The sequence below is a fragment of the Rhinopithecus bieti genome, unplaced genomic scaffold, assembly GCF_001698545.2.
Source record: "Rhinopithecus bieti isolate Rb0 unplaced genomic scaffold, ASM169854v2 scaffold_39586, whole genome shotgun sequence".
Classification (NCBI taxonomy): Eukaryota; Metazoa; Chordata; class Mammalia; order Primates; family Cercopithecidae; genus Rhinopithecus; species Rhinopithecus bieti.
The window spans coordinates 2,590,979-2,735,157 of NW_016816842.1; the positions used below are offsets into that span (position 1 = coordinate 2,590,979).

Here is a 144,179-nt window from a genome sequence, read left to right on the forward strand (position 1 = left end):
CATACTGGCTGAATCAAGGTCTGTAAATTGGTGAGTTTTTTTCCCTTCTAGGCAGAATAAGGGCAAGTGGGGTGAAAAGATAGATTAGCAAAAAAACATATTCATCTAGATAAGGTATTATTATGCTTAATATTGCTCATGTTAAAATTTTATAGCCAAGTTCCCATCATTTTGTAGACATCTTTTAGTATGTAATTATTTTAAATATAGCCTATTATTTTAATTATCTCTAATTAAAAGTACTTTCACACATCAATGTGTATTCTAATAAAAAGGAACTTTGAATTCTATTTTACAATACAGTCTCTATTTCTGTCTTTAAAGTAACTTTATATGTAGGCAGTAAGTCCTGGGGAGTTTCTTTAGATAAGCTATGAATTTTAACACTAACTCACATTTTTATTTTATTGTGCTACAAGAATAAATGTTAAAAGACTTTTCACTAAGTGTTTCTTGCCTTCACTAAGTACTTTTCTTTTATCTGATTATTCACATGCTGCTTTGAATGAATACTAACTACTTCTACTTGGCATTTTATTTCATAGTGAGAAGTTGGATTCACCACATCCTAATTGTCATTATTATTCCATTACCCAGGTGGTCCTCAGGAGACCACAAGAATGTGTCCTGTTATTCGCAGTTATGGTCAATCATTACCACCTGAATTAATGCACAATTAAGTCATGAATATCCTGATTCAGAAACCTGTCTTGAAAAACTGGAGATAAGAAGACATTTGGAGCAATTTCAGAATATATTTTTTCTTCATTGATTTTTAAAAGAGCCCATCAGAAGTTTACAAAATGGGCCAGGCACAGTGGCTCACGCCTGTAATCCCAGTACTTTGGGAGGCTGAGGCGGGCGGATCATGAGGTCAGGAGATCGAGACCATCCAGGCTAACACAGTGAAACCCGTCTCTACTAAAAATACAAAAAATTAGTCAGGCGTGGTGGCGGGCACCTGTAGTCCCAGCTACTTGGGAGTCTGAGGCAGGAGAATGGCCAGAATCCGGGAGGAGCAGCTTGCAGTGAGCCGAGATTGCACCACTGCACTCCAGCCTGGGCGACAGTGCAAGACGCTGTCTCAAAAAAAAAAAGTTTACAAAATGATATCCATTTACTTGCTACTCAACTTGGACTTCTCCATTCACATTCTCATTAATTTATTATTCTAGGGCTGCTTTAGGAAGTTCTGAGAGCGGGCTCTCATTTCAATCCAAATGAGGGAAAGCCCACCTTGCTTCCTCTGCTCCACTGCTCCACCTACATTATTATATTCATCCCTTCTTTCTTTCCTTATGACCATCTTGATCTCATCAAGACCTCCCATTCCCACCTTATTCCCCCTTTCTTGGTACTCTTTTTTGTCTTCCCTGACCTTTCTTTGAACACTACCAAATAAACATCAAGCCTTATCTCTAATTTAATGGAACCTCATTTTCTCAACCCCATTCTTTCCTCCATAGTAACATTTGTTATTTTATTATCATGCATTATCAAAGTAATTCATGCTCATTATAAAATCTACAAAACATAACAAGTAGAAAGAAATGAAAACTATCTGTTATTCCAACTTCCAGAGGTAGCCATTTTCAATTTGTTGCTGCATTTTCTTCAAGTCTTTTTTTAATTAAAAAATGTCTTAAATAAATCAGGATCATAGTAGATACATTTTGTTTCTAGCTTTTCCATCTCCCATTTAATCATGAGCATTTCACTTATGTGAAATTTTAAATACATCACTGAAATGAAAATTGGAATATCTAGAAAATAGGATTAAGAAAATGAAAATCAATCCTAGTTTTATCAACCCAAGATAATCACTTTAAATATTTTGATCTATTTCTGGTCTTCTTTTCTATGCATATTTTAAACAAAACTGGATCGTACTCTACATACAGTTTGTGAGATATGGGGTTCTATGTGAAAATTTCCAACATTTATTCAACACCCCTTGAGTACTTATCCTTTTCTGGTTTTGGGGGCAAAATGGCAAACTAGACAGAAAATGTTTTTGCCCTCTAGATCTTACATTCTAGAGGGGAAGAAAGAAAATACGTGAACAAATAAGACAGATGTGATGCTCTTGGGATAAATGCTATCAAATAAAAGAAAGCAGGGCGAAGAATGGAGACTGGCTCTTTATATAGACTGGTCAGAGGAGAGTTTCCTGAGCAGACTCCTAAGAAAAAATAAATAGAAATAAAAACATTGTATTGTTTTTCTGGATTTTATGTTATTTGTGGTATATTTCAGCTTTTTAAGTGTTTAACTTGAGATTTCCTTTTTTCAAGTAAATAGATATTTACCATTGTCACAAATTTTGCATATATTTATATATTTTTCTGAGACAGGGTCTCACTCTGTTGTCCAGGCTGGAGTGCAGTGGTGCCATCGGCTCACTGTGGCCTCCACCTCCCAGGCTCAAGTGATCCTCCCACCTCAGCCTCCCAAGTAGCTGGAACTACAGGTGCACACCACCTCACTCAGCTAATTTTTGTATTGTTTGTAGAGATGGGGTTTCGCCATGTTCCACAGGCTGGTCTTGAACTCCTAGGTTCAAACAATCCACCTACCTCAGCCACCCAAAGTGCTGCGATTACAGGCATGAGTCACTGCACCTGGCCTAAGTTTGGTATATATATATATAGTGTGTGTATATATATATTTATTTTATTTTATTTTATTTATTTTTTTGAGACAGAATCTCACTCTGTCGCCCAGGCTGGAGTGCAGTGGCGTGATCTTGACTCACTGCAACCTTCACCTCCCGGGTTCAGGCGATTTTCCTGCCTCATCCTCCTGAGTAGCGGGGATTACAGGTGCCCACCACCACACCAGGCTAATTTTTGTATTTTCAGTAGAGACGGGGTTTCACCATGTTGGCCAGGCTGATCTTAAACTCCTGACCTCAGGTGATTCGCCTGCCTCAGCCTTCCAAAGTGCTGGGATTACAGGCATAAGCCACCGTGTCTGGCCATTTTTGTATATTTTTTAAAAAGTGGGTCCTAAATTGCATCAGCTTTAAACCTCAGGAACTGCAGACCTATTCCTGGCAGTCCTGCCTGTGAGGGAGACTAGGAAATGTAACTCTTTTTTTTTTTTTTTTTAAGAGATGAGCTCGTGCTATGCTGCCCAGGTTGGACTGCAGGGCTCTTCACAGGTGTGATCACAGTGCACTGCAGCCTTAGACTCCTGGGCTCAAGTGATCCTCCTGCCTCAGCCTCCCAAGTAGCTGGACTATAGGTGTGTGCCACTGTGCCTAGCTCATAGGAGATGTAACTCTTAAGGGAAGAACAGTGTTGGGTGGCACTGGCTCAGCAGACCAGAAACCCAACCTGGCAGTAGAAAAGCCAAGAAACAGATTCATGCTATAGAACTCTGGAAAGGCGTAGGGTTTGGAGGCCCCAACTACATCCAAAAGGGAGGCTGAAAATAGGGGGATAGGCTGAGTACGCGCAATACATATTTTCATTTGTCCAAATGAAAATAAGCGAATTTAAAAATGCGTCCAAACTGTAAGGCATTGTACACAGGTAAAGAGTTATTCTTTCATACGGTTATTAGATTGGTTCACCAGAGAAATGTGGTAGATACTAAATCTAGACTTCAACAAAACATTTGACATTGTCTTTCATTGTACCCTTTAGGAAAGGTTGGAAAATATCAGTTAGAGGCTGAGGTAATTAAGTGGGTTAGGGACTCGCTGAATGATTGTATCTAGGAATGCTGAACTAGTGGATTGATGGGAAATTTCTATTGGCCTGCTACAGGAGTCTAGGTTAAACTCTATTTTTTTTTTACAACATTTAAATTCTTGTCAAATTTGCAAGTGACATGAAGTTAACGATAGAAAACTTATCAGAGACGGAGACAGGATTGAAAACATCCTTGAAGGGGTGGCCTGCCCCTCCACACTTGTGGGTGTTTCTCGTTAGGTGGAAACGAAAGACTTGAGAAAAGGAATAAAACACAGAGACAAAGTGTAGAGAAAGAAAAGCGGGGCCCAGGGGACCGGGGCTCAGCTTACAGAGGACCCACGCCGGCACCGGCCTCTGAGTTCCCTTAGTATTTATTGATAATTATCTTTACCATCAAAAAGATAAGGGAGTGGCTGGACAATAGGATCATTGTAGGGAGGAAATCAGCAGTAAGACATATGAACAAAAAATCCTTGTAACATGAATAAGTTTAAAAGAAAATGTTGTGCCTTGAGATGTATATGCGACATCTCCATAAACCTTTTAGCAGTATTGCTCCAGCAAGTCCCACCTTATTCCTAAAGGCGGTTTCTCCTCACTCAGTAAACAAGGCACACAATGGGTATTACCCGGAGATGTTCCATAGCCCAGGGAGGGGCAGGAGACAAATGTTTTTCTCTTTCTTGAGATTAAAGAGAATGGTGATGACCTTTAACCATAAGCAGCCTTTAGGCACTTGTTTAACAAAGCACATTCTGCACCGCCCAAAATCCTTTAAACCTTAAGTCACCACAGCACATGTCTCTTGCAAGGACAAGGTTGGAGGTAAGGTCACAGATTAACAGCATCTCAAATACAGAACTAAATGGAGTCTTTTATGTCTACTTCCTTCTATATAGACACAGTAACAGGCTGATCTCTCTTTCTTTTCCCCACAATCCTGGCAAACTAAAATTTTCAAGAAAAAATTTAACTGAAATAATTGTCTTACAGCAAAAATAAAATTTGCAAAGATCTTTAAAAATTATAATTTCCAGAGCTAACAAGAGTTTAGGAGAACAGGTCATTTCATATACTCTTAGTAAGAACATAAATAGGTAATTTTTAAAAGGAAATCGACAATATGTCACAGGCTTTATTTATTTATTTGAGACAGAGTTTTGCTCTTGTTGCCAAGGCTGGAGTGCAATGGCATGATCTCGGCTCACTGCAACCTCTGCCTCCTGGATTCAAGCAATTCTTCTGCCTCAGCCTCCCAAATAGCTGGGATTACAGGCACCCACCACCATGTCCGGCTAATTTTTATATTTTTAGTAGAGACGGAGTTTCACCATGTTGGCCAGGCTGGTCTCGAACTCCTGACCTCAGGTGATCTGCCCGCCTCGGCCTCCCAAAGTGCTGCTATTACAGGCGTGAGCCACTGTGCCCGGCCCTACCACAGGTTTTAGAAACATGCATATTCTTTGACCCAGAAGGTCACTTCTGAAAATTCAAAAATGTATAAAATAACAAAACCAGAGAGGTATATCCAGCATTATTCATAGCAGGGAATAATTATAAATAACACATACATCTAATAAGATGGATTTCTAAGTAAATGATCACATTTATCCAGGATAAAGTACTACATAACAACAGTTCTCAACTGGGAGTGATTTTACCCTCTAAGGGACAAAAATGTCTGGAGACAATTTTGGTTGTTACATGCAGCAGAGTTGGGAGATGCTACGGGCATCGGGTGAGTAGAGGTCAGAGGTCTGCAACATCCTACAATGTTCAGAAAAGCCCCTAACAACAATTATCTGACCCCAATGTCCATAGTGCAAATATCGAGAAACCCTGTTGTACAGTCTTTAAAAATTATGTTAAGGAGAAATACCTGATGACATAGGAAAATACTCAAAATATCTTGTAAAAACTTTTAAAAGGTTACAAGATGGTAAGATTTTCGTGCATGTGTGTGTGTCTGTGTGTGTGTGGGAAAATAACGTTTAATAGTTATTCATGAGTACCAGGATTACAAGTGATTTAAATCTCCTTCTGTGTGCTTTTCTGCACTTTTCCAGGTTTATTATAACATGTGTGGTTACCCTGAAAACCAGCAAATAAAAATATTTGGTGAAAATGAGCTATCAAGGATTGGCCTTTCCTGTGGAAAGCGTGAAAATGCTTTAATGGATATTGTTGACGTCGAGCCTACGTTCTTAGATCAGATTAACCGAGATAAAAGATCTGGAATGAGGAGTTCACGGTCCTCTCAACCCTGTGCGGGCCAGGTTTCACCTGCAGTCTTGTGTTCAGGGCTGGGCACCACATTTTATCAGGCATAGAGGAGTTGCATATTTTCGTTGTGCCTATTATGCAGAGAAAGGGGTGTGAGTGTGTGTGTGTGTGTGTGTGTGTGTGTTTATATTCCTTGATTTAGTAGAAATGATGATCTCAGTCTGATCCAATACACTGAAAGTCATTTTTAGGTAACTTTGGGATGACTCTGGGTGAACGCTCAGGGTTTCAGAGTTCCTCTCCTCCCTTCCCCATGAGGTGTGCACAAACTTTCACGTTGTCCTGCAGACAATTAAGGAGGAGGGTCCCCCCTTGGTCCTGCAGATACTCTCTCCCTCTACCAATCAATGCTGCATGGGGTGGCGGCTACTAACGCCTGAGACTCAGGAACCTTCCTTCCTTCTCTAGTCCTGACTGGAGCCCTTTGTCTTTCATGCTCGCTGGCGCCACCTCTTTCCCCTTTGTGCTGTGGACCCCTGAAGCAGGCCTGTGATCTCACCAAGTTCACACAATCTGGTAAGCTCCTTAGCCAGACTCCCAGACATTGTCTGCAACCTTCTGTGGAGGTCCGAGGAAATCCTGGGACCTGGCCACACAGGAAGCAGGCCTGCCTGGAGAGAGTTTGACTCAGCCCTCCTGCTAAAACGGGTTGCTGAGTTATTTATTAACGGTGTGCTGTTTGTTTCCATGTATAATTTTTAGTGGGCGGGGGATTAGGAAGCACTTTTTATTTTGACGTAGTTTCAAACTTATAAAAAATTGCACACACCTTTTGCCCAGATTCACCAGTTGTTTACATTTTGCCTTTTTTTCCTTTCTCTTTGTGTTTGTACTCATGTGTGTGTATGTGGGTATCTACGTAGTAGATAAACAATTCAGAAAAACAAATATATCTACATAGTATAGCAGATACACATGTACATACACATAGATATATTTGTTTTTCTGAATCATTTGATAATTTTTATATACAGGTTTACTATAATTCCTATCAAAATCCCAGAAAATTTTGATATGGACGAAATTATTCCGAAATTTATATGAAAATCAAAAGGAACTAGAACAGCTAAAGGAATTCGGGAAAAAAAAAGTAGTAGAACTCAGTTTATCTGATTTCAAGGCATTACATAGAGTAGTTAAGATGGTGTGGTGTTGCTGGAGGAATAGACACGTAGATCAAAGGCACAAAATGGAGAGTCCAGAGATGTACCCGTGTAAGTATAGCCAACCGCTATACATTTTTTTGTTTACAACTTTAATCCTTTGTTTTGTTTTGTTTTGTGTTAGAGCTGCAGTCTGTTCTGCTGCCCAGGCTGCAGTGCAGTGGCTATTCACAGGTGTGATCATTGCACACTACAGCCTTGAACTCCTGGGCTCAGGTGATCCTCCTGTCTCAGCCTCCTGGGTAGCTGGGACTACAGGTGTGCATCACTGCACCTGGCTTCCAGTTAACTGATTTTTTTACAGAAGTGCAAAAGAAACACAGTGAAGGAAAGATAGTCTTTTCAGCAAATGGCATGGGAACTGAACCTTGACTTAAGTTTCACACCTTATATAAAAATTAACTTAAAATTGATCATATCTTTAAATGTAAAACTTTAGAAAAAAAAAGAAGAAAATTTTTGCTATCTAGGGCTTAGTGACGAATTCTTAGATGTGACATCAAAAGCATAATCCATGAAAAAATAGTAATATTAGACTTCATCAAAATTAAGAAATTTTGCTCTGTGAAAGACTCTGTTAAGCAGATGAAAATACCAGCTACAGACTGGGAGAAAACATCTGCAAAGCACATTTCTGACTAAGAATGTGTCTAGAATATGTAAAGAAGTCTCAAAACTCAATAGTAATAAAACAATCCACTTAGAAAATGGGCAACAGACATGCAGTGACATTTCCCTGAAGATGATACACAGATGGCAAATAAGCACATGAAAAAATATTCAACACTGCTAGCCATTAGGAAAAGGTAAATTAAGACCATGATGAGATATTACCACATGCCAATTAGAACAGCTAAAATTAAAAAAAAAGAGAGACAATAGCAAATGCTGGTGAGGATGCAGAGAAACTGGATCTCACACATTACTGGTGAGATGCAAATGGTACAAACACTCTGGAAAACAGTGTGGCAGTTTCTTTAGAAGCTAAACACAATCATACTCCTGGGCATTTATCCCACATAGATGAACATTTATGTGCACACAAAGGTTATACATAAATGTTCACAGCAGCTTTCTTTGTAAGGCTCAAAACCAGAAACAGCCAAAACATCCCCTAACAGGTAAATGGTTAAACTGTGGTACATCCATACCATGGAATACTACTTAGCAATAAAAAGGAGCAAACTATTGACTTATGCAAAAACTTGGATGAACTCTAACAGCATTATGTAGAGTGAGAGAGGCCAATCTTGAAGGTTACATATTATATGGTTCCATTTATATAACGTTCTCCAAATGACAAAATTATAGAGATGGAAAACAAGTTAGTGGCTGCCAAGGTTCAGGGGAGGTGGGGAGGGGTATGAATATAAAGGGGAAGCATGAGATATCTTGTGATGGAATAGTTCTGTATTTTGATTTCAGCGGTAGTTGTGTGAATCTACACAGGTGATAAATGGTACTGCATGAAATTTCAAGGGACGCCCCCCAAAACCAAAACAATGTCAAAAAAGAAGAACAAGGCTGGAGGACTCACACTTCCTGATCTCCAAACTTACTACAGAGCTATAGTAATGAGTGTAGTACAGACATACAGACAGACATACTGACTGATTAAACAGAATAGAGAGCCCAGAAATAAACCCTCACATATGTAATCAAATGATTTTCAACTAGAGTGACAAGACTATTCAGGGAGGAAAGAACAGTGTTTTCAACACATAGTGCTGGGAAAACTAGATATCTGTTGTTTTTTGTTTTCTTTTTGAGATGGAGTCTCACTCTGTCACCCAGGCTGGAGCGCAGTGGCGCCATCTCGGCTCACTACAACCTCCACCTTCCGGGTTCAAGCAATTCTCCTGCCTTAGCCTCCCAAGTAGCTGGGATTACAGGTGCCCGCCACCATGCCCGGCTAATTTTGTATTTTAGTAGAGACAGGGTTTTACCATGTTGGCCAGGCTGGTCTCTAACTCCTGACCTCAGGTGATCCGCCCACCTTGGCCTCCCAAAGTGCTGGGATTATAGGCGTGAGCCACTGCACCCAGCCTGGATATCCATTATGTTATGTAAAATACACATAACATAAAATATTATGTATGTTGTCTAGAGGTGTTTGGCTTCCAGGGACTGTTCTGCTCCAGGCATGGGAAGGTGATGCTTCCGGGTTCAAAAACTGGTCTGCTCCACCACAACATAAGAAGATGTGGAATCTCATCTGGAAAGCATCAGGCCCTCTTAGGAAGACAAAGCCTATGCTCAGGGGTTATGTGACCTGCCCACATCACATGGAATAACACAGCCACCAGTCCTGCCTACAGGAAGCTCCCAGTGACTGGGCATCGCTGGTCAGAACCAAACTCTGTGCTTTGTGCTCTTACTGTTCCCCATTATTTTATCGTTAAGACTTGAACAACAAAAGTGCTATCAGTGCCACTGAATTGTATACACAAAAATAGTTAAAATGGTAAATCTTAAGTTATATATATTTTATAAAACAATGAAGTTGGACCCTTACCTTACACTACATAAAAATTAACTCCAAATGAGTAAAAAACTTAAACTTCAGAGCTAAAACTATAAAACTTCTAGAGGAAAACATAGGGAGAAAGCTGCAGGGCATTGAATTTGACAATGATTTCTTGGATATAATTGGCAACAAAAGAAAAGATAAAGTGGACTTTATAAAAATTAAAAGCTTTTGTGCATGAAAGGACATTATCAAGGGAGTGAAAAGACAACTCACAGAACATGATAAAATATTTGCAAATTATATGTTAGATAAGGGATTAATATCCCGAATATATAAATAACTCCTACAAGGGAACAACACAAAACCAATGTGAAATGGGCAACAACTTAAAGAGAGTAAGAGAATATCTTCTTCTCCAAATAAGATAGGCAAATGGAAAATAAACATATGAAAAGATGCTCAGGGCCGGGTGAGGTAGCTTACACCTGTAACCCCAGCACTTTGGGAGGCTGAAGTGGGCAGATCATTTGAGGTCAGGAGTTCAAGACCAGCCTGACCAAAACGGTGAAACCCTATCTCTACTAAAAACACAAAAACCAGCCAGGTGTGGTGGTGCACATCTATAATCCCAGCTACTCAGAAGGCTGAGGCATAAGAATTGCTCAAACCCAGGAGGTAGCAGTGAGCCGAGATGGCACCATGGTACTCCAGCCTGGGTGACAGAGTGAGGCTCTGTCTCAAAAAAATGAAAATAAAAATAAGATGCTCAAAATCACTAATCATTAGGGAAACACATTTCAAAACCACAGTGAGATGCCACTTCACACCCATTAGGATGGCTACCCCTAAAAACGAAACCAAATCAAACCAAACCAGAAAATAACTGTTGGCGAGGATGAGGAGAAACTGGAACTCTCATGCCTTGCTGGTAGGAACACAGAATGGTGCAGTCACTGTGGAAAATGGTCCGTCCATTCCTCAAAAAATTAAAAATAGAGTTACTGTATGACCCAGTAATTCCACCTTCAAAAGAATTGAAAATGGGATGTCACAGAGGTATTTATTTGTACATCTATGTTCATAGCACCATTCTTCAGAATAGTCAAAAGATGAAATTGACCCAAATGTTCATTGATGGATGAATGGGTAAACAAAATATGGTATGTACATACAATGGAATATTATTCAGCCTTAAAAAATGTATGAGATTCTGGCTGGGCACGGTGGCTCATGCCTGTAATCCCAGCACTTTGGGAGGCCGAGGCAGGTGGATAACGAGGTCAGGAGATCGAGACCATCCTGGCTAACACAGTGAAAACCTGTCTCTACTAAAAATGCAAAAAACTGGCCAGGCGTGGTGGCGGGCACCTGTAGTCCCAGCTACTCCGGAGGCTGAGGCAGGAGAATGGTGTGAACCTGGGAGGCGGAGCTTGTAGTGAGCCGAGAATGTGCCACTGCACTCCAGCCTGGGCAACTAAGCGAGACTCCATCTCAAAAAAAAAAAAAGGTATGAGATTCTATTGCATGCTACATACTTTCAAGAATGAACCTTGAAAACAGTGTGCTAAGTGAAATATGCCAGATACAAAACGATGTATGATTTTGCTTATATGAGGTTCCCAGAATAGTAGAATTCATAGAGGCAGAAAGTAGAATAGTGGTTACCAGGGCTAGGAGGAGTGGGGAATGAAGAGTTATTCTTTAATGGTTACGGAGTTTCAGTCTAGGTTGATGAAAAAGTTCTAGAGATGGATAGTAATGGTGGTTGGACAACAATGCAAATGTACTTAGTGCCACTGAATTGTACCCTTAAACATGATTAAAATAGTAAATTGTGTGCTATGTATATTTTACCACAATATAAAAAGGCACAGACATATACACCTTCACTCATCTGCAGTAGCCAAATTTCAAGTACTCAATACTCACAGGTGGCTAATGGCTATTGGATAACACAGGCCTAAGATAGAGGATTTTGGGGCCGGGTGCGGTGGCTCACGCCTGTAATCCCAGCACTTTGGGAGGCTGAGGTGGGCGGATCACGAGGTCAGGAGATCGAGACCATCCTGGCTAACGCGGTGAAACACCGTCTCTACTAAAAGATAAAAAAAAATTAGCCGGGCATGGTGGCGGGCTACTGTAGTCCCAGCTACTGGGGAGGCTGAGACAGGAGAATGGCGTGAACCCGGGAGGCAGAGCTTGCAGTGAGCTGAGATCGCGCCACTGCACTTCAGCCTGGGCGACAGAGCGAGACTCCGTTCTCAAAAAAAAAAATAGAGGATTTTGCAGGTGACATATATTTGGTGGGACCATAAGTGTAATTTGGTTTTGATAGGTAGCTTAAGAATATCAGCTTCCTTCTTCTAGTCAACAATAACAATGGGAAACAGTAAGGGAACAATGCACAGAGTTTGGTTCTGAGCAGCAATGCGCACTCACTCTCAAACTGGGAGCCTTCTGTGGGCAGGGCTGGTGCCTGTGTTATTCCATGTGATGTGAGCAGGTCACATAACCCCTGAGCATAGGCTTTGTCTTCCTAAGAGGGCCTGATGCTTTCCAGATGAGATTCCACATCTTCTTATGTTGTGGTGGAGCAGACCAGTTTCTGAACCCGGAAGCATCACCTTCCCATGCCTGGTACAGAACAGTCCCTGGAAGCCAAACACCTCTAGAAGGGGAGGAAGCAGCATGAGGAAAGTAAGAAGAGTTGGGGTCCTGCTCTGGAGGCTCCAGTTAGGTGGTGATGGGGGTTCACTACTGGGCAAGGGGCACCAGAATAAAGATGGGGTTCGGTTCTCCCCTAACTCACCTACTACCTGCAGAGAAATCAGCCTGCAATGCAGGATCTAAGGGAACAAAGGAGGATGATGGCAAGCCCTCCAGTGGGGGAGAGGGAGGAGGTCTTCAGTGAACAACAGTGAAGCCTCAGAGAACCAAGCGTGGCAACGGGGAGTAGAACTAACCCAGATGCCACAGTACTGGCTTGATCTGCTCAGAGTTCCCAGAATCGGGGTAGGGTGTGTGTGTGTGTGTGTGTGTGTGATGTATTAGGTGGAGGCAAGTGGAGGAAGGGAGTTGTGTCTGTGGCGTCAGCTGCCCAGAGCTGCGATGAATTTGCTGAGGTCATGCCCAAAGTCAATAAAGAGGGATGTGAAGAGGATTCCATTTCATGATGTGTTAAAAAAATTTTTTTAAATTTATAATTGACAATATTTCATAATGTTTTAAAGTCCTCATACAGAAGCTAGGCCAGGAAAACCTGAACTTTGAGGCTGTGGAATGGCCAGAAAGCAAGCCCTGTGCCTCGCAGGTGGGCACTAGTGGTCCCCAGCCAGGAAGTGGCTCTTGCGAGGTTATTATTTAAAAGGTGCAGTAAAAAAAACCCAAACAAAAAAACACCCTTTTGAAAACACAAGCAAATATATTCCCCCTACAAATACTCCAAATAACGAAGGAGACCCATGTCCACACACACACATGCTAGAATGGTAAACACCTGTGTCAGGATTAAATGACACCTTGTATGATGTGCATGGTCCCCAATGGGAAGCGACTCAGTAACTGTGCTTCAATGATGTCTAAATGTATGCTTCTGTCTTTCATATCCAATCCTTGGGGGAAGTCTAGGGGCCACTGCCAAGGAAGTGGGTACTTAGGGGAAAAGAGAAGGGCTGAACTGGCAGGAAGGTCAATTGGAAAGTTGGAGAACTGCACAGAACAGGGGCTCTCAAAACCTTGATTTCCCTTAATGAAACCACCAACAGTGGCACCATCGTCAACACAGCCATGTAGAACTTGGAGGCTCTGTCCTGCTCTCAAGCAGATTTATCACCAGGAAGGACTTCAGCCAGGTGGGAGCGAGCTGGGTCCAGGAAGGGAGGGCTGTTCCTGCAGGCCAAGTCCCCATCAAGGCCACCAGAGCGTGCTTCCAAGTACTGCAGCTTAGGCAACACCCTCCTGAACTACGGGAGGAATCCAATTCTAGGACCGCTACTTATAACTAAAGACAAGGTACTAGAGCAAGGCTGCTCTGCTGTCCATGGAGAAATACCAACGAGCAGACAAAACATGTTACCGCTGTGCTCAGGCTCTGACTGCACCGCTGGGCACAGGGCTGGGTGTCAGTCACGCAGGCATGCAGAAAGCATGAGGACTCACCGGAAAGGTGCGTCAAAAAAGAGATGTACACAGGCAGGAGGCCGAGCGAGGCACCCATCCATGGAAAATGTGGTGTAAAGATTTGGGGTTATTGTGGTCAGTGGTGGGGGCTGGTGAGCAGATCTAACATCTGCACCTCAAGAACACACCATCCCTTCCATCTGGGGTGCACAGCAAGCAGCTGGCACAGAGACCCCCTTCCCCCACTCCATTCATGCCTCTAAAGCAGCAACTTAATTTTCTTTAAAGGGAGAATGGGGAGGGAACGGAGAGAGGAAGAGAAGACAAACAGCTGGAGAAAGATAAATACCTAAGTAAGTTCCAGGAAAACATACAGAGGAAACACACCAATACTGAAACCACAACGATCCAGAAGCAGCTAGTGTTTGATTACCGTTTGCTTCAGCATCCCAATTTCCCTGATCATCTTTTTTTTTTTTTCTTTTACTTTTCTATTTTTGAGACAGGGTCTTGCTTTCTAGCTAGGCTGGAGTTGTCATGTGATCATAGATCACTGTAGACTTGAACTCCCGGGCTCAAGCAATCTTCCCTCCCCAGCCTTGTAAGTAGCTGGGACTATAGGCATGTACCCCTACGCCCAGTAACTTTATTTTCTGTAGATGTGAGGTCTCATAATATTTCCCAGGCTGGTCTTGAACACCTGGCTTCAAGTGATCCTCCCAACTCAGCCTCCCAAAGTCATTGATTATCTTGACGTATTTCCTCTCATTAGCTTGTCATTTTCCAGCAGGATATTCTGCGATCCAGTTTCCCTGTTCTGCTCTCAAATGACTGACAGGGGGCTGGCACTCTCAGGAGTGACCTCCATGCAGACAGGGCACTGGAGCACAGCTCTGTACCTCCCAGCAGAGGTGGAAGGAGAAGGATGTGAGTATCCACCTTTGTTAGTACAGGCTCCATGAAAATAAATCATACCACCAAATAAATGGTTTAATTTTATTTCAAAATTGTACAAAATGGCCATAAGCGGCTACAAAAAACTTTGTCTTCAGAACATGTGGAAATTCAGAAACAACAAAACAGGTATCATTCACAGTGTAATGGAAAAGCTTTTTCTGAGGCAGGAATTATAACTCTTCCTTCTTTTTCCCTAGTCTTTCATGGTCTCCCTCCCGGAGGGCTCGAATATAGTTGGTAAATCCCAATTCCTGCAGGGAAGGGCGGGAGAGAGAGAGAGAGAGAGAAAGGAGCTTTAATCCCTGAGCTGGCTATGCACGCTCCCTCCCCACCCCACCGGCCCCTGCAGGGGCTCACTCCTGTGACAGGGAGAGGTGGGCAGACGTCTGAAAGGCGGAGAGGGTCTGAATGGCTTCCACCAGCCCTGACCAGCAAGTGAGAAAACCCTCGGCATCTGGAGTCCAGCCTGGCTCTGGGGACAGGACATCTGTGACAACCCCTTGGGACTCTCCTCCAGCAATGTCAAACCTCAGCCAGGCCAAGGGCCTGTGGCCTCTCGGTGCAGTGTTCCAGCTGACTTCCGCGGTTTCTGGAGTGCTGCCCAGTGCTGGCCCTCCTTGGCGGCAGTTTCCCTGCCCATCAGGAGAGCAAGCTCTGGGCAGACGCCTCTCCCCGACTTACTGTGCGGTCGCTGTCATGCTTTTCTGTGAACTTCCCATAGTAGTAGTAGTGGAAAGTGGGGTAGCCCTTGACAGCCTCCTGCTGGCACAGGTCTTGGTTCTTGTCTTTGACACAGTCAACAGCAGCACAGGCAATCTAGGGGGCAAGGTAAGGAGAGTTGGTACAGGGTGTCCCCAGGCTGAGGCCTGGACCCCACAACACAGATTGTACATCTAGTCCACATCACAGGCTCACTCTGATTTTTCTCCTCAGTGGCAGGTAGGAACTGAACCAAAGCACCCCCACCCAGCTCAGGGCTCCTTGGAGACTGACGGTGCTTGTTTTCAATTTCCAGATGGGTAAGGTTAGGGGACTTGGCCTGGAGTGCCTTTTGGCTGTCCTTTAAAATCAAGAGTATGACGATCATAAAGGAAATGATGACTTGAAAGCATTTGTAAACACCACAGGTTCTGTGGTGCTCTCTGTAAGGGACTGTAGGATTCAATCATTTCTCAACTAATATTTCTGGAACATTTGCTTGGGGGACAGTGTAGTGCCAAGGTTAAGAGCAAGAACTTTCAAGTCAAGTTCCCCAAGTGCACTCTTGGTTTGCCTGGACATTAAGACTTAAGGAAAATGACCCAGCCTCTTGGTGCCTCATTTTTTTCAGCTGTAAAATGGGGATGATAACAGTATCTAGGCTATCAGGATATTGTGAAGATTGAATAAGAGAATTCAAGTGAGGCCAATGAGCACAGAACCTGGCACTGGATTCGTGGTCAGGAAATGTCAGCTGCTATTACAGTCACTTCTTCCGACCCCATACACAAGCTCTGTCCCCACTTAGGGGCTCAGTGTCAGGGCAGGGGTTGGGTAAAGTGACAATTCCAACGCAGTGTGATGTGAGGGATGAGGGAGGTGGTCCAGGTGCCAGGTGAGTGGGGCAAAGGCGTTCTGTACGATTCGCCATCTGAGTCAAGACTGGAAGAGGAGGAGACCAGGGAAGCACATCTGGAAACTGGAGGAGCCCCGCATGACTAAAGTCATCAGAATGTTTGGTCAGAAAGTGGTTCCCACATTGGCCACTGGCCTCTTCTTGACCATCTAGTAAATTCCACATGCTGGGCAGCTTTTCCTCATCATTAGTTGTTTTTTTGAAGGAAGAGAGTATAAAGCAGAAATGAGGAACTTGTTTCCTATTGAGGGTCATACACCAGGGAAGCCGGAGAAGAGGTCCTCAATGACCACACCCAACACAGAGGTGTTATGGAAGATGGGGCAGACTCCCATGAGAGGGAGTCCTCCCACCAGGCAACACGCACTGAAACCCTGCCGTGTGCCAAGCCTGTTCTAGGTGCTGGGGGAACAATGCTGACCTTGACAAAGTCCAGTTATCAAGCGTCTGCTGTATAACAAATGAGATCATTTTAGATAGAGCTCAACGAATGCTTGGAAGAAATTAAAAGAGGGTGATTCAATAAGATAATTTAAAATTGTCGAATAGCCGAGATTCACACAGTTCTTTGGTTGACGGTTATTTGCATTTGGACAAAGGCCCCTTTCCAAGTAGGACAGTCCTGCCAGCCTCCATGGCGACATTTACTCATCATATCCCTCATGCCCAGGTGAGCTGCGGGATGGATAGCTGGAGAGAAGAGTAAGGTGCGGTCTCCCCTGGCCACCAGGCGCCACCCTCACCCCTCTCACCCTCATGCTTCCCCTTCTACTCTTCAGTTACGTAACATTCTATATGGTGAGACTTATAAAACAGAGTTTACAGACTTGCTGCCTGCAATCTGTGTCTGGCTCTCAGTCCTGTTCTATTTGACCCACATTGAATTTAACAACAACAACAAAATAAATAAATAAATCTGAATTAGCTCCACCATAGAAATGGAACCAGAAGATTTAATATAACAATTTGGCTTTCCAGCTTCTCTTTAAAAGTCAGAAGACTTAATGGCACTTACCCTGCAGTCTCACAGGTGACAACTGGCTGGGCAGAGAGGCAGCTGTCCTTCAGGTAGGCTAAATGTACCTTCCCCAGCATCCCCTGGAGCCCAATTCACCCAGGCCACCAGACTGGCCCCTACACACTTCTGATAACCCCAGCCCACCTCTAAAGCAGTTTATTATTTAAAAACATGAGGCAGATGCTCCCCTGGCCAAATGGTGGGGTTCTATTTCTTAGGGCAGGTGCTATGGGGCCCTGCCCAGGGGCACGGGCATCCACATACTCTCCTTCCCTGCAGCCAGCGGCTAAGGCCCCATGTCCAGCCCGGGCCAGGAGCTGCTGCTCCGCTGTGAAAGTGCTGGACGAACATGGCTCCAGGCTGCTGCTCTCCCTGCATCTGCTTTAAATTATGAATTTAATTTGTATACATGCTCTGGAGCTGTTGGAAACACAGTGTATGGTTTTATAAATCTGCTAAATTAGAAATGTATACTTGTTCTGAATCACCTAAACTAGCTGCCAGCTGCACACACAGAGTGCAACTGCTAGCTGCAAGGCGAATCCATGTGTAGTTTCCACAGAAGAGGAGACAAATGCGTCCTCCCCAAAGGCAGCAGCTTAGACTCTTTGGAAAGAAGGCAGCAAATAAAGCTCTTCTCAGCTATTGAAATTTCACCTAAACGCCTGCACCCCTACATCCAACTCAAGATTTGCACTGATCACCTGCAACACGAACACCTATGATTTCTCAGTTTGTTTTATGGTGGTTGGTACAAATTCCTGGGGCACACACTGCTGGTGTCCTACCACATTCCCTCGGACCATCAGCCTCAGAGCATCCTCCCAGCCTCAAGGAGCTGGATGTAAGGCCAATGACAGATGGGGGTCTAGAACAAGGACCCTGGCTTCCTTGGCCTTTGAGTGGAACAGCTCTGTGTCACGTTTCCTGGTGAGGTTTCCCGTGGGACTGAGCCTTGGTGACTCATACAGTCATCTGTCCAGAAAACACCTGCTTTGGTTCCTCCCCATTCGTATCTCACTTCCAGGATCCTCTGTGAACTTCCTGAGGTCACTTCCCAAATAAATTCCCTGCACATGAGCCCAGGAGCAGAGTCTGCTTCTGGGAGAACTCAAACTCTGACAATGCTTGTTCGCGATTCTCACTCTGCCCCTCTCCGGCTGAGAAACTAGCATATGATCTCTCTAAGATTCAATCACCTACCTCTTCAGCAAAATGAGCACTGTAACAATACCTAGTTGAGCAAGCTATTGTGAGGACAACGTGATGTAAGTAATGCTTTCAGTGGAAGAAGAGCTCTCAGTAAATATCAAATATGTTATATTGTTCCTTCATCCAGTCAACATTTACAAAGGTCTAAGGGGTCATGACTGTGGGGAGTTCAAGGACAAATGAGGTCTCTGTCCTCAGGGAGTTTTCACTCAGAAAAGGCAGTAGCCAGCCTCATAAACGGGAGGACCTACACGTCATGGCCAGATTCCGGCAGTGAAGTGGGCTCATCGCAGAGGAGGGGCCCCCAATGCCTCAGGGCCTCCCTCTAGGAGTGACCTTCACACCTAGCCCCACCCCAGCCCCAGGCTGGGGACACCTTGACGTGCAGTGAAAGGTGAGCCTCCCACCTGCTTGCCAGCCCACCACAGGTCCTGTCTGCCTTGCCCCTTCAATAACACCATCTGCTCCAACACTAACACGTTGCAGTCCTTTCCCCATCAGTGTGCCAACCGATTAAGTCCCCAAGTAAGCTCCCGGGAGGGGGTGGAGGCTCCCCGGCTAAAATATGAGCTGCCACACACAGCTTTATTGATTCAGTAAAATAAATCTCTGCAGGACCTAATATTGACTTTGGCTATGAAAATGGAAGTGAACAACCAACTGCATATTGATTGGGAAAGGAACAGGGGCTGGCTTCTGGGTGGAAAAACCCCACGATTCCAGCTAAGAAGTGGCAGCATGGGGTGTCAGGAGACCCAGTTCTGGCTGTCAGTGACCCGCTGGACATTCCTGGGCAAGGGACACAGCTCATCTCTGGGCCTGGATCCCTCACACATAAAGGGAGAAGGGACAGGTCAACAGTCCGCACACACCAGCCTGTGGCCAGCACAAGAGCCAGCTCTTAAAAACCACCAATTTCCAGCACCATCCCCCAGAGACTCCAATCTGATAGTTGTAGGATGGGACCCAGTAGTCACGGTGCCATGCCTGCAGCACAGAGTGGGCACCAGTAAGTTCAGCCCCCCAGGCGAGATGGCTGGCTTCCCTGATGTCATGAATGTAATCTCCAGGAAACCCAGGCAGTCCACCTGCCTCAGACAGAGAGGTTATGAAGTACATTCCTGAATGCAAGTGAGGGTGATTGGCTTGGAATAAAGGAAGCTGAAAGGAGAGACAGAGGGAATAAGAGACAGAGGGATTGAACCCAGGAAAAGGCTACAGCACCACTGGTCCAAGGCAATCAAGCAAAGGTGTGTCAGTGTCTAAGGGGAAGGGAGCATCAAGGAAATGGGCCCCCGTGGAGCAGTGGAGGGGGAATGGGAAGAGGAGACATGGCCTCTCAGTTGCCCGCTGGAGGCCTGGCAAGTCTGGCCTCACCTGCACTGACGCAGGTCAGGCCATAGGGCAGCCTCAGCAGCGGTCTAGTGGGCAGAAAGGGGCCACGTCAATGGGGCTGCCCCTCCAGGGTTTCCTCAGTCCCCCAGGTGCCTCAGTTGGACCACACTCCCTGACACCATGCTCCCCAGCATGGCTGGGAGGGCAAGCCCAGGCTGTGTGTGCCAGTCATGCCTCAGGATCCTCACAGATCTCCTGGGGCCTGTGGAGACCTGAGTGGCCGGTGGGACAGGGAGATGGCACACCACAGCCTTTCTCCTGCTGCCCAGAGTACCCAGCATTCTGGGTGGGGTGTGATGGATGTTGATGCGGAGTGGCACCTATTCCAGTCCTGTGGACTGGCAGCCCAGGCCGTGCTGGATATCCTGGGACCCCCAAGCAGGAGCAACCACCCTGTGCTGTGCACAAGTGGGTGGGGACCATGAGGGACATGGACATGGGAAGGAAGCCTCCGCTGCCACACACCCCTCAGTGCAGGGAAAGGGGCAGGCAGAGGAGGAAATGCTTCTGGTCGTTGTACTCCCTTTTGGTGGGAGTGAGGGTGCCTCAAAGCTGCAGCCAAGGCTTGTGGGTAACAACGGGACCTCTTGACTCCAGAGAGAATCCCGGGCTCTAGGTCTAAGTGGGAATCAGGTCCCCAGTTCGTCCCTACTCTCCCTACATGGGCCTGTCCCCAGCCTGGCTTCTTTTGGCTTTATGTCCCTGTAAAGTTCTCATCACCCCATCTCTGCCACTCTCTCTGGGCCCGTTAAGGTGATCCCAGCACCTGTATCTCTGCTCCTACAAGGTCTGGATGGTACCTTCAGGCCTGACCTCCTGTTGGCCTCGATCAAAAGGGATGGCCATCTGTCTCTGCTTGTGAGTGCTGTTCCACTGATACCAGCTCCCCTTCCCTGCCTTGGCTGAACCTCCATCTAGGCCTGCTTGGCCTGTTTACCATCCAGCACTCTCTGCTCAGCTTGTGTCTGGCCTTGGTTCCCTCCAGCCTGCCCTCGCCCCACCTGGGATTCCACCCAGGAAAGTAAGTAAACCCACGTGTGACTCTGGGTTTGGGTGTGTGTGAATGCGGATCCCACATGACTGCCAGCTTCTAGGGCCTGTTAGGGCAGAGATTCCCACGACTGAGTTTCAGGGTTGGGAGGAATCTTTGCAGTCTTCTGCATCAGCACTGCCTGGCATGGATGAGAAGGGAACTCAAAGCCTGGCAGTCAATCACACGTCCCCAAATTCAGGGGTATTTCCCTGTCCCACAAGCCCTCTCCCAGCAGCAGCTCCCACTGCACCAGCTGCCTCGGGGGGGATGTGCCTGGGGGACGCACCTGGCGGCCCTGCACTCTAATCCAATCTGCAGCTCTAGCTTGTTAATTTTATGCTTCATCAGTCGGCAGCTGCAGGAGCCTTTCACTTAGGCAGGGCGAGGCTCCACTGACATAGCCTTGCTCTCCTCCACCGTGGCATCCTCCAGTTGACTTTTGTTGGATTTTTAAATTTGTATTTTTAATTATATAAGTAATGCATGATGATAATCCTACAGTAAAAATGTTCAAGCACTAAAAAAGTAAACAGATGACCCTTTTAACCATCCCTCTCCTCCAAGTAAGTGCTGGAATGGTTTAGCGTATCCCTTTTAGTTGATTTTGCAGCATAATTCCAGCCTGCCGTATCTTCCTTATAAAGAGAACGTCCTGGTTCCCAAGGAATTCCCTGCTTACAGGTCTTAGCTGACCTGCCCCTGTTTGGGGAAGGGACTTGAATGACAAGGAGGAAGGTGTAGGAATTAGCTGGAGGCAGATCAGGAGATGAAGAGGGCTATCCTTACCTTTCGGTCATCTTTGAAGGCGTCAGCAGCAGCAGTAAAGTGCGGAATGACCTTCTTACAGTGTGGGCACCCTGTGTGAGAGGGGAAGAGAGCACACAGGACAGTGATGCATGTGCAGGGAGGCTGCAGGGCCAGGGGCCCTTCCTGAAAGCTCCAGAGAGGGCTCTCCAGGAGCCCCAGCCCAGCCTGCCACACTGTCTTTTATCAACCTTGCCAGTCTAACCACCTCCCGCCCATGTCTGATCTATTGGTGGGGGGATTGGTAGGAGTCCCTGTCACAAGCATCATATGCTCCTGCCAGGCTGGGGGGCGATGGTCACTGTAGTATAGTTCTGCTCCTTCCACAGAGGACGAGGAAGAGTCTAATCTTGGGGGCAGAGGGAGCTTTGGGCTTAAAGAGGAAGACACGGAATTCTCAGAGCCTGCTACAATCTTCTCTTGCTCCAGGGACAATAGCAAATCTCTCCATTTCCTGACTGAGAGGAAGTGGCACTGGGAAATGCAGGCTGGGAGGATTTCAGGGCACCCACTACTCATGCTTTGCTGCTAACTTCTGTATTCCTAGCAACTCCCAGCCAGCCTAGACTATGAGCAGCCAAACCAGGCTCTGGTCCCCAGGTCTCCGTCTATCCTCTGCTCTACAATAACCAGAACCTCGAACCCAGGAACCGGAAGGCCATGGTCGGGGTAAGAGGGAGAGAAGTTACAGGATGTCACCAGGCAGTCCTCAGATCCCTTGACACTCTCTGTCCCAGGGAGAAAGCTTGTCAGAGCAGCCTAAGGCCTTTGAGCTATACGGGGGCCCCTAACTCCAACATCTGTCTCTTGTTCCGGGCATCACCCTGAGCCCCAACTCTGACCTCAGTGTCTCAGAAGCAGGGTAGGGACCTCTGTGGGGGCCACTTTCTCCTCCTGTCCTGGTGAGCCCAGGAAGCTGCAGGCTGACCCAACCCTTCCCTCAGCACTAACAGATCAGAACCCAAACCCCCCTCCTCTCTCAGCCCTTTCCCAGTCACTGGTGAACAGAACTGCCCAGGGCGCAGCAGGGCTCTGAAGGGAGGGTTTCCCTGAGCAAGGGGAGGCTCCAGCCTACACCTCCTGTGTCAGCCCGCCTACCTCTGCCTCGGGAAGGCAGAGATGCCACGGTGGGAACAGAAACGGCTCTGCTCATCTACTTTCTCCTTTTTAAAATAAGATAATAATGACTGGCATTTCAAAGGGTTTTGTGAAACCAAATTAAGGCTAAGCTACAAGTTTAATCTGAATTTAGTCCTTGAGCCAGTCCTGAGATGAGCAGGACCACCCACATGGCCTGGCTGGCAGCTGGCCTAGAGCATTGTGGGGGGTGACGGGGGGTGGGGGTGTAGAGGGATTTACCAAGTCTCATGCAGAAGGAGCAGAAGAGACCTGGGCCAGTGATGGGTTATATCAGAAATGAGACAAGCACGGCTTAGCAATGTGTCTAGCATAGCCTAGCTCACGGCAGAGACTGGCTGCTTTAATAGCCTAAAATGGCAATTACAAGTAACACTTCACTAATTTGACATAACAGAAAGAAAAATAGCTCAAATTCATGAAAATGTCACACTATAAAGGGATGATGTTATAAAATTTTCAAAACACTTAAAGAGCGCAATCTACTGGCTAACAAGGTACATCACAGACAGCTCCTGCAGGCAGCTGCAGGCCCCTTGTGTGTGGTGTATGCCCATAATAGCATTAGTCTGGCTGAAAATAACCACCCCTTCCTGAAAATCTGGTTTGACTATTAATTTTTCCTTTTTAACCTCTTTGTTCATTGAAAGTCTAAAGGTAACTGAGCCTAGTGTAAATTCCTGTTACCATGAATTTAAAATATCTAGGCCTCAGATTAATGGACTTCTGTTGCATCTAATTTTCTCATTATCCAAAAGAAAGAGCGGGGCCAGTGAAGAATGGGAGGAAGGGCTGTTTCAGAAAGTGCATGAAGATGCTTCCAAGAGGTGTCAGGAGGGCCAGATGTGGATGATTTTTTTTTTTTTTTTAATGTGGGCTTAAAAAAAAAAAAAAAAGGGTACTGCCTTTGTGTAGCAGAAAACCAAAGAAGCCTCTCAGAGAGGGGAAAGAGGAACAAAGACTGAGGACAGGCTGGACAATTGCAGTTCTAGAGACTCCGCCAAACTGGCCTAAGAAGGGCAGTCACCATGACCAGATCATTCAGCATAAAAGGAGCAAAGAAACAGCAGGAGGAAGAGCCATGCAGAAGCTGGGGAGACAGGATGTGGGGGCAGACATGGTGGGAGAAGGGATGTGGGAGGTGGAAAGATGTGAGGGGAGCTAAGGTGTTGGGGTGGGGCAGCTAGAAGGGGAGCAGGAAATGTGTCGGCAGGCTGCTTTTCCTTTAGACCTCTATCAGGCATTTGACTTTACTATTTGACATTTCTATAGTGTTTAGATCCTTCATATATAAAAAGTGTATAGTATATGCTATATTTATATATAAAATAAGTATTTTTTATTATTAAAAGTCAAAAGAGATTTTGACCTTGGAGAGTCTTCCCCCTGTAACCCACTGATAAAGATGTATGTCCCTGGGGCAAGGTTTAGGGACAGAAAAACACAGTAAGAGAGATGAAGAAACTCTAAGGAGCAAGCCCTCTGCCAGAGGTTGAGTCACTCAGTGACCCTGCCCCGGATGAATTGCGTTTAGAGTTTCGTCAGGGTAGACAGTGAGCCTCTCAAGGCCTGGCAGGGACATGTCTCCTTCCCTTGTACCCTGGGCCCTGGACACTGCACAGCACGGAGCTGATATCTGATGGACAGATGGAAGGCAGGCAGGCAGGCAGGAAGGCAGGAAGGAAGGAAGGCAGGAAGGAAGGAAGGAGGAAAGGAAGGAAGGAAGAAAGGAAAGAAGGAAGGAAGGCAGGTAGGAAGGAAGGCAGGAAGGAAGGAAGGAAGGAAGGAGGAAGGAAGGAAGGAAGGAAGGAAGGAGGAAGGAAGGAAGGAGGAAGGAAGGAAGGACGAAGGAAGGAAGGAAGGAAGGCAGGAAGGAAGTAAGGAAGGAAGGAAGGCAGGAAGGAAGGAAGGAAGGAAGGAGGAAGGAAGGAAGGAGGAAGGAAGGTAGGACGAAGTAAGGAAGGAAGGAAGGAAGGCAGGAAGGAAGTAAGGAAGGAAGGAAGGCAGGAAGGAAGGAAGGAAGGAGGAAGGAAGGAAGGAGGAAGGAAAGGAAGGACGAAGGAAAGGAAGGAAGGACGAAGTAAAGGAAGGAAGGAAGGAAGGGAGGGAGGGAAGGAAGGAAAGGAAGGAGAGGACAGAAGGAAGGACCAGGAGAAGGAAGGAGTTGTAGATCTTTGGCAGCCCAAAGGGGTAAGAGTCTCTCCCAGATTCCCTGGGGATTCAAGCACCTGTCTGCCCCAGCAGCCAGGGTCAAGGGTAGCGGAGGGCTTATGTCTGCTCTGAAGGCCCTCAGTCAGGGAGGAGCTGAAGAGAGGCAGAGGAAGCACTGTGGCTCTGGTCCAGAGGTCTGGGGGAAAGTATTTCATCTGGACTTTGTAAAGTTCACTTCAGGGCTGGTCAAGGGATCCCACTCCTGCAGCCAGGTTCTCACTTGCGCCTGAAAACACTCTCACTCTCTGGACTGTGCCTGTGACAGAGAGAGAGCCACCCAGGCTGCGGGAGGGGACTGCCACTAACTTGCCCCATGGCCTTGGGCAAGGCTCAGTCCGCCAGAAGGAAGACGTCAGCTCCCGAAAATTTTCAGGCTTCTGGGCACACTGTATAGACTGAAGAGGACAGCCGGAAGCTCCCTAATGGACTGGGAGAGGACAAGTCCCACTCTGAGAAGGAAAGGCAGAAAGAAATGGGCAAGGAGGCTGCCTCAGGGAGGGGGCTGAGGCTGTGGTGGCCCCTCTCAGACCCTGAGATCACAGAGACTCCATGGATTACTGACACTTGAAAGGTGGGGGCAGGGGGAGCCAACAGGAGGGCCGGCTACAACTGAGCGGGTTTATGGCTAGATTGAGCTGCCTGGCTTCTCTGTAGACCGCAGCTTTTATTATCCTCACTCCATTAAGCTGACTTGTAACCTGGGGGAGAGAGAGAAGGGCAGCAGAGAGTGGGAAATTCTAAGAACCTTTCATTGTAAGTATCAATTAACAACTTCAAAATGGGAATACACAGAAACCCGAGGTCACAGACGTCAGTGTCGGCAGACGTGTCACTTCTTCAGCTTAAGCTCTTATTAAAACGAGAACAGCACAGGAGCTCAGGAGTGAATGTGGCTGTGCCTATGCCACGGCTCCAGAGCCATTTGGAAGGGCAGGGAGAGGGGGTTCCAAGTGTCTGGAGGAGGACGAGGGGGTGGAGGCAGCTGAGGGGTGGTAAGTGTGCAAGTAGGGGACAGAGGCATGGAGAAGCCCAGGGACAAGAGGGAACCAGCACAGAGGCAGAGGGATTTAGGACATGAGAAAGGCTGCCCCAAAGGAAGGAGAGTCCAACAAGGCTGACAAAAGGAGGCCCTGGATTTGAAGGGCCTCTCAGCCTGGAATAAAATTGGAGAGCCTGGTTCATAGCTGCCTTGGTCCCTGGGGTGGGTGTGCAGGTCTTCTTGGTTTGGTGGGGCCAAACACCTCTTGCCGTGCCACTCAGTGAGCACCCAAGCTACTTACAAGGGGCGTAGAACATGACCAAGGTGTGTTTCTTCTTCTTCAGGGTCTCCCGGAAGTTGTCCCCCACCAGGTGCAACACGCTTGTCTGCTGCTCTTCCCACGTGGGCTCTGGCGGCGGGGGGGCCTCAGGGCTGCAAGAAGCCAGGGGAGGGGGAGGCAGCCATGAGGAGAGATTTTTAGATGGGCAAGGAAGTCCACCCTCAATGTCCCAACCACTCAGGGGAACATGCATGAAGAAACCACTACAATCCTTCTAAAATTTCATTTTAAAACCGTAGTTTAAATGCAAACAAATGTGTGCCACCAGCAAAGATCTTCCCTGATTCCCTCTGAGGAGCCCATTAAGGAGCCATTTTGTAAAATACGGAAGACTTGACCCCATTTTAGGGCAGGGCAGCCCCCCAGTTGTGGGCCATGAACTCCTTGACAAGGGCATAGAGCCACCTCCACTTGGGCTCCCAGGCCCCTCCTTCCTGCCCCCTCTAGGACCCTACATTATCGTTCATTATTTTCTGCTTCTCAGCCTTTGTTCTGGTGGAGAGCATGGGCCAAGGAGTGAGGCGGGCCTGAGTTCAAGTCCAGCTGTGCAACCTTACCAGCTGTGCAACCTTAGGTAAGTTACTAAACCCCTCTGAGTCTCCATTTTCTTTTCTGTTAAATGAGGACAATAGGATCTTTATGAAGAGCACAGAATATATGTAAAGCATCTACTCAGTCAAGGAACTGATATTTACTGAGAGCCTAGATGCTCTAATAAATGCCAGGTGTTGGATAAATATTATTGTTTCTCAGTCTCTTGCTGTCCACTGGGTCCTTCCACTCTGCCTCATGCAAGGATGGATCTCGAGGGCCTTGCAATAGCCTTTGCTCCCCTGCTCCCCTCTCTATAACCCAACTCCCCTTTTTAATTCATCATTTAATTCCCTAGACAAGTCTATGGGGAAATTACTGTGTCCATCTTACAGATGGGAAGCTGGGGCTTAGAGGCGTCAAAGAAATGGCTCAAGGTCACGATCTGAGCCCAGGCCTCTCAGACTCCAAAGCCCATGCTCTTGACCTAAAAACGCTTCAGAAAGTACTTAAACCTGAAAGCACTTAGCCTGAGTGCTTTCCAGGCTCTCAGGAGCAGCAGCGGCACACAGAAAGGGCAGAGGCCCCTCAATGCTCGCTGTTTGTGTCCAGGACTCTGGAGCACTGATTAGTGATGATCGACACTCTGGATTCCCTCGGCTCTCTAACCACAAGTCCAAGCATCACAGGGACCTGGCCAGATCCCCCGCCCCACCCAGTCCTTTCCAGTGAACCAGCCCTGGCACCAGAGCAAGGCTGGAAAAGTGGGTGTGAACAAGCCACTTGCTTCAGACGCTAGAAGGCCTTGACGGGTGAGCACCTTGTCCGTTTCAGAGGCAAACCATCATTTTCCTCTGGTCCCTAAGGCAAAGGCCTGGCTACTTTCCAAATCCTCCCAGTGGACGAGCAGGACAAAGTGGGAGAAGCTGAGGCCAGGATCTTACCAGTCCATTCACCTCTTACCAGAGGCCTCCCCTGAATCTAGTGGCAACTTTGCTGCCATTCCACAAGCTGGTGTTTCTCAGAACACCATGGCTGAGGTACCTATTCACACCTCTTGAATCAGAGTCTCAGAGTCTGTGCTTTAAATAAACACCTCATATCTGACCAATGTCCTAACAAAGTAGCTCAGACCATATAGGTTCAACTGTGTCCCCCTGTAATTCATATGTTGAGGTCCTAACCCCCATTATCTCAGAATGTGACTATATCTAGAGATAAATTATCCCTTTAAAGGGATAATTCAGTTAAGATGAGGTCATTAGGGTGTGCTCTCATCCAACATGACTGGTGTCCTTATAAGAAGAGCAGATTAGGTCACAGATACATATAGAGGGGTGGCCATGGGAAGTCACAGGCAGATGGCCAAGGGGAGGGGCCTCAGAAGAAACCAACCCTGCCAACATCTTGATCTCTGATTTCTAGCCTCCAAAATTGTAAGAAAATAGGCTGCACACAGTGGCTCATGCCTGTAATCCTGGCACTTTGGGAGGCTGAGGCGGGTGGATCACTTGAGCTTAGGAGTTCGAGACCAGCCTGGGCAACATGGTGAAACCTGTCTCTACTAAAAATACAAAAAATTAGCCAGGCATGATGGCATGCGCCTGTAATCCCAGTTACCTGGGAGGCTAAGGCAGGAGAATCGCTTGAACCTGGGAGGTGGAGGCTGCAGTGAGCCGAGATTGTGCCTTCAGCTTGGGTGACTGAGTGAGACTGTCTCAAAACAAAACAAAACAAAAACAAAACAAAATTGTAAGAAAATAAACTTCTGTTATACTGTTATATTATATCGTTGAGCGATCTGGTCTGTTACTTTGTTATGGCAACACTAGCAAACTAATACACAGGCTGAGGGGGCTCTTCAAAATCTTTATCCTCAGCTGCAAACCACCACAGTCTGCCCCGTGGACACTACCGGAGGCCTGGCCAACCACTAGTAAACCTGGACGAAATGAGTCTAGCTCTGGCTATGAAGAGCTGTGCCTCCTTCATTTATTCAAAGGGACTGGAATAAAATGCAGACAATGAGACCTGGGCCTAAGGAGGCTGAGATAGAGAAAAAGCAACACACGGTTTAGTGTGTCGATGAAGCTGCGTCCAGAAGGACTGCCAGCAGTGACCTGCTGATCAGGACACGTGATCAGCACATAAAGGGTGGCTTTAGGGTTGAGGAAGTCAGATCCGTCTTGACTCCTGTGGGCCTGAGCCCAGGACATTGACCATAAAGTTTACTTCACCACCTCAAGGTGGTCTCCAGGGGCCACCAGCCGGCAGTTAGGATGTGCTATTGAGATTGTAACACTTACTTTTGCATCCACTCGAGAAACTTCTTCTTTGTCCTGAGCACGGGCACTGCATATTTCTCTCCATTCTTAAAATACTTCAATGTAGGAAACTCTGAGATGTGGAATCTTTCTGCCAGGGCCTTGTTGACAGTGGCATCGACAGCTGCAAGGACACCAGAGCTCTGGGATGGGGGAAAGGCCAACCATGCATTACAGCCTCAGACGCGGTGCTGGTGGAACACAGGAGCCCAGACACTGCCCCCACAGCCCATCCTGGACCTGCCGGAATTTAACTGGGGTGGCTAGCCCAACGGGCTCCCATATCCCAGGGAACAACTGAACACTGGCACGGCCATTTCTCATTTAGGAGCTGAGATGAGGCTTTTGAATCTGCCCCACCAGCCACGTTGAGTAGATTGGCACCTGTTCCCATTAGCCAGGGTCCCAGAGAAGAGAGGGAGCAGGTAGAGGTCACCCGGACGGGCACAGGAACATGGCCCAACAGTCCTTCTGCCCTCCTCTAGGATCCCATCTGTCTAAGGTGTTCTACTTGGGCACACAGAGGCACCGCTGGCCTCCAGGGACCAGGGGAGCTGCAGCAGGGCTTGTAGGGCAAAGTCATAATGATTCCACCTGTCAATGATTCTTTCAAAGAGAACGGTGAGGGGAAGGAAAGGAAGCTTACATCCGCTTCTCCATGGAGGGCTTCTGCTGCCTTCTCAAACTCTGGCTTCATTTTCTTACAGTGGCCACACCCTGTGGGGAGAGATCAAGAGAAACCACTCTTATGGCACAGAGGCCCTCAGTATGCTCCCCTGCGCCGCCTGTGTAAGGCAACTCAGCCCCGTTCCCAGACACTGGGGGGACCTGGGAGAAAAGCAGCAGCAGCACCAGCTCAAAGAAAAGAAATATTTTGCTTAATCCACCAGAAGTGGGTTGGGGTATTGGGAAGGTACTCCAGACACAAAAATAAAACAACTACATGAAGAATATGGGCAACGTGTATGTAGCCCTGGTGTGCCAGGTACTGACCAGTGCTTTACAGCCTCATAACCACCCCACAGAGTAGAAACTGACATTATCTCCATTCTATGGATTAGACAGTTGAGGCACCAAGAGGGCAGGTGACTGCCCAGGGCTATATACACAGCTGTATATATACACAGAGCTGGGTTGAAAACCCAACCGATCTGGTGGGAGGCCCCAGCTGCAGGCAGCGTGTAGGTTGTGGCACTATGCTGTGATCACCATCATCATCTTCTCTGGACAGAAGGCAGTCTGAGGCCTTGAGCTGGGCATAAAAATTCACAGAAGCATGAGTATGGGACATAATTACATTCCAATTGTCCCCACATGACATGATGGGATTTTCTTGGGATAGAAACTGCTCCGTCCTTTTCTTACAGCCACATGAACACAGTAAGATGTCACAAATAATAAAACTTGATGCATTAAAAAGAAATTAAGCACTTCGTGTAGATGACAGACCTCGACATTTGTACATTGTTTTCATTTTAATAGAAAGAGTACTTTCTGGCCTCTGATGCTGGAGGGACTGGGAAGTGAGGGGTCTGCAGACTGGCTCAGGCTGGAGGCTGCTCAGAAGGTGAGCCCGGCTGTGCGGGGAACCATGCATTAACCAGGATCAGTGGATGATAGGTCGTGACTCAACCTTCTCAGGGGTGTGCAACTGTGTGGGAGCTGAGAACGCTGTAATTCTACTACTGATTGTTAGGAAAAAGAAAGACAAGAAGAAAGGAAGACAGAAAGTCAAACAGTATAATCAGAGGAGAACTCCCACTGAGCTATGGAATCAGCTTTCCTGCCTCCAGCTGAGCACACGGCAGGGATGAAAGCTCCTGTCTCCTCCTCCAAGGCCATTTCTGCAGAACTCAGCTCCAGGTGAGACATGAACCTGTCTCATTCTTAATCTCTCCACTCCACTCCTGCCTGTACCTGGCTTCCTCAGCTCATCCTCACCCTGTCCCTCTCAGGGACAAGGGACCCTGCAGTGCTACTCCCCACTTAACTGATAACAGAAAACCAAACCGATCCTCGAGCTCCCAGGCAGTGTTGTCAAGCTCCTCCTCTGGACAGAGCACTGGAGACATGACTTGGTCAAGGGCACTGACCCTCATGGAATGCAGCCAAGGGAGTGACTACAGTTCTGAGCCACACCAACATGTCTGTTCTTCCCAGGTGGATCCAAGAAGAGAGACGCTGCTAACCCTCAACTGGGAGGCTCCACAACAAGAAGAGGAGGAACTGCTGGGTATACAGGCATCTCTGCTGCCATTATCTAGGAAGCTCCCTACTCCTGTTGGGCTATGATGCAGAAGAAAGGGTAGAAAAGGCATTAGCCCTTAGAATCTTCCAGCATAATGACAGAGAGGACCATGGTCTTTGGTCCAGAGGGGAATACAGTGGCACACATGATGTCTTCAAGGGATGAACCAGAGGAAGAGCACTCCTCACCTGCCCTGGCAGCCCTGGGGGAGCCGGCAGCTGCTTTTAGCCTTATTACATATTGCACCCACACTACACACTCATCACGCTGGGCTCTAGGTACCAGTGACTGTTTTTTTTTTTTTTTTTTTTTTTTTGAGATGGAGACTCGGTCTGTCGCCCAGGCTGGCGTACAGTGGCGCGATCTCAGCTTATTGCAACCTCCGCCTCCTGGGTTCAAGCAATTCTCCCGCCTCAGCCTCCCGAGTAGCTGGGACTACAGGCGCCCGCCATCACGCCTGGCTAGTTTTTTGTATTTTTAGTAGAGACGGGGTTTCACTGTGTTAGCCAGGATGGTCTCGATCTCCTGACCTCGTGATCCACCTGCCTCGGCCTCCCAAAGTGCTGGGATTACAGGCGTGAGCCACCATGCCTGGCCCCAGATGGTGACTCTAAAGGTGGGACTTGAGGATTTTTTTTACCTTCTACCTCCCCATGAAGTAAAAGGATCATCATTTAATAGATACATGATATTTACTGGTCAGCAATGAAGAGACCTAATTAAATAATTAGTAGACAACTCCTGGGGTGACCAGGGGCTTGAGAAGACCTCCTGGAGGTGGCAGATGAAAGGACACATGGAGGCAAGTTAGAGGCAGAGGACAGAGGTCCCAATCAGGAGGGCAGAGGCAGCCTCAGAGAAACAAGGATGTCCCCATGCCCAATTCAGCAGTGCAGAACTCCGCTGTGCTCCTAAGTGCTCCTAAGGGCTTCTCTGGGACTGCTGAGCTCAGCCCCCTAGAGGCTGCCCTTGGGCTGGGCAGGGCAGCTTGGCTGTTCCTGGCCTGGTTCTCCACAGCAGATGTTCTTAATGTCCCCTGCAGTCAGACACTATGGAGATCATGATCAAAGTGGTAAACCCTTCTTCCAGAAAAATGCACACAGGGTTAGACGACATTGGGAGTTTACAGTCTGACTAGACCCCACTTGGGATCCCCCCTATCATGAGCTGTAGAGGTATCAAGGTCATCATTATTTTGAATGACAAGAATATCACTTTCCAGAAATGAACATTAGCATCATCACAAGCCATGTGTCGCCTAAATAATCCAGTTACAAAAGGGTTGTTTTGTTAAGTTGGCTGTTTTCCCCACAGAAACAATTTTACATACCGATTACATGCAGATTCCCAGGGGCAACCACAAAAGCTCATTTAATAGGATGCACCTGAAACAAAAGCATGCAGTGCTATTTGTATTTCTCTGAGCCTGCTCCCAATGGGACACGTACAGCCCGTGATCCAATGGGGGACAGCAGGCAGGTCCCTCCCTCTAGGCAGTGGCCCCCACCTCAGCAGTGAGAGGAGGAAGAACTTCAAGAGGGACCAGGGAGAGCTGGGGCAGGAGTCTGAGCCTCCTGGGCAGTCACATTCTTGAGACTGTCACAAAACCCTCTCTTCTCCTTCCCCACACTGATACATATACTCCACACGTATGTATAATTCCAGCAGGATCCTCAGAACTGGGGTTAGGAGCCAGGACAAAGGGAGGCCACCAGACTCCAAGCCAATCACTTTCCATTGGGAGGGGAAGTGGAAGAACACGGACTACTGACTTAATATGAGGTATATTAAGATTAAAACTTATTTTTTTGCTTTTCACTAAAATAGAGTGGAGTAAACCATCCTTTGGGGCCATGGTCAGGATGAAAAAATTCTATAGCTCTTAAAGGGATCTCCCTGCCCCTGGGGCACCCCCAGGCTGCTGCTCCCTACACCTGTCCAAGGTGGGCCCCTCATTCTCCTGCTCTCAGGCTGACCTCCTCCGACTGGGGCAGAGTGAGGAGCTCACCCTGCATGAACAAACTGCAGGAGAAGGAAGCTCAGAGACTCGCCTGCGGCTGTGAGTGAGAGTTCAACCTGCTCTGGAGAGACGCGAGTGGTCCCTGCAAAGTCCTCAAAGGTCCACTGCCCTGAGACAGACTGACTCAGCCCAGCAGCACATAGTGGAGGACACACAGGGAGGCCTCAGGAAATACAGGTGTGAGGCCCTGGGTGGCCTCCATGGGAGTTGGGAGAGGTAGGGAAGAGAGGCTCCCTTGACCACTCTCGCCATACCCTCCATGATATGGATGGTGCTGTCAGGCCAGCTGCTGGCAGGGCCCACGGTCAAGGTGGACAGTGGGACTGCAGTAGGAGTTGGGGGAGGGAAGACAAAGAAAAGCCAGCCATTGCCATTCACTGAGAATCACTGTTTCTTTCGAAAGTGACCCAGCTGATGTGGCAGGACTCCTGAAGATGAGAATTCACTGTGTGCTGGTAGGGAGTTTCCTTCATCCCTTTATCAGGCTCCAGGCCTTTGACGCCACTGCCCTGCTAGGGTGGCAAGCGGGTTTCATTCCACCTGCCAGCTTCCATCAGCAGTGGGCCTGAGACAGAGGCTGAGTCTGAGAACTGGCTCACTGGGAAGAGAAGCAGTGACCACCTTGCAACGTCTGCCACAAACATGGGAAGCCAGCTGAGGTCGATACCAGGAAACCAGTTTCTGCAGCTCACACACGTGGCTGTCTCCCAGAAATCGTGTGCCTCAGCTCCCAGAATTCCCCACCTCTATAAGGAAAGCACTCGCAATCTGTGCTGGGCTTCCACACTGTATTGCAGCAGCCCCACCAGACACGTGACACAGCTCAGTAGGTCCGTTTTACAGTGCCAGAAATTGTGGCTCTGGAAGACAAAGTGACAAATCCCCCAGGGCCATCACCACCTGCCCCCTCTTCCTCCCAGCCCCTGCCCTGATGGATAGGACCTCTCCACAGGCAGCATCTACCCTGGACAACCCTTCGCAATCCTGCCTTGGTTCTGGCCCCTGCTTTGAGTCTTCCCAGTTCACTGTAGCCCCATCAAATGATCTGTTTCTCTTCTAATTACAAAATACTTCTTATTCAGGTATTTCTATGGCATTTAATTTTGTGTTGCTTTGTGACTGTGATACTGCTGTCTTCTGTTATTTAAGGGCAGCCTGTCTTCTGTTATTTAAGGGCAGCCGGGGTATATTTTCAAAACATCAATCATATCAAATCCCTTTGCTTAAAACTTCCCAGTGGCTTCCTATCACAGGTAGATTCAAATCCAAACTTACTATGGCTACAGACCCCACACAATCTGAGTCCTGCCTACCTTCAACCTCAACTCAGGTCACTCCTACTGCAGCCTCTGGCTCTCCTTCTCTTCTGCAATCACGCCAGGCTCATTTCTACCCCAGGGCCCTGCAACATGTTCTTTCCCATGTGCGGCTCACCCCTTTACATCAGCCACTCAGGCTTCCACTCAAATTTCACCTTCTAGGAGACCCTCCCTGACCACCTATCCCAAAGGCGCCTCACACTATCATGCTTTCTCCCAATAACCTGTTTTGTTTTCTTAATTGTACTCAAAGCAGCTGAAGTAATCTGCTCACTTGTTCCCTGCCCATCCCCTCAACTGGAATGGAGGCTCCGTATGTGCAGGCAGGGGCTCAGCTGTCTTGTCTAGTTGGCCACTGTATTCCTGATATTGCCCACGCTGCTCCACACACTTTCTGAATGACTTAGCCTCATGACTTGTTAGGTTGTTAGGTTTACACCTGTGCACACAAAGTTTGGCAGGACTAAATTCTTTATGGGCAAGGGTCATGGCTTGCACTCAAATAGTTGTTAATATGACTAAACACCTCTAATGAGCAAAACTGGCAACCAAGCCATTTACTGTGCACATCCCCTCTCCTCCCCTTACCACTACCATCTTTGCACCTCCTCTGCACCTCACTAGGAGAAAAATGTCTCCCCAAATCTCTAATATCTAAGGATGCTGTTCTAAAGTTTCCCATACATACCCTAGAATTCTCTTGATATCGTTATGGTTTTCAATTTTAGCATCAATTCCCTCTGACCCTGAATAAGACACTAAGGCTAAGCAATAAACTTCTGCAAACAGAGTTTAAGATGAGGAACCTGGCCAGGCCCAGAGGAGGAGAAAGGTCTGGCTGAGCAAACACCTCCCTCCCTGACACCCTCCTGTCTTGGGGAGCCGCGGGTGATGGACAGAGCTGGCCATGACCTGAGCACCAGCCCCCTGGGCCTGGCCTTCATGATGTCTCTGGCTGTGGGACAGCTGGAGGAGGAGGGTTACACGCGGGGAGCGGGACTCTGGCCCACTGCATTCCGTGTCCTCATTGTGATTTGAGGGGCCATTAAGTTTTATTGCTAAACTTCCTTGTTGGGCTTTTATCATCTGTGTAAGTGCACTTACTCTGATTTCCATGATCTGGCATAGAGGTCTGCACATCAGCTCCTTGATCATGCTCTTTTCTGGCTGTGGGAATGTTGGCCTCCTGTCGACCCCAAGCCCTCGGATTCCTCTGCATTTCATTAAATTCAATTATTCTTATGATTTTATTACAGACCAGCTATAGGGCTTTCCTGGATGCTGGAACCAGAATTTCCCAGGGGACTAGATTAATCTGTAAAGCTCCCTGGTAGCCAGGGTACTGGGGTAGTACTTGGGCCTCTAGAAGAGCCTGCTTCCTGCCTTGCTTGGAATTTGGCTTGAGGCATGCCAGGGAGGGAGGGTTTCCTACAAATGCCAGCAGAAATACGGACACGGAGGGGCCTACAGAGACCTCAGAGCTCTTTTAAGGCTTCCAAATGCATAAGCACCAAAGTGGACTCCTTGACAGTTACAGGCATCTTGGGGAAGACTCACACACTCACAGATGCCTCTATTCATCACATGGCCCCTCCTTTTATGCAAAGAGTTTGTTTTTTCCTTTACGTTCGTGCAAAATGTGGATAAACAAGCTTTTAAAATTTTACTTCCAGGTTTCTATCCTAAGGAAATAATCTGATATGTAGACAAATATTTATGCATTAAAATGTTCTTTGCAGCACGATTTATAATAGGAAATATGGTCAACAACTCAAACCTTCAATATTATGATGCTAGTTAACTAATTTACAGTGTCATCATATTATACAATGGAATATTATGTGGCCACAAAAAGCATGTACAAAAAAAACACTTTTAGTAACATATGAAAATGCCTACAAGATAATGTTAAGGGGTAAATGTAAAGGAAAAAGATGCATATGAAAGACTTAAATAAATAAAATTAGGGCCAGATGCAATGGCTCATGCTTATAATCCTAGAACTTTGGGAGGTCAAGGCAGGAAGATTGCTTGAGGCCAGGAGTTTGAGACCAACTTGGGCAACACAGTGAAATTCCACTGCTATAAAAAATTTAAAACATTAGCCAGGCTTGGTAGTGTGTGCCTGTAGTCCTAGCTACTTAGGAGGCTGAGGCAGGAGGATCACTTGAACCCAGGAGTTTGAAATTGCAGTGAGCTATGATCATGCCACTGTATTCCAGCCTGGGTGACCAGAGTGAGACCCTGTCTAAAAAAAAAAGAAAGAAAGAAAATCAGATCCCTTCCTCCCACCTGGCACAACAAACCAATGAAAAATAGAGATGAATTAAAGAAAGAAATGAAAAAATAAAAACATTATGACAAAATATAGGGCACTATTTTTATATCCTAAGGGAGAATTTCCTAAAAAACCCACAAACCCCAGAGGTCAGGATGGGAGAAGGCAGACTTGCAGAATGGTTCAGTGTTAGGCTGTGGCCTCTGGGACAGCCTGGGATTTCATTCTGGCTGCACTTTTTGGCTATGCGACCTTCGGAATGTTTCTTGACCTCTTGGTGTCTCCCCTTCCTTACTTATAAAATGAGAATAATTAATCATGACATCAAATTCACAGAATTTTTTAATGAAGACTAAATGAGTTAAAATATGGAAAGTACTAGAACAACGCCTGATCCATAGTAAGTGTGATCAGTGACCAATAAATATAATAGCTGTTATTTAGCTAAAAAGGATGTAAAGCTTTGTACAATGAAAGGCACCATAAACAAAGTTAGAGCAAGAAATAGACTGTCGGAACATGGAAAACACAGAAAACAGACAAAGATTAATATCTATAATTGTAGAGTTCTAGGTCAAGAATAAAAAGACAAATAAATAAAAAGACCTAGCAGAAAAATGGGCAAAGCATATGAATAGGTGGTCCATGGAAGAAACATGAAAAGCTGATTATCATATGAAAAGATATCCAGCTTCCCGAGAGGTCAGATAGCTGCAGACAAGTTGCTCTTTTGCCCAGCTTAGCAGAAATATAAAAGGCAGATAGTATCCATGGCTGCGAGGACAAAGGCTCTGTCACATGCTAGGGTTGGGAAAACCTTTCTGTAGGGCAATTTGGTAGCATCTACCAAAGCTCAAGCTTACTTACCCCAGGGCCAGGGAAATTCACTTTTAGGAATTAATCACAAATATTTATACATGTTCCCAATTATATATGTTTACCAATGCTCACTATGTTGTTTGAATAGTGAAAAACTGGAGATAAATACAAAACCTATCAATAGGGGAATGGTTTAAAATTTCTGGCATATCCAAATTATAAAATACTATTCAATGGTTAAAAAGATTGAGGTAGATTTAGGTGCCAATATCTACGTTTACGTGAAAATATCTTCAAGACCTATTGACAAGTTAAAAAAAGCAAATCACAGAAAAATGGATAGAAAGTGGTGCTATTTATGTTAAAAACAAACACAAAAAACCCAACCCCTGTTGTTTAGGTAGAAGCACTGCAGAAGGAGAAGGAAGGATCCATCCTCCACTGTGAGTGGTGACCAGCCCTGAGAAGGGGCACGGCGTGGGAAGTGAGGGATTTTCACTGTCTACACTGTACTCTTATGTATCCCTTGAACCTTGCACTGCTGATAACAAGAATACTGTTAATATTATTCTTAAATTATTTGTGTAATTAGAAAACACAAGTGGGCAAGTGCAGTGGCTCATGCCTGTAATCCCAACTGCTTTGGAGGCCGAGGCAGGAGAATCACTTGAGCCCAGGAGTTCAAGACCAGCCTGAGCAACACAGGGAGACTCCATCTCTACAAAAATAAATCCGAAAAATTAGCCAGATGTGGTGGCCTGTGCCTGTAGTCCCAGCTACTCAGGAGGCTGAAGTGGAAGGATCACTTAAGCCCAAGAGTTTGAGGCCAGCCTGAGCAACATAGTGAGACTCCATCTCTAAAAAAATAAAAGAAAAAAAAGAGAAATAAATAAATGAATGAATAAAGTAAAATGACAGCATGAAGGTACTTAGTGGCATGATAGTTACACAAATCTATACATGTGATTAAAAAACAAGGTCAATTTTATGGTATATTCATTTTAAAATAAAAGTTAAAACAAGGGGAAAATAAATGAACGACAATAGCAAGAATGATGCCAAAAGTGTAAAAAAAAAAAAAAAAAGTGGTTACCTCTGGATAATGGGATTATAGGTAGTTTCTTTCCTTGATCATTTATATTTTACTGTACCTTCTAGGTTTTCTACAGAGGTTATATATTGCTTTGAGAATAAGACAAAAATAAAGTTAAAAGCTTAAAAAAAAAGTTGGCAGCAGAAAATCTTGAGTCTGATGGGGACCTGCTGCCAGAAACAGCCCGGCTCCTGGAAGGCAGTGCAGACACCTGCTGGAGGCGAGTTATGGCAAAGAAAACATCCCATCTCAGACCTGTTACCAAGGAAAATGGGTTGATGAGTCAGGGGGTGGGCAAGGGTAGAGCCATGTGGCCCCCAACAGGCCCTGCAGCACAGAGGACAGGAAGGGCAGGGGGTGCTCAGGATCCCCAGCACCTGCATGGGTGTCCACGGGCCTAGCAGAGACAAGGTGCTCCTCAGGAACACCCCTCTCTGGGATGCCCCCCTTCACCCCCTGAACATCCCCACATAAATGATATCTATTCAGGTGGTCCCACAGCAGCCTGTCCTTCCCCTGCTAATGCAGGCCTGGAGTTACTAGAGAGAGACAAAAAACAGTGACAAGCGGAGATGAGTATGGCCACACACACTGACTTCTCTCATACAGAACGCTGCAGAAAAACAAAAGGTGTCACGGGTGGCAGCAGCCAGTGTCCTGCTGACACACCCTTTGCAGAGAGCATCTCTGTCGCCTGCAGGGTGGGAAAACTGGGCTTGGGGCTACGTGTGAGGCCCCACCGTGAGGACCAGAGGGAGGTCAGGCACGGAGCCTCGCTACAAAGGGGAAGCCAAGTGCTAGCAAGAGAGGCTGCTCCTGGCTTTGGGCCCAGGCTCTGTCACTGGCAGTGCTACAAACGCCCCTCTCAGAGCCCTCTGCTCACACTCAGCCTGTCCTGCCTAGGAGGCCCAGCCCAGCTCCTGGGGGACAGTGTGGCCTGCGGCGGGATGGAGATCACCCATATGAAGGGCCTAGCACTGTGGCTGCCTCAGGCTCATGTATTTAGTGACAACTTAGGCATCAGTTGGAGAGGCCACTGAAGTGTCTGTGGAGGGTTTCTAATGGGCTGTCGCTGGGAGACAAAGGGAAGGAAGACAATGGGGAGACGGGGGAGGCTGAGGTGGGAAGTGAGTGGCGGGAGCGCTGGCAACAGGGTAAAGGAGTAGGGCCCATGGCATCTCCAGGTCGCTCATCACTCACAGTGACAGGTAACACAGAACAGGGAGGGGTGCTGTGTGCCTTTCCTGCCAAGAGCCCAGCAGGGCGGCCTCACAAGCATCCCATCAGTTCCAGGCAGAGAAGCAAGTGACTTGCCTCTGGAACCCACAGGTGCCAGAGAGCACCGCCTTGGGGCAGCACAGATCAGGAGGAAGCTGAAGGCCCTTTCCCTTCCTGGCCTTTCTAAGCAGGATACAGGAAAGAAACTAACATTGACTGGATACTTACTATGAGCATAGAAACAACAATGCAGACCAGCCTGGGCAACAAAGTGAGATCCCATCTCTACAAAAAATTTAAAAATTATCCAGGTGTGGTGGTGTGCACCTGTAGTCCCAACTACACAGGAGGCTGAGGTGGGAAGATCACCTGGGCCCAGGAGGTTGAGGCTGCAGTGAGCTGTGTTTGTGCCAGTGCACTCCAGCCTGAGTGACAGGGTGAGACCTTGTGTCAAAAAAGGAAAGAAAGAAAAGAAAACAAACAAACAAACAACACTGCAAAGAAAGACCACGGTCTTCTCTGGGAATCAGTATCAGGAAGCATTTTAATTTTCTTCTCCATACTTTCCTGTATTATCGCTTGACAAAATGTATATGCATTACTTTTATAATTAGCATAGAGTCATAAAAAATAAATTCAGCTTTTTAGTTTGAACCCCACTATTTTGGTTTGTTGGGGTGCTTCAAAATGTCAATGCATGGCCTGATATGTCAGCTGGTTAGCTTTTTCCCAAGGCTAACCCTGCCAAATGTGAAAGTATGCCTTTTTATATTGTTAACAAAGTTGCTGATTAAAACAAGTACATACCCCTAGACAGACTCAGGCCAGATTCACAGTCACAATGTATTCAGGGGATGCTTCCCCTCAGGGTAGCTCCATCCTGTCTGATTCTCCCCATCACACTCAGGAAAAGAGCCACTCATTTTGTCAAATGTCTTGATAAAAGAAAGACATGCTAATTCATCAAGCTCAGCAATCCTACACCAAGAAACAAACCAAGCAGCACATTCAGCGATCTGGAGTAGAAGTTGTGGTCTGCTATGTTAGATGGATCCCAGTTTGTTTCTGTGAGGTTCTAAAATGGTCTGTCTCCAAAGCACTCCGTATTTGGCCTGGGACTGACACCTGGAACACTGTGATTTCCGGAATTCACCCTTTCTGCACTTAGGAAACCTGGGATGACACTGCTGGTCTCTGGCCTCTTGGCATTTGTCCTTTACTCCAGGTCCCTCAAACACTGCAAAAGTGGTTTCTTGATCACTGGGGGTTCTCGGAAGCACTCTGGCACGAGGTACAAAGCCAGGCAGCTACGAGCTCTCTGCTCTCAATTCACCTGTCCTGAGCTCTGAACTCCCTAAAAAGCATGTATATTCCATCCCTTCCTAGGCTAAAGACCATGCTCCTAATGAAGGAGTGTGTAGAAAGAGAATTAATCCAGAGCTATTACCATCTGATGGGAACATTAAAGGGCGGCACATCAGGAAGCTAACCACGTGCTTTTGCCCTGATCCCTCTCACTCTGCCCGCCCAGCAGAAATAAACTCACACGCGCAGAACCATGAATGACCAGGGGACTGGTGGCCTCTCCTGACTGTAACTGGAAGGACAGACACATGAGGGTGAAGACGTTGGAGGTTCCCAAGGAGGAACTGAAAACAGCCAGCCAGTATCTGCCGTCATGGCTGGGACGGGGTGCAAGCAGGGTGATTTCGGCTCTAGGTTCAACATAACTTCCTGAAAGACTTGCTTCCAGCAGCTCTGAGGCTGGCCAGGGAGTGTATTTTATAGCTAGGAAGAGAACTGCAGTGCTGCCTGGCTGGCCTCACGGTGGGCACTTCTTCAGGTACCTTTACCCTCGAGGATGCCCTCACCAAGGCCCTAGCAGACCTGAGGCAGACGCCCCTAAGGCCCCATCATTGCGCTTCATCAGGAGAGGCCCACAAGACTGGAGGGTTTTTGAAACTAAGTTTTGGGGGCTTGTTTTGGTCTCTTTTCTAGGAACTCAGAAGAAGAGCTATAGGAAACCTTTCCTTTGGATTCCCTTAAGAATTTAGCACTTGCAAGAAAGAGTTAGGAAAATCCATGGTAAGAGTAGGTTTGTGAACAATTTCCAGGCTAGCCAAACCCACAGCTACTGTAGGGGAAGGGGAGGCGGCCAGGAGACCAGGGCTCAGGCTCTGACCCTGTTCTTCCTGGATCCTAAGGCTCTCGAGGCCTGAAGCAGCTCAGGACTCATGGAGCCATGGGCGATCTATGTCATTTCCCTGTGTGATAGTCTCATCTGTAAAATGGGGCTAATTGTACTCACTTTTGGCACTCTGGGTAAAATGAAAGATGACCCTTCAGGAAGACAATTTGTTACTGCCGTCGGGTGACACACAATTGTTGGCATGAGGACCCTATGATTAAGAGGAGGAATAACATTTCCTCCTCACAGAATATGCCTCTGTGGACTAGCAGTCCTCAGGCACCGTGACCTCGCCATTTCAGCCCTGCTCCATGAGGCACTGACCTCTTGCTTTTCCTTCACAATCTCTTACTCACAACACTCTGTGCCTGCACCTGCCATCCCCTGGCTCTCACGTGGCCTTGTTTGCCTTCCCAGGGGCAGCCCTGTCCCTCTTGGAAACCACCGATGGTCAATTTTCCACACTCCATGGGAGTAGGGAGGACACTGGCCCAGAAAACTCCTGAGCCACAGGCCTTCCAGCCCTTATTGCAAGCATGTTTGATAGCATTTATAGCATTTTACTTCCTTGATTCACTGTGCTCATTTCAGGCTGAAACTGCAACTAGGTGAAGCAGACAGAAGGCATTCTAGATGCTAGGTGATCTGCAGCTCCAGTCTGGCCTCCCCATGCCTTCTCAGCTCCCGGGCAAGCACAGGCCCTCCTGTGTGCACCACCATGCCCGGCTAATTTTTTATTGTAGAGATGGGGTCTTGCTATGTTGCCCAGGCTGGTCTTGAACTCCTGGCCTTAAACAATCCTCCTGCCTCGACCTCCCAAAGTGCTGGGATTATAGGCATGAGCCCCCAGATGAGGCATCAGCCCTAATTTTATTTCCAGGCCCAGTCTGTTCTAGGTAACATCTCAGGGTGCTTCCAGTCTAATTTCTCCAATTCATGCTGACTGGGAGGAAGATGCTCAGAGCTAGGGGTGGTAGAGCCTCACTGAGCTCTAGCTAAGGGACAAATGCAGCCCAATCAGGACTTCTGTGCTGTTTCCATGGCAATGGGGGGTAGGCCATGTGCACTATGAGGGTGGGGACCTTGCCCATCACCACTGCATCCCCCGGCTTAGCACGGGTCCTGGCATCCAACAAATAAGTGCTTCTTGGGTTCACGTTGCAAAGCGCCACGTTCATCCTACTCTGAAAGAGGGAAGGGTGTGGAGGGGGAGGAGCAAAGTTCCACTCACATGGGGCGTGGAACATGACGAGGACAGAGGAGTGTTCCTTCACAAACTGGTCAAAGTCTTCATCGGTCAGGTGATAAACGGAGCCGCCCTCATCTGCCCAGGGAGTCTCAGGGACCTGGGGCTGTGGCGGCTGCGGACTGGAAGACCAAAAACAGGCAGAGCTCAGAGCAGGCCCTGGGGCCTGGGCAGCCCTTCTAATTCCAGCCCCCTGGACACAAAGCTCCCCACAGGCTCAGGATGGCCCACTCCAGGGGCTCAGCCTTTAACAAACCAGAAACTGCCCTCATGGAGGGGTCGTGGGGTGAGTGGTATTGTCCTGCCCACCTCCACCTTCCCCGCAAAGCCCCAGACAGGTACTTAGCTGATATCCTGTTATAAACCGTGGCTTCTGGCTACAGCTCTCTAGATAGCCTAAGAAATCTCACTTCCTCCTGGGAATCTGGGGGCTTGTTAGCTTTCTCAACCTATTTCAAACTTTCAGCAAACTGGAAAGAATAAATAGCAACAGTGAATGGTGACCTTTGGAAAAGCTCACTGTTGTGTTTAAAACTGCCCCCTGGGCAGTGGAGGGGAGGAAGAGGGTACAGAGAGGAGGGAGTGAGGAGGAGAGAGAGAGGCCAGGTATCTGAGAAAGTTCAGATTTAGGCCATGCAAGGGGAAGCTGCCACATAGGGGTGCAGGGAAGGTCGCAGTGAGGGAAGGAAGGCTGGGGGTATCCTAACTATGAGAGTGTGGACGCTACATCACTAATCCTTCCCAGAGGCCAACAACCAACTTACTTAGTTCTCCCAGAAGCCAAATCAACTCTACCACTCATCAGCTGCAAAACCTTAGGCAGCCGCCTGACCTCTCTGGAGCCCGTTTCCGCAGCGTGACTGTGTGCCAGTCCTATGTCATCATCTTGCTAGGAGGAGGGAGGCTTGCAGGGACCCTCCCTTGCTCCAAAGTTCAGGACAAGGCGGCTGGTGGTGACACAGTCTCTCTGCTGCTTTATTGCCACAACTACCCTTGCCAGAGCACCTTAATTGCAGCTTTGAAAAAACCCTCGAGGATGACAAATGTGAAAAGACAACCATTGTGTCCCGCCTTTGAGAGCCTACAGGAGGAAACATTTTAAAGTTCCAGCAGCCAGGGCTGGATAATCCAGAGGGAGCGAAGTGGCTGACACAATGGAAATCTGCCACTCGCTTCCCTCCGCAGAAGCCCGGGTATGATGTCGCCTTCAGAAGCCCTCTCTGGCCCTTCTGACTGGGCCCCACTGGCTGCCACGGCCTCCCGGGTCCCAAGAAATGGAAGGAGGCAGGGAGAGGGCAAATCAGTCTCAGCCCATGCATATCCAATGTCAGATGGGACTGGTGACAAAATCAAGCTTCAGAATGAGTCACCAGCCAGACAATGGTCCTAGACAAACATCATGCAATCTAGGTTCCTATACTTGGGCTCAAACTACTGACCCCTCAAAACACTACCAATTCCACTTCAGAGCAATTTATCTTTACAATACACCTGCACATGTGCACAATTATGTGCATCTGAAGGCATTCACTGCAGGTTATTTGTCATAGCGGAGACTGGAAGGACGGCTTAGGTAAAGCTTCTTGGGTTCACGTTGCAAAGCGCCACATTCATCCTACTCTGAAGTAAAGATGCTGTCCATCTACACGAGGCAGGGCTGAGCGCTACAAAGAATGATGTTCTGTACGCACTGATGTGGACAAACTGCTGGAGATGGATGGAACAGTCTAGAATTTGCTAACTTTTGCATTAAAAGGGGGGAGATAAAATATACTTATTCACATTTGCTAATATCTACATAAAGCAACACTCTAAGAACATGAAAGAAACTGGTCTAAGTTGTAAATTCTAGGGTATGGGGGGAGGATAAGAAGGAGGAAAGAAGTGAAAGGGAGACTTTTGAATGTATTCTTTTTAAGAATCTTAAAATTTTGCCAGCCTGCGGAATGGAGTGAGACTCCATCTCCACAAAAATATGAAATAAAAAAATTAGCCAGGCATGGTGGCCTATGCCTGTAGTCCCAGCTACTCAGGAGGCTGAGGCGGGAGGATTGCTTGAGTCCAGGAGTTCAAAGCTGCAGTGAGCTACGATGGCACCCTCTGCACTCCGACCTGGGTTACAGAGCAATACCTTATCTCAAAAAAACAAAAAACAAAAAACAAACAAACAAAAAAAAATTGAATTATGTGAATGTAATCGACTCAAAAACTAAATTTTTAAAAAGTGCAGCAAGTGTACAAATATAGGATGGAGAAGCCATGGCTTTGCAGGAGTACAGGCACCGGAAGGAAATAACCGGAGGAACTTCTAGTTAACCACAGAGGCGAATACACTCTAAAACTGCTAAAATAACAGTTCAGGAGTTTAAAACAAAACACAAAAAACTTTCTGGGCAGAAAAAGCAGAGTAGGGGCCCAAGAACAACACCCACACAGAAGACAAGGCTCTGAAGAGCCCGGAGGCCCACTCCTTGAAGCAGAGTTATAGCCTACAGCTGAGAACAGGAGGTTTAGCGGTCATGGGAGTCGTCAGATCCTCAGATCCTAGGGCGCCTCCCTCTCCCACCCAGGAGACTGGAAGTTTCTTTTCGGGAGAGGACTGGAGAACTGGGCACCGTGATAAGAGGATGTACTGGGAAGAGACGAACTGAGTGGGAGTCTGAACCCAAAACACTGAATGATGCTTTTCACTCCCTGCCTACCCCAGGCTGTGAGCTCCTTGAAGACTGGGCTCTCCCTGACCTCTTTACTAACTCCTGCACCCAATACACAGCAGACGCTCAATACATGCTCGTTGAATAGGAGATTCCTTGAATGAAGGAATGCTCATTTCTCTCATTCGGGGAAAAATGGCTTAAGGAAACGGAAGTGTTTAATTCCGAGAGAGGACATAAAGGAACACAGTGGCTATCGTCAAATATTCCAAATTGCATTAAGAAAAGAAATTCAGATTTGTTTTCCAGGGTCCTGAAGAGGAGAATCAACACTAACAAGTGGAAGCTCCAGAGAAAGAAACTTCAGTTTGGTGTAAATAAGAGTGTTCTGTCTATAGCAGGGGAGAGGGAAAGAAGGCCAAACTGGGAGTCAGAAGACCTGGCCTGAGTCCTGTTTCCTCCACTAGCCACAATCAAACAGCTTAAAACAGTGACAAGACAGTGCACTGTGGTCCTTTCTTTACCTAGCTCTCAGATTCAGCTAGGCTGAGAATGGATGTGAGATGCTTTGTAACTTTATAAAGTACTACCCCAATGCTCCTAGATATAATTTATCACCTAAATCATAAGAGTCATTCGAGCATGAATGGGGAACCTCAGAATGAGTCCAATGGGAGTGAGGAAATGCAAACTTTGAAAGGAGAATTGCTGGGGCAGATTTGATGACTTGTATGTTCCCTTACGATCTGCCTTCATGTGACTGATTTCATGAGCTCCACAGTTTGGAGACAGCAATTGTCCCAGGCTCTCCAGGACTGGGAGGGTCACACAGTCAGACCCTCATCTAAGCGAGATGCACGTACCATAGATGAGAAGACACAACTCTACACATTATGAGTCCAGAAAACTTGGTGTTTGTTAATTCAGTTCACTTCTGGTTGGTATGAAGCTACACAGGCCAAAATGGCCCTGCACAAAATGGATCACTGCTTATGCACCCCTTCCCCTGTCTGCTAGCCCAACTCACCAGTGACAGCTTCAAGGGGCCAATGAGATACGTGGCCATTAGGAACACAAAAGACACCAGCGCCACAATCAACGTATCTACTCCAGAGCCCTCATACACTCAGACGCCAGGGCTGACCCCCTGCCCTGCCTCACCTGGTGCCACCCTTCCCTGGTCCAACCACCAGTGTCACACATTGAAGGGCAGGACCTGGGTCTTCTCTCCTAGGCATTGGAGAGCCATCTGGAGAATTAGCTAGGCTGGCTTCACCCTCATCTTTGTATACTTGGCTGCACAGAAGCCCTGAGCAGCTAAGGGCCAATGGAGAAACCTAGGGAAGCAGGAAAGATGAGGTCACTATTGCCCACCAGGATCTGAGGGGAAACTGGAAAAGGCTTAATCCACTCCGTATGTGGGTTTTTCCGGGAAAACCCACATACGGAGCTGGATCTATGCAGGGGAAATAATAACAATATGCTATCTTTGGGTAATAGGGTGGGGAGGACTTTTGTTTAACCACACTTTCAGGTTTTTCTGTAATAAGCCTATCTTAGTTGAGTATCTCTAAAATCAGAAAAGATTTTTAAAAATTAAGCCAGCTGGTAGCAGAATGACATTGCTAGCTCTTGCAGAGGATAAGGCCGTTAACAAGAGCTCCTTCTCATCCACGGCGGGGGATAGGGGGAAGTAGGAAGTGGGGATGGGGTACCCAGGACCAGAATCTGGAGGCAGCTGTGGGGTGCAGGCCAGCCAGAGCAATGTGGGTGGGGGAGCCGGGATGGGGTACACTGAGAGGAGAGGAGTGAGAGGACGGGGTGGGAGGCTCCAACGGGGAGATAACAACCTAGTTCAGAAACGCCATTGATGTGGTCCCTTTGTCTAGGGTTAGCAGGCAATTCTGAACACTTAAAAAAAACACACAAACCTTATCCTTCCAAAAAAGATATGAGGGTGTTTTGAAATCAGAAAAGGTTAGAGAAGGGAAGGGAAGCAGACAGATTTTATGCTCTGGTGACAAATGAGATTGCTATTTGTTGAGACCTTCTCCCAAAGCAGAATGAGATGTGTCTGGCTGGAGGAGAGGACACGCTTATTATCAAATGAAAAAGGAAAACAGGAAAGCAAAGGCCCAGGTTAAGACAATGAACACATGATAATGGGCAGCAGCCTTCCCAGGCGGGGGCTGGAAATGAGGTAGCCGATGGGGACAGAGATGTGAGAACGCTTCCAAGAAATAAAAGATATGATGCAAACATGTGCTAGCACTTGTGTCTTATCTCCTGGGAGTAGGCAGAACAGAAGATGGAGATTCTCCACCTTTAGAAATCTAACAGTTTCATGTGCATTTTTTTTTCCTGGTACAAAACCCACCCTTCTTTCCCATTTTGTTGAAAATACACATTTTCAACCTCCGTATCTTTGGATAACTAATTCTTTAACCCTGGGGTTTGCACACTATGTCCCTAAGGTAACGATGTCAATAAATATCCATTGTGTTAGTAGCCGAGGGGAGGGGGTCTGAGCAGAACTTGAGGAGGCTGAGTTGGACCGTAGGGGCTGCAGGGATCCATCAGGGCCCTGCCACTGCTTACTGGCAGCACCACCCCCTCACTGTGCCTCAGGAACCTCATTCATAAAACGAAGAGAACGGTAACATCTTCCTTACAGTGCTGTTGTGAGGATTAAAATGATAATCCATGTAAAGAGCTTAGAACAGTGTCAGCCACAAAGGAGAGCCCAAAAGACATTGGCTGTTATTATTTCAACACATATGCACAAATACCCATGAAGCAGCAGTGGCTGGTAAGTGCCAAACTCGTGACACACAGAGCGCAGCCTGAGCCAGGTGCGTGCTCAGCGAGGGTGGCCTGGGGAGGATTCCAGAAGGGGACATCGTGAGCCTGTTGTGGAAGTGCTGGTGAGAAGTGGGAATGGGGTGATCTGGCAGCACAAAGCAGCAGGCCTGGCACAGTGGGGGCTCCAGGTAAGGAGGCAGGGGCCAACAGGGTGGTGGGGTTTGGCATTACAATGATCTAACCATGTTATAAAACAGGGATCACAGGTTGCTATGAAGCAATGCCTGTGGGGGTTGAACAGTAAAGCACTCAGCAACCTAAGGCATTAGAATATTTCTTAGTACCTTCACAGCACCTAAGACAGTGCTGTGTTTGAAATAAGTGTTCAACTGACAATTCTATTTTCAGAGAGCCCTGCAGTGGAACCTCTCTCAAACCTGGTAGCCTAGGTGAGAAATACCTCTATCCACCAGATAGATGTGTTGAGGAGAAACTTGATGTGAAATGTGGGAAGATTTCAGAAAGGCCCTGACTATTCCAGAAGAGCTGACAGGCTTAGACAGCCCCTCCCCAATTCCAACCCATGGAGAAGGGAGGTAGGGAAGACAGACTCCACACCCAACACCGAGGCAGGTCTGATCATCACCGGCCAAAGTCACACCAAATGGCTCCTGCAACCTAAATTCCCACAATCCCCATATGACCTAGACTCAAGCCAGAGACAGCTATGTAGGCAGTACCACAATTCCCTTCCTCATTCTCTCCCCCAATCCCCAGCCAGAGCCCTGCGACCCTCAGGCCCAGCAGGTGCCCTGCCCTCTGGGTCCACGCCCCCTGACACACACACACACACCCCACTTACTTCTTCAGCCACTCCAGGATGTCCTCGGCCGTGGACCCATAGTTGTCATACTGGAACAAGAACCGTCCTTTCCTGTGAAACATGGAGAAACAACGTGGGCTCAGTCAGGGATGCAAATACCACCCTGAGATTATGGTCAATCACCAAGGAGGGAGGTGAACTTTAGAAGGAAAGTGGGGGACGTACTCAAAATAGCAGATGGTGGGGAAGCCACGCACGCTGTACTCCTCCTTGATGTTTTCAAATTCAGAGGAGTAGACATTCATCCCGGCCAGCACCTGGGAGGAAGCGGAGAACAGCCGTGTGGAGCCTATGCCCTACAGACATCCTCTAGTCCACACGCCATCTGTCCAGCTGCTGTCCCACCAGAAAGACATGTGGGACAAAGCCCCACAGACTGATGTGCATCAGGGCTGCTGAGAAACAAGGCCAGCGAAGCCAGCCAGGAATCATGACTTGGCGCTGGAGAAGCCAGGCAGCTGGGCCGAGAGCTACACTCCACATGCCTGCTCCCTCTGGCTCCCTGCAGGAAGAACCACCCCAGAGCAACACAAATGTTCTGAGGGTTGCAGAAGAAGCCTGGCCTTGCCATCAACTGCTCTCAGAGAGGGGCCACAGTCAAGGATGTGTTAACGCCTGTTTCTCTGCTCATGTCAACTAGGGTTGTACTCTTTCCTAAGCAATGGAAGTAAGTGGCTTTCATACACCAATTCAGCTCTGCACAACATCCTTAGACACCTTCCTCGATACCTCACAGTTTGCCCACCTAGGCTTGAGTGTGATGTTTTCAAATCTCACAGCTTATATGTGGCCAGGGAGACTGTGTGGTTCTCATAACACAACATGAGAAACGAGGCACCTGCCTAACTCTCCCCCCTCTAGGCCGTGCTGTGTCTCGCCAGTGTTTCCTCCTGTTGGTGACCATTACCCACAGCCTGGCTGGATCATCATCTCAGAATTCTGAACATATTCTGGCTCCAGGGGTCCACATGTCCACTATCCCTGAATCAGAAAGAGTATTTTAGTAGCTGGGTAACTGATGATGTAGCTAAATACTAAGACTGACTCAAATAAAGAATCCCCTAAAAATCCCTCTGCAGTGGCATGATCATAGCTCACTGTACCCTCTAACTCCTGGGCTCAAGCAATCCTCCCCCGTCAGCTTCCTGAGTAGCTGGGACCACAGGCGTGTGCCACTATGTCTGGCTAATAATTTTTTTCTTTTTGGTAGAGATGAGGTCTTGCTGTGTTGCCCAGGCTGGCTTCCAACTCCTGGGCTCGAGCGATCCTCCCCCTTCAACCTCCCAAAGCACCAGAATTACAGGCATGAGCCAGCATGCCTAGCCAGGACTTTGAATCTGTTTTCACCAGAGAACGTAGCTAGAATGGCCAGACACACAAAGGATGTTCCACAAAGCAGAGTGGCATAGAAGCGAGGGCAAAGTAAGTTAAAAAAAAGCCAGCAGCAGTTACAGAAGCAGAGAGAAGAAACCCAGGAAGCTGGACTTCACTGAATAATATACAAGGACACACACAGAGAGAAAAATAGTGGTTTCAGAGGACAATAAACTTGATTGCAAAGACAGCTTCCACCTATGAGTCATGTGACCTTGGGCAAGTCACTCACCCTCACTGAGGCCCCTTGCTGGAAGATGTGAACATCACAGGGCTCTTTAGACAACTAAATGAGATGAGAGGTTTTAGCACAAAACTGGAGCTCAGTAACTGTCATCTTCCTACCAAGTCTTCCTGGTGATGGGAGCCACTGTGCCTCTGGGCTCTCCATTCCTAGGGGCACCTGGATATCTTTCCAATTGTTTTAAGTCCCGAGCACAAGGCCTCACATACAGCAAGGACACAATAAATGCTCACTAAATCACTGATTTTTTTTTTCCTAACCCATTTTAGGATGCAGTAAATAATACAGGAAGAATAAATTTGAATTCAAATTCACTTGAAGCCCTGGAATGTTCTATAAAAGTCATTCTGCTCATTTCCCAGACTGCTCCAGTGGCCTGTTCCAGTAATATTTGTCTACTTTAAAAGTCCTTTTTTTTTCTGCCTAATTGATCTCCCCAGTGTCAGTGCACATTCACCACAGATTAATCTTACATGTCCTCCTCGCTCATTACATCACTTCCCTGCACAAAACCTTCCAATTTCATTGAATATAGGCGAAAATCCAGCTCCATATTCAATGCCCATATGTTACCTATTTCATTTTTGAATCTTTCTTTCTTACAAAACTCTTCATTGTACACCTGTTAGGGTCTAGATTTTTTATTCTCCTAGGAACAAGACAGTCGGAGATTTCTGCACAGGAAGGAAGTTGGGCCGTCTGCCTTCTCAGACATCTTGCTGAGTGCAGCAGCAACATGGTGTAGTGGCTGGAAGCATGGGCTCGGGATGCCTGGGTTTGAGTCCCGATTCCCTATGTGGTCGTGTATTTCCTTCAAAGAGTCACAGTTGTCTCTGTGTCTCACTTTTCTCATCTGCAGCCGCTTCATGTGGTTGTTGAGAAGATTCAATGAGATAATACAAGGAAAGTATCAATAACACTCAAAATGTATTAGCTATTTTTGTTACTAGGACTAGGAGGTGCTCTATTTCTGCCCACATTTCTGGAACACTTGCTGTTCTCTCCTGGTCCCCACTTGGTGCCTTTCAGTCCCCTTGCTGAGGCTACCCATCCCTCACCTCCTGGAGACCCCCAGACTCACCCATCCCTTAAGGCAAATCAAACCTCACCTCTCTAGGCAGACTTTTCAAACCACCTTTGCTTGGGGTGAGCTCTTAATTCTCCAAGTTTCTGTAGCACTTTTGTGCCACTTTGGGGGCATCTATTAGTTAATGAGACAAAGGTTTTTGAACAACTACATACAAACACTCTCTGGAGTTAGAATTTGTGAAGTCAAACGAGGCGAAACACCTGGTCTCGGCCTACGGAGAAGATAAGAACACAGCCTCCCCCCTCCCCACCGCCATCTGCATGCTTGGGGCCACTCAGCTGGCGTGACATGCTCTTCTGGGTGTTCAGCCCTGCTGCCAGGAATCATCACGGCAGCTTCTCAGCGTAGGCTGTATGTGAGCTTGCACTCAGAGGAGAGTAAGATTTCAACAGACGTCCCGGGATGGGCAACTGGAGGCAAGGCAAAGAAAGATGTGGCCCAAGAAATGGAGCACATTTCCTTCTAACTGGAAGGCAGGATACACAGAAAGGAGAAGACATGAGAGAAAAGGCTGAATGAGTTGGCCAGAATCACTTTGGGAAAGGCTTGAAATGCCTGAGAAATCAGGACTGTATTCAGGAAGTGATGGAGACCTCCCGAGGGTTTCTAAGTAAGAAAGCAATCTGCAACCCAGTTGCATCTCTCGAAGCAGAAGGACGAGCTATGAGGGAATGCTGTGGTCGGGAGACAAGTCAGCAGCCTTTGGCAACCAGTTAGCATGGCCCACTAGAGCGTGGACAGGACTGGTGGGCAGGGAGAGGATGAAGGGTGCATGAGGAAGATGCCTGATGATGCCTCAGTAAAGAGATGTGGGGGTGGGGGGCGGGGAAAGAGCCTGGCCCCTGGGGAAAGGTCTTAATGCAAAGTTCACAGTCTGCCAGATGGAAAGATACTGAATTTTCAGACATGCATTTGAGACACAAGTGAAAAAATCCAGATGGAGATGTGATGCAAGCCATCTGACATGTGACACTGGCACTTAGGGGAAGGACTCGGGCTCCACAGAGTTATGTTTTGTTGAAGCTATGGACAGAGATGCAGTCATTGGAGGGCAAACCATAATAAGACAAACCCTTGCTCCAATGTGTTAACAGGAAAGCGGAACCTTGGGAGCACCCCCATCTAGCCGGTGGGAGGAACATGGTGCAGGGCAGCTGTAGGGAAGAGAGGGGATCAGTCATCTTTGTTTGTGAGCGCTCTGTGGGGTACAGGGCTTCTTCCGCACAGCCCATTTGTTCCTCACCACAACCCAGTGAGGTGGGCAGGGTTGGCATTATCATCTCCATTTTATAGATGGAAAAATGGAGGCTCTAAGGCTAAGGAACTTGGACCAAGATCTCCCAGCTGGTTAGCACGAACCAGCACTAGAGCCTGGTCTGTACAAATCTGTCGTCATGACGGTTCTATTTCATGGTGTTTATACCCAGACTGGCCCATCATGGCCGAGGTCCACCAAAGACTGGCAAAGCTCAAAGGCTCAGTGCAGATGTCAATAACTGGCAAGGCTGGGAAGAGGCAGATGGAGACAGGGCTCATTCTAACGGTTGCTCTGAGATAGGGGGCAGCGTGGCTGCTAATGAGGATGTCAATTAGCAGGAGTAGATGGGACAGATGCGATGAGTCACTAGACGTCAATGACAGCAAAAAAGAGGCAGCCCTAAGTTTGGAAATGGCAAAGGCTGTGCATCCCTGACCTGGCATGCCTTCCTTCCTAATGATATCATCAGGTTGAATACCTCCCAAGAAATCTGTAGAGGAGGAAGATTTTTTTTTTTTTTTTTTTTTTGAGACGGAGTCTCGCTCTGTCACCCAGGCTGGAGTGCGAGGAGGAAGATTTTTGACCCTTGCCAGAGACAGAGCCAGCCATAAAGGCTCAAAGATGACAGAGATGAAGAGGAGACAGAAGGCCCTAATCTAGTTGTGTTTAGCAGCGAGGAGGAGGATTTCTGGGGAACAGCAGCCCATTTATTAGTCCCACCTCTTCTCTGTGTGTGAAAACAAAAAGCAATTGACACCTGTGGTCACTCAACCCCTCTAGCCCGGTCCCCAGTTTCTGGTGAGCTGCCCCTGCAGAGTAAGGCCCTAGCCTCTAGGGGCCTCCTACATGGGTGATGCCTGCAGTGGCCAGGGCCCTTTCCCCTTTATGTAGCTGGGAAAGGGCTAGAACTTTCCAGAAGATGCTTTTCTAGGAAATGAAAGCGAAAATAAAACAAAACAAACCCAAGCAAGAAAATATACAAACAAAGAAATGAGTTTACACAACCCAGATGTCTTAGGCCAAGGCAGCCAACACCTGGTCACAACTTGACTTGCCCAGCTTTGTAGACAATGCCCCTGACTTTTCTGTAATGTTGAGGGAATTAGAATGGGTAACTTTTATATTTCTAGACCTGGGCCAGGCAGGAGAAGCTGAAATTCATTTTTTCTTTTTTTTTTAGAGACAGGATCTCACTCTGTTGTGCAGAGCATGGCACACTCATAGCTCACTGCAGCCTTAAACTCCTGGGCTCAAGTGATCCTCCTACCTCAGCCTCCCAAGTAGCTAGCATTGACTACAGGTGTATGCCATTGCACCCAGCTAATTTTTAAAATTTTTTGTAGACATGGGGTCTCACTGTGCTGCCCGGGCTGGTATTGCCTCAAGTGATCCTCCTGCCTTGGACTCCCAAAGCACTGGGATTACAGGCGTGAGCCACCATGCCCTGCCGGAAGCTGGTATTCTGAACTTGAGTGGTCTTTGCAGTTAACCTTATAACCTATCCCACAAATGTCCTTCTCACTATGCTTCTGGCCTTAATAACAAATGCTCTGAATTCCTTTAAAAGAGAGGACCATCACTCTTAATATAGAGCTTAAAATAAAACATACCCACCAGGAGTGATGAGCCACAAGCCTATTCATTCATTGGCAAATACCGGGTATCTAATGTGAGCTTGGCCCTGTGCTATGTGCTAAAGAAATAGACATGAACACGACTCCCTTGCCCAAGAAACTCACATATCATAATTAGTTTCAAGTGCTGAACAAAGTGATCTGGAACAAAAGCAAAGATGAACATATCTGGCTGTGCTTGACAGGGACAAGCTCTGTGGCAGTGTGGGAGGGGACCTGGAAGAATATTGAGTTTGGCAGTGGATGCAGCATTGGCTGAGAATGGCCCACGAGATGCACCAAGACTGGCACCAAGTCCTCTTCTGCTTCAGTGGGTCTAGCCAGGATAACTTGTGATCTGATTTGGGGCTGAGCTATTTACCTTCAACAGCACAGAATTTGGGAAGTTGAGCTGAGCAGATTTCTAAGTGTATGCGGGAGTAGGCAGAGAAAATACTGTGGGTAATTAATTCTTTTCTCCAGGCTAAATAATCTCAAAATATGGTATCTATTGAGGTCCCAATAATGTGAAGTGAAACTTCCCTGGAGTAATGTATGTGTGCCCCAAGACCAAATGTCTCCAGGCAAGTTACTAAGAATTCATTAGTGAGAAGCAAGCAGGACCTCAGTGTCACCCCAGAATGAGGTCAAAAGAGAAAGCATTGGCTTTCTGCAGCCCCATCTTGCAGCTGGAGAGCAGGGCCATCGCCATGCCCAGGTGCTGCCACTTAAACTTTTTAAGTTGACTTTGAGCTAATCACCACTTAATTTGATCCACAAAGATCATGATGCAGTTTCAGGACCTCAGATCTCCCTTAATGGGGCTTTGGCCACACCACTGAGATGGCTCCTCTCGATAACCTTTCATGAAAGATGTATGGATTTTTCCACGCTCCCTAGAGGAGCCAGCAGCTGTTTTTATGTTGCCATCAAAACAAGATACTTCTGCTACTTGGGGAAAGTGCAAAAATGGACAAACAGAAATCAAAAAGAATTAGAAGCAGGATCCCAGAGAGGTATTTGTACACCTATGTTCATTGCAGCATTATTCGCAGCATCCAAGAAAGCTGGAAACAACTCATCAACAGATGAGTGTGTGAAGAAAATATGGTACGTACATACAGTGGAATATAATTCAGCCCTAAAAAAAGAAGAAAATCCTATGACATGCTACATGGATGAAACTTGAGGATATAATGCAAAATAAGCCAGTCACAGAAGGACAAATACTATATATTCCACTCATAGGAGTAACTTAAAATAGTCAAAATCATAGAAATAGGCCTGGCTAGACGGCACACCCCTGAAGTCCCAGCTACTCAGGAGGCTAAGATGGGAGGATTGCTTGAGCCCAGGAGTTCAAGTCCAACCTGGGCAACATAGTGAGACCCTGTCTCTAAAACAGACAGATATATATACATATATAATCATAGAAACAGAAAGTAGAAAGGCAGTTTATCAAGGGCAGGGGTGGGATGAGAAGGCAGAATTCATATTTAGTGGGTATAGAATTTCAGGTTTGTAAAATGAAAAAGTTCTAGAGAAAGGTTGCACAACAGTGTAAATATACTCAACACTACTGAACTGTACATTTAGAAATGACTAAGATAGTCAATGTAATGTTACATGTTTTTTACCACAATGAAAAAATAAGACACAAGGCAGAGAACAAAAAAGTCTGGCAGGGTGGGGGAACACAGAGGTACCAGGGAGCATTTGGTGACTGACCCTTGGCCCTTCTGGATAATGTCTGTCCCCCCTCCCAGCTCTCTTCTCCCCCGCAACACTCCATGTTCCCCTTTTACCTCTCTGCCCCACCCCAGCTGCTCCTACTTCTCTGAAGGCCCACTTCCTTAGTGGCTTCTCTTCCTCCTCCTGTAGAGGTGGGCATCCTTAGGACACGTGTCTCCATTCTGCCTATCCTTCCCTACACTCCCTCCTGGGAGAATGCCTGCATTCCTAGGTGTCTCGCTCCCCATCCAGACCCACCTCCTCCTCCCCTGGTTTCCACCATTCTTCTCGCCCCACAGGAACCACAGAGCCTGGGAAGCCTGGACAGGCCGTCACCTCTGTGAGCCCCCTTTATGCTTCTGGTCCACCCCTAAGGTCATCGCACCCTCTTCTTTGCCATTGGGCTCCCCAACAGCTGCCTCAGCTCACTTTGGAGCCTAGCCCTCAAAATTCTGGACTCATGATGTTCTGACCTTGGTCCCTTGTCCCCTGACGATGCCACATGTGCATCTTGCTGGTGTCCTATTTTATCACTGGCCTTTGGCAGGTGTCAAACTCTCCTGGTCCTAGCAACTTGGTGGAGTTCTCAACCTTCACAGAGAACAGGTCTCTGAGCTCCAAGCAAAGCTTTGGTTCAGCAATGGCCCAGGCAGCAGGGTCAGCCATCCTCACCATTTCAAAACCTGTCTCCACCCCACCCCCGGCACCCTTCCTCTGCCAAGTCCAAGAGTGACCCAGCCCTGCCAGGCAATGGTGCCTCACTTACGGCGTGGCCTCGCAGCTGAGTTGCAGCCTTCTGGAAATGTGGCATCATCCTCTTGCACATGCTGCACCCTGGTCACAGGCAGGAGAGAGACCACATCTGGTTACAGAGATGGCTGAGCCCTTGCACTCTGCCCTGCCTCCCCATGGCCATCCTCTACCCAACAAGTAGAGGCCATCCTCTACCCAACAAGCTTATCCAGCCTTGAGAAGCTCAGGACTATTCCAGACCCTGGGAACACAAAAGGAACAGGAGGCGGGAGTCCCGGCCCCCAAAGAGCTTACAGTATCAGTGGTGCAAAACAAGGCACTGCCCAGCAACCACTCATAAATGTTGAACTGAAGAAACAAACCTGACACGATGGGAGAAGAGCAGAGCCCAGAATACTTCAGTGCTGATAATGAATTCAACAGAAATTCAGAAAACCAGAACAGGTGTCAAGAGAGCAACTGCTGCGTGCACAGCGAAAAGCCACCCCTCACTACCCAGGCAGGGCCTGCAAATGAGCCAGAGTCAAACGCCATTATGAAGAAAAACGTGTGACCACGAATACAATCACTTTTGGAATGTCCATGCCTCCTTTCTCTTTCATTAACAAGGATAATTAAGCAATGACCGGAGGCAGGCTGACCGTGAACAGTGCTGGCTCTGGCCCGTGGGAAGAACAACGGGCCAGGAATCGGGATGCCACGCGGACTCTGATCTTTGCTCAACTTGCTGAAGGCCTTGGAGAAGTCACCTCCTCTCCCTGGGCTGTTTCTTCTGGCAGATGAGGGGGGCTGGACCACACAACCTCAGGCCCCTTCCAGCTCTGACAGCAAAGGATTCTGCGTGCGATGGCCTTGGCTCAGCCCTCCGGGGCTCTGTGATCTACCATGGTCACACTCCTCTCCTAGTGGTGAAGACCCACAGCCTTGATAGGGGGCCTTGACCTCCTGGGTTCAAGCGACCAGGAAGGCCAGGTCCCATACATCCACTAAAACATCAGAGTGACCTTAAACTCCTTCCCTTCAACCAGAGCAGACCATGTTTCAGCACCAATCCCACAGGACATGAGCAGTTTCTTCAGACAGCAGTGATTCTGAAGTGCCAGGCTATTACCCTTTCTGACCGCCTCTCTGCTACAAAACAGGGCTTAAGATGCATCTGAAGACCATAGAATCAAAGCTGCCTGGAATCATGTGTCAGGCTGATCTCAGCTTGGCACAGCAGGCAGAGGGTCCATGTGGTGACAGGCAGCCTAGCTCCAATCCATGCTTAGCTGACGCCTAGACAGGCTGTGAAGCCAGAAGGCCAACATTCCTTCTGGGTCACCAGAACCTCTCCAGCACCAAGCCTATTGGACAAGATGCAGACACAGGACATTTGGCCATGAGGCTCCAAAAATGCCCCACAGCCCCCTCCTGACATTCCTGACAGGTGGACTCACACACACCCCAGTACGTGAACCCTGGGCTTAAGTTCTGCCATCAGTCCTGGCAGGAGAGAAGGGGCTGTTTTGAGGCCAGACTGCAGTGGGAGCCTGCCGAACCTGCCCTCAGAAGGTAAGAGGCACCTCTCCTCAGGACCTGCCACCTCAGTGCGAACACCACCAGCAGCATGAAGGAAGGAATATGACACTTGTCAGGGGCATTGTTCCCACTGTGGGGATTCAGAGAGAGGAGAACAGAAGCAGGAACAATGCTCTGGGAGAAATGCACCGGGTAGAAAACAGGAGGCTGCAGGTGGTGCAGAGCAAGGAGCTCAGCTCTGGGAAGAACGAGGCCGAGACCGAGGTCTGCATCTCCCCATAACTCCCGCTGGCTGGGTGATCCTGGGCAAGTGGCCTGGGCTCTCCAAGCCTTGGCTTCCTTATCTGTGCAGTGGGGATAGGTGCCCCGCAGGTGTTAGATAGAGCTGGGGAATGTTCAGTGCCTGCAGTGACATCTTAGTTCAACACCAGGCCTCAGAACGTGCTTCCCGGTCCGTGGTGGGGGAAACACTTCCAGTGAGGGAAGAGGACGTCGCTCCACTCCCCAGGAAGGAAAATAAAGCGGGGGACACCTGCAGCCTTTCACTCATTCTTTGCTCAGTGACTTGAGTCTGACGCCCACTGGGCCACACTCATCTATGAAGAACTTTATTTACTATCTGTCTCCACAGTGTGGCCTCTCTCTTCCTGTTCTGCCTGTTTGCAGCCTGCAGCAACAATACCCTGAAATGGGGGATAAGTCGGCCAGCTGTCCCAGTGGGCAGGGCCAGCGGTGCTGGGTGGAGGTTACTGGTGGGGGAAAGGTGATGGAGGAGGAGTAGGAAACCACAGGCCAAGCCAGTTTCCAATTTAACTTTACCAAAAATAGAGCTGGCCCTGTGATTCCTGAGTTCATCTTCTAGCTGATTCCACTGGGAGAAAGGGGGAGAGGTAAGACTAATTATCACTCTCAAACCCCAAAAGTCAGAGTAGTCAGCCTTTCTATTTTATCATTAATTCAGAAAGCAAACCTGGGGAGCCAGGTTCCTTGTCACCACCGAAGGTTCCCACTGCCTTTGGGCCCATTCACCCCACGTGTGACCAAAGGGTCACAGAGTCCTAATAGACGTCCCAGTTAGGGAACTGCTGTGTATCCCAGGAATCAGCTGAATGTTGATGCCATGAAGACTTGATTAGACTAGTGTGCTAAAAGCACAAGCTTGTTTCATTTTGTAAAAAAACATACACACGTGTATAATCAAAAGAAGAGTCCTGAGGTTCCTTGGGACCTAGGAGTCCAACCAATCTGACCCTCTACCAAAAGTTTAACTTAACCTCCGAGTTTTCTCCTCCCTCCCCGACCACCAATAAGCTTTGTGATTCTGTGAGGTACCTAACTTCCCCTGCCCCAGCTTTCTCTTTTGTACAGATGATAACTGTGCTCGCATCTCTGTTGTGAAGGGTGGGATGAGCACACTGCCACACAGCCTGGGTGCGTGGCGGGATAGGGCACAGCATGCAGGCGCAAACTGCCAGTGCACCACTTCTAAATGACTAATGGCATCACACTGAGACCTGCCTGGTTACGCCTGGATGCTGTCTTGTGGCACATGCTGCATGTTGACATACACTGCGTTTTACAGCTTCATTTAACCAATGTGTTGCATCCCGAAGGACTTTAAGATACACCAAAGGAGGCCCATCCTCTAGGATCTGTGTGGACAAGGATAATTCCTAAAGCAATTCACAGCTGGATAGCTAATAATATTCCTCCACAAAGAAACAAAAAGGGGTGAAACCAACTAAAGAACATTAATAAAGAGAAGGAGGGAGGGTTACAGTAGCTACCATTCAGGGCAGAGCTGGATTTATAGCAAGTGAGACACCAGGGCCTTCTCCCACAGGTGAGCACAGCCCTGGGGCCAGCGAGGAGGCCTGGGGAGGAGGCTGAGACTGGAGGACACCCAGCAATCAAAACAGGGCTGGGAGGGCTGGACACAGTGTCTCACGCCTGTAATTCCAGCACTTTGGGAAGCCGAGGTGGGGGATTACCTGAGGTCAGGAGTTCGAGACCAGCCTGGCCAACATGGCAAAACCACATCTCTACAAAAAATAAAAAAATTAGCTGGGCGTCATGGCGGGCACCTGTAGTCCCAACTACTTGGGAGGCCGAGGTAGGAGAATCATTTGAACCCGGGGGGTGGAGGTTGCAGTGAGCTGAGATGGCACCGCTGCATTCCAGCCTGGGCAACAGAGCAAGGCTCTGTCACAAAAAACAAACAAACAGTGAGCTGAGATGGCACCACTGCATTCCAGCCTGGGCAACAGAGCAAGGCTCTGTCACAAAAAACAAACAAACAAACAAACCAAAAACAGGCTAAGGAAAGGCTGCTGTTATGGCGAATAAACTACTGGCTCAAGTCAGGCAGAACCACCAGAGTGCCACAGAGGGGCATCCGGCAGGGGGCGTCATCCCCAGGGCACAGATGGGAGGAACCGTTGCAAATAACTCAGGAAGTGGGATTCGAGATGGGCTTTCATGAGCAAACAGAACTCTCGTTTGCTATGACAAACCAGAGCCTATGACACCCTCCTGAGCCACGCACACACCTGGGCTCACCTGCCTTGCATCATATACAGCCCCTCTGTCACCACAGCCTTCAGGGAGACACTGACCCTGCTGGCTTCATGAAGGGCCGATGCAGCTCACAGAGGCAGCACAGAGGGCCTTGCCAGGCTCAAATCCAGGGTTATTTTCAACCTGTGAGTTGGGACCCATTAGAATGTGGAGGTGCCCAGACAGTGAGTATTTGAGGCTCTGCAGGTCACACTGTCTCTGTTATAAGTACTCAACTCTGCTGGTATAGATCGTGAGCACCCACAGACATCACATCAATGTATGGCCATGGCTGGGTTCTAATAAACCTTTACAAAAAGAGGCAGCTGGCCCGTGGGCCATAATTTGGTGACCATTTGTCAGAGAGTTATGAAGCAGTAGGAATAATCAATAATTTTTAAATAAAACAGAACAGAAAATAGTAGGCATTACATTTGGTAAACAACAGATGGCAATAGTAAGGGCAAGAGTGGTTTTGCAAAACTTTTGTTTCAGCTTATTTGCATATAATTTATATATACTTCTAATACTGAGTTGCAATATAAAACATTTTTAATTCTGTGAAATTCAGTCAAAAAATTTGAAAGCTACTACTGTGATCCAGTCCCTTCTCTTACAGATGTGGAAACTGAGACCTAGCGAGGTGAAGGACTTGGCCAAGCTCACCCGGCTTGCTGGTGGCACAGCTGGGATTCAAACCCACATGTTCGGGCTGTCATCTGAAAGATCCTCCTGCCATTTCCACATCCTCCTGCCTCATACAGGGACTGAGCCCAAATCCTGGAACCCATTTCTCTCTGCTCCTGGTTCCCCGATCCTCCCAGGTGGCACCTGCAGAGGATGCCAGCAGAGGATGCAGGAGTCAGAGCTAGACGAGCTGCTGCCCCAGAGGTGGGCCAGGCTCTGGACCACGACCCCATGCCTGAGGGGTGGAGAACAGCCACAGGGTGACCAGCACGGAGGCATGGCACCACCAGCAGGAAACGGGACATGGCTGGGGAAGGTGGAGCTGACCAGACAGGGTGGAGCTCTGGATAAAGAGGGTAGAAGGACACAGATTCTAGTGGAGACAGAGTGCAGGGCGGACAGCAGGAGGGGAGGAGCCAGATGAAAAGGCAAAGACCAAGAAAAAGAGGAGCAGATGCAGAGATGAGTTTCAGCATTCTAAGCGAGGAACCCGGGCTAGTCCCCCCAACCCCGCCCGCAGCCCCCACCCGCCTCCCTCCCACAAAGAGACTAAACAACTAACTCTGGCCCAAGGGAGAAAGTTCACTCACAGGGGGCATAAAACATGATGAGGAGCGGTTTCTCTTCCTTCTTCAGGAGCCGTCTGAAGTCCTGAGGCACAAAAAGAGAATACCAGCAGCTCACACACAACACAATAACAGGATGAGACCCCCTCCCTGACCCTTCTGCACACAGCGGGGGTGAAGGGTAGGGATGCGGAGGGGAGCAGGAGTGAGCACTTCAGAAAGTACACGCTGGTAGCTGATTTGTGGGTGGGGGCAGAGCCGCGGCAGGTCCGGAGCTGGAAGAACCACAGAGATGATCTATTTGAGACCACCCTCGTGTATTACAGATGGGAAAACTGAGGCCCCAAGCTAACAAATGGCTTTGGCCACCTGGTGAGAGGGAGTCGTGAGGTCCAGGCTGCTGGCTTTCCTTTCAGTTCCACCTGAACAGTTCAAAGATGGCAAAGAGCGGTTTTTGTCCCATGGGGTTGTTGAATAGGCTGCCCCTTCCTGTGACTTACACAGCGGTTTTGTTGTGGTGCGGATGGCTGTTTTCATGTGTGCCCGACTTGGCCAGATGGGGATCCGCTCACTGTGGGAAGAGGGGTTAACCCATACCCACTAATCTCTTGCTAATCTCTTCTCAGGCTCCAGCTGTGCCACCACCATCCTTGTCCCCAGGAGTCCACCGAGCACACAGGGCAGAAGGAGGGGGCCTGCTCCACCCTCCAGGAGGTTACAGGCAAAATGGATTTGTAAAACCCTTAGAACAGTGCCAGGCATGTTATTAAGCAATACATAATGATTTGTTAGATACGTACAATAAAGGCAAAAAGACAAATGGCCACACAGTGCTCATGTAAAGACTTGAGTGTGTGAACAGGGTAGAGAGACTTTTCTTCCAACGAGAGCCAATGATGGATGGGAAAAAGCAACTCCATCAAGGACTGCAGTGAAGCACGATGATAAGAGCATATTTTGATTAAAGTAAGCTGCTCAACCACATTTTACAGAAGAAAATGAGAGGGTTTTCTCTTCTGAATAATAAGGAAAGTAAGAAAATTTCAAAATGCAGCTTTCTGGCAGCAAGAAGGCATTAGGTAAATAAATGATGGCACATCCAGCACAATGGGATACTACTACATCATTAAAGCTGATAAAGAGGAGTGTTTAATGTCACAATCAGATGTGCACGGTGCACTAAAGCGGGGGGAAGCAAGTTACAAAACAGCATATAAAATGTAATGACATCTTTGTGAGTAAAAACATTATGTACACATTACCTTGAAAGCCTAGAAGAGTACAAAAATATCAGCAGGCATCTCTCTCAATGTAAAGGTATGGGGTGATTTTTTTTTTTCTTTATGCTGAAGGTGTATTTTCTAAATTTTCAACAATGTGCATTAACTTAAAATTTTTCAGTTAGTTTAAAAAAAAGATTAAATTTTGTGGATATCCAAAACACTAGAATAAATTCTGGAAAAGTTTACCCTTGTTTACATAACTAGAGATAGGGTTAAGACACTAATTTTCAAACAAATTTTGTTTGCACTAATTTCCAAACAAAATTAGTAACCAAGATATTTAACCCTAACTAGAGGTACAGGATGCAAACACTGCTAAAATTGTCTTCTGGAATTTCTGGAGATAAAAGCTAGTAAAAGATATGAGAAGAGATTTTCATTGAGCCTATAGCAATTTGGTTTCATATCCTGAGTAGTAACAGATATTACATTCAAAGATGCTTAATTACCTTCACAAAGTATGAAATTCCAAGCCTACAAATTGAATCAGCAATTCAAACTTGAATTTGGAATTTTTCATTATTTATGTGGACATTCTATTAGCAGACAACCAGCTATACTTCTTATTTCCATAGGAGAGAAAAGAGCACAAAGCAGAACGAGAGGATTCGCTACAGGTGTGAAAGAAATATTTCCGATTGATATTCCTACAGTTACAGAAGAACAACCTTAGGAAGGTTAGGACGTTGTATCTGGGGGAGGAAGGCACCAGGCAATCACTTTCCAGAGGGGCTCTCAACAATTCATCATCACAGGAGCAGCTCTCCGTTTAGGCTGTTTGTATTTCCATGGTTCTAGGCACATGTGCCACTCTCTCCTGGCACTTGCCCCTCTTACGCTTTTTTTTTTTTTTTTTTTTTGAGAATGAGTCTCACCCTGTCACCCAGGCTGGAGGCAATGGCATGATCTTGGCTCACTGCAACCTCCGTCTCTCAGATTCAAGCAATTCTCCTGCCTTAGTCTCCCGAGTAGCTGGGATTACAGGCATGCGCCATCACGCCTGGCTAATTTTTTGTATCTTTAGTAGAGATGGGGTTTCACCATGTTGGCCAGGCTGGTCTCGAACTCCTGACCTTGTGATCCACCCGCCTCGGCCTCCCAAAGTGCTGGGATTACAGGCGTGAGCCACTGTGCCCGGCCTTAAAGATGTCTTTTTAAAAAACATGTGGGCCCGGCGCGGAGGCTATCACTATGTTGCCCAAGCTGGTCTTGAACTCCTAGCCTCAAGCAATCCTCCTACCTCAGCCTCCCAAAGTGCTGGTATTACAGGCATGGGCCTCTGTAACTTGCCTGTTGACTGTACTCTTAATGCTTGTTGGCACAAAAGAAAATGATGACTTTTTTTAACTTTCTGGAGGAAAGTAAAATGTGTCATCATTGTAGGCCAACCAAGTGGATCAGTGGTGATTCAAATTAAGGGTTGGGCACAACATTTTCTGGGATACAAAGAGCCAGTATTGTCATCTTGAAGATGTCTTTTTTTTTTTTTGAGACAGAGTCTCACTCTGCCACCCAGGCTGGGGTGCAGTAGCATGATCTTGGTTCACTGCAGCCTCTGCCTCTGGAGTTCAAGCAATTCTCGTACCTTGGCCTCCCGAGTAGCTGGGATTACAGGCATGCGCCACCATGCCCGGTTAATTTTTGTAATTTAGTAGACATGGGGTTTCACTATGTTGGTCGGGCTGGTCTTGAACTCCTGACCTCAAGTGATCCACTCGTCTCCACCTCCCAAAGTACTGAGATTACAGGCGTGAGTAAAAATTAAAAACTAGCCAGGCATGGTGGCATACGCCGGTAGTCCCACTTACTTAGGAGGCTGAAGCAGGAGGATTGCTTGAGCCCAGGAATTCAAGCGTACAGTGAGCTATGATCACAACACTGTACTCCTCCAGCCTGGGTGACAGAGCGAGACCTTGTCTCTAAAAACAACAACAAAAAAGAGTTAACAATTTTAAAGGAAAAGGGAGAGGAGGAAGAGAAAGATGAAAGCTATGTTTTATTTTATCGAGATAGGAATGAACCTTCTCCCTCCATCTACAGAAAGCACTGCTTGCCTCACAGACCATCTGGACTATCACAGAGAAATTCTTGCCCATCCTAAATGAAGGCATCATAGAAACACGGATGCACATGGCTAAAGATGCACATTCAGGTCAGGTGGGCAGGCTGTGGACGGAGGGGCAATGTGTGTCACAGCTTTTGCATTCTTTATTTTTTTAGAGATGGGGTCTCACTGCGTTGACCAGGCTACCCTTGAACTCCTAGGCTCAAGCGATCCTCCTGCCTAAGCCTCCTGAATAGCTAGGACCACAAGCATCCGCCACCACAACCGGCCTGTCATAGCTTTTGTTAAATACTTAAGAACTAACAAAGACTATAATCTAGATCTACCCTTCTACCTCCACCCCTGGCCAAATTTGGAAATCAAAGCTTAAGAGGGTAAATAATTGGTTGAAAGCTATAGAATGATCCAGAATTGTAGAGATCTGCCTCAAGTCTCTGGAAATCTAACCTAAATCTCTAAGGTTATTCTTTAAAAAAAAAAAAAAAACAAGATGTAAAGCCAATCCTAGCAACATCTGGATTACACAATAGAGAACATTTAAATCTATATTAATGTATGGAAAATCTGAACGTGTTCAAATACATTAAATAAGGAAGGTGAAGAATGAAGAAAATTCTCAGGCAACATGTGATCGCCACTGGTTACAAGATGGAGCTGGGAAGGGGAGTCAAATATTAGGGTCCTGGCCTAGCTTCCCTAGAGGAAATACAAGTGATCCTGGAATAGTCCCATTTCTCAGTTCGTTGGGCTCCTTTCCTTGGGAGGCCCTAGTACTAGGGAAGATTCCAGCATCCATCAGAACTGACAGGAATACATTACCTTTTCACTGTCAAGGTGGACAACATCTTTGGCTCCAGGATCTTCCTCCCACAGTGGGGGCCCTTTTGGATCCTTCAAAAAAGCCACTATGGACTGAGGAAAAAAAGAGAGAAGAGAAAATGCATTTTAGTCCTGAAAAGAGGGAGGTGGGGGAATCAGGAACCTGTCCTGTTTCCCTGCCTGGAGACCTGGGCACACCAGGTGCTGGGTTCAGGACTGCACGTGGCATAAGCTTGGAGGTTGTGTTATTTCCACTGTCCACTGACATCATGGATAAGTGCCCCAAAAATGCACCTCCATCACTCCCACCAGGCTTTTTCAATCACAAGACACCTTGCCCACTCCAGTCAGGTGGTCCATGCCTAATATGCATCTTCATAGACAAAAGAACATTTTAGACAATGAGTTGGCTTATTCAAACCAGAGACATATTAGTGCTTCTACTAAATCTCATCTCCTCCAAGAAGTCTTTCTGACTAATGGAATAATGGTCTCAGTCTTGTCCAAAGGAAACATTTCCACATTCCTGCAGCCACTAAAACTGTCATCCCATAAGCAGATCATCATGCCTACTTATGACCTGCTTGGTATTTCATGATCTAAACTGGTTTTGGAGTGGATTAAATCCTGATTATCCTCCACTATATGTGAATAAGTGGGGTCCAGGCTGGGAAGCCCCCAGGGCAGGGTGAGCACCAATGTGGCCTCACCCTTGTGGCTATACTTCTCTTCCTGGGCCCCTCTTCTAGACTGCCTGGATTGAAGATCTGGCAAAGTTCTTACAGATAAAGGGCTTTGCTGGCCTTTGTTATGTGTACAATGACTCAAATCTCCACTCCCTTTGGGGAAGACGTACAGGGGCAGGGAAGAGGGGCACTGTCCTTCCACCCTCCTCCGTACCCCCCTGCCACTCTCATCGGTTCAGGGCAGAAGCAGCATTCCCTTCCCCCTCAGTCACTCAGAGATGGTGCTCAAAGTCTGTGAGAGCCAGGATCAGGTACCAGACCCCAGTCAGATTCTGTTACTTCTGTCAACTTTGACCACGCTCCAGCGAGCAGATGCTGAACTGAGAGTGTGTGCGTTTGTGTGTGTGTGTGTGTGGCCTGAGATGAGAAAGGGAAGTGCCCTTCTATAATAATAAGGGTATGCATTCAGCCCATCCACCGGTCACACACAGAGAGGACCTTAGAAAGGCTTATTATTTCTGGAAACTCTATTTGGAAAGAACTACTACGGGAGAATGGGAGACAGCCAAGAATGAATCCTTCATAGGATTTCATTCAGGTAGTGCTTCCTGCCTGTCCAAGTGGAGCTGTGAAACGCCTCCTGGCAAGAGAACAGCCATTTCTGCCGCAGCAAAAGGCGGATCCACCCTTTCTCGGTCCCTTGTCAAGGCTTTGCCATGACAACCTAAGGAACTATGGAATTGGCAGGGTCTTCCCGACACCCGCACTCACCCACAGCTGCAGAGGCACCTGTCCACGAGGCCATGTGAGAAAGATGCTGGTAGGCGCCCACCTGCCTGGGGTTCCAGAAATACCCGGTACAGGGTTCTTAATCTAGGGTGCACAAGGGACTTCAGGAGTCAGAGAAACCCCAGGCTCATGTGAAAACATTGACTTTGATTGTATGCATACACACTGTTTCAGGGAGGTCTGTGTTCAGTAGGTGCTCAGTGGGATCAGGACCCCAGAACAAGTTAAGAACTGCTGCTCTGGGGGGCTCCTGGCCCCCCGCCCCCATCTCCACCTCAGCCTGAGGTCCCATCCAGTCTGAGGGTGGCCAAGAAGAAAAGACAGCAGTGGATGGAAAAAGGAGAGAAATGACCTTTTAATGTGACAACTGACATGTCCATACACACAACCTTGTTTTTCAGGTGAGGATTATTCTCATTTAACTGAAGCTGAATAACCCCACCCATAGGTTCTCTCTGAGTTGATCTAACTGGACAAGACCTCATGGGGAAAGTCTGTGGGGAGCAGTACCTGGAAGCCCACCCTTAACTGTCCTATTCTGGGTGCTCTGAGTCCCAGGCACTGCCTGACACTGCATCTGGCCTTCAGGACACCTTCCCCGCTGTGATCCTGGCTCACAGCTACTGGGCCCTGAGGTCATCAGTGAGTCATCTGAATGCAGACTGCCAGGCACCTCTGGCCCTCACCACTTCTATAGTAAGGATTTGGGGAGTATGTGCGAACAAGGAAAAGGCAGCTTAAAGGGGATGTTCCCCGCTTTGAGTTTCCTATTCTTTGCCAATGGGGAGATAAGTTCTCACTTATCTGGCCTGTGACCTCTCTAGATGCCGTGGCACAGCATCTGTGACCAGGCTTCTGCCCAACCATGTGGGTTGACAAAAACCACAGCCAGAACACGGGCCTGCAGGCCATGGGCCCCTCCTATTGGGGGCTCCTCCGTCTCTCTGGAGTCAGGGTCCCAGGAGAAACACTGAATAGAAAGTTAATCAGTGACTAAGGTGGGCTCTGATCTCAGCTGTCTCAAGCTGAAAAAGCAGAAGCCATCAGCAGTCAGGGAACCATCCTGTCCCCTTCCCTCTGCCCTGGAGAACTCCAGGGAATCTGCCCTGGAGAACTCCAGGGACTCTGCCCCAGTCCTGCTGGGGGTGCTGGGACTAAGAGTGCCATCTGAAACTGAAGACTCTGGCCCCATACAATGCTCAGCCACTTCTTCACCTTGTTGATGCCAAAATCACGGGAAGGTCAAGAGAACGCTGACCTCACACACCTGATCTTTGTAAGAAGTGGGGCAAAGCCAGGGTTCTGCCTCTCCCACCCAGACACCCAGTGGCATGCTGGAGCCGCCTGGGCTTCTTGCTGCTTCTCTGCTACCACAGTTCTGAGTAGCTGCTCAGAACTCCCTGCTCCATAAGCCCAAGACGGATTCCTCAGAGGTCTCAGTTAAACATAAAATATACACAGCCTCCAATAATAAAACAAAACCCTAGCCCTCTTTCCATCATTGCATAAGCACTTCCCCCATCTCACCCAATTAAACCTTGTTCCTGGGGAACATGTGTTCTCTCCAATAACTTCGGTTGATGTCTGAACACAGAATAAGAAAGGCTGAGCAACTGTAGTTGGAAGAACTTTCTAAGTGTCTAAGTAGGTGTTAAGGTGATGAGTAATCAGGCTGAGTCCCTATATAAGGTGAATGCTGTAGCAACTTAAAAAAAGAATGAGTGTTAGTGGATAAGCAAGAAATGACCTGGAGAGATGGTGGGGAGAGACAGAGGGAGAAGGAAGGGCAGAGGGATAGGGTCTCTGACAGCTGCACAGACAGATGGACAGAGAGGAAAAAAATGGAAGAGACACAGATGGAGAAAGAGGGGCAGATGAAGAGACAGGAGCACAGGGTCCAACCCAGTGTGGGAAACAGGAGGGTTAGGAAGTGAGTTCAAACATGTCAGGACCAGAAGAAATATATGGCTTCAGCCAACACAGGACCAGAAAGCAGAAGACAGGTTGGAGGAAGGGAATCCTAACCCTGAAGGAGGAGAGTTGCAGTTCAGGAGGACTAAGGGCTGGGGCAGCCGCTTTGTGGTTACAAAGCATGTATAGATTACAGGATTTCATATTTCTTTCCATTTATGATTTTTCATCTACTTCTAAACTGGATTGATAGCAGGGAACTCTTCAATGATACCCGTATCTCATCTGGAACAAGATGCATCAGGCCAAAGGTGCCAACCTGCCCATGTGTGATACCCTGTGCTAACCTGGGCACTGTACGTCCCACCCAGCCTGAGGGTGGCCACTACCGCAGAGATGAGGGGAGGACTTTGAAGCTACAGCAAAAGCAGGCCCAGGCCTTTGGCAGAGAGAGAGGTGACATCATCTGCCTCACTGGACAACTGCTGATACATTCACAAGCCCATCTCCAAAGCTGGGTCAATCTGTTGTGTTAAGAGCTACAAACTTTTCCAGATATTCTGCTGACATATGCTTTAGAGATAAGAATCTCTCAGGTCATTCAGAAGAGCTATTTGTGCAATCTGCCCTTTCTTTTCTCAGAGAGAAAACCTGCCAGACTTTGGGCGTCCATTCAGACTCCACCTCTGCTGAGAATGAGGGAGGTAAATTTACCTTAAATGTCACAGCTCGGTTATATTCAGTATGAAATGCACCATCCCTGTCAAATGAGGAGAAAAATGTGTTAACTTTAAGAATGGTTGTGAAGATACATACCTTTGGTTTCCTGCAGCATCTTAATAAGGTTCAGCTTTTGAATGCAGTTCAGGTTTTTATTTTTTTAAAGAAACAATTGTAAACACAGGAAGAAAACCATTCCAAAATAAAATTAATCTAACTAAAAATTGCTGTTCACTGAAAATACCAATGAAAACGTTTGGCACTTACTTGGAAATTGGAAATGCCCATGTGTACTTACTGGTAATGGAATAATTCGACCTTTTTGTCCTTCGGGCTCAGGTCAACTTTCATCTTCTTGCACAATTTCCTACTCTCTGCATCACTGAAAGACACAAATGTCGGGAACCATTTATCACCTGAAGTCCTCATAAAGGTGTTGACAGCAAAATCTGCTGGTGTCCTAAGAAATAAGCCAGGTAACTTGGAATTCCCAATAGCAGATGAGGGCCTTACTACAGATGGGCTGTGAGAACTGGAGGGAGGAGACTAACTAGGAGGCTAAGGGCTGATCAAGAAAGACAGAGGCGGGCTGCGGGGGCTCATGTCTATAATTCTAGCACTTTGTGAGGCTGAGGCAGGTGGATCACCTGAGGTCAGGAGTTCGAGACCAGACTGGCCAACATGGTGAAACCCTGTCTCTACTAAAAATACAAAAATTAGCCAGGCGTGGTGTTGCATGCCTGTAACCCCAGCTACTCAGAAGGCTGAGGCAGGAGAATCGCTTAAACCTGGGAGGTAGAGGTTGCAGTGAGCCAAGATCGTGCCACTGCACTCCAGCCTGGATGACAAAGAGAGACTCCATCTCAAAAAAAAAAAAAAAAAAAAAAAAAAAAAAAAAAAAAAAAAAAAGAAGAAGAAGAAAAGAAAAGAAAGAAAGAAAAGAAAAGAAAGAGACAAGCAGACAGGAGCAGGTGTGTCACGACTTGTGGGTGGCAACACAGACAGAGAGACAGAGGGAGAAGGACATTTAGTAGAGATCAGGTTTTGCTATGTTAGCTGGATTGGAATCCCTGCCCCCTTCCTCCCTCAGGCCCAGACAAAGACAGGTCCAGACAAAGGAGGTGCCTCAGCAGCTTAGGGTGTGGACAGCCCATGGTAACAAGAAAATAAACTCCAATCCTGGCCACTCTTTAGATTTACCAGGCAAGTTTTTAAAAAGATCGATGCCCTGGCCTTCCCCCGATTGTTAATTTGGAATCACTGTCAGGGGTGGGACAAGCAAGATTTTTGTTTTTAGAGCTCTGACATAGGCTACGTGCTATACACTATGTGACCAAGGGAAGAGGAAAACATGCGACCATGTTGAAGAAGTTATGAAATCTGGCCAGGTATTGACAAAAGACAAAAGGGGAAAGGACCAGGCTGTGGTTAAAGGAGCCCCTCCCTTGGCATCTGGGATATTACACTCTCTTCCAATAAGAAATGCCTGTCAGGTACCATTCCCCGTTTACAAAGCACTCGTGCACAACCTCATTTCATCTTAGTGCCCTGCCTGTTAGAACAATGGATTTCAATATGTGGTCCCTGAACCAGTAGCACCAGCATCATTCAGGAACCTATTAGAAATGCAAATTATCAGCCCCATCCCAGACCTACTAAATCAGAAACCCTGGGGATACCTGAGCAATTGCATTTGAACAACCTTCTAGGTGATTCTGATGTGTGCTCAAGTTTGGAAACCACTCATTGCATTAGACTAGCTCCTTCACTGGCTCATGTTCTTCTCCCCTACCTCCACGAGGTTTGGCTCCCCTGTGCCCTACACCAGCCCCTTAGAGACCTGACCTGCTCTCACAGCTTCCCCATCCTGCCTGCACTCAGCCAGTCAGAGAGCTCTGCTTGTTACTTGGAGGCCATCTCCCCAGCCCTGAAAGGACTCAGTGAGGGCATCTTGGCTACCCAATGCCCACTGGTCACCACTGACTACACAACTGGAGTCATCTTTTGGGGAATTTTGTTGGGACAGGTACAACAGCCACCTGAGGCAAGGCACTGTATCCCCCAGTTGCTTACATGCCTCACCTCCACCAACAGCCATCAGCTTCACACAGCTGTGCCCCAGCCCAGAACAGATGGACTAATTAAACCACTCAGCTCAATTCTAAAAGCAACACTCATCAGTGGACATGTGAAAAAACGCAGGACCTCATTTTAAGTGTAAAGATGCAATTTGCAACTCAAGAAGCATGTCTTACTGGAGAGGTGTGGGATGGTCAGAAAGGAGGAGTGTCTCCCTGCCCCCTTCCTCCCTCAGGCCCAGGGGTTTCCTCCCTACTAGTCCCAGCTGTCTAGCCATCACTGCAGCCACTGTAGCTTCCAGCCCTGGGCCTGGCAAACAGTGGGGACTCATGAAATGCATGAAGAATCCAGAGAGGAACTGCAATAGTTCCTCCCCCAAGGTGGCAAGGACATTTTAGGATAGAGTCCAGAGAGAAGGGGCAAGCTGGGAGTGGGCTCTCCAAATACAGAGGGCAGCCCAGGGCATCCGCTGAAAACTTTCTTATCCTAAAGCCCTCTGAGGTCCACATATGCCTCTTCTGACAACCGCTATTACAGTTCAGGTGTGCCCTGTCCCGCAGGGACTCTGTGGTGAACCTGCACTGAGGGGTGGTGGGTCTTTTTGAGAACAACTGCGAATGAGGTGCCCCTTCCCCGCTTGAGTTAATTTCCCGGGACAGAGGGCTCGACTCGGGATGTTTACCACCACTCACTTGGCACTTTCCTCGTTGGTCTTTGTTCTGCTGTGCTCCACTGTTTCTGTGACCACCTACAGTCCACCCAAATGCAACAACAAATAGCAGCTGGGGCAGGAGCCAAGGCTGGGATGGGATGTGCGCGGCCTCCCTCAGCCCCATCAGCCCCATCCCGGCACCCGCGGCATGCAAAGGGCCAGCTCATCGCCTCTCCGTTCACGCTGCAGTGCCTGCCTGGGCGGCTCAGACGCTGCAAGGCAGCAACTGGAGGGGAGAATCCCCACCCCATGTCCCTCTCTCTTCCATCAAGCCTGGCTGGCAGCCTCTGCCTGTGACTATCACAAAGCAGAGGGAGGAAACAGGGGCTTGGTTCATTCCCACGCCAATCCCGGTCCACTCTGTGGGAAACCCTTCCACGAAAAAGTCCCACGACGGCAGCCTTAGGTTCCCTGAGGGCCCAGGCAAGTCTTAGGACTAAGAATCCAAATCAACTAAGTTGGCTGGTAGAGCTGGAGCCACAGAGGCACCCCTGCTTGTTCTTCAGTTGGCCTCCAAGGTTCAGCCCAGTGCGCAGCCTCCTGCCCTCACTCCACCTAAGCAAGTACCCCACCAGCCCTCACTGCAGACTCTGTGCCACCTTCCTTGTTAGGTTTTGTAACACTCCTAAGGATTCTCTCCTCTCCCCATCCCCTGCATTCTTTCTCTCCCTGAGAGGTGAGTGGGGAGGAGGCTTCCTGTCCCCTCTGAGCACACTTCTGGCACAGACCTGAGGGCCACTGGATCCAGCACTCCCAATCTCCCCTCCCCTGTTGTCTTCCTCTCCACGGCGCTTATCAACATCTGACCAACTTGTCCACCGCCTGCCCCATCAGAAACATGTGCTCCGTGAAGCCAAGGGCTTGGTTTTGTGCACAGCTATCTCCCCAGTGGCACAACAGCAGCTGACACATAGTAGGCACTCTATAAATCACCTGACTGAATGGCTGAAATGAATGATATTATCTTACCGCTGCTGGGGTGAGGCTCTGCGTTTCTGGCTTTCTGGGATCTCTGGGCTCCGTCTATCGAGCTCCAGGAATCCTGCCAGATGACAATTCCTGACAATGTTCTCTCAGCACTGCTCCCTTCCTTCCCATAGTTCTGTCTCTCAGAGTGTATAAGTGTGAGTAGTGTGTGTGTGCGCAAGCATGTGCGCACACACTAATTGTGCAGTGCAGACAATAAATACCAGAAGAGTTCAAGTAGGGGAGAAAATTACCTAAGCTCAGAGACTTAAAAGGATCTGAGTTGAGAGATTAAGTACAATTAATTGATCTACTGCCTACCTCCCTCCCCCTGGCAGTGATTGAGGCTCTAGGGGAGAAAGGAGACAAAGCAGTGAGCAGGAAAACGAGACGCTTTGCTAGAATTGAGGGGATGGAGAACGCCACCATGGGTCATGGAAAAGGGGCTGGCAGTGCAAAGACCCTCACCCGCCACTCCCCTGGCCCCTGTCCTGCAAGAACCAGCCATCCCTCTGCCCATTTACTCACCACTGTTCCAAGGAATGAGGCACCAAGGCCACTGATCTGCTCCATCCTATCCTTCCCCACCTCACTTGGCTCTCTTCCACGGAGAATGTGGAAGGAAAGACTGCAGAGGCCTATATACACTTCCCTCCCCACCCCACACCCCCACACCCAGACAGACACATGGGCATGGGTGTTTCCATCTGCATCTGCCATGGGACAGCTGGCTGCTAGTCAGGAGTGGCTGCTGCAGGTACACAGACTGATTTTCCTGTGTAGTAATTACTATCCAAGAGACTGGAGACACACACTCCCGGGAGTCAGGCCCAGGGATCCAAGTGGGGGTGAGAGCAGGAAGAAAGAGAAAAAACAAGGTCTGGGAGACGGCGGAGTCAGGAGGTGGGGGTCTGAGGTCTTTCATGAGTCCAGCCTAAGTACCACAGCCCACTAGAATGACAGTTTCAACATCTGGCTCTGCCATTAGCGACCTCTGGCAGGACCCTTAGTTTCCTGAGCTGCAAAATGCCAGAGTTATCCACATAAACTGAATGGAGCTTGATTTCTCTACGGGGTCAAGTCAGACTAAATAAAGCATTGAGACAGGCTGCCTTATATCCTGACACATGAACCACGAGCCAGAACCTGGGGCAAAAAATGGAGACAAAACAACCTCTGAACCCCTGTCATCTCTCTCCTCGCCTCCCAACCGGATCCTCAGTCAGCCACAGTTGGGGTTCTCACGTCCACGGCAGACCATGTTCAGCCCCTCCTGGTGGGGTAGAAACAAGACCACACTGAAGACAAGAAGGAAGGCTTCTGCCTGTCTTAACATTAACTTTGTGCCCACAGCTACCCCAGCCTCTCTAGCTCCGTTTCCCCATCAAAGAAGGGATAACTCTCTTCCTCCCACTGGCCCCGGTCTAACATGGCAGGATTCTGGTCAGGTGGACCCGTGATCCCCTGGGGACAGGTAGGAGAAGAAAGGTAGAAAGTGTCCTCACTTCAAGGACATGAAGAAAAGGGGAGCGAGTGCTGAGCAAGAAATACTGAGTGACTGCCTGATGCCAAGTACCAAGGACGATGTGAAAGAATGTGGCTGGAGGATACAAGTCAGGAGGCAATGAGACAGAAGTCCTGGAAGAGCTGAACCTTGAACTTGGACAGGCCGTGGTGGTCACGTAGCACCCTCTGGAGGAAGGATTCCCTACAATAGGGCTCCTCCCCGAGTTGGCTGTTTCCCTCGGTACATGCCTCAGGAAGGTGCATCACAGGGTCTGGATTACAGAGTACAGTTAGTAAGAGTGGTGGGAAAAAGAGAGAGGAACATGGCTTTTCTGAAGACATATGTAAGGTGCCTCCCCTCTGCTGCCCTCCCAGCCCAGCAATTCTAAGGCTCTGCTCCTCAAGGGGATGTGTCACTCCAACAAGGGCATGGTGGTATGCTGGACGGTATCTGAAACCACAAGATAAACATGGCACTTCTTCTGGGAGTCTGTTTTACCCCCTGGTAAGTAATGTTGAACATGCTGAAGAGCAAATGCTAAATTCAAATAGTTTTTAGGAGAAAACATAAGTCTTTAAAATATGCTATGCCTGCTCTGGCAGGTCCCCAATCTTACATCTGGGAAGCTGTCACCGCTCCAGAGAAATCAAGCAGATGGGGAGGAGGGCAGGGAAGAAAGCAGATGTGGTTAAGCAATGACCTTAAGCCTTAAGGAAAAGAAAGTAGCAAGCACCTGATAGGACAGCCTTGCCCCCTGTGAGATGCAGCCTCAGGAATTAGCAAACCAGGCACAGCTCCATGCTGGCTCCAGCTCAACTTCACAGACAGCAGCACTCCACGCCAAGCCTGAGCCCCAGTGCCCAGCTGGCAGGGCACGAGGGGAATACCAACTCCCGCACACACAACCCGCTTAACAGCCGGACAACCACCACCAGCCAGACTGAGCGTGGCTGTCGAGGTCTGAGCCAGGAGTGGAGTGAGGGAGAAGGAAAGCTGACAAAACCCTGGACAGAAGTCAGATGCCCTACAGACACCCCAGAGCAACAAGTTACAGGACCTGGAGCAGGGAGAAAACCAGCAGAGAAGTGTTTGTGTGTTCCTGCAGGTGTGCATAGAGGAATAGGGAGGAAAGAGCCAGAAAAGCAAAAAAAAAAAAAAAAAAAAAAAAAAAAAAAAAAAAAAATTAAAAAAAGAAAAGGAAAAGAAATATCCATATAGAAAGGAGAGAGGAGAAAAGAGGCCAAAAGAAGGCCGGGCCAGGCACGGTGGCGCATGCCTGTAATCCCAGCACTTTGGGAGGCAGAGGCAGGTGAATTGCTTGAGCCTGGGAGTTCAAGACCAGCCTGGGCAACATGGCAAAACCTGGTCTCTACAAAAAAATAGAAAACTTAGCTGAGCATTGTGGTATGTGCCTACTGGGGAGGCTGAGTTGGGAGGAAGGCTTCAGCCTGGGAGGTCAAGTCTGCAATGTACTGAGATTGTGACACTGCACTGCAGCCTAGGCAACAGACACTGTCTCAAAAACAAAAAGGGCCGTGCAAGGTTGCGGGGAGTCCTGGACTCAGGATTGGGAAAAGAGAACAGAAACCTAATAAGGGGAGAGAAAAGAGGGAGACATGAGAGAACCTCAGAGAGAAGGATAGGCACCCTTCTAAAATGGGGAATGGGGAGGGAGGGGCACAAAGAGAAAAAGACCCCCCTCAAAGACTAGAAGGCACGCGCCCACCACCATGCTTATAACACACACACACCAAGCCTGGAAGCTTCCAGCATTTTCTGAACCAGGCTATTTAGGGATGAGAGCAACTTGGAAGACTCAACTCCACATTTCCCAGAAGATTCAACTGAAGCCCAGAGAGGGGCAGTGACTTACCAAAGGCCCCACAGCTATTTGATGTCAGAGCCTAGACTCAAAGCTGGGTCTTCTGACCTTTAGTCCTACAAATTCCACTGCACCCTGTACTTTTGTTTTTTTGAGACGGAGTTTTGCTCTTGTAGCCCAAGCTGGAGTGCAATGGCACGATCTCGGCTCACTGCAACCTCCACCTCCTGGGTTCAAGTGATTCTCCTGCCTCAGCCTCCCGAATAGCTGGGATTACAGGCATGCACCACCATGCCCAGTTAATTTTGTATTTTTAGTAGAGATGGGGTTTCTCCATGTTGGTCAGGCTGGTCTCAAACTCCCGACCTCAGGTGATCTACCTTCCTCGGCCTCCCAAAGTGCTGGAATTATAGGTGTGAGCCACTGTGCCCAGCCTGTACCCTATACTTCTTAAGGGTCAGAGCAAAACACCCATGGCCTGGGGCTCAATCCCATGCCCAAAACCTTCTTCAGGTTCATCTTTACAAGAACCAAGGGGTCCTCACCCAGTAAACAGTTGCTGAGTGAATAAGCATACCATTTCTCCCCCTCCAGCTTCCTCCTGAACAAACTTGTCTAGATGAAAAACAACACTAGGAGAATGGTGTCTCACATTTAAATTGTATTTCCTGTTTTAGAAAGAACTTTCATTTACCCGATCCTCATCACAGACCTGGAAAGAAGGCAGAACATGTATCGCTGTCCCATTTCACAGCTGAGGAAACAGACTCAGGGTGACCGACTTGCCTGGTGTCACAGGGCTAGTGAGCAGCGCAGCTAACTAACTAGTCAGCAGTCAGCCCGGGCCCCCTCCAAAGCCCAAGGCTTTCTCCCTTATTCCACACGCCTGCAAAGACACCTCAACCCTGGAGTAGCATCTTCTCTCACCCCAGACGCTCCCTGTTCCCCTCACCTGCGTTTTAAAGGGAAAAGCAGGGTGGCCTGTGTACTCCTGACCTTCCTGGTCACCCCAACCCCAAGCCCTGTCCCCATCCTAGCCACCAACCCTTCGTGGGCAGGGCAGGAAGTGGAGCTGGGAACGATGAGAGATGGGTGCCTCAGCAGGGCCCATTTGAGGGAGGTGAGCTCTGGCTGGCTACCTGCTATTTTACAGTGACAAGGATAAAGAAGGTAGCCTGGCCCTGTGCCACCTACTCGCTCCTCGGCAGACAGCACCAGAAAGCAAAGTTCCCAATGGCACTTCTGCCCATCCCTGGGTGTGTCTCATTCACAGACCCACAGACATGGACTGGACATACTTAGGACAACCGTGAGAGCTCTCATTGCAGGGCTCTGTGGAGCTAACACGGGGGCTCCCCATGTCCTGATGATTCCAGGCAAGTTTAGAAGTCTAGAAGCAGGAGTGAATGAGCTGGAGGGCAGCAGCTGAGTTCTTGGAGATCTCCTTTTCCAACAGTGGTTCGTGACAGCTGCCACCTAGGGTGGCCTACCTGGGCCACAGCCCAGAGTTCTGAACCTTGGGCTACTCAGGAAAGATTGCACCCTGCCTCTAATTTCAAACTCATACCCAGATATTCCTGAGTCCAACTTAATCCACTTTGGCTCCATAATTCACCTACTTATCCACACTATTTTAAAAGCTATCTAACATTTCAGTTTCTATGTCCTCTTACAGCAATAAATTCAACAGAGTGAGGTAACTACATGGAATAGTCCATCCTTCTGTCTTCGGGTTAACTCTTTCAAGCTCCAAGGTGCTTCCCTGCCCCAATTTTAATTTGAGCACGTGGAAATTCACAGGATGTTCTCATTGGCACTTTTAGTGACTCCAGACATCATGTTTCCAAACTTGAGTCCTGAAGTTGAATCTCCATAGTCTGTCTTCACCCACTACCCCGGACCCCATTTCACTCAGGCACCTTGCGCTGCATGTTTTCCAGGCCACTCAGGGACAGCAGCAGGCCTTTCACCTCCACAGGCAGTTCTGGGGGTCCACTCCATAGGTGGCCGCCTGCAGGGAAAGCCAGGGCACTGTGAGCACGTGGTATTGTGCTCTGAGGTCTTTGCACCAAATGTGAACACAACCTCCTCTGTGAAGCTTTTCTCAACCTTTCCAGGCAGAATGGAGGGGCTCTCCCTCTATACATATAGTCTGTGTTTGCAGCACTGTTCACCTGACATTGGAATCACTGGGCTAAGTGTCTGCCTTCTTCTCACATACTGAGCTCCTTGAGGATGCAGTTACCCATCTGTGTGTTCTCAAAGAACGTAGTAAATGCCCGGTAATGTCTGCCACATGGACCCAGGTGGAGATAGCAACTAAGTCAAAGCTCCTCTGCCCATTTCTGCCACCTACAAGCCTTGTAAGAACTCCCTACAATAAGCCTCCATCAGCTTGGCAGAACTGCTGTCATCTCCAGATATGGAAATTCCAAAGTGCCTTGTCTCCACCTAACAGGCTTTGTTACTCTGCCAGTCACACAGAGCATGGCTGGTCAAATATGGGAGACAGAGAGATGCCTGGAAGGCAAGCACTCTTTCGGATCAACTATGAACTAGAATTAACCAATGGCTAAGATCTCACCTACTGCCTGGTGAGCAGCCTTTTCTCTTCAGTTAGTATCTGAATGAATCTGGAAGTATGAGGCCACACACACACACGCACACCCTCTACAGCACACACCACTTGGCTAAGACTTATTATCCTAGTTTCACTCAGTGCTTTGTCAAAATATGAATCTCCTTCAATGCTCTCTAATCACAGGCAGAACAAACTTGAGGTTATCAACTTATAAATCAGTTGTGTCCCAAAAATTCACTTGAAAAGTAACCATTTAGAACTCAGACTGAAGAGGAAGAGGATTACACTGGGGTGGGTACCATAAATGTTCGCTTAACCTGCAGGGTAGTAACAGGGCGTATTACTCAGGCAATAGTAGCTATATTGCAGATTTAGAAGACCTTTACAGGCCTGGGCCCCCTCAGAAGCCAAGGCACAGGCAGCTCGACCCACTGATTCTACCTTTGCATGTTGGGCAGCAGAGGCATCTAGTGGTAATGTCCTGGGTTGGGGGTAAAGCTCATGGTTCTTGCTGCGGACCCATCACAGGCAAACCTGCTGGGTAATCCTGAAAATCACCTTGCCTCTCGGGGTATCAAGGCCACCCTCTGTAAGACAGGAAGGCCCCCTCTGCCACTCACCTCCCTCTGGGAAGACAGAAGAAAGCAACACACAGAAATAGAAGAAAGTGAAAGCTCTATGGAAAAAGGGAAGAAAGGGGGCTGGGCTGTGAAGAAAGGGGTGGAAAGCCAGACACCACTCTTCCAGTCCAGAGTGACCTTGAAGTATCACTAGAGGGAACCTTTCCATCGCATCCTCTCTCCCAGATTATTAATCGAGGGACAATTCCCGTCCCCACCCATCAAAGCCCCAAGTGCCCCTGCCCAGCAGCCACACGGCACAGGCCCCAGCACATACCCACAGTCCACCCAGCAGATGGTGCCTTGTCCTTTCACCGCCTGGGCCGCTGTGGACAGTAACCTGAGATGATTTTCAGCTGCCGCCTCTGTAAAAAACAGAAAATTAAACACCTCTGCCCAAAGGCACTGGGTCACCTCTGCCATCTTCCCTCAGGGGTGAGGAAGGATGGAGACCAATCCCAGAGTGGGTGGAAAAGTCCTGAGCACCAGGTAAAACACCCATCCCTGCACTCAACAGTGCCAGGGCCTGTGCTGCAAGAATAGTCCTGGCTCTTCTCAGAAACCCCTGATCCCACCATCCTCAGGGGCCTTCCTCTTGGACACAGAACCCCCAAGTCACCCTACCTTAAGCCACACCTCACACTTTACTCTTCCAAGAATCTCTCAGCCAGATCCTCAAGGCCAGTAAAGTCTCTGGCTCATGTCTTTCTGGGATACATTTTGAAAATTCCATAAACAACGACAATCCTATAACTAAAGTAGGGAATGATGTTGCTGACTCCAGGTTCAAATGTCCTGGCACCCCACCTAGGAGCTGACGAGAGCTGGGGTCAGATCCTTCCTTTACTCGTGGAGCACACACTTATCTAGGAGCTCAGTACAACCTGGTGGTAAAATGAGGTCTATATGTGACACTAGGCTCTGATGTGCCAATGCCAAAGACACCTAAGCCCCATTTAACAGCCCACTTCCCCAGAAGCCATGGGGCAAGAGCTGGTCCTGACAGCACCTCCAGGAGTCAGTTGCAGGAATGTGGACCACGCCTTAGGACAGGATGGAGTGATCGCAAGAAAGGAAGACTTTCTCATTGGTGCAGGTGTCAATCCTGATGGGTCAGGGCAAGGCACCCGCATACTACTGTGGGAGGGCAGGGTCTTAGGGACAGAGCCTCTGTGGCCAGGATTTCAGCACTGCCAGCCTGCAATGATCCACTGCAAAGTGGCTGTGGCCAGTGTTTGATTCCTATGGCCAGCAGGCTCCTGAGTTACATTCTCCTAGGTGACACCTGTGAGCTCACTTGAAAGTCCTGCCAGACAAAGACTGGTGGGGAGAGCAATCTGCCGCTTTCTCCCGCCAGAAACCGTGTGATACATCCCCACGCCAAGCAGAAATGATGTCTGAATCATGTGCCTTCACAGATCGCCTTTTCTAGTGTGGATAATGGTAGCTGTTTGTGAATACAGAGCATGCTGAGCCTTTCACAGAAGCAAACAAAAGTACCGCTCAAGAGACATGCACGGAGTCACTCGGAGGAGGCACTCCCAGGAAACCACGGCTGGGGGACAGGAGGAGGGCGAGCCACTGAAGTGGGGAAGCCATTGTTTCACTGCTCGGACTGGGTTCTGGGAAGCAGGGGAGGGGGAGAAATAAACTAGAGCAAGATAAAGTACCCCCTGCCCTAACCTGCATTTCAGCCATGGAAAAGGAGGCACTGCTTGGAAGGATGGGAGGGAGCAAAGAAAATCCAGTTTCTGCACTGCTCAAAACCCCACTGAAGGTCACATGTCTCTCGTGCAGCAGGCCTGGGCAAGGAGGCAGGAAGTTAAAATAATTGCCCAGGCCCCATCAGGCAATGAAAGCAGGAGGTAGGCTGACAAGTGGGAAGCACCGGGGGCTCTACTCGCAATGGCTCAAGACAGGTCGGGTGAGGGAAAGAGAACTTAGGCGCTACCTCCTGCCCTGCAAGCTCCTGACAACAGGCCCCACCTTTCCACTCTCTAACTTCCCTAATGATTTTCCAGCCTCTGCCCCATTCTGATCTCAAAGCCCTTCTCTCATTGCAGAATCAATACTCTCTTCCCATCCTCCATCAGAGAAAATAAGAGGCAGTGGGGCATAGGGGACCAGCTCCCACCTGCTGCTAGGAGATCTCAAATGAGTCTGCTACTCCCAGCTTCCATTTCCTCATTTGTATACTGGATGTCCTCTGACAACCCACACTGCCTCCCTCCTGGCAAAGGAGCAAATTAGACTGTATTATGATGAGCTAATATGATAGGATCTACCCTAGAGAACGAATGGAACGTGTCTATCACTGACAATCATCCTAGCTCCAACTCCAGGAGTATCCAAAGCAGCAAGCCACATGTTTTCAGGGCCCTATGCCCCAGGCCTCAAGAGTACACTGCTTCCCTTTCCCTTGCTGTCACCTCTATTCCTGAGAGGTGACAGCAGAGAAATGCTAGTCACATGCTGGGCTTCCAACAATGCACTCGGGGTACGTGCGTCAGACCCTCAGAAGGGGAAGCAGCAGCCGCAAGTGGCAGTGAAGACATCCCATGCGCCAGGGACGCCTGGAGAATGCAGGCACATCTGGAGCCTCTATCATCCCTCAGGTGCCAGTGAGGGTTGAGGCCGAGCTGCCGGGGAAACCTAGGCCCGGAACTGGCCCAGCCATTGGCTGCTGCTTCTCCAGGGCCACAGAAAACTTGGCATCCTTAGAAGCAGCAAAAAACACTTAACTCCGCTGGAACAACTTCAACGGAGTCAGCGTTCACCCTCCCCCAAAGTCACTGCCAAGAGCCAAGCAAACCTCTCTCCATCTGCTATGTCCTTGCCAGTCTCAAGGTCAGAAGAGAGGCAGGCTGCTGCTCCTGCCCCCAAGAAATGCTGTGTCCCAAGCTTAGAGCCCACTCCAAATTCAGTCTTGCATCTGATCCCAGAGCAGGACAGATGGGCTTGGCAGGGCCAGGGCTGCCAGCTGGGGTGAGTGCTCCCAAGCCTGGGGCCCATTCAGCTGGCAACAGGCCGGCCTGGCCAGTTAATCAACAGCTCTGGCAAAGCATGCCCTGGCAGGGATCGGCCCCATGCCTGTGCAGGAAGCCAGGACATCCATCCCCAGTGCCTGCCATTGTGATCCTCCATCCTACTTCACACATGCCCTCTCCCTCTTGAGGAGTGAGGGGCTCCAGAGGACTTTCCCAACAAACACTCATCAAAAGAAACGGAACCACCCCCTGGGATCAGAAAGTGGCAGAGCTAATGCTCCTGTATGCCTCTGCCTCTGTCTTCTGAGGAAAGCTGACAAACCCCATGTCCCTTGGACCCTCCCTGAGTGGTTTTCATCCTAAGGTCTCCTGCCTTCCATGTCCACCCCCTTCCTTCCCCTGAATCCCCTCCTACCCCAATGGTTGACCTCAAGGCTGGGAAGGGACACTCACCAGATTTGGAGTAAAGCACCAGTACATTATTCCGGGTTCTGAGCAGTTTTTTCAAGTCCTTGGGGTCAGAGATTCTCTCAATGAGTGAGGAGACCTTTGCAGAAGACAGCCACAATGGCAGGACCACCTGGGGATCAAGGAGCCAACGACCGTGAGTTCCAGCTTCTGGCTGGGCCCCAGAAGAATCAGTGCCCACAGATGTGCTGCCTAAAGCTGCTTTCCTTCCAGAGGATGAGGGCAAACCAACACATCTCATGCACCACACCTACTTCTTCACTTCTAGGGACACTCCGCAGCCCACTCCCAGTCTTCCTTCCCCATGCACTTTTATAAGGCTGTATGGACTACAGATATACATAGCCCTCTATCTCGCAGGTTCTGCATCCACAGATTTGACCAACCATGGATGGAAAATGTTTGAAAAACATAAAAAATAACAGGATAACAGTAAAATATAATACCAATAAAAATAATACAGTATAACAACTACTTACATAGCATTTATATTGTATTTGATATCATAAACAATCTAGAGATGATTTAAAGTATACAGGAAGCCATGCATAGGTTAGATGCAAATACCATGCTATTTTATATAAAGGACTTGCGCATCCATGGGCTTTGGTATCCTGTGGAGGCGGGATGCTGGAACCAATCCCTCAAGGATACCAAGGGAGGTTTTTATAAACATTCTGCATTGTTACACATCAGTCGAGAGCCCCCTGGGAGGTCAATGTCTGTCCATATTCCTCATGCTACCCCAATGTCATATTCTTGGGCAATGTAAAAACTCCATCCCATCTAGCAGCACCAAAGCATAAAATATACAGAGAAATAAGATCATCCCTTAATGCTTAGGATGGGAATGGATGGGTGAGAGACTTTTAGCTTTTCTTACTCAGGCAAGTGATCTCAGGAGGTTAGTCAACAAGAAATGAGCCAATTCTCCCCCAGAGAACCCTGGGAAACTCTGGGAACTGGAGGTGTCTGGCACCTCTGCAGGCACAATGGTGGGCTAAAAGCAGTGGGTGGGGGTTTATTAAAAGTGTGAATAAGGAGTAGACACAAAGCAGATCCCCTTGCCCAGACTGCACAGCTGGGCAACAGCCCCTTGCCCACCTGACAGAAAGCAAGAGGGTTACTATATGGAGAGATTGAGTAAGAAAAATTCCACTGGGAGATAACCCGGCAGAGGGTAGGAGGATGGCCGTCAGAAAAGACAAGGAGATTCAGAGAAAGTCTACAAACTGAATCGTGAGATCACTCATTCCTCCAAGCTCCCAGCCTCCAGCATCTCCCTTCCCTTCGCTGGAATGCCACCTGCCAGTCTTTTTCCCCAGGCAAGAGATTAGAGAATTTCCCTCTGGGGAAACTGAGAAGCATAAGAAAAACAACCTAAAGACAGTGATTTGGAGATCCTCAATCAGCTGAGTTCCTGCTCAAATCTCCACTGTGAGGCTCTCCCAGTAAACAAGCACTCTCCACTCCCTCCACACACTCACAGAGCTGCCAGTCCATGGGCTAGTACCTTGCTCTTCAAAACAGACAGATGATCAAGGTTCACCAGTTACAAAAGACAGAGACCAGAACAAACCAATGGAAAGATGAAATGTAGAAGAAAAAGAAAATTAAAAGCACAGAAGAAAACAAGAAGATTATTATTCTCAGAGAAATAAAATGGTGCATCCATAAAATAAGAATAGAATGATATGAAGAAAATAAATACTCAAAAGAATCATGAGAATCTCTTGGAAAGTAAAACTATCACAGAAATAATTAGGGTTGGAAGCAGAATTGAAAAAACAAAACAAAACAACTCCTAGAAAATACAACAAAAGATCAAGAAATAAAAAAGGACTTAAGAAAATAAGAGAACGGACCTATTAAGTGCAAGAGCCAAATTAAAGAGACTCAAGAAAAGAAAAGAGAGGAAAAAAAAGAAAAATCAATTATCAAAAAGTTAATTCGAGACCTGGCACAGTATCTCATGACTGCTGTTCCAACTACTCATGAGGCTGAGGCAGGAGAATCACTTGAGCCCAGGAGTTCATGGCCAGCCTGGGCAACAGTGAGACTCAATCTCTAAAAAAGCAAATAAATTAAAAATAATCATTCAAGAAAATGTTCCAAACCTGAAGGATATGAGTCTTCAGATGGCAGGGCCCAGCATCATGAATAAAAAGACTCTTACCAAAATACATCACTGAAAACTTTCAGAACACTGCTGACAAAGGGGAGATCCTAACCATTTCAAATTAAAAAAAAAATACAACATACAAAAGATCAGGAGTCAGAACTAGCATAAGACTGTTCATCAGCACACAAAAGACAACGTAACATTGGCTTCACAATTCTCAAGGAAAATGATTTCTAACTGGAATTCTGTAACCAGCTAAACTATCCATCAATCATGAAAATAAACTTACTTGAACAGATGAAAGATATCAGATGTATAAAATTTACCACCAGTGCACCCTTTCTCAGAAAGATACTGGGACCCATTTTCCACTAAAACAAAAAGTAAATGAAAAATTAGACATGGAAACAAAGAATTTAATGAAAGAGAGAGACAAAAGGATTACTGCATTGACGGTGAATAGAAATCCCAGGATGACAACTGTTCAACAGCCTGCAGAGCAACCAGACCAGAACACAGTAAGGACAGAGCTCATGGAGGAACACGGTCAATAAGAAGAGGCAACCATAGCTTATTTGATATGCTTGGTCATACTGAGAGGAGTTTTAATTTCTGCTACAAAAATTTTTTTAAAAAATAATATGACCAAAATTACACAGCTCGTCAGGTACAGCCAGGACCTGAATCCCAGTCTTTCTAATATGAGCTCACGCCTTCTCAGCCCCCTGCCTCTTTGCAGCCAGAAGCCTTGGATTGAGTCGGAGCCCTACCACTCAAGAGCTAAGATGCCTAGCCAATGTCACTCAACCTTTTAGAGGCTTAGTGACTCCCGTCTGACATAGAGATAATGATACTTCCTTCGTGGGATTGCTGTGAGGATGCAATGGGTAATTTATTGAACGTGTTTTATAAATCAGAAAGCACTCTGAGAGTATCAGTTACCATAATACGCAACACAAACTTCCATCTCAGCAGAGAAGAAGACTGAAACATGACCATATTCTAGTGTTTCTAAATATAATCTGCCATTGGAATTCAAAGTTTCCCTCTCCCCAGAGTAAAGCCATCCAAGAGGAAGCCAAGGAATGATTTCTCCCTCATCACACCCTGCAGAGCAGGGTAAAATGCCTGAGGACCCACTGCCCTTATGCAGGCCACCTTAAGAGCTCACCAAAAAGCTTGCTAAACTTTATTATTATTATATGTTATCCTACTGCTCCCAGGGAGCTAATGGACTTCAGACTGAAAACTCCACAGCTCAATGCACATGATTAAAGGGAAAAAAATAATCTGTTGGAAAAACACATTGCCTCACTGCTGTTTTTAATCCTCAGATAATCTGACCAGTGGAGAGCAACAACTGCTCTTGCCCAGGGCCTCAGGACTCTGACCTGTAGCCCAGCCTCTCCTGGGGCTGGTAGGCACCCACACTTCTGGAAGTGGGGAGAAGGAAAAGGGAAGGCAGGAGGGAGGGTGAGCCCAGAGCTCATCTGCCAGGCAGCGCTGTGTGCAGCTGAGTTGCAGCGACAACAAAGTGTGTACAAGAGAAACCACAAGAGGCTGAGGCTCACAGCACACCCTCAGCTTCCTTCCTATAAAACCCTGTCCATCCCGCAGGTCATCTAACCAAGGGCCACTGAGATTTAACAAACCACTTTCCAGCCAGCCAGCCAAGCCCCTCACCCAGCGTTTGGAGTCACGCAGTAGAGAAGTTAAGCCCAACCAGAAACGTGCTGAGCAAATTTACTTTGCTTGAAAACCATCACTGGACATGACGCTGGGGCTCAGACTGGGCATCATCCACAGCCAAGCCGGTTTGGAAGCCGTATGAAGGGTCCATCTCCCTACACTCACCCCCACCCCCAAGATTAAGAGCTCTCGAGGAGGGCAGGGCCCCGCACAGGGCCTGGTCCATTGAAAGCCCTCAGGAAATGTTTGCCCTGTATTATAAACATGACAAATTATACTGTTACCACACACCTGACCTTAGCAGAGGTCACCCACTATCAGCATGTGATGGCGTGAGTCCACAGCAGCCCTTGGGAGGCCCAAAGGGACTATGGAAACGAGACAGACCACAGCTCAGGGGGTATCTGGGCTGGAGCACGGCAGAAGTCAGCGGGGCAGGCTGGGCTCTACAAAGTCTGCCCAAGGGCCTGACCTGGTGCAAGAAGAGAGTGGGAAGCATCATTGCCCAGTTAGCAGGGGGGTGAAAGGATGAACATGGTATTGTAGAGACTCATCTGGCCGTGACCTCAGACTGGGCAGCAGCCAGGGAGGCCGGAAGTGGAGGGCCCTGCTGGGTGGCTGCGCGAGTGGAGAGACATGGATCAATGCAAAAGCCTCAGAGGGAAAAACAACAAAACCCAATGCCTATTCGTAGGTAAGTGAGGAAGAAAGAGAAAAAAAGTCTAAAATGACTCCCAGAATTCTGGGCTGGGAGGCAGGAACAACAGCCAAAGATGGAAGAACGGACAAGCAGCAGCGAAGGATGCTTTTCTCTCACATTAAGGAAGATGATAATAGGCTCAGGTTTTGGACAGGTAGACAGTGAGGCATCAAACACAGGCATCCTCCAGGTTGCAAGGTGAGCCACCAAGTAAATGAAGTCCCCATGGGCCAGGCTCAGAGGGAGGAGACAGGAAACACCCTCAGTGAGGGAGGAGGCAGGACCAAGAGGGAGGTGGGGAGGGCTGCATCCATAGAGACTAGGGAGGGGATGCTTTTAAAGAAAAGGGAGTGATCCACAGGCAGGCAGAGTGGGGAGGGGCTGGGACAGGGCCAAAGGCGGTGAAGTCCCTGGGAACACTGGTGAGAATGTCAGTGGCACACGTGGCGGGAGCTTGAAGCCAGGGTGCAGAGGAGAGAAAGTCTACCGAGCACAGGAGCTGGGGTGATAATGGGAAGGTGCAAGGAGGTTCCACAGGGTCAGAAGAAGGATAAGTTGTATCCCATGAAGATGGGGGCGTGCAGGCATTAGTGGGCACAGGCGAAACAGGATTTGCCCAGAGTGGCAGGATCTGAGAACAACAGAGGAAAAATCATCAGGATAGGCCGATCCAGGGAGAATCCAGAGACATGGGGTCCAAAGAGTTGAGACACTAACCGGGCTTTTGAGAAGGGGAAGAATGAAAGGCCCCTCTGTGTCTGGCCTCAGATAGACCCTCACCCTAGCAAACAACCACAGGGGCAGACAAGTGGGAGCCGTTTCCTCCCTCCCCATAAGCCCAAGGGGACTTTCCTCCTGCCACTTAACATTCTCCTTTCTCCTCCACTTCAGTCTATTTTAACCTTTCCAATGTACACGCTCCTTCCTTTCCTTAAGATGCAGTCCCAGCAAACCTCGGAGCACCTTGCCAAGAGCCTTACTGCAGACTTCATAAGTCACAACCCACAAACCTTGATAACAACAATAACTACAGCAACAATAACAACGTTAATGATGCAAAAACTATCTGCTCCTTTGTCAAGCCCTTGGGGGGAAAGGGCAGGATTTGAGAAGTGCTTCCAAAGGCAGCCAGGGTTCCATGCCAGTCACGGCATTGTTCCTGGGCTTGGCAGGTTCTTTACATTCGAAGTCAATCGCTCTAGAGGTAGAGGAGAGAAAAAAGATCCCCTTTGTTCACCATGCAAACCCCTTCTGACCTTCTCCAATAATTGCTTTCTTTCTGCTCACAACTCTCAGCTTTAACAGTATTTACATCAGGGCTGAGCTGCCCCCGCTGGCTGAGCTGAGACCCATAAAGCATCTCCCTGGTGCAGGGCAGAACACTGCCAGCAAAAATGGCTTTCCCCTTTTCTGCTTCTGGGAAACAGAGGTCCCCATTGCCAGGTCCTGCCTATTATCAGCCAACCAGCACATCGCTGTCAGAGCACCAATGCTCCCGACCTCCAACCCCCCTCACAGAGCTTCACTGCACCCCCTCCCTCCAGAGCACCAGTCCCCTTCTACCACCCAATCCCTACCCTGAGTATAGGCTGTCTTCAGAGTCCAGCAGCAACAGAGTGCCGGGCACGGAGGTTCTCACTGCCTATCTCTGCCATGGCTGGAGGCAATGGGGTGGAGACCGAGTCCTTCCTCATCTTCCAGACCCCCCGCCGTGCTCTTGTAACAGGTGTCTGCTCATTCAGAGCCTGCCAGACAAACCACCATCCCACTTAGAAACCCACTCTCTTTTCCTCCCTCTGCAGTCTTCCAGACACCACAGAAAGAGCACTGGCTCAGGAGTCAGACAGACCTGGGGAAAATCCAGGTGCCACCACTTACAGCAAGATGACCTCAGGCCTGTTACTAGACCTCTGAGTGTCAACTCCCCACCTACAAGGTGGAGAGGAGAATACCAATGCCCACTTTGCAGGGTGGCTCAGGACTACATGAGGGGGGAAATGACAAAGAATCTAACGTCTGGCATGCAGAAGCACAGAATAATTGCACTTCCCTGTATTAGCAAGACAACTTAGAAGGGGAGCAAGGACAGCAGTAACATGGAGACCAACTCTTCCTCTCCAGGGGCCCTGTCTGCAATCAGGCAGGGCAGCAGGTCCAGGCAGGAAGGAGCAAACACGTACACACATTTAGTCACCAGAAAGCCTCGAATCATCACCAGCTGCACAGCGACCCAGACCAAGAGGTCACACGGCACATTTAGAGCACACTTCCCAGGTTTCATACCCACTAACTCATTTACCCCTCACAATACCCCAGTGAGTAGGTACCTGCCTCATCCTACAGATGAGGAAACTGAGGCTCAGACAGGTTACATTAATTACGAAGGTCACACAGTAGGTAAGTAACAGAGCCAGGACTACAAGTTGGGCCTCCCGACTCCTGGCCAGAGGCGGCCTGCTTCTCTCAACCCCACAGGCTCCCTGGACTGCTGCAACAGATGGCACAACCCAAGCAGAAAAGGAACATCTCCTTCCAAGGCAGGGCCTGCCGAAGCAACCAGGAAATGCCCCCATCTCCCAGAATCCCAGGGCAAGGAGGGTCCCAGCAGGGGTTTAGACTAACCCTCTGCTTTCTGCAAGCCCAACAGATCCTGGAGTCTCCCAAGGTTCCTGGGGCCAAGAGCATGAAGATCCTAAATGTGGCAATTAGCCCAGGTCTATTCCCAGCCAGAGACTGTGTGCAGGAAGTGTGCGGTCCTCTCCATCTGCTAACATAGCACACACAAACTCCCCTCTTCACTTACCTCACTTAATGAGGCTGATCGCCACCCAGCATCACCATCAAACTAAAGAGGTAAGAGTCCTGGTACGCTGGAAGATAATCAGTGAGAACAGTCCTTACCACATTACACCTCAGCTTTAAAAAGCTCCTCATCTCTGGGGCGTGTGCCAGCACCCTCACATTCTCTATAACTAGCAAAGCCGTCTGTCATTATGAATTTACTATTCAATGCAGACCATGAAGCCAGCGATATTCAATTATATAAAAGCAGCTTGCCAACGGAGGAAGACTTGGGAACAGAAGTTTAACACTGAGGAAAAAGGGTGAAGGTGGGACTCAACCTCTTTTGCTCTGTCACCTGGAAAAAAGATACCCTTATGTTGAGAACTGTGAAGAAACAGGTTTAATTTAGTTTAACCCACATTTTGCTCAAAATAGTTTTGAAATGTCAGAATCTAAGTCTAGACTCATAAGAAGCTGGTACTAAAGGGACTCAGGGAAAAGTGGAGGACCTGAGAAAACAGGTGTGGCCCTAAATCCAAGGTCAGAGAACTTGAGTGGGCTGAGAATTTAGAGCTTGTGGTTTGGCGGAAAGAGCATTGTACCTGGAGTCAGAAGCTCAAGTTTTGTGCTGACTTTATTACTGGTTGTCGTCTCTCCTTCTCCAAGTCTGCTTCCTACTCTGGAAAACTGAGGAACTGAGAGTGATTTCCAGAGTTCTTTACAGTCGTATCATTTGGTAAACCTATTCTCATGACCACCACCAGAGCAGCACTGTGAGGTAATCATACTTTGTGAAGAAACCATTGAGTTTCCCTGGGTAAGTGGCCACCTGCAATAAAAACCTCTTCACCTCTCAGTCTCCCTTGCAGCCAGTGTGGCCATGTTCTAGCCCCTGGAATGCGAGCTGAAGTGTGATGTGGCAACTTTAACAGACATCTGATATGACTCTTCTTAGACCCTGCCTCATTCCTGCCAGCTGGAATTTGGACAAGATGGCTGGAACTCAAGCAGCCACCTTGAGACAATGGGGAGGAAGGGCCTGCTAAAGAGGAGCAAACAAGATACATGTTACCTGGGTCCCTGACACTACACAGGGATATTCTGGCCCGGGAATATCCCTGTGCAGGCTTCTGCATTAATGAAATAAATGATCTTTTTTTTTTTTTTTTTTGAGACGGAGTCTCGCGCTGTCGCCCAGGCTGGAGTGCAGTGGCCGGATCTCAGCTCACAGCAAGCTCCGCCTCCCGGGTTTACGCCATTCTCCTGCCTCAGCCTCCCGAGTAGCTGGGACTACAGGCGCCCGCCACCTCGCCCGGATAGTTTTTTGGATTTTTTAGTAGAGACAGGGTTTCACTGGGTTAGCCAGGATGGTCTCGATCTCCTGACCTCGTGATCCGCCCATCTCGGCCTCCCAAAGTGCTGCGATTACAGGCTTGAGCCACCGCGCCCGGCCAATAAATGATCTTTTTAAGGAGTTCTCATTCTGGGTCTTCTGGCACACATACAAATAGATCTTGGGTGCCCACTGAACAAAAGCTTTAACTAGAAAGAAATACAAACATCTGTTCTAATTGGGATATTTCAAAGTGCCTCAAGCACCAAATCATGCATTAAACTTTAGATATGTTATCTATAAGGAAGGAGACAGAAAGACTGTCAAGGGATTGATTTACCCAGTGTTCTTCCTAGTAGCCCAAATTTTCAATGTGCCTGTTCTTATCAGGTACCTTGGTCACCTGATGCCAGCTATCCACAAATGAAAGAAGAATTAGCCCGGGAACTCTCCAGTTTCCTTACCCCAGCCCTTTTCTGGTAAGAGGACCATTCTGGAGATAAAAAAGCCAGGACATCTCTTTCAATTCAGATTTGAGTTGGGCTGATTGGTTTCCCACAAATATAGAAATCCCCTCAAAATTCCTCACATACCATCTCCAGCCTCCAGGTAGCCCTCCAGAGTCAGGGACTCAAAATCTCCTGAGACCACTCAACTCAGCTGGACCCAGGAGGCTGTGGGAACTCAATATGCTAATATATGGAAGTCCCATGTCCTACACCATACCCATATCATCTTGGAGCGCTCCTCATTAGAAACGTTAAATCCCGCCTCCCACACACACGCACATCTGTCAGCCTATCACACTCCAAAGACAGCAAACATGTCTCTTCTAGGATTCTCTAGGTGAAATATCCTAATTCCTCATGTGTGACCTCAAATCCCCCACTGTCCAGACACCGCCACCTCAGTGATTCCCAGAGCTCTTCCCAATGCTCTGTTTCATACTGTTACAGCTTGAAAAGAGTAATGTGCTATTTTATACCATAATTTGTTTTTAGAAATAAATACCTAGGCTCTCATAAATCAAAATATAGAAAATTAATCTCAACCCAAATCTTCATTGGTGGGTCACAGTTTAAAAAAAAATAAAAGGTTGAGAAACACCATTAGTGAATCTCCTAAAATACAGAGCTCAACTGTCATATACTGCTGGCAGAAATCTCAACTAGTACAATTCTTTTGGAAAGGTAGCTGGCATAATTTATCATGTATCTCTAAAGTATTTATGCTCTTTGACTTGGTAATTCCACTTCTGGGAATGTGTCCTGAGGAAATTAGCAGAGGTCTGACACACATATGACTCACAACCATTCTACTCATAAGAGTTAAAACCTATAAACAACCTAAATGTCCAGCAACAACAGAATGGTTACGCAGAGTAAGCCACTCAATAGAAGAATAAGCCATTTAGATGGTATTTTATTTAAATGGTGTTTTAAAGACTTTGCAATGCAAAATGTTTGCTTTAATGTTGTCTTTAAAAATAGAATTTAAAATATGCATGGTATAACCACAACTGTAAGTAAACAAAAGTATGCTCAGAAAAACACTGAGGATTTGCCCTCAGTAGTATTTATTCTTCCCCTTTCTCTATTTTTTCAACTTGTCATAATAAGCATGTCCAATCTAAATGTTTAAAGAAAAAAATTACCACCACTTGGCTACCATTATGAAAATAATTAACTGCCTCAAAGTGTCTCCCCACCAGAAAATGTAACTTCACAGTGGGGAAACATGGCAGAAACCCCCTTAACTAAGGGGCCAACAGAAACACCACCAGTAATGGGTCAAATTGACGTCAGGTGCCCCCTGATATAATGCACTAAATGAAAACATCGTCAAAAACCAAATTGAGGAAAATTCTTTAAAAATGTCAAGGTCACAAAAGACAGAGCCTGAAGAACTGTTCCAGATTAAAGGAGACTAAAGAAGGACAATTAAATGCAGTGTGTGATTCTGGTTTGGGTCCTGAATAAAATACTACCTTCCTAGTTTTGATCGTTGTACTTGGTTACATAAGAGAATGTTTTTGTGTTTTAGGAAATACTGAAGTATTTAGGGGGCAAAGGAATATCATATATAAACTTCATATATGTAGAAGAAAAGTATGATAAAAACAAATGTGATAAAATATTAATATTTGTGGAATCGAGACAAAGGGCACATAACAATCCTTTGGATTCTTCTTGCAACTCTTCTATAAATCCGATATTATTTCTAAATAAAAGTTGAAAAGAAAAAAACTTGCCTAAAAAAGAAGAAAGGAAAGAACGAGGCTTCCAGAACACAACCAGATACTGCCCCCAGCTCTTGCATAGGCCTTCTGATTCCTCCCCGCCCAGCACTTGCTCTGTGTCCTTTCCCACATATGTGTCCTTCTGCACTGCTAGCCGAACAGTCTCGCCTCTGTTCATGAGACACTGGGTGGTTTGGCTTTTTTTATAACTATTATATGGAATCTGCAAAGTACTTGGCATGCAACACATACCTAGCAAATACTTGTAGAATGGTTTTGATGAGAGATATAAGAAAGAACATTAATTTTAGGCCAGGCACAGTGGCTCACACCTTTAATCCCAGCACTTTGGGAGGCTGAGGTGGGCAGATCACAAGGTCAGGAGTTTGAGACCAGCCTGGCCAATATGGTGAAATCCCGTCTCGACTAAAAATACAAAAATTAGCCGGGCGTGGTGGCACGTGCCTGTAATCCCAGCTACTTGGGAGGCTGAGACAGAAGAATCACTTGAACCAGGGAGGCAGAGGTCATAGTGAGCTGAGATCGTACCACTACACTCCAGCCTGGGCAACAGAGTGAGACTCTGTCTCAAAAGAAAGAAAGAAAGAAAGAACATTAATTTTAAAATATGCATACTGTATGCCCCTTAAAAGGGTAAATTCTAAACATCTGCCATGAGCCGCCATAGCTAAACACTACTCTGCACAAGGAGTGAAGGCCTAACCTTAAATCAAGCCTGGGGATCTCACCACCGATGCTTCCCAATGTTCAAATGTCTACCCAGCAGCCTCTGAAATAAAACCAAGCACCATGAGTCCCTGAATGGTGGTGATACTGGTGTGTGTGTGTGTGTGAGAGAGAGAGAGAGAGAGAGAGAGAAAGAGAGAGAGAGAGAGGTGGGAGGAGAGGCTGGCCCTGGGATGTGAGACCCTTGGTTACTGGGAGCCAAGAGAGCTAACTGTGCTTATTAACAAACAGAAATGCAAAAGCACCTGGCAAGGAACAGAACGCAAGAGAGGATCCTTTAATCCCAAATCCAGGGCTTAGGGATTAGCCCATAATAACAACAACAGCCAAAAGCAGAGTGCTTATTGTATGACCAGCAGTGAGCTAAGCAGTTCACGTGTTATCTAACTGAATTATCTTGACAAGTGTACGAAGTAAGCACTTTTATTGTTCCCATTTTATAGATAAAGAAACTGAGACTAAGGGGAGTTAAGAAATTTGCTGAAGGTCACACAGCATGTAAGAGAGCTATGATTCAGACCCAAGTCTGACAGACTCCATCACCAGAGGTGGGGCGTAAGGAAGACAGATTCCCAGAGCCACACACATCTTACTGCTTGCTGCTGTAAATACAAGGCCAGCTGCATTTCTTCTATTTCGCTTCCTTTAAAAAGCCACACCTTATATTTGGGGCTACGCAGCACAGTTTCTCCCCTCTTGTATTCCCCACGGCACAAATGTGGTTGTCAACAATAGACAATTCAGGGGCAGGGCAACTTATCTGAGAGCTTATGAAAACAGGTTTTCTTATCCTGAAATTGCAACTGCAGTGCATTTAGCCAGGACTTAAGTCCCTAAAGCTTTTAATGTTTTGGAAAACCTCTTCGTGAGCCAAGAGGGCTCTGGATCACTGCCAGCTTGGTGTGCCAGGCCTGTTAACGAGGAAGAACTGGTAGAGGGAACATTGAATTAGGCAGCAGGGAGGGCGGAAGAGCAGGTGAATTCCCACTCCGGAAATCAACTCTGCCTCCAAGCTCTGTTAACTGATAAGAAAATAACAACTCAGTGCTCATGACCCATGGTGTACATCTATGCTTTTACACACATGATCTCATTTCATCCTCTAAAGTTGAGAGTCTAAGCCACTGGTTCCACCCTTCAGGTCTCAACCCAAGAGTATAGTCATAAAAATCAGTGAGTTACAGTAGCATTTTTAAAAAATTACATTGACTAGAAAACATCAGTGAGTAGCATAGGTAGCAACACTGTGCATTCAGTGAACCGAATATTACTGGGTTACACTGTAAAATGTATAACTATTCTTGCAGGAGTTGAAAAACTATCATAAACAATCAGTGTTTATAGGCAGAGGTGGTACTATCCCCACTTTAGAGATGTGAAAACTGAGGCTCAGAGAAGGCATATGCCTCAGATTAAGCCTAAAACAGTAGAGCCAGGACCCTGCCAGGACAGATCTGATGCTTTTCTCTTGGCCTGTCAATGTGAATAGTTCCGACAGACATCCCTGGAGCATCATCCACTCCCCATTGCTCCACCCAGAATAATACCTGAGAGGCTGGCAAGTCTGCTTTCCCTTCCAATCTAGCTATTGAGTGTGACCTGCTGAAAAGAGCCACAGTGACAACCTGATCCATCTTCCCTCTGCTACCAGCATGTTCACAAGCCCCCAAATCCCTTCAGAGAAAAGCACTTGCTCAGGTCACGTAACAGCAAGCAGACAACGGTGACACAGCTCCAATGTGAGCAGAACTTGTGCTACACACTCAATCGAGAGCACCCAGCTCGGCTGGCAAAGTACCACCAGCCATGTAAGATTAACTTCGAAATGTGTCTAGTTTTGTAGCTTTACCACAGCACTCAGTATTCTGGGAATACAGATTCCTGGGCTTTATTCTTGAAGAAAAACATCTCCAGGGTCTGGGAGCGCAGGAATCCATTTAACACATATCTCCTTAAGGTGAAGAAACTCCATCACTGACCCATCTTTGAAAAACCCTCTCTCTGGGCCCCACATCACTCCCCTGTCCACTGTTAGCCAGAATTTTCCATCTCCCCCGCTCCTCCCATCCTCCTGCCTCCTTCTATTGCTCATCCCTCTGAAATCTGCCCTCCCCACCACCACCACCACCAAAAAGGCTCTTGGTGAAGGCTCAACAATGACCTCCCTGTAGATAAACCCTACAGGCACTTCCAGTTCTCATCTTGTTTGGCCTCTTGAACTGGATGCGACACTTGGTTTCCCTCCTACCTCTCTAACAATCATTCCTTTCTTCTTTGTAAACCCTCCTCTTCCCATTCTTTAAATTTGAAGTTCTGCAGCTCACTCAGTCTACCCTCTCTTCCTACCCTATATGGTCCCCCAGCCAACTTCACCCACTCTCCTGAATAGCACCCCTAAATCGACATCTCCAGACCAGATCTCTCTTCTAAGCAACACATCTTTACGTCCTGCTTACTCAGCAGTTCTTAAACTGGAGTCAAGTATAATTCTAAAATGTTAAAAGCCTAATTCTCATACAAATAGGTATTGAGCATATTTCAAAGTTTTACTTAACTCTCTAATAAGATACCCTAAAAAAGAGGATATAATCCTGACATAAGACTGCTACATTAGATACCAACAGGTTAATGTCCTTCAGGGCAATAATCTTTGTGTTTCTCTTCTTTACCAAACAGAAATAATTTGCATCCTACCTAACTTTACAAAGTATGGCCCATAACAAATAATAAACAGAGTTACATTCCCTAGAGCACAGCTGGTCCTTAGGTGGTCTCTTATACAATACTCTAGTACGATACTAAAAGGTCACAAAATCATCTTTTATTTCCAAGTTTTAGATAATTTTTTTCCACTGTAGTCTATGAATTTGGATGAAGAAAAATGACATCTTCATCTTCACTAACCTCTAACTGAAATTTAGCCTTTCCTATTTTATGAATGTATTTATAAATGTATAAATGCTTTCTACATTTATGAATGTAGATAACAAATTACAGTAGTAATTAGGGTAGCAGTGTCTGTGACTTTGCCACCAACAGAAATCAGATTTCCTTACCACATTACAAGATATCCTGAAACACTATTTATGCTCATCACTACTTAAAATTATAGAAGTTATCAAACTTGTACCTTCAATCTTTTCATACGATGCATTAATAAATATTGCCGGGCGCGGTGGCTCAAGCCTGTAATCCCAGCACTTTGGGAGGCCGAGACGGGCAGATCACGAGGTCAGGAGATCGAGACCATCCTGGCTAACCCAATGAAACCCCGTCTCTACTAAAAAATACAAAAAACTATCCGGGCGAGGTGGCGGCCGCCTGTAGTCCCAGCTACTTGGGAGGCTGAGGCAGGAGAATGGCGTAAACCCGGGAGGCGGAGCTTGCAGTGAGCTGAGATCCGGCCACTGCACTCCAGCCTGGGCGACAGAGCAAGACTCCGTCTCAAAAAAAATAAATAAATAAAAATAAAAAAATAAACATAAATATTATTTTATCACAACCTTGTTATATTTTGATAACTGTATTTCAATATAACTGCTTTCTTTGTAATTCTATGCATTTTACTTTACACATTTAAAAACATTATTCAAAGAAAAACCCAGAGGTTCTCAGAGAAGCCTTTCCTGACTCCTTGAATTAGGTTAGGGAGCCCTGTTATACATTCTCTTACCACATTATATTAACACTTTCTGTTTCCAGCACTTATTACCTGAACTAAATAATTAATCAGTGGCTGTCCCACTAGGCCATGAGAGAAAGAGATGTTGTCTGACTTATTTATGGTTATCCCCAATGCCTTAGCATGAGGCCTGGCTCATAAAAGATTCTCAAGGAAATATCCATTTGGGAAAAAAAAAAGAAGTATCTGTTGAATGAATGAACATCTGTGGCACATGTAGGATGCTGATGCTGGTCCACTTTCCTTTGAAATAGGGGGCATGTACTAATACTCTGCCCAGGACCCATAAAGACTAGACCCCGTGATGAGAACAAATCCACTTGGTCCTCAAGACCCTTCCCTGCTTGGCCCAACAATAGAGCTTTCCTACCAGGCCCACATGTGGGCTCAGATACTGGATCACCTTTATGTTTAAGCCCCAGCTTACAACCCTTAACCTTGATTTTCATCAACATCTTCTAAAGGACTAAAGGACCTGCTCACAAATTCAAGAAATCTGTCTGCGCCAAGGGGTTGGAGGAACTGCAGGATTCTTTGCAGCAAATGGACACTCAACCCCTGCGCCTCCTCAGCTTTAATGGGTTGGAAACTCTGAAGCCAGACACAGGCCCACCATCACACCATCTAGGAATGGAATGTGCATCAAACTGGTGCCTCAGTATGATTTTGAGGAATAAAGACTCTTTTAATCCCACACTCCATGAGTGTCTTCAACCCCCCAGTGCGAGATCACAAAGCTAATTATTTATAAGTGATAGCAAACTGGTATATGGAAAGAGGCCCTGTTGATGTAGGGTGGCAATAGGGGACAGTGAACTGGAGCTCCTCGGGGGAAGGACACAGTCAGCACGTGCCTGGCTGGCCACTCCCGTACAATGTCACAGCCACCAGGGAGCAGCTAAAAAACAAGTTTCAGGGACACTCCTGGAAAATGGCTGCCAACGCAGCTGCTGACACATTCAAGCCAGGCACTGAGAACTCTGACTGTGGTCCCCACCTATCTTTTTATTCCTTCACCTTCCAGGCCACAGACACCTCAACCTCGTCTAAGGGCATGTCGCCTACCACCTCCCTGTCCAGCCACCCATCCCTCTCCAGGGGTAATGGTACTGGGCTAGCCTACTCACCTCACTAAGTTACATGGGGCTCAAAACCACACTGACGTGAAATACATGGAAATGCTTTGCAAACTCTAAAGCCCTCTACAAAGGCATCCGATTTAACAATTCTGCCAACAGATCACACGGGGAGCCAGAGGCTCCAGGCAGTGCTGAAAGATGGCCAGGCAGAAGGGGATGGGCCAGCCCACCAGGGCTGAGAACTCCTGCTCCTTCCCTCTCCCGTTGGGACCTAAGATGTCAGGTGTTAAAGACAACACCACCCCCATCCCCACCCCCTCCCCCCCACACACATGCACACGCACAAGGAAGGAGAGGTGGGGGGCAAATAAACCATCCCAAGTCCAGGTAATGTGGAAGAACCTCAGTCTCTCCTTATACCCCATGCATTCATTTCTGGCCCACTGTCACTCAGATAGCCTCAAAAGCTACCACAACCACCAAGCAAGACACAAGAGCCTGACAGAACAAAACCACAAAGCTGGGGCAAAACCTCCAGGGATATAGTGTGTTTGGTGTCTTCATTCCCAAGAGGGGATCTACTTTCAGAAGAAAGGGGAGAGAAACCAAGCACACTTATATCCTGAGCTCTTCTGCACACCGCCCCCACCTGGGATCTCTGCAGCGGCCTGGCAGAGAGGGGGCAAGGAGGGAGTCAAGAGCTCAGCTCCAGGTAACTCCCGTGGGGAGAATCCTAGCAGCACAGGGGGCCCCCTACCAGGCATTCAAATCATGCAGCCTCTCTCTGGCCCTTCCCTGCCCACCTCCTCCTCTTAACTGACTTCCCCATCATCTCTTCTTCAACAATTGGCAATGACTGCTGAGACTCCCAGTGACTGGACACTTTCCTGTGCCAAGTACTGTGTTGGGTGCTTCCTGTATCTCTTCTAATCCTTTCAACACTTCAAGATGGATATCATTACCACCACTTACAAACAAGAAAACTGAGGCAGGGCCCAAGGTCAGGCAGCTCCTGAGTGTCTAGCTGGCTGAAAGCCCATGTTCTTTCCACTACATAACACTTGAATTTATCTTGTAGATAACGGAGAGGAAAGTAAGGATGAAAGTGTTGTTCTGGGAAAATTAATTCAGTCTCTCCCCCTCCCACCCAACCCTACATGTGGCCTGATTGATCTTGTTATTAAAAGGGCAGCTTTCATCATGTCTCTCCATTACCTTCAGAATCGAGTCCCCATGGCTTTGCCAGGCATTTAAGGTTCTTTACGATCCACTTTTTCAGTCATATTCCCCTCATCCCCAGACTCAAATCCTCCCTCCATCCAGCCTGGCCTATCATTCCTCATTTTCCATGTCTCTGGCTTAGAAGGTTTCCTTCTCTGCCTGTGACATTAATTCCATCAGCCAAACACAGACCAGGGCTGATGACATGCCAGACCGAGTTAGGTGCTGGGGACACCACAGCCAGGACAGGGTACTCCCTGCTGTCACAGAGCTCCAAGTCTGCCCTTCTTGTGAGGTCAGCTCATACCCTGCTCTTTCCTGGGGCCTTCTCTGGTCACTCGGTGTCCCACTGCTTGGCCTCGTCCTGAATCCCCAGCACACGGGGGTTGCCGCTCTTATGGCACTCAGCCACACTTCTACCTTATATGCCAGGTCTGTTTTAAGACTTCCACTATAATGTGTTTATTTCTGTGGGAAATGTGCATTCCAGGTTCCAAACAGCATTTTAAATGGCAATTCAGTCCTCAGGCCAGCCCACAAAAGCCTATTAAATATATAATGATCCCAGAGAAATACAGAACCTAAATAAGTGTACCTTAAAAGCTCTACAGGAGAAGCCAGGAGCAAACATCTGCCTCCTGCACCTCCACCCACTGTCCTCCAGGGTCTGAGCTTCAAGCGACCATCAGGGGCAGAGGCAGAGAAGCAGGCGGGAGATGGAGGAGTGGGAAGAACCCGATTTACATTCAGCAGATCTGGCTCTTCTCCCAGCTCTGCCTTCACTAACTGGGTGGCCTTGAGTGAGTCCCTTCCCTCCCTCAGCCTCGCTATTCTCTTATAAAAGGAGAAGGCTGAGTTAGATCAGTTCTGAATCTCACAGATCAGCAGAATATATATATTTTTAAATATAAATATGCAACACGGATTTTATATTAAAAATAAATTTTATCAAGACAGGACTTTTAAAAGAAATCACAATATACCACAACCAGCCTTATTTTCAAAAGGATGCTGTAACCCCTCCCCTCAAAATATGGTCATCGTGTCAGAAAATTGACAAGTTTTAAACTGAAAACGTTTGGATTCATGAAAAACAAACAAACAAACAAATACGCCATTTTTTTTTCCAGTTTGACTGTAGACCAGAAAAGTCCAGCCCAGCCCAACTTCAGTCCTTGGCCCGATGCTTGAGAATCACTGAGCTAGGAGACCTAGAGTTCACTCCAGCTCGACGTTTCTCCATCCTACAGGCTTGGTGGAGACCACAGGACAATCAGCATGGATGGCCCTAGAGAAGGGTCAGCTGCAGGGAGGAGCTGAGCTGGACAGCAGGAAAGCAGGCAGTCAGTGCAGGGATGGGAGCAGGACAGCATGGCCCGCCAGGGATCGCCCTGTGCCCTAGGGCTACCTCCCGCCCCTGTGCCCAGAGGTGCTTGGGAGGGAAGGTACCGCCACCCATAGCCTCTGAGGGCACAGACACCCAGCCTGGAAGCTCTTGGAACTAACCTGTCCCATGTGTTTGACTGTGACACCTTCCACCCCAGTATTGTTCTGGAAGGCTGAGGGTTCCCAAAGGAACATTTTAAAAAAATCTTCATTAACTTTCCTGATTATAAACTAATACATATTCATGTGAAAAACTTGGAAACCACAGAAAAGCATAAGCAAAGAAGCACAAGTCATCACAACTCCTCCTTCCAGAACAATGACTGTTAACATTTTGATGCACTAATTCTTCATGCACGTAACTTCAACCACCCTGGGATTTGGTTTTATATCCTGCTTTTCCCTTAGTTATCACACTTGAGCATTTTTCCACATCCTTAGATATTCTTCATAAACATCATAAAATGTTTTCATAATAAACATAACATTCTAGTAAATATAAATATTCTTTACAAACATGGCAATGGACTGAAATATTTCTTCTTCTTTGTTTTTTCTTTCTTTTTGAGATGGCATCTTGCTACATCCCCCAGGCTGGAGTGCAGTGGCACAATCTCGGCTCACTGCAATATCTGCCTCCTGGGTTCAAGCAATTCTCCTGCCTCAGCCTCCCGAGTAGGTGGGACTACAGGTGCCTGCCACCACGCTCGGCTAATTTTTGTATTTTTAGTAGAGATGAGGTTTCACCATGTTGGCCAGGTTGGTCTCAAACTCCCGACCTCAGGTGATCCGCCTCAGCCTCCCAAAGAGATGGGGTTACAGGTGTGAGCAACTGTGCCCAGCCAGGACTGAATATTTCTGTCATTCCCCCGAAAATTCATATGTTGAAATCCTAAACCCCAAAGTGATGATATTAGGAGGTGGGGCCCTTGGCAGGTAATTAGGTCATGAGAGTGGATCGCTCACAAATAGGATTAGTGCCCTTGAAAAAGGAACCCAGGAGAACTGTCTAGTCCTCTTTCTATCATATGAGGATACAATGAGAAGTCAACAGTCTTCTGGAGGAGGGTCCTTGCCAGAATTCAACCATGCTGGCACCCTGATTTCAGACTTCCAGTCTGCAGAACTGTAAAAAATACATTTCGATAATTCTGCATCACCAGTCTATGGGATATTTGTTATAGCAGGCCAAACTGACAAAAATAAACATCATTTTTCATGATATGGACAAGGCCAGATATTATTTAACCAAGCCACTATTATTGAGCATTTAACCCATTTCCACATTTTTGCTATTGTAAAAAAATGTGGTGGGTGTATATCCCTGTACATGAATCCCTGCAGATGCCTTTATATCCTTCAGGTCACAGCCCAGCTGCACATATCAGCCCTCAGTAAATATTGAGTGAACAAAGAAACCCAACCAGCTTCCAGGAACCTGGAGAGCCCTTATCAGATAGATACAGCATTTAAATTTACAAAGGCCCAACCCACTGTCCAGCAATCACTCACCATTGCTCCTGTTGGCATGCTCCCTCCACCTCCTACCTGCTAAGCCAACTCTAGGGCTTAGGGAAAGGAGAAGATAGAAATTGCTTGCTCAGGACTCCCAGGTTCTAGTGCTTTCAGCAAACCTACCTGCTCTTCTGCATCTCCCAGTGAAGGGGACCCGCAGCCCCTCAATGCCTACCTAACTACCACACTCCTTTCGGACTGTTTAGCTCCACCACCTCAGGAAAGCCATGGCTGACCTCCCTTTAAATCAATGTACGGCTCCTGTTCAGTGAAGGTACCAGTACCTAAGGTCACAGCACTTACTGTTCTGTCATTATTTGCTCACAGGACTGACTCCTTTGCCCAATCCAGGGCAACACCAGATGGCAGGCACAATGTGTGTTTTGCTCTCTACCCAAAATCCAACCCAGTGGAGGGCAAAATATCGATCCAAACAATGTGATTGATAAATAAACGTCTGCTGAATGAAATTTCAGATTATCAAGCCCACTGTTTTCACAAGAAGGAGGGGAAAGAGAGGAAAGCAGGACCTCCTCCTCAGTCCAAGTGCAAAGACCCGTGGGGGCCTTGCAGAAGATAGCTCCCTCCTCCTGGCAGAGACCCGCCCAGACCAACTGGCTCCAGGGGACTGATGGCAAAACAGCGTTCAACAAACCCAGACGCAATGAAGTGACACTGCCCCACTCCAGCTTGGTTCTCCCCGAGAGGGAGAACACAGACCTAAGAGAACAGGGGGCTTCCTTCCCCAGCCGTTTCCAACCAGAGTACCAGGCCACTCCTCACTGGTGATCCAGGGTATTGGGAGATGGAAGTGTTTCAAGCAACTCAATCCACACTCTTTTTCTCCTCCCCTTTGCCCAGTGTCCTTGCCACACCCAAATGGAAAATAACGGAAAATCTGGGTTGGGGAGGGTGCCAGGAGCAGGAAGTTCCCTGGAACTTCAGAAGAAAAGGAGTCAGGATGGTCCTAAAATAAAGGAGGGCATAAGTTATGGAAAAGATGGGGAAGGAGGCCACAATATCCCATCACACACCCACAGCGACACGAAGGCCAAACCCCAGTCCTGGGCCAGCAGGCACACCCATTCCGACCTCTCTCAGGGATGCCTGGAGTCCCCCCAACAAGTGTAGCAAACTCCTCTTGGAGCCCACTCCTTTTCCACTTTCGAAAGATTTTGCAGTTTACACAGCTTCTTTCTCTGAGACCTCATCCGACCCTCAGAACCACCCTATGGGGGTACCTTTGCCTTTCTATATCATGGCTGAGGAGATTAGCTCAGATACATTAAATGAACCGGCGCGTCACACGGCTAGAAAGTGGCTGAGACTCGAGCCAGCCCCTCAGTTGGGTGTAGGAGCAGCTCCTCAGCAGGGGCGGGCTGCGTCGACCCCACCCAGCCCACCGAGCCTGGCCTGTGGGCGGAGGCCCAGGTAGTGGCCCGCAGTTTCCCAGACGCCTGGGGTCGAAACCAAGAACAAGGTGGCCCCTAAACCAAGGTTTCCGGCAGTGCAGGTAGTAAGCACCCCCATACCACCCCGCACTCACACAGGTGCAGGGCTCGGAGTCTGGGGCTGAGCACACCCGCAGCCCGCCAGCGTCCCGCCTGAGCTGGTGGCTGTGCCCCGACCTGCATCCCCGCAAAGTTGTGGCCGTGGCGTAAGCACCCTGCCAGGGATCGCCCGGCGCCCCACAGCTGCCTCCTGCCCCTGCGCCCGGGAGCTCTTGGCGGGGAGGGCACCGGGATTCCCGCTGTCTCCCGCGTAGCACCCGGTGCCCGCCTGCCTGGCATGCACGCCCTCATCCCGGTGCCCCGGGGCAGCTTCCCGCACGTCCCGGAGAGGGCTGGAGCAGAGAGCGCAGAAGGGCACGCGGGGCACACGTGCCGGCCCAGCCCGGACCCCTGCCCCACAGTCTCACCCAGATTGCCAGCAGCAGCCATGCCGGCCCGGCCCGCGCCATCCCCGCAGCCGCTGCCCACTGCTGGCTCCTGTCTCCACTCCGGCGCCCGCGCCCGCCCGCCCGCCCGCCTGCTAGCTCCACCTCGGCCAACCACCACTGCCACTTCCCAGCCGCTCCCCGCCTCCGAGTTCCCGGTGCCACGTCTGCCAAAGCATGCGCAGCAGCCGGGGAGAGGCGGCCAGGAAGAAGTGCTCGCTGGGAGTTGTAGTCTGCAGCCTGGCTCAGCTGGGGGCTGCGGGTGCGAACTGGGCTCCAACGCCACGTGGCAGCGAGTGAAGTGTGAAAAGGCAAGGTCAGGGAGTAACGAAAGGCAATTAATGCACGGGGGGCTTACTCTGTGCCTGGAGCTTCAGAAACAGTATCTCACGCAGCTCACAGAAATTAGGTTTTATTTTCTCCACTTTGAGGATTATGAGGCAGCCCAGGGAATTTAAGTACCTTGACCCAGATCACACAGCCGGTAAATGGCAGAGTCCAGTGCTGCCTGTGAAGGACAGGAAAAGCCCTCATCCCTGCCTCCCAGACTCCCCCCTGCTTATTCTATTTAACTTCAGTAAAACATTATTGAGCTGTTGGAAAACAATTTGGTGGTTCCTCAAAAACTTAAACATAGATTACCATATGACCAGCAATTCCACCCTTAGGTAAATACCCAAAAGAGTTGAAAACAGGTATTCAGACAAATGCACGTACACCAGTGTTCACAGTAGCACTATTTACAATAACCAAAAGGTGGAAACAATAACGTCTGTCAAAGGATGAACGGATGAACAAAGTGTGATACATCCATCTAATGGAATGTTATTTAGCCATTAAAAGGAATAAAATGGCCCAGCAGGGCAGCTCATGACTGTAATCCCAACACTTTGGAAAGCTGAGGCAGGAGGATCATGTAATACCAGGAGTTTGAAACCAGACTGGGCAACATAGCAAGACCTCATCTCTGCTAAAAATAAAAATAAAATAAAATAGCCAGTGTGGTGGCAAGGAACTGTAGTTCCAACTACTTGGGAGGCTAAGGCAGGAGGATTACTTGAACCTGGGTTATGGAGACTGCAGTGAGCTGAGATCATGCCACTGCACCCCAGCCTAGGCCACAGAGTGAGACCTTGTATCAAAAAAAAAAAGAGGCAGGGGGGATAAAATGCTAACACGTGCTGCAATAAATGAATCTCAGAAATGTATGCTAATAAAAGAAGTCAGACACAAAAAGTCACATATGATGTGATTACATCTTATGAAATATTTAGAATAGGTAAATCCACAGAGACAGAAAGCATAGTAGTGGTTGCCCAGGGCCAGGGGTGGGGAGGAAGGAATGGGGAATGACTGCTTAATGAGTATAGGGACTCCTTCGGGGGTGATAAAACATTTTGGAACTAGATAGATGATGGTTCCACAACATTGTGAATGTGCTAAATGCCAGTAAACTGTACACTTTAAAATAGTTAATTGATGTTATGCGAATTTTGCCTGGGTAAACATTTTCAAAAGAGAAAAACTCTTTATTTAACCCATTCCATGTGCTAAAGCAGGGGTCCCCAAACCCTGGGCCTCTGGACAGTCTGTGGCCTGTTAAGAACCAGGAGGCGAGTTGTGGGCCAGCGAGCATTACTGCCTGAGTTCTGCCTCCTGTCAGATCAGTGGTGGCATTAGATTGTCATAGGAGTGTGAATCCTGTTATGAACTGCACATTCAAGGAATCTAGGCTGTGGGTGCCTTATGAGAATCTAATGCCTGATGATCTGAGGTAGAACAGTTTCACCCCAAAACCATCCCCTGTCCCCCCACCATCTGTGGAAAACTTGTCTTCCACAAAACCGGTCCCTGGTGCCAAAAAGGTTGGGCCCTGCTGTGCTCAAGCATTTAACTAAAGCATTCATGCATGCAGTCAGTTTATACATTCAAGAATGTTTATTGAACACTTACTACGTCCTGAGGCTCAAGATATCCAGTAGTGAGATGAACAAGAGAACTGCACAGTCAGAGGTTGGTAAGTTATAGCTGAAAGGTCCTTGCCTTCTGTCAGGAGAGTCAAAGCTCAAAACTTCGAGCTATCCATCACTCACTTCCTATTCCCAACAGGCTCATCCAACCCCTCGCCGCATCCTGTCAGTTTTACCTCCAAAATATATCTCTTCTGTCTCCTCCCGAGTCTAAGTCGCTGACATGTCAGTGACTATTACCTAGGGAAGGGTAACCGTCTCTGAAAGAGTGTGCCTGCTTCTCCCCCATACCATCCATTTGTTAATGTCAGTTGAATCTTGCTTGCCCCTCCCCTGAAACTCTCCAGTGGTTTCCCGTTACCCTTAGAATAAAATCCAAACTCTTCCCACAACCTGCAAGCCCTGTATGGTCTAGGCCTTCGCCTGGTAGACCTCATCTCCTGCCTCCCCCAAACCCTGTCCACTGGGTTCAGATACACAGACCATCATTTCCTCATTCCTCCCCTCTCCAGAGCTGCTCCTACCTCAGGGCTTGTGCTCCTCCTAAATTCTTTGCCTCAGCAATTTCCTAGGCCTTTGTCTGGCTGGCGTCTTGGAATCCTTTAGGGTTCTCCTATCCATCCCCTCTCAGAGAGGCCCTTCAAGAGCAGTCCATCTACAGGTGAGTTTACCCTCCCCACGGCCGAGCTCCTTTTTCTCTATCCCAACTTCTGCTTAGGTTCTGTTGCTTTTCTGCCCAGCACCTTCTACAATCCACAAGACTTACTGAGTCCTTGTGTTCATTGTCTTTTGCTCCAGCCTGAATGTCAGTTTCCTGTCTCTCTGTTCATCACCTTGCTTCCAGGGCCTAGCACAGGACGGAGCCACAGATGGTTCTCAATGTTCTTTTTGGTGAATGAATGAATGATTGAGCGAGGTAATGTGTTGGGAAGTGTCAGAAATTCCTAAAGCAGTTTTGGGACAGGGCTTCCATGGCATGCTCTGCTCTGCAACCTCGAATTTATGATCTGCACATGGGGAAGTGAGCCTTGCACCCCTCTCTGTGGGCCTTTGTTGCTCATCTGTAAAATGAAATGGTTGGTGAGGATGCAGAGCTACTGGAACACTCACACATTGCTGTGGGAGTGTAAACTGGCTCACCTACTTTGGACAACTGTACATGTGCAAAATCTGCGCCAAAATGTTCATGGCAGCTTTATTCATAGAAGCTGTTATGGACTTGTGTCCCCCCCAAATTCGTATGTTGAAGTCTTAACTAACCCCGACTACATCAGAATATGACACTACTTAGAGACTTTAAAGAGGTAATTAAGGTTAAATGAGGTCATTGTGGTGGACCCTAATCCCATATGGCTGGTATCCTTACAAAAAGAAGACAGTAGGACACATATATAGAGAAAAGCCCATGTGAGGACACAGAGAGAAGACAGATGGGACACGCCAAGGAGAGAGGCCCTCAGAAGAAATCAACCCTGCCAAAACCTTGATCATGGATTTCTAGCTTTCAGAATAATAAAAAAAACCCAAACCTCTGTCATTGAAGCCACCCAATCTGTGGTGGTCTGTTACGGCAGCCCTAACAAACTGGTACAGTAGCCCAAACCAGAAACAACCCAACTGTCAGAACAGGAGAGGAGATAAATTACTGATAGCATATTCTGCAACAGAGAGAGAGAGAGAGAGAGAGAGAGAGAGAGAACAAACTACTGATTATATACAACAACGTGGATGAATCTCAAAACCCCGATGTTAAGCAAAAGTAGCCAGACACAAAATAATATATACTGTGTGATTCCATTTATCTAAAGTTCAAGAACAGGCAAGTACAATCTGTGATGATAAAAGAAAACAAGTGGACAAGGAATAGAGACAGACTGCGGGGAAAGCATGAACAAACCTTCCAGGTACTGGAAACGCTCTGCATCTTGCTTTTTTGTTTCTCTGTTTTGAGACAGAATCTCACTCTGCCGCCCAGGCTGGCGTGCAATGATGCAGTCTCAGCTCACTGCAACTTCCACCTCCCGGACTCAAGCCATCCTCCCACCTCAGCCTCCCGAGTAGCTGGGACCTCAGGCGCACACCACCATACCGGGCTAATTTGGATTTTTTGTAGAGACAGGGTTTTGCTATGTTGCCCAGGCTGGTCTTGAACTCCTGGGCTCAAGTGATATCTGCCTGACTTGGCCTCCCAAAGTGCTGGGTTTACAGATATGAGCCACCATGCCCAACCTATATCTTGATTCAATGGTAGTTACATGACATTTAACATGTGTTAAAATTAATTTATTATTCCAGCTGAATTGATTCATTATCTAAACTCTATACCAACATTTTACACTTTATATACACTATCTCTCAGTCTTTTTCTTAAGTCTAAACATTTAAGGGTGGTGTGAGTCAGCTAATCATCAGGATTCCTTTTAGCTCTTGTATCTTCCAAGTTCAAGACTGGCTAAAAGTTCCTGGGTACAGGGAGGGCTGAACTCTGCAGAAATGTAACTGCCAAAAGGGGCAAGAGTTGAAGGGAGGAAGGGAGGAAGGAAGCTATGCACCTGAGAGCCAGGGAAACAGAGGGCAAGGGACTGAGGGGGGTGGAATAACAATGTCCAAGAAACAAGCCATTTCATTCTGCAATTGAAACAAGCTAAAATGCGATTTGTGGCCCTTCTGGGAATGCTTACCAATTCTCACTTCACTCTCCTTGAAATATTAGGAGAATAGCACAGGGCAAGCACTGTCCCTCCTCCATTAGAGCCCTCAATGGGCACTATCCATTTTCCAGCAGCAGCCCCGCGGGGCCAGGCCAGAGACACTTCTTGTCCTGCAGTTTATTGCGAATTGTGACACCACCTTACATTTGTGTAGCCAGTTCCCCTCCATCATCTCGGCTGGGATGAGGACTAGCACAATGACCATTTTCTGACATTCAGGCAAGATAAGAATCGGCCCAGAAAAAAAGGAGGAATGTTGAACCAAAGAAGCCAGACACAGACAAGTGTATTCTGTAGGATTCGTTTATATGAGAAACAGGAGGCAAAGGTTGTCTATTTTGTTAGAAGTCAAAATAGTGGTTACCCTTGGGGAAAGGATGTCAGTAGTCACTGGAAGGGGTCTCTTGGGGTGCTGGTAAGATTTCACATCTGAATCGGGGCACACGGGCATGTTTACACTGTGAGAATTAATCACACACATCCATGGATCATAAGGTATGATATGGTTGGGATCTGTCGCCCCACCCAAATGTCAAATTGTAATCCCCAGTGTTGGAGGTGGGACCTGGTGGGAGGCGATTGGATCATGGGGGTGGTCTCATGAATGGTTTAGCACCATCCGCCCTTGGTACTGTATAGTGAGTGAGTTCTCATGAGATCTGGTTGTTTAAGTGGGTGGCACCTCCCCCCTCTCTCTCTCTTCCTCCTGCTCTGGCCATGTGAAGACGCCTGTTCCCGCTTTGCCTTCCACCATGAGTAAAAACTCCCTGAGGCCTCCCTAGAAGTAGATGCTGCCATACTTCCTGAACAGCCTGCAGAACCACGAGCCAATTAAACCTCTTTTCTTGTAAATCACCCAGTCTCAGGTATTTCTTTACAGCAATGCAAAAATGGACTGATAATACAAGGTACATATGTTACATTTCACAAAGAAGTTCAAGATTTTTAAAAAGAGGAGGAATGAGGTGGAAGGAAAGAAAAGTCAACTCTGAACAGGGAAGGTGAAAGGAAGGGAGGATCCCAAAGAAGAAACAGCTGGGAAATAATTCAGTAACCTCAATGCCTGGGCAAGCAGTCCATCCCCCCAAGAGGGACTGACCAGGACAGCTTGTGGTGCCCAGAATACCCCAAGCTGCCTCACAAGCCTTTGCTTCCGCTCATCCCAGCTGCTGACATGCAGCTCCTCCCTCACTTCCTTGCTTGGCTGGTACCTACCCAGCTTGAGCACCACTCCTTCAAAAGCCTCTTCTTATACTTGTCATTCTCCTACTGACACCCCACCAGTCCAGAGCTAAGTGTCCCTGCTCTGTGCTCTTACAATTTCCCATGTAGAACATGGTCCTCAAGAACAAAGACTGGGTTAAATTCATGGAGGCAGAACGTAGAAACCTGGTTTCCAGGGGCCAGGGGGAGGGAGCTATTGTTGAATGGGTACAGAGTTCCAGTGTAGCATGATGAAAAGTTCTGGAGATGAATAATGGTGATGGTTGCCCAACAACGTGAATGTTCTTAATACCACTGAATGGTACACTTAGAAGTGGCTAACAATGGAGAACCAAAAAATGGTGTCAGGAAAACTAGACGTCTACAGGCAAAAGAATAAAATTGGACCCTTATCTCATACCATATATAAACATTAACTCAAAATGGATTAAAGACCTAAATATAAGAGCTAAAACTATAAAACTATTGGTGAAAACACAGTAGAAAAGCTTCATGATATTGGATTTGGCAATTATTTCTTAAATACGAAACAAAAAGCACAAACAACAAAAGTAAAAATAGATAAATGGGATTGTGTCAAAATTTAAAACTTGTGTACATCAAAGGACACAATCAACAGAGTAAAAAAGCAACCTACAGAATGGGAGCAAATACTTGCAAATGATATATCTAATAATGGGTTAACATCCAGAATATAGAAAGAACTCTCTCACTCTCTTTCACACACACACACCATTTAAAAATAAGCAAAGGACTTGAAAACACATATCCAAAGAAAATATACAACTAGCATATGAAAATATGCTCAACATCACTAATCATTAGGGAAATGAAAACCAAAACAACAAGGAGACACCCCCTCATACCTATTAGGATGGCTGCTATAGTGGAAGGAAAGAAGGAAGGAAGGAAGGAAGGAAGAAAGGAAGGAAGGAAGGAGGAGGGAGGGAGGTGAGGGAAGACAGGAGGGAGGGAGGGAGTGGAGGGGAGAAAGGAAGAGGGGAGAAGGAAGGAGAGAAGAGGAGAGAAGGAGAGAGAAGAAAGGAGAGAAAGAAAGCTGAAAGAACGAAAGAAGAAAAGAGAAAAAGGAAGAAAGGAAGAAAGGAAGAAAGGAAGAAAGGAAGAAAGGAAGAAAGGAAGAAAGAACGAAAGAAAGAAAGAAGAAGAAAGAAAGAAAGAAGAAGAAAGACAGAAGAAAAAAGCAGAAGAAGAAGAAAGGAAGAAAGAAAGGAAAGAAAGAAAGAAAGAAAAGAAAGAAAGAAAGAAAAAGAAAGAAAGAAAGGGAAAGAAAGAAAGAAAGAAAGAGAAAGAAAGAAAGGAAGGAAGGAAGAAAGAAAGGAGGGAGGGAGGGAGAAAAAAATAAATTAAATAAAGAAATGAAGAAATAATATGTGCTGGCAATGGGTGGAAAATTGGAACCCTTGTACACAGTTGGTGGGAAGGTAAAACTGTGCAACCACTATGGAAAGTAGCATGACAGTTCCTCAAAAAATTAAACGTGGAAATACCACATGACCTGGCAATTCCACTTCTGAGCATATATCCAAAAGAATTGAAAGGAGTGTCTTGAAGAGATATTTGTATACACATATTCATTCAGCATTATTCACAAGAGCCAAAATGTGGAAGTAATGCAACTGTCCACTGACGAATGACTGGATAAACAAAATATGGTATGCAATGGAATATTAGTCATCCTTCAAGGAGAGAAATTCTGATACAAATTACAACATGGATGAACCTTGAGGACATTATTCTAAGTGAAATAAGCCAGTCACAAAAAGGCATACACCGTATGATTCCACTTATGAATTACCAAGTATTGTCAAATTCATAGAGACAGGAACTAGAATGGTGGTTGCCAGGAGTCAGGGGAGAAACAAATGGGAAAATACGAAGTAGATGTTTAATAAGTATAGGGTTTCTATTTTGCAAGATAAAAAGCATTCTGGAGTTTGGTTGTACCACGATGTGAATGTACTTAATATTACTGAATGTACACTTAAAAATAGTTATAGTAAATTTTATGCTATGTGTATTTACTACAATTAAAAGAAACTGTGGCCTTATAAAGGCATGGATACCAGCCCTGGCTCTGCCACTTACTAGCTGTGTGGCCTTAGAGAAGTGACATGACCTCACATCCCCCTTCTGGAAAATGGGAATAGTAACAGTACTTTCTTTACAGAGTTATATTGATGAGTAAATGAGATTATCTGTGTAAAATATCTAGCTAGCATTTGTACTGGATGGATATTTAGCTCTTCTTTGATAGTCCTCTTTACAAAATATTATATTTTCCTACAACATCCAGTTTCTCAACCACTCCAACACCCATATCCCAACATACACACAAACACACACACACACACGGTGTTAACTCTTAAGGACAAAGATGGCACGGCATCTGGTTTACTTCATTTATCTTGGTATCCCCAGTGCCTAGCACATAGTAGGAGCTCATTAAATGTCTGAAATGAACTGTAGCAAGAGGGTTTGACAACACAGATAAGGAAACCCTGTCAACATGAATATAGACAAATAGCGGAACAAACTGATAAAGTAATTTTAAGACAAAAAAGAACTGTCACAGGCCTGGGTTAGGCTACATCCTTCCAAAAATGGGCATATGGAAGGACAGCTTCAGGAGAATGAAACTGGGTGAGCAGCCCATCTCCCCAGGAGAGACTGACCGTGACAACAGTCAACCTTTGTTTCAGGGCAGGCCTAGGAAGCATGTGGTTGGTTATTGAACAATAATTAGTAACTCATTATTGGACATTGATTGGACATTCATCATAGACTCATTTGTAGGGCCTGCCTCTGACATTTCATTAAGAAAACATCACATTACAAAGCCCAGTTCTTAAGTTGGGATGTGTGCTTTCTGCCTGTCCTCTCCAGCCTGGGTCCTTATCTCTTCTGACCATCTTGCCCTCCTTTCCACCCACCCATCCTGACTCCAGCTGGTGAGCTATTTAACCCTGTAGTCCTGCAGGCCCACCCCTTGGCCTTCAGTTAGAATTATGACCACCCCCTCTTGTGGCTGGCATCCCCCAGACAAACTCTACCCAGTTCCAGGACCTGTGCTTTTGGGCCTCTTTGAAGGACCCTAAGTGAAACCAGAGGACCCTGTGGTAGTGCATTTGAACTTCATCCTGCTCAGAAGGTCTCCCTTGAGAATTATATCTCCAATGTGTCTGTATTTTTTTCACTTTCCCCATTTTTTCTCATAACTTAGTTCTCCAACTGATTTTACCTACAAGGCCCCAGGCTCTAGCTCATTTAAAACAACAACAAAAAAAACACATTGACTTGCTATAACCAAATCTAGGGCTGACCTTAGAAGACATCATTTTCTTCCTTAACAATAACATTCACATTACTGAAGGCTCCAAGTTTATATTTAAAGCCAAATGTCAGCATCCAGGATATCCTCAGATCCTCTATCTTGTGGGGTCACCCTTCTGTTAATAGTTACATTTAAATGACTCAAAACCTTTTCCCACTTATGAGGGGAAACAACCCAACACCTTCTCCCCACTAAATACCTTTAGACAGTCTCGATCGAGGACTCTCACAGTGGGATTCTGGGGGCTCCCGGGGATGAGATGTTTTCCTTTGTCATCTCTAGCTCCCATATCTCGTTTCCACCAAGGCATACGCATCTCAGTGGAAATGAGATATTGGAGCTAGAGATACTGGCACTTTGTTTGTTTCCATCCTGTGCTGACACAAACATGAGGCGGACCCTTAACCTTTGGGGTCTACACTAACTCTGGGAGTCAGTGTTAGAATTGAATTGAATTGCTGGACACCCATCTGGGGTTGGAGAATCAGACAGAAACCCTTCTGTGATGGGGATTGCTCTAGTGGTACCTGTGGATGTATGTGTGTTTGGCAGACCCGCAACCATGTAGGTCTTGGTGACAGTCAGAATCCTGCCTCCTATTTGCAGCAACCCCAAAGGCCATATTGCAACTGAGGGGTGGGCACAGTGATCTAAACTCAACCAACCAGCTGCCTAGGCCAGTGACTGTATCTTTGGAGGGAGTGCTATGAATAACGGAAGAAATATTTATAGTTTATAAGAGGGGCACCCATGTCTGGGCAACATGGCCTAGGGTGTCCAGCCCTGAGCAGGCTACTCCTTGGTGTGGCCTTGGCTGGGGCACCAGCTGTCCAGCTTTCTACCTGTTTTTCAAGTCTCATTCTCCAACTTTCCTGGACAGTTCTAATTTTAGTATATGTCCACAAATTCTTTGATACTTCTTACCTGGAAGAACTGGGGCTTAATCCCCCTTTCTGTGAGGATGGGCTAGACTTAGTGACTCACTTCTCATGAAAAGAATGTGGCAGAAGTGGGCCGGGTGTGGTGGCTCACGCCTGTAATCCCAGCACTTTGGGAGGCCTAGGTGGGCGGATCACCTGAGGTTGGGAGTTCGAGACCAGCCTGGCCAACATGGTGAAACCCTGTCTCCACTAAAAATACAAAAATTAGCCGGGCATGATGGCACACGCCTGTAATCCCAGCTACTCGGTAGGCTGAGGTAAGAGAATTGCTTGAGCCCAGGAGGCGGAGGTTGCAGTGAGCCGAGATCGTGCCACTGCACTCCAGCCTGGCCAGCAGAGTGAGACTCTGTCTCAAAAAAAAAAAAAAAAAAGAATATGGCAGAAGTGACCATGTGTGACCTGTGAGACCAGGCCAGAAGAGGCACTGTGGCTTCCTCCTTTCTGTCTCTCGGACTGCCCATATGGGAGAAGTTACCTTTCATGTCCTAAGGACTCTCAGGTGGGATTATGGAGAGTCCTGCCTGTGTGTGAATGAAGCCCCATGCCAGTAGCCAGTGAAGTGATGAGGTTTCCTATTGGCATCCCAGTGAGTGAGACATCTTGGAAGCAGCTCCTCCAGTCCTAGTCAAACTTCAGAAAACTGAAGCCCACCGGACATCCTGACTACAGCCTAATGAGAGACCCCAAACCAGAACTACCCCGCTAAATTGCTCCCTAATCCTTAACAGCAGAAATTATGAGATAATGAATGTGTGTTATTTTTTTGACTGTAAGCCTTGGGGTAATTTGTTGTGTACCATAATAGCTAATATACTTCTCCTGGATTATTATTATTTTTTTTTTTTGAGACAGGTCTCATTCCCATTGCCCAGGTTGCAGTGTAGTGGCACCATTATGGCTTACTGCAGCCTTGACCTCCTGGGCTCAAGCCATCCTCCCACCTCAGCCACCCGAGTAGCTGGGACTACAGGCCCGTGCCACCTCGCCTGGCTAATTTTTTGTATTTTTAGTAGAGATGGGGTCTTACTATGTTGCTCAGGCTGGTCTCAAGCTCCTGGGCTCAAGCCATCCTCCTGCCTCAGCCTCTTAAAGTGCTGGGATTACAGGTGTGAGCCACCGCACCCAGCCTTCTCCTGGATTCTGTGAGCCTTCCCTGTGAGTTTCTTTTCTGCTTAAGTTAGCTAGGGTCAGGGCTGGTTTCTGTTGTTTACAAACAAGAGTCCTGGCTGATACCACTCCACATCTTCTCCCTCTATTAAATGTGGCGGCTGCTAACCTCCACTCCCAATCCACAGCCCCAACCCCTCAATCCCTGCCCTGTTATTAGGCAGCGTAGCTCAAGTTTCTCATGACCTCACCGGCATATCCAGGTTATGTCCTGGAGTCTTCAACCTTTCTTGTCAAACAGGCCATCCGGGTATTTTCCTAGTTGTAAAATCATTGTCACCACTCACTGAGAAGGCAAAAACAGCTGGAGACCACTGTGGCATTAAATGACCTGCAGCCTCCTCACCGCAAGGCCTTCCTATCTGTCTTCCACCCTCATCACTGACTTGCTGCTCCCGTGGAGGTTTCCCACCAGCTCCTCCTCAGTGAGTTAAATCGCCTGGTCTCAGTCCCCTGAGAATGTCCTTGTTTGGCCTGTGTGCAGTTTTGGGTACCATTCACCAGGATCCTCTTCTGAAAACCCTCTCCTTCCTCGATTTCCTCTGTGTTGCACATGCTACATTTCTGCCCCAGCTCTCCCACTGCTCTTTCTTTATTTTTCAGGTTATTTAGTCTCTAATTTCCTAAATAATGTGTCTCCCCTGGTTTCTTCCTCTGCGCTCTCCCTGGGCTGCCTCAGCCTCTCTCAAGCCTCAGCTTTCAGCTAAGGGGAACCCCTGAATTTCTAATTCAGCAGCTGACTTCTCTCCCGAACACCAGGCCCCATTTCTTTCTGTTCAGTTAATGCTAATTAGCTCTATCACTGGTGCCTCAGCTCAGCATCAGTGTGTGAGAGCCAGAGCCTGCTCATCTTCTCTCCTGACTTCCCTCCTTCTATTAATGGTATCATCCGTCTTTCTGGAAATCAGTCACAAATTCCCAGTCATCTTTGACATCCTCTCTCTTGTTACTCCCTTATCTCCTTGGTTGTGGAATTCTACCAAGTCCTTCCCTTTGGCACTTCCACTTCCCTTCTTAGCCACTCTGGCCTCTCCCCTCTCATGCTCACCTCCGTGGATATCTTTATAGTCTCTGCCCCCGTCTGCACTCTGCCACCTCATCTCCCAGCCATACAGGCTCCAGAGCAATATTCCTGAGAAATAATCCCCATCTTACTTACTGCCTCACTTAAAAACCTTCCATTCTATTTAACAGTTATTGAGTTCCTATTGCATGTGTATTATTTATGATTCTTTGCATGCAACCTACTGAATCCAACTTGTGCCAGTTTAAACCAAAAAGGGGGTGTTGATTACAAGGATTCAGGGAGAACGCAGCCAACCCTCAGAACTGGAAAACTCTCAGGACTCCATGGCATGCTCTCTCTCCATCCCCTCTCTGCTTTTCTTGGCATTTACTGCCTCCTCCCCGGCTGCAGAGCCCAGCTTTTTCTGATACCCAGTCTCTTGCAGGAGATCCCTGTCTCAAAGGAGCCAAGGTTTATTTTTATCCCTGCCACTCAAAAGACCACTCCCAATAGAAATGGAGTCTTTCAGTCCCAGTTTGTAATTTGCAGGTGTGCTGGTCCAGGATCTTCTGCTTGCAAATGATGAAAGCCCAACATAACTAGCTTGGACAAAACCATAATTTATTGGCTCTTATAAGCAAGCCTTGGAAAGGGCAGGGCTGGGACTAAGCCTCCTTGACAGAGGGTGACAGGGACTGGATATCATTCATATCCCCATTTCTCTTCTCTGACTGTGAGCATCCTTTCTTTAATACAGACCCGCCCTTTACACGTGTTGAAGGCCATGAACCCCTGATGACGACTGATGTATCTTACCACCTAAGAGGCTTGACTCTTCTTCCCCAAATTTCCATTTTTTTGAAAGAACCCTTAGAACTCTGCTTGATCCTGCTTGGGACATGTTTCTACTCCTCATAGGCTCTGAAGTCAGACTGCCTGGGTTTAAATCCTGGTTCTTTTACTGATTAGCTCTGGGACTCTTGGCACTTAAACCTCTCTATATCTCAGTGTTCTTGTCTGTTAAGTAGGGATATCAATAGGACCCATCCCATAGATTTTATAAAGATTAAATTTAGACTGCTTAGAATAGTGCGCAGCACAAAGTTAGGCTCCGTATGGGTTAGTTATGATGATGATGATGTTGATGATGATGATGATGATCACGACGACAATGACAATGACCACAGGGGAGGAGGAAAGGAGTAACTTCTTGAACCACATGCTTGAGAAGAGAGGAGAAGCTCACCAAAAGGAGGGTGTCCTAGGACTGCTGTAACAAAGTATCACAAACTAGGTGGCTTAGAACAGATATTTAGTGTCTCAGTTCTGGAGGCTAGAAGTCTGAACTCAAGGTATCAGCAGGGTTGCCTCCTTCTGAAGGCTGTGAGGAAAAATCTTTTCCCTGCCTTTCTCCTAGTGTCTGGTAGCCTCGTGGTTCCTTGGTGTTTCCCCTGTGTCTTCTTATCATCTTCTCTTTGTACATGTCTGGCTCTGTGTCTAGATCTCCCCTTTTTATAAAGGACACTGGTCCTGTTGGATTATTGCCCACCCTAATGATCTCATCTTAACTGGATCATCTATTTCCAGAGACTCCATTTCCAAATAAGGTCACATTCACGTGCTAGGGATTAGGACGTCAACATTATCTGGTGGGAAGAGAACACAATTCCACCCACAGTAGGCGGGGATGGGGCAGTGCTGGCCAGACCAGCAGCAGCTGTTCCGTCCACTTATGATTCCCAGGACTGCATATACTGATCAGGCTAGCTTGGATCGGTTGCTCAGCCCTAGCCCTATCAACAGTGGCTTGGGAAGTGGGATTGAAGTTGCACTGCACAAAATAATTGCTGGGGACAGTGACATGTCTCAGAGAAAGGGGCTGGGATGTTCACATGCTGGACAATCATCTCAGGTGCTGTCCTCTCCAATGTGTAAAGTGCCCATCACTCAGTGGGAGGTCCGTGGAGATGAGCAAGATGTTTATGCAACAGTGATGGAGAAAGTCCCCTATTGAAGAACAAATGTGGCACAGAATAAGTGCCACAGAATAAGTACTCCCGTGGAGGCACAAAGCACTATGGGACCACAAGAGAGGGTGGAGAAGTTTCACATTGGTAGGGAGGGGCTGGAGAGAGCCTTTCCAGAGGAATGGCAGTTGAGTTCATCTTAGAGACAAGGGGAGAATTTGGTGGGTAGAGAAGATGTAGGAATGGGAGGGGAAGAGTATGATCCTATGGTCACAGAATGGTGAGGAAATAATCTAAGGTGTCAGGTTAGTCAGATGAAAAATGGGAAGTGGGGCCGGGCGTGGTGGCTCAAGCCTGTAATCCCAGCACTTTGGGAGGCCGAGACGGGCGGATCACGAGGTCAGGAGATCGAGACCATCCTGGCTAACACGGTGAAACCCCGTCTCTACTAAAATACAAAACTAGCCCGGGCGAGGTGGCGGGCGCCTGTAGTCCCAGCTACTCGGGAGGCTGAGGCAGGAGAATGGCGTGAACCTGGGAGGCGGAGCTTGCAGTGAGCTGAGATCCGGCCACAGCACTCCAGCCCGGGCGACAGAGTGAGACTCCGTCTCAAAAAAAAAAAAAAAACAAAAAAAAAAAGAAAGAAAGAAATCAATTACTACCTCTGCCCCCTCTCCTATGAAAGGTTAGCTTGGAAAGCTGCATAGGCACAGAATGTGACTGGCTTTGCCAAGGAGTGTGGAATTTATTCTGCAGGTAACAAGAAGCCACTGAGGAGTTGTTGGCAGAGGAGGACCTGATTGGGCCCTTATTTCAGGATGACAGCTTGGTGCCAGTGTGGAGGATGCTGTGGAGCAGGGAGAGATTCCAAGGGAGCGAACACCTGTCTTCTCCTATCCCACTGGGAGGCAAAAGCATTAACCAGTCATCCTTCTATATAAGACAGCACCAGGGGCCTCGGGGACCATTTGCTCACTCATTCTTTTTAATTTAATTTTTATTGAAGCATAACCTACATACAAAAAAGTGCACAAAATCGTAAGTGTGGCTTGATAGATTTTTCATCAGATGAAAACACCTCGCGGGTTCATTCTTTACCTTAACAATTCCAAATAATTCCCTATCAAACATAGCTCTGAACCTACCACTCTGACTACCCCATCCTTCCCTGGGAAACCTCTTACTGACTAATTATGGCTCAACACTTTCTGCTGGAGAAACACACTGTCCTTCCAAAGTTGTATGGGCAGCAGCGCTAACTCTGAGTCACATTTCTAGACTCCAGGCTTCCCCTTACTCATGGTGCAGCCTGAGGCCACAATTCCTTTACCTCTGTAGGGCTTAGTGTCTGCATCTGTAAAATGGAGTAGTAAGGGTTAGTTTCTATTTCACAAGCTTCATAAAAAATTAGCTGTAGGCTGGGCACGCTGGCTCATGCCTGTAATCCCAGCACTTTGGGAGGCTGAGGGGGGCGGTTCAGGACTGTTTGAGCCCAGGAGTTCGAGACCAGCCTGGGCAATACAGAAAAACCCTGTCTCGATGAAAAATACAAAATTAGCCAGCCATGGTAGCAAGCACCTATAGTCCCAGCTGCTCAAGAGGCTGAGGTGGGAGGATCGTTTAAGCCTGGGAGGTCAAGGCTGCAGTAAGCCGTGATTGTGCCACAGCACTCCTGCCTGGGTGACAGAGTCAGACCCTGTCTCAAAAAAAGAAAGAAAGAAAGAAAGAAAGCTGTAAATAAACAAAAGCATTATAAATTAAAAATATATAGAAACATAAAATTGATGAAATGTAATAATGTGTTATGTTTATAACATATAATGTATAATGTATATAATTGATGGCATTAATTAATTAAATGGAATAATTATTGGCCATCACCATCTTTGATGGTGTCCATTCCTTTTACTTTGATATACGTTTATGGAGGTGTTTTTATGCCAGTTGGAGGCAAAGTGCTGTGGGGGACACAGAGGCCAGGAAGATGCACCTCTCCCACACCTGCCCAACAAGCACTGCAGATACAGTGGAGAGTGGTAGAGAGGTGTACAGGGTGGAAGCCAGGTACACAAATGACCTTTAAAAGATTCTCTCGGCCTCAGCCAGTGTGGTGTTTTATGGGGCTCTGATGGAGCTTGAGCTGTTTACTATCTCTCTCTGCTTTGCTCTGAAGAATTCTGCCTGGAGGCAAGGGGGAATTGAGGCCCAAACTCAGTGGTGATGGGTGGTTAACCCTTTCCGTCCCAGAGTTGGTGATTAGGGTTGGACTGGGAGCTAACTTTAGCTGCTAAGCTTCGTGCTTCATGTTGCATTTTCAATGATCAGTGATTGTGTTTTCTCCTCTTCCCTCACACACTTCTAGCCAGGTCACTCTCAGACTGCCTCTCCCCTTCGTTCAGCTCACATCCTGGGAGACAGGGAGCCTCAGACCACAGAACTCCCAGGGGAGGGGTCTGCTTGCTAAGTGGACCCATTATTACCACTGGCCTCCTTGAAGGGCAGTTGCCCAGCTCTGCTTCTCCCCTTCTCCTGTGGGAGCAGGCTCCCCGGGGTACTTTTCCATGCCTCCCAAGCTCCAGTGTGGGTGACTGAGGATAGGAAAAGCCATGGCAGGTGGAAATCAGTGTTTTCTGGGACATCCGAATCCTGCTTCTCTGGGATTTATTTCTGAAGCATGGAATCACAGAAAGGATGCTAAGGTCAGAGGGTCAGAAGTTGGAAGCCTGGAACTCAAGTCTACATGTGATCAGTCCTGATTATCTTGCTGTTTGTTTGCTTCTTGGAGCTTCAGTTTCTTTGCTTATAAAATGAGAATAATACTGACCCAACTCATCACAAAAGAGTGATTGTACTTTTGAACTGTAATGTGCTAGGAGGAATGTATGAGATTATTATTCTTACTATTGTCTTTCTTCCCTGCCCTCCCATTATTGGAAAACCATATAATAGTCTTTTAAAAACAAAATTACAAAAGTAATACATATTTAAGACATATACTATAAGCAGTAGAGAAGGGCCCAAGGTGAACAGTTCAACTCCCCTTCACTCTCCTTACTCCCACGCCTCCAAACCCACCCTTCTAAGATCCATACTCCTGTTCATTTCTTTCCTTTCTTTTTTTTTTTTTTTTTTTTTGAGATAGAGTTTCGCTCTTGTTGCCCAGGCTGGAGTGCAATGGTGCAATCTCAGCTCACTGCAACCTCTGCCTTCCGGGTTCAAGTGATTCTCCTGCCTCAGTCTCCCAAGTAGCTGGGATTACAGGCATAAGCCATCATGCCCAGCTAATTTTTGTACTTTTAGTAGAGCTGGGGTTTCTCCATGTTGGTCAGACTGGTCTCGAACTCCCAACCTCAAGTGATCTGCTCACCTTGGCCTCCCAAAGTGCTGAGATTACAGGCGTGAGCCACTGCAACCAGCCCTGTTCATTTCTTATGTATCTTTTCCGACACCTTCTGTGTGTACACAAGTGAGTATGTATGTAATAGGGTTCTTTTTACCTAAATCAGATTATACTGTACATCTCTTCTGCGCCTATTTTTTCATTTAGAATTTTGAAGAACTTTTCATTTTAGCACAAATAAATTCTTTCGAGTGGCTACATGACACTCCAGGATGTGAATATACTATGATGTGTTTACCAAGTGCTAAAGTTGAACATTTGGAATTCCCATTTTTTCTTTTCTTTTCTTTTCTTTTTTTTTTTGAGACAGGGCCTTGCTCTGTCACCCAAGCTGCAGCGCAGTGGTGTGACGATAGCTCACTGTAACCTTGAACTCCTGGCTCAGGTGATCCTCCCACCTCAGCCTCCCAAGTAGGTAGGACTGTAGACACACGTTACCATGCCTAGCTAATTTTTTAAAAACAATTTTGTAGAGACGAAGGTCTCACTATGTTGACCAGACTGTTGAATTTCTGGGCTCAAGCGATCCTCCCACCTCGGCCTTCCAAAGTGCTGAGAAGACAGGCGTAAGCCACTGCGCCCGGCCTCCCATCCTTTTAAGGTCCCTTAGGCTGGCAGTTTGGAAGCTCTACAGTTGTCCCTGACTTTGTGCTCTTCCTCATTTCATCCTCTTAGGAGTCCTTGGGGCCCGTGGGAGCTGGATGTAGCCAGCATATCCGGCCTCAGGATGGGAGGAGCAGTGAGAGACTTGTCAGCACCCATGGGCTGAGGTCTCCCCAGGGCACAGGAAACAGAGGAGGAAACACCGGGGCTTGGGACATCGCTCAGTGTCTCTGTCTCTGTTGACCTCTTCGATCTTTCTGACTACCTCCCAACCCACGCAGGGGTGCTTGACCTGGCCTCGCAGTAGAATCACCGGGAAAACTTCTGCCGTCTCAGAGTGAGACCACGTCCCAGGCTAAGTAAACTAGAATCTTTAGGGAACAACCTTGGATAGCAGCAATTTGAAATATTTTAGGTGATTCTATTATGCAACTGCAAGAGCTACAGTGCCTAAGCCTGGAAATAATAACAGCATGACAGGCCTGAGAGTCTTTGCTTTCTTCCTCTTTTCAACTATGAGAGTGAGATGCTTATCCCACAGCATATGCACCAGAATGCGTTTAACATCCGTGTTGTGTACATTTTCTTATTTTATTCCTATTTTATTCTTTGCCAAGTTTTTATTTAGTTGCTCTTTTGACTCTTGTTCAAAATTGTTTATGTAAATTAGTAAGAAGCTTTTAGCAGACAATTTGGCAATATGTATCAAGAGAATAAAACTGTTCAGAATCATTGGCCTAGTTATTCCACTTTTGGAAGCTATCCTACAGAAATAACATCAATGTAGGGGGACGCTGTATGCGTAAGATGTTCATTGAAGCGTTATCTATGTTAGTGGAAAACTGGCAAAACCTAAATGTCCAATGATACAGGAATGGATAAGTAAACTGTGGCACATCTCTCTGGTAGAATATTAAGTAATCATTAAAATTATGGTTATGAAGCCAAAGTAATAACATGGAAAATGCTTGTGCCATAAAGTTAAATGAAAATGTAGGACACAAAATTGTGCAGATATACTATAATCACAACTACAGGCAGAGGGAAAAAAATATAAAAGAAGCAGAAAGTAAAAGAACAAAATGCTAACATAGATTGTGTTAGAATGATAAGACTAATTCTTTCTTTTTCCTGCTTTCCAGGTTTTTATAATATGATTACATTACTGTTAAGCTGGAAACAAATGGTAAAAACAAAAAATTTCTCTTGTGCATTTTTTAATATGTCTGTCTGAGGCTGGAGACACCCTAATGTTAAGATCCCTGGCCAGGCGTGCAGTGGCTCACACCTGTAATTCCAGCACTTTGGGAAGTCGAGGCAGGTGGATCACCTGAGGTCAGGAGTTCAAGACCAGCCTGACCAGCATGAAGAAACTCCATCCCTACTAAAAATACAAAATTAGCTAGGTGTGGTGGCTCATGCCTGTAATTCCAGCTGCTTGGGAGGCTGAGGCAGGAGAATTGCTTGAACCTGGGAGGTGGAGGTTGCAGTGAGCCGAGACTGTGCCATTGCACTCTAGCCTGGGCAACAAGAGCGAAACTCCGTCCAAAAAAAAAAAAAAAAAACCCTGCAAACAATGCTAAGGCCATTGTACAGCATGCAGCACCTCAGGCTGCCTACAAAAGGCCTGACAACAATGGATCAGAAGTCAGAGGACCTGGCTTTTAGCCCCACTCTCAACCTCACAGTGTGACCTTGAGCAAGTTTTTCCTCTTTTCTGAACCTCAGCTTCCTAATCTGTGAAACAATAGATTCGACCAGGAGGATGCTCAAGAGCCTGCTGGCTCTGAAATGTAATGATCATGACGTGGGTGGTGATGAAGATGATACTATTGAACCCCAAGTGCATTCAGATCCATCGAATGGGAGACTAAGAGGCAGAAAAGTATCTGTCCTAAAATGTGTGCAGGCCAGCTGCTCTGGCTCCTTATTTCTACATTCAGAATTGCTACACTCCACCCTTTAAATCCTGAAAAGCATAACTGAATAAATACAAGGCAAATCACGCCCTTCTGTTCAATATTTGGTCATTTCTCTCCACATCACTTGCATGCAGTCCTGATGACTTGTAAATATAAGTGTCTCTGAAATATGCAGGAGACTGTTTGGAGCCAATCAGGAAACCCTGCTCCACCCCCAGCCCTGATTTCTCATCTTGATAAAGTGATTTTCCTCAACAGGCAGAGGATGGGGAGTCATAAATCAGTGACAACACAGCTCCTTGGGGTCCGTGCTGCCCTCTGCTTGGAAACGATGCCTCTCTTAGATGATGTGGATGCACCAGCCTGGGGCTAGAGAATAACAAGGAGAAAGGTCTGGGGTTGTTAAAAGCAGAATCATTCTGATGGGAAGGAAAATTGAAACCCCAGGATTTCAAGAGAGCAATAAAGGTGAGGATGGGAACCGTGAAGCCCACGGATACACAGTGCCGCCTCCCTCATCTGGCAGAAGGGAAGCAGCTGCTGGGATTGCTGCCTTTTCCACATGACTGAAGTTTAACTGTTGAAGTGCCAGCGTTGACCTTTAACCCCATTAAGATGCTTCTCGATCTTCTTAAATGTCTGTGTAAGACAAAAGTTAGCGTTTTTCTAATAATGCAAGGGAAAGGAACCAAGAGTTATATCATCATATATTTATTTGGGTGATTATTTGGGGAATGTCCATATTCCTCACGGGACCATAAGTTCTGTGAGGATGGGGACTGTGCATTCCAGCCCTCAGGATGTGCCTGGCGCAGACATATTTGTTGAATGAGGCACTCAAGACCTATTTGTTGAATGAGTGAGTGAGAACCCCCTGACTTCCAATAAGCTGTATTATGAAGAACTCTCTGCACTGTACGTGTTGGAAAATGGCTTTTGCTAAGCTAGGCAAAACTGGAAATGTATCCAAGGGCTTTATGGGGCCTATAAACGCACTGTTGTACTGAGAATTGACTAGGACCCGGCTGGAGCCCTGCGCAGTCCCAGGAAGAACTCCTTCTCCTCACTCCTGCTTGTCTTTGGACTCTTTCGGTTTCTCTCTCATTGAGGCCCATCTTTTTCTGCTCTGCAGAACAAGGATATCTTCATCTTTTATTGGTCCTCAGTTTCCAGGAGCGAGATTGGCCCTTCTTCATTTTTTCAGTTCCTCAACTTCCCAGGATAGGACTGTAGTTGGCCTGGTTTGGTTGGTGTGCATCTCAGAACCGATTAACTGTGGCCAAGGAGCAGGGGATCTTGACACCATAGGATGACTGCCCTGGAAACCGTGTAGGTGGAATGGGTGTGGGAGTCCCCAGACAAAGGGGTATGGCTCCACAAAACAGTAGGCACTCACTACATTCACACCATCTCCTTTAGTTTTTATCACAATAATCTTGTAAGGCAGGTGGGCCTGTTGTCTTCACAAGCAGAAAAACTAAGGTTAAAAAAAGGATAAGAAATATGGCTGAGGTCACACTCCTAACAATAGGTGGAGACTAGAGGCAGGAGTGGCAAGAGAGAGGTGGCATCAAAGCCTGGGGTGTACCTCTGTGCCATACAGGCTCCTTGGTCAGCCTCCCAAATATCGGCCACTTCTTTGTACTGCGGTAATTGCAGCAGACAGGATGGCCCAGAGGGCTGAGTGATCACTGACCCCAGGAAACGAGCTGCAAATTGCTCTTTTGGAAAAGCCCCAAAGTCAGCTTGCTTTTGGCTGTTTGTTTGTCTCTCTGAAAGCTGGATGAAGGTTGTGTCCTGTCTGCTCTTGGGAGCCATGTACTGCAGGTTGCCTTTTTGCAAAATTAATTAGCAAATCAAAGGTCGGAGCTGCCTCCTCAGTGATTGCTTGGACCTCCAGAATAGCTTTTTCTTCCTCACTGTGGCCATTGGTGTCCTTTAACTCTTGCGCAGCCATGGAAGCTGGGTAAGTTACATCTGCATCTCTACCCCCAGGAACTAGACTCACACGCTGTGCCTTCTATATTTAGGAGGTTTTTGTTTTGAGTGTGAGGGAAGATTATCCTTTGCCACTGCCAAGAAGCTGCACAGGTGTCTTTTGACCCCAGCTTACCCCATCACTGACATTATCATCTTTCTCATCACCAGGTGACACTTTTCTCCAGATATGCCACTGGTCATGATTTCCCCAAGTTCTTTTAATGTTTGACTCTCAACAACCTCTTAAGCACAAGCAATATGAAAGCCATATCTTTAATATTGTCACAAGGCTGGAAAAAAATCTTCTATAGTGTCTACATGGTAGAGCAGCTTGCTCATGACATTTGTTTTGTAATAATACTTCATATTCTGAGTATCTCCCTTCTCCACAGGTCAGATCAGGAAAGTAACATGGAGAAGATGAAGGGGAGCAGGCAGGGCAGGGAGACGGTGAAAATATTGTCAGCTCATAACCTTGGGGAGCATTTTATAATTACCTAATAATAAGATAGCTTGGCTTACCTAGGGAGTTCTGCTGTTCTCAAGTAATCATTCATGAAAAGTTCAAATGGACGTTAGTACCAGTTAGGAAAAATATATTTGTCTGAGAGCAACTGGTGTCATGTATTTAAAAGATTCATTCAGTTAAATTTCTAAAAAAGATTGTAAACTCCTGGTGGGAAAGAGCTTTCAAATGACAGAAAACAACTTAAAATGCATGAAACGATGAAGAGATTTACTATTATTTCATGTAACAAGGACAGTTTCTTGGGTTGGTCAATTTATTGGTCAATTTGAGGTTTAACAACCTCAAAAACCCCAGCTCTGTCCATCTCTACTTTCTGCCATTCTCAGTACACTTGCTAGCTTTCCTCACAGTCACTAGATAGCTGCACTATCTCTAGACATCACATCCTCACACATCACCATCCAGAAGCAGAAACTGGACAGTCTTTTTTTTTGTGCCTTTATTTTTTGTTTTATTTTTTTGAGATAGAGTCTTGCTCTGTCACCCAGGCTGTAGTGCACTGGTGCCATCTTGGCTCACTGCAACCTCTGCCTCCCGGGTTCAAGTGATTCTCCTGCCTCAGCCTCCCAAGCAGCTGGGATTACAGGCATGCACCACCACGCCTGGCTAATTTTTGTGTTTTTAGTAGAGATGGAGTTTCACCATGTTGGCCAGGCTGGTCTCGAACTCCTGACCTCGTGATCTGCCCACCTCGGCTTCCCAAAGTGCTGAGATTACAGGCATGAGCCACCGTGCCTGGCCCTGTGCCTTTATTTAAGATTCAGAAACCTCTCTTGGAAGAATCTACCCAGTCAGTAGCTACTAATGGGTCACTGGACAGAAATCAGTCACTTGTCCTTTTCAAAGCCAATCACCAGCAGAATTAGCAGAATGGTTTTGAATGACTAAGACTGTTGGACTGGGACTGGAGTGATCCATCCTTGAAATACATGACTACCCGGTATCTGAAGAGTACATATATTCTCTTAACAAAAAGGTAGCTATTGGGTAGGGCATCAACAATATCTGCTACAGGGTTCACTATACATTTCTTGATTTTAATCTATTTTATTCTGCTTAAACCCCAGTACATTTGATTCACTGATACTTACTGAGATAGACATCATTAAGCCTCACATAATAACAAACTGGTTTCAGAAAACTATAAAAGTGCTCGAAAGAGACAGTATTCAGAAAAGAGTTCCTTGAAAAAGTCCCAAAATTGGTCTACAACTTCACGATGAAGTGATTCCTTTTCACTAACTTGATATAATCGAATTCTGTGTCTTATTTTGACATGCCAAGGCAGCCCTTCAGAAAACACATGACTCCATCAACCACACTTGCTTGTTCAAATCCGTTTTTGCTTTTTCAGTTAGCACTGGGCCAGAGAGAGGATGACTGTATGATATTTGAAATAACAATTGTATCCATATATACCTATATGTGTGACTGTCTACCAATCTATCTCTGTGCACCCATCGATCTACCTGCCACCTCCCATAACTGTCTACATTCAAGCTGAGATGTGCTCTTTGACATTTTCATTAGAGCAACTTGGGAATCCCTCTCATAGGATGGCACTCATCATATTGCAAACTCTTTTTTTTTTTCCCCTCCAGTTTGACACTGAAAATCTTTCCATTGCATGTAGCAGAAATCGATCATGGTTAATTTATAAGGAAAAATAATCTATTTGGAGTCCATAGAATCAAGGGAAGATCCAGGGATCTGCGTACGGGAACTAATTACAGTTCGTTGCTGGGATGAATTCACTCCTGCATGCCAATCCTGCCCTCAGATTCAAGAGTCTGGAGAGAGCGTCCAATTGGCTGCGCTTAGCTACAGGCCCTTGTGTTAGCCAGAGGCAGCTGGGGCACTTTTATTAAAATGCCTATCAAAACTGCAAAACTGGGGGAGGAGTCTTTCCTCATCAGGAAATCAGTGTTTGGGGGCTGGACGCTGGGCAAGCAAATACAGACACCCAAAGCAACAATGAGCACTGCCTGAAAAGAACACAGAAGCAGCACATGGAGCAAACAGGATTCATAGAATGTAACAATAAAATAACTTTTCTTGTTTTGCTTCCCATGTCTATTTAAAGCTGCTTGGTGGAGGAAATCTACCCTCTGACTGTAAACTCTACCCTGACTGTAAACTCTACTTACTTCTAGATAGTAAAACAACCCACAGTCACTTTAAGATGCAAACGCAATCTGGAATTCAGTAACAGAATGTTAATTTTATTACCACTTTAATCTTCGTTCAAGGATAAGAGTCCTCCCCAGTTCCCTACCCGGGATCGGGGATCAGTTGCAGGCAACCTGTCTGCCTTTGGTCATGAGAGTGGTCAACTTTTCTTTCCCTCTCATCCCTCCCTGGTCACAGCGAGGGTGGAAGGCATGGGAACGAGGACAAGAAAGTTTGTGTTTAACTGGTACCGTCATCAAATGTCCTTGTGTTCTCATGGCAGAGCAGAGTTTTAAAGATGATTCTTTGTCTCTGGGCACCTTCATGGATTTTTTTGAGACTTCTTTACTGTGTCTTTTTGACCACAACCCTTTTGCTCTCAGCTTCCCAAGTAGCCCACCTCTCTAGCTTTCTAGGTTTCATGAAGCAGATGACAGACACTAGTCTCCTGTGCTCCCGGCCTCTGACAGCGAGGGTCACATACTTACTTTTCTGAGTGATTCAGTTGTATCCCCCTTCACTCGGCTTGAGCTGAGGGATTGGCATAGCTCTGACGGGGTGTGTGTGATTCTCGGCACAACGCTCTCCAAGGAAATTGTCTAAGATAATCCTCCTCTCCCCAACTGCCATAACCTCAATTCTTTGGGTTCAAGAACATGAGGGGTTCAAGAATTATAATTTTTTTTTTTTTTTGGAGACAGGGTCTTGCTCTGTCAGCCAGGCTGCAGAGCAGTGGCACGATCATGGCTCACGGCAGCCTCAACATCCTAGGCTCAAGCAATCCTCATGCCTGAGCACCCCCACAACTCCCCAGTAGCTGGGACTATAGGTGCCCGTCACCATGCCCAGTGAATTTTAGTATTTTTGTAGAGATAGAGTCTGGCCATGTTGCCCAGGCTGGTCTCAAACTCCTGGGCTCAATCCATTCGTCCCCCCTCAGCCTCCCAAAGTACTGAGGTTACAGGCATGAGCCACCACACCTGGCCTGTAAATAATTTTAAAAAATCTTTGCCGGGCCGGGTGCAGTGGCTCAAGCCTGTAATCCCAGCACTTTGGGAGGCCGAGACGGGCGGATCACGAGGTCAGGAGATCGAGACCATCCTGGCTAACACGGTGAAACCCCGTCTCTACTAAAAAATACAAAAAACTAGCCGGGCAAGGTGGCGGGCGCCTGTAGTCCCAGCTACTCCGGAGGCTAAGGCAGGAGAATGGCGTAAACCCAGGAGGCGGAGCTTGCAGTAAGCTGAGATCTGGCCACTGCACTCCAGCCTGGGTGGCAGAGCGAGACTGACTGAAAAAAAAAAAAAAAAAAAAAAAAAACCTTTGCCAATAGACGACAATAGTATTTTGTTTTCATTTGTATATCTTTAACTACTAATGAGAGTACACATTTTCATATGTCCTGTGTGTGTCTAATAGTAGAAATAGTTAATACACAACTCTTACTATGCACTAGGTACTTTACTTAAGCCAACTCATCTAATCCTCACATAGACACTATGCAATAGGTACTATTATTATTCCCATTTGTCAGATGAGGTTCAGATTGATAAATGTCCAAGGTCACACAGCTAGTGGATCTGGCTCTAGCATGCTCCTGACTGACTTTTTCAACATTCCCTGCTCTGTTCATTCTACTTTACTCTGTGTCCTCCTCTTCTTTTTTTTTTCTTTTCTTTTCTTTTCTTTTCCAGTTCCTCCCTACCCTTCTTATCTTCTTCATTTTCCCAGGGAGCACCTTGACCTCACTAGCTGTTGCCAACCTGTTCGTTTGGGTTCAACACACATATAGTGAATATTTAGCATATTCCAAACACTATGTGAGGGGCTGAGAGACAAATACAACTTGGAGTGACCCTCAGGAGACAACTATCTAATAGGGAAATTATGGGCTGCACACAAAAAGCACATCACGGTGTCCTAGGCATGCTCACAATTCCCCCTCCACAGTTACCGTTTTCAGAGACATTAAATGACCTGGAGGTCACGCAACTCAGCCATGGTGGAAGAGAGAAGACAGTGTGAGGATTTCTGGCATACAAATCAATCAGTCTCAGGTGAGCTCTGCAAACCCTTTATACTTTCACTGTTTTCATTGTCATTCCATGTCCAGGGCACTAGAAATAGCCTTCATATCCATTTTGAGGCTGTTCCTGGAGCTTAAAGCTCATGGAAGGATACTCTTTGGTTAATTGAGGTGTTACTCTAGCAACAGCAACAATACAAATCAGAACAGTAGCTGCAAATTTCACATCAAAAGACTCAGGTGTGGAAACGTGTAACTTCATTTTCTTACAACTCAGTTAATTTCTGACCCCAAGCCCGTATTTTGCTTGACGCAAGAAATTTATTCTAGTCACTTTCAAGTACAATCAGTAAACTTCAGTATTTCTCAGTCTTTTTAAAATTTAAGACTTAGTCTATTCAGGATGATTTCCACTTTTCTGAGCTCCTGGAGAAAGGTGGGATTCCCTAAGTGGTCCCCCAGTAGCAGTGTGCTTCTGAGGTGGATGGTGGTGTCTGTCTGCAGCTTCTACAGGCCTCATTGTTGGGCTTGGCTGGGGTAATAAATAGTCCTGCCCAAATGGAGACTGCACTGTCCTGGTGCTGGGGATCCCTGAGTTGTAATCACATCCCAGTCAGATTTGCTACGGGGACAGTCCACACCACATCCCTCTGATGCGTGACCCCTCATCACAACTGAGATCCCCTCCTAAGGCTCTCTCTCTCAGTTAACTTCCTTGACTCACTCATAAGAACCTGACTCACCCTCTCATGTCACTCTCAAGGCCTAGAAAGCCCAGGGGATAAGGGCTTTCTGTCCTCTTGCCTTATGACCAGAATGAGATGGAGAAGAGGAAAAGAGAAGAAAAGAACACAGTGGTTATCATCTCAAATATCATTCTGTTGCATCAGTACACATTGCCTCCTCCAAAGCAGTGCTATTTTTTTCATTTTCAAGTTGAAATCTACCAACATGCCTCTTTTCTTGCCTTTTAACCAGGTTTCTACTTTCTTCTTCTCAGATTGATCAAAGAAGCACTGGGAACTTTCCTCTCTCTGAGGAACTTCCACAGATGTACTCTTTTGGTCTCCATCCCAAATGTGCTGACCTGTGAATGTTCATCCACTGCCAGCCATCTCTGCCCTCTCAGCCATCGGTCCCCTGCACCTGGGACCTGTTGCTCTGCACTCATGGACAATCTCAGCTTCCATCCAGCTCCACTTTTCACTCTTTCCACTCTTGAATTGCATGAACCCAACCAACTGGTTGATATGTTTATTTTTCATGTCCTTCTTTTCTTCTATGTAAGTGTTTGTTTATTTTTTTAATCTTTTACTTGCCTTGAATCCTTTTTGGAAATAGATGAGGTCTAAATTAAAATTGTAATAAATAACACCAGTGTAGCCTTTTTGAGGTTAAATGCCTAGAACTACCCACATTATGCCAGATGTGGATACACCATAATTTTCCTGTCTCCAAATTGCTTTCATTTTGAATAGATTTCTTTGTGTGAAGCCTTTGATGTTTTTCCCCCTTCTGAGTCAGTAATCCTAGTTAGGCAAAAGAAAGAAAAAGAATAATGGTGTTGGGTTATCTGTGATATCCCAGGTTTTATGCTGGACACATTTGTCTGCATTATCTTACTGCATGCGTCCCAAATTCCTAGCTGGAGTCAAAGCCATATTTACCCCATGGTTCAAACAAGCCTGTCCGTAAGACTGCAGGGGGAAATGGGTGAACAAATATGCAGAGATTGGTTTGAGTTTCCCGTGAAAAAAATTAATTTTCTGAGCTTGAAGAGAGAATCCACCTGGAAGAGAAGAATTTGTTAATTCATTCAACAAATATTTATTGAGCATCTACAATGTACCCAGCACTGTGCTAGGGATACAGTGGTGAGCAATTCAAGGGCAGTGAGCCAATTTTGGAGGAGAGGAAGAGTTCGGAGTGCAGCAGGGGTGAGTATATCACTCGGCTTGTCCTCTGACCCAGACAGTCCTAAGGCACAACAGCTGCAGTGCAGAGACAAGAAACACCAAAATTTGCTTCAGTTCCATTTTCAAAGGAGAGTGAGAGAAAAGTCGAGGCCAATGTGTTCTACATCCTGCAAAACAATCCCTCTTCACAAACATCAGGAAACTTAACTTGGAGATGTTCTTGGACACCAGAAGGGGACTTAAAATGAGACATCAGTAGAGTCTAGGGGCATTGACCCAAACAACCAACGCAAGGAGGGACAGAGCAAAGGCAGTTGACAGGACTCGGGCCCTGGACTTGACTGAGGCATGTGCTGGGGCTTACAAGGACTTATCGGGAAAAATCTGGGGAGAGCTGCGATTCCCAAGGTAAGAGGGTGGAGCTGGAGAAACAGTTTTGGGACTTGTGCCAAGTCTCTACTTGTGCCCCCAGGCTAATGTGGCCTGGAGTGGGTTAAGTTATTTCACACTGGGGCTCAGAGGAGATAATGCTCTCTGAAGGTCATTGATTTGGTAACAGTCTTTCTCCAAAGTCCTCCCCAGACCCAGTCCACCATATGGTATTATAGAAGAGCTTCAGGGTTCCCATCTCTGCTCTGCTGTTAACACATTGTAAGATGTTGGACAAGTGAGTGTATCCCCTTGAGCTCTACTTTTTCATCTTTTGAAGGGAGTTGTTGGACTAGAGGAGCTACAATATTCTGTGATTCTTGGGCTGATTTCACTGGTTCTGGGTACCGCCGATAATCTGATCCAGTCTTACGTATCCTGACTAATCCCCTCATGTCCTTGGCCCTTTTGCTTTAGCCAAGCCAGTTTTCTCACTGTCCCTTGAATACAGCACACTCATTTCCATTCCTGACTCTGGCAAATTCCTCCCTAGGGACACTAAACACATCAGAATACACATGCTGGTCAGACACGGTCCCTCCATTGTCGGGAGGGACATGCCCACCACCTTCCCTGATGCGGACTTTCAAGATGGGCGTATGTCAGCTTCCCTGGGCATCCATTTACATCTCTGACATTGCTTTGTCCAGACCTTTTGTGAATTCATTTATATTTCCCTCATGTACTACATCTTGGAGTAAAGTGTTCCACAAGTTTATTACCCATTCCTTTTATTTGCTCTAACTATTCCTCTCTCATCTTCCCCTCCAGCGAGTATTTGGGTTGAATAAGTCCTTGTTCACCTTCTGGTTGTTGATGAGTTTACTGATTGCCTTCGTGTCCTTTTCCAGTCTGGAGGGTTCTAACCCTTTCTGGCCTGTCTTCCCTCGGCAGCCTTCAGTTATTCTTTTCCGTTCCTTCTCCAGTATCTGAACATCAGAGGTTCAGGTACTAGAACCCAGCACAAATCAGTGAGAGGTGGATGTATCATGTTTAAAGAAATGCGGGGGTGGGGGCTCAGTTATTTTCAGCCACCTCTTCCCCTTGCTGATGCCTGACGTATTTTTTTGGCTTTTGGAGCAAAGCAGGACTTTCAACTCATGTATTGGAAGGGAAAATTCTTCCAAAGGCCCTCTCCTGACTTTTGACAGAGATGTTAGTCACAGAGTTCGGATTTTATTTTTAAACGTGTCTGCACATACCACATTAAATTTATCTGCCCCTTTTCTTGCCAAATTATACAAACTTGGTGGGTAACAATAATCAACATTTAGTGAGCTTTTACAATGCCCCAGGCACTGTATTAAATGTTCGCCTTGCAGTATCTCTTTTAATTCTCTCTGCAACCCTATGAGGTAAGGACTATTATTACACAATGTTGAAGACAAGGATATTGAGAAACAGACAGATTAAGTAACTTGATCATCATACAGCTGGCAAATGACACAGCCTAGACTCAAACTCAAGGAGTCTGGGGTTTTCAGCCTTGATGTTCTAACCATTCGACCCTGGCTGTGGATTGGAATCACCTAGGAGCTTTGAAAAAAAAAAACACTAATTCCTGGGGCCCCACCAAGGACAGTTAAAACAAATTCTCTGGAGAGATCTTCAAAAGCTCCCGGAGATGATTCCAATGTCCATCCGGGTCAAAGACCAATGCTCTGGTGCCTCCTCCTGTCAAAGCCTGTCAGTTTCTTGCTACTGTACCTGGAGGATTATAGTTGGAGCCATCTGCAAGGGAAAGATTTGTCATGTGACCTTCCCCTCCAGAACATGTATAAAGATGTTAAATTATACCAGTCTTGGCACAGACTCTTTTTTTTTTTGCTGTTGTTGTGGTAAAATATAAATAACATAAAATGTATCATGTTAACTGTTATTTTAAAATATTTACTTTTAATACATAAACAGGGTCGTTCTACATATGTGTTTTTTCTTTTTAAATTGTGGTGAAATACACTAACATAAAATGTGCTGTCTCAGTGCTCTTGAAGTGCACAGTTCAGTGGCATTAAGCACATTCACATTTGGCCACCGTCACCACCATCTATCTCCACAACTTTTTCATCATTCCAAAGTGAAACTGCACCCATTAAAACCTAACTCCCCATTTTACCCCTTTCTCAAGTCACTGGCAACATCCATTCTACCTTCTGTTTCTGTGAGTTGACTACTCTAAATACATCATAAAGGTGAAATCATACAGTATTTATCCTTTTGTGTGTGACTTTTTTACTTAGCATGTCTTCAAGTTTCATCCATGTTGTAACATGTGTTAAATTTCATTCATTTTGAAGGCTGAATATTTCATTGTATGTTTATCCACTTATTGCATAGATTCTTGAAGAGAATATTTTAACAATGGACCATCTAAAGAAGCCTAAATTTTTTTTCTTTTTTCTTTTTTTTTTTGAGACAGGGTCTTGCTCTGTCATCCAGGCTGGAGCAAAGTGGCTGGATCTTAGCTCACTGCTCTCTTGACCTCCTGGGCCCAAGGGATCCTCCTGCTCAGCCTCCCGAGTAGCTAGGACTACAGGTGTGTGCCACAATGCCTGGCTAATTAAAAAAAAATTCTTTTAGAGTGACGGGGTCTCGCTATGTTGCTCAGGCTGGTTTTGACCTCCTGAGCTCAAGCAATCCTCCTGTCTCAGCCTCCCAAAGTACTGGGATTACAGGCAGGAGACACTGTGCCTGGCTGAAGCCTAAATTTGTTCCTACCATCTATTTTCTGTTTCTAAGCCATTCTCTTGATAAAAGAGATATTGTTCTTTCCTCCCCCTCAAGCTTCATGGTGACTTAACCTTTTAAAAGAGCCTTTCTTAGAGAACTTTGTCAAAAGCTCTTCAAAAGTCTAAGTGGGTTATAGGTGTTTCCATATTATACCTAATCCTCTTTTACTTTCTTAAAGAACTCCACTAAATGCATGTTTCCTCGCCTGCACCTGTCCACGCCTACATTTTCTTTGTGACCCAAGGCAACTCCCACTTCCTTTGAGAAGCCTTCCTGGACACTAAGCCTCAGCGAATCCCTTTCCCCTGAACTTCTCCAGTGTTTATTGCCTGCAGCAGTCAATCTGGCATTTACCTGCTATTTACTTCTTGCTTGCACCTCACGTTCCTAGTAAGATGATCATCCCTTAAGCACTGCTTATCCTCTGTGTGTGTCCTCTCTAGCCTCAGAACAGAACTGAGCAAATAACAGGGGTGTGAAAATTCTTATTTAATTGAAGTGAGGAAGCCTGCTGCCTCCCACTCAAATCAGGGCTTCTTGGCTAACATCTCAGATCCAAGCTACCTGCAGCATTGCCAGGATGTGTTAAGGACACGTTCTATCACCCTCATTTCCCAGATGGGAGCAGAGCCAGCACTAAGCCAAATGGATGGGGTTCAGGCAAAGTTGTCTTCATCAGGCCTTCACTTACCTCACTTGGCTCACACTCCCCCTTTCTCTACTGAGCACTCATATTGTTTCTCTTATTCTTTTTTATTCTTCCCCATCTCAGTTTCCTCTTCTGCTTTCTGACCCCTTAGGGTACTACCTCATGCAATAAGGCTGGATAATGGTTTTCATTGTTTTTGGCATATCTGCCCCAATCAAGATCCTACTCAGGTGCTGGGGCTGTCATAACAGTCTCAAACTGGTCTCCCTCACTCAAGTTCAGCCACTGCTACCGTTCTCACTGCATCAGCCTTCTGTCCCAAACTTTGGATTATTTCCCTTGCCTGGACTATAGGAAAAATTCCTGCCCCCTTCCGTGGCATTCAAGGCCTTTCTGGCCCTCCCATAGTCACACATCATCTCCTACTGCATCCCTCCATGCCTTCTATCAATAATAATGTCTTGAATGCCTTCTCTCCAGGGGCTAGGGTTCTAGGTGCTTTGTATGGACCTGGTACAGTGGTGTGCTCAAAAGATCATTCAGAGGAAATGACTGTTTATCTCCCACTCCTGCTAAGGTGCTGTTAATGCATGGGTTGCCTTGTTTAGATAAAGCATTAGGCCAACCTACTGTTTCACTGCTATGAGGATTTTAGTCCATGGAATGCCAGAGGAGAGACATTTTGGCGGGGGCAAGAAGCCTTTCTGGACCTCTCAGCCACTCCAGTGGTTTTCTACCCCCATCCAGGCAGGAAGTTCTCCCTCTCTATGCCGTACCCAGGGATCTGGTCCTGCTTGGGTCCTCTAAGCACGAGGCCAGGTCCATGCCCCTTCTTGGTTACAACCTGAGATCCTTTTCTTTCTTTCTTTCCTTCTTTCTTTCTTTCTTTTCTTTCTTTCTTTCTTTCTTTCCTTTCTTTCCTTTCTTTTCTTTCTTTTCCTTCTTTTCCTTCTTTTCCTTCTTTTCCTTCTTTTCCTTCTTTTCCTTCTTTTCCTTCCTTCCTTCCTTCCTTCCTTCCTTCCTTCCTTCCTTCCTTCCTTCCTTCCTTCCTTCCTTCCTTCTTTCTTTTCTTGACAGAGTTTCACTCTTGTTGCCCAGGCTGGAGTGCAATGGCACAGTCTCAGATCACTGCAACCTCCACCTCCCCGGTTGAAGCGATTCTCCTGCCTCAGCCTCCTGAGTAGTTGGGATTACAGGTATGTGCCACCACGTCTGGCTAATTTTTTGTACTTTTAGTAGAGACGGGGTTTCTCCATGTTAGTCAGGCTGATCTCAAACTCCCAACCTCAGGTGATCCGCCCGCCTTGGCCTCCCAAAGTGCTGGGATTACAGGAGTGAGCCACCACGCCCAGCCGGGATCCTTTTTTTAATGGGATGCAGATCTCCTTCTGGGAACACTGCTTTAGGTGACCTTGGCCAACGCCCATCCCATCCGGTTTTGATCTTGTCCAGGACCTCTGTGACTTCACGCTGGTCCTGGGAGATAATCACAGACACAGATCTCTAGTGTTCAAATGCGTTCCAGAAGGGTGACCACACCTTGTGTTCTTCTTTGGGTCTAAACATGCTAAGAGTTGCCGCTGTCCTCCTTGCCTAGAGTTCAGCCCTTGACTTGACCCTTTAACCTGCTCATCTGCCAGGAATCCTGGTGTCATCCCTAAACAAGCCATGCCTCTGATCTTCACACCCCACACCTCACTTCCTCTTGATTTATCCTCAGCCCAAATCTGACAGTCTGTGCCAGCTCAGCAGGAAAGAGGGAGGCAGAGAGGTACTTGTGAGTACCCAGGAAGAGAGATGCGATTACCCCTGGGTGTCAGCCCGAGGCCCAGCTACAAAGCCTGCCTTTCCTCTCTCTCACCACACCCTTGACTTAGGACTGTATGAAGAAAAACTAGAAATGTAACACAGGGAACAAAAATGGTTCCAGAAAAAATGTGTGCCTGTGGGATTGATGAACACTTTTTGTGGGTTTCAGAGCTAACTCTCCCCTCTGTTGTGACTTGGAATGCTGCAGGTGGTTAAGTGAGTTGAAAAACAATTATCATCTGTTTTACTATAATATACATTTTCTATTAAAGAGTTTTTAATTGCAAATATAAATATTAACTAATAATTAAGCAACTGGAGAAAAAAATTTATATGGAAAAATCTCAGTTCAAGTCTAGCTCTGAAAATTACCAATTGCATCCCTGATTCCTATCTGTAAAATGAGGATAATAATCATTCATTTATTGAATCATTATTCTGTGCCTTTAAAACAAACAAACAAAACCAAGCCCTGTTCTGTAAGCTGGGGCTATAGTGCTGAACAAAACAGGCAAGGCCTCTACTCTCATGTAATTTAGATTCTGGTCAGGGGAGACAGACAATAAATATGTACAATGTCAGGTGGTGATAATGACAAGTATTTGTCATTTTTGAAAAGATGGTAATGCATCCCTGATGAACTGATATTTGAGCAGAGATCAAAGGAAGTGAGGAAATGACCTTTGTGGACATTTGGCAAAAGAGGTTTCCAGGCAGAGAGAGCGTCAAGTACAAAGGCCTTCAGGTGAGAGCCTTGGGTGTGTGAAGAACAGCAGAGAGGCTGGGGTAGCCTGAGAGAAGTGAGGATAGGGAGAGCGCTAGCAGATAATGTCAGACAGGCCTTGTGGGGCTGCTAAGGCTTTTTCTCTAGAGAGTTGGAGAGCCATAGAAGGTGTCTGAGCAGAGGAGTGATAGGATCTGACTTAGGACAGCTTCCGTGTGGAGAATAGGAATAGCACAGCAAACATCCAGGGGAGAGAAGAGAGTGGTTTGAACTAGGGTGCAAGTGGAAGAGGTGGGGTGAAATGGTAAGATTCTGAAAATATTCCAAAGATAGAGACGATAGGATTTATGGATGGTCTAGATGTGGGGTATGAAATGACTTCAAGATTTTGACCTTGAGGAATTGGAAGAATGGAGTTTTTATTTACCAGGATGGGGAAGACTGAGGGAGGAGCTGGTTTGGAAAAGCAAATCAGAAGTTAAGTATTGGGTGTGTTAAGTTAGAGATGTCTCTTAGAAGGTCATGCAGAGGAGGGGCAGGTAGTTGGTTCTATACATCCAGATTTTAAGAGAGAGCGAGGGGTCAGAGCTGCAGATACAAACTTGGACATCATGAGCACAGAGAGGTTTACGGCCAGTGACTGGACAAGCTCATCTAGGTCTTCAGTGTGGCTGTCTCCCTCACATGGCTCTGAAGGTCAAAGGGGATAGAACACGGCAAATACTTTTGTAAACTGTAAAGTGCTACACACAAGGAAAGGACCAAGTGTGCAAATATGGTAAACAGCATAATGTAGAGCAGGATTTAAAGAAGTATCTTCAGGTAGAGTCAGAATCATAGAATACATGTGCAAGGAGAAGCTTACAAACCAGTGGATCAACCCCTTTCATTTTATCCAGGAGGAGCTGAGGTTGGAGAGATTAAGAGGCTTGTCCAAGGACACTCAGTTCATCAGTGGCCCAGCTCATCCTAGGACTGGGGAGCCCTAACTGCTGGTGCGGTGCTCTTTCCACCACGTGAAACACCTGCTCACATTTACTGCTTCAGCTCTCTC

At 47.0% G+C, this 144,179-nt stretch overlaps 1 protein-coding gene across 1 annotated transcript; it reads right to left on the minus strand.

Moving 5' to 3' along the window:
* Positions 1 to 14,718: 14,718 nt before the first annotated feature.
* On the minus strand, positions 14,719 to 108,080 carry PDIA5 (protein disulfide isomerase family A member 5). Its single transcript, XM_017855345.1, has 17 exons — positions 107,884 to 108,080; positions 85,454 to 85,580; positions 82,291 to 82,378; positions 72,025 to 72,108; positions 71,721 to 71,766; positions 67,621 to 67,713; positions 63,478 to 63,538; positions 58,137 to 58,204; positions 50,226 to 50,317; positions 50,040 to 50,111; positions 43,707 to 43,843; positions 29,939 to 30,009; positions 29,275 to 29,435; positions 26,399 to 26,529; positions 21,753 to 21,823; positions 15,375 to 15,509; positions 14,719 to 14,944 (listed from the first exon to the last, which is right to left on the minus strand). Exons 1-17 carry the CDS (start codon positions 107,923 to 107,925, stop codon positions 14,864 to 14,866), a joined length of 1,560 nt encoding a protein of 519 aa, XP_017710834.1. The 5' UTR covers positions 107,926 to 108,080; the 3' UTR covers positions 14,719 to 14,863.
* Between the last annotated feature and the right edge of the window lie 36,099 nt (positions 108,081 to 144,179).

Bases quoted from the DNA above. Each gene is read 5' to 3' on its own strand.
- PDIA5 (XM_017855345.1), bottom strand. From the start codon at position 107,925: ATGGCGCGGGCCGGGCCGGCATGGCTGCTGCTGGCAATCTGG. The intron at 85,581-107,883 runs GTGAGACTGTGG...CTTGATCCCCAG, and splicing joins GGCTGCTGCTGGCAATCTGG to GTGGTCCTGCCATTGTGGCT. The intron at 15,510-21,752 runs GTAAGGATAGCC...CTTGCCCCCTAG, and splicing joins CCTTCAAAGATGACCGAAAG to ATTGCCTGTGCTGCTGTTGA.